This window comes from Armigeres subalbatus, chromosome 1, assembly GCF_024139115.2.
Source record: "Armigeres subalbatus isolate Guangzhou_Male chromosome 1, GZ_Asu_2, whole genome shotgun sequence".
NCBI classification, from domain to species: domain Eukaryota; kingdom Metazoa; phylum Arthropoda; class Insecta; order Diptera; family Culicidae; genus Armigeres; species Armigeres subalbatus.
Window position 1 is genome coordinate 85036913 of NC_085139.1, and position 144179 is coordinate 85181091.

Genomic DNA, 144179 nt, shown 5'->3' on the forward strand with positions numbered 1-144179 from the left:
AGCCCATAGTCCGATCCGGCCAATTTTCAATAGGAAACAATGGGGCAGAATACTGCGTCAAATGCAACCTGTTGGGAAGAAATCGGTCAAGGGTAAGTACAAAAAAAGTGAGCGAGACTTTTTTACGCGTTTTTTATGAGTAAAAGTATTTTGGCCATAACTCCCAAGCCCATAGTCCGATCCGGCCAATTTTCAATGAGAAACAATGGGGCAGAATACTGCGTCAAATGTAACCTGTTGCGAAGGAATCTGTTTAGGATAAGTGCATTAAAATCGATCAAGGGGAAGTACAAAAAAAGTGAGCAAGACTTTTTTACGCGCTTTTTTATGAGAAAAAGTATTTTGGCCATAACTCCCAAGCCCATAGTCCGATCCGGGCAATTTTCAATAGAAAACAATGGGGCAGAATACTGCATCAAATGCAACCTGTTGGGAAGAAATCGGTCAAGGGTAAGTACAAAAAAAGTGAGCGAGACTTTTTTACGCGCTTTTTTATGAGAAAAAGTATTTTGGCCATAACTCCCAAGCCCATAGTCCGATCCGGCCAATTTTCAATAGGAAACAATGGGGCAGAATACTGCGTCAAATGCAACCTGTTGGGAAGAAATCGGTCAAGGGTAAGTACAAAAAAGTGAGCGAGACTTTTTTACGCGCTTTTTTATGAGAAAAAGTATTTTGGCCATAACTCCCAAGCCCATAGTCCGATCCGGCCAATTTTCAATAGGAAACAATAGGGCAGAATACTGCGTCAAATGCAACCTGTTGGGAAGAAATCGGTCAAGGGTAAGTACAAAAAAAGTGAGCGAGACTTTTTTACGCGTTTTTTATGAGTAAAAGTATTTTGGCCATAACTCCCAAGCCCATAGTCCGATCCGGCCAATTTTCAATGAGAAACAATGGGGCAGAATACTGCGTCAAATGTAACCTGTTGCGAAGGAATCTGTTTAGGATAAGTGCATTAAAATCGATCAAGGGGAAGTACAAAAAAAGTGAGCAAGACTTTTTTACGCGCTTTTTTATGAGAAAAAGTATTTTGGCCATAACTCCCAAGCCCATAGTCCGATCCGGGCAATTTTCAATAGAAAACAATGGGGCAGAATACTGCATCAAATGCAACCTGTTGCGAAGAAATCGGTCAAGGGGAAGTACAAAAAAAGTGAGCGAGACTTTTTTACGCGCTTTTTTATGAGAAAAAGTATTTTGGCCATAACTCCCAAGCCCATAGTCCGATCCGGCCAATTTTCAATAGGAAACAATGGGGCAGAATACTGCGTCAAATGCAACCTGTTGGGAAGAAATCGGTCAAGGGTAAGTACAAAAAAAGTGAGCGAGACTTTTTGCTCTTTTGGTGCGCACATACACACACACATACACACACACACACACACGCACACACACACAGACATCACCTCAATTTGTCGAGCTGAGTCGATTGGTATATAACACTATGGGTCTCCGAGCCTTCTATAAAAAGTTTGTTTTTGGAGTGAACATATAGCCTTTACGTATACTTAGTATACGAGAAAGGCAAAAACAAAAAAACAAATTTTACTTTGTTCTGTAATGATGCAAAAAAGGCTGGAGGGTCCACTATTTTTTAGGGGTCCACTGTTAGGCACTTTACTCTATGTTCAGTAAGATGAAAATCATAACAGTTTCACTATATTTCTTACACTTACCTGATACGAAGAGGCTTAGCCCAGATTTCACACGAATGTTATCTCTCGTACCATTCAACCCTCACCAGATTCCGTTTTGAGGATAATAATTTCCTTCGATAGCACTTTCTGAATTTCACTGCCTTCCCAAATTGTTCTCCTTTTCCACATTACCGAAGTTCTCCCGATGTGTGTATAATTGTGCGATGTGAACAAACAGTTTCACTGACGACTCTTTTTAGCTAGAAGATTTCTCGGACCGAGGTTTCCCAGCGAATAAATGACTATTGAATCATCCAGCCTTATAAGTAGCTCCCGGATAAGTGAACATCTTCTGCACAATCATAGTTTATCAGTGATTTATTTATTTGCAAGCAATTTAAGGGCAAAACGAAAACAACCGCACCATATCTTAAGGAATTCCTCACAATACGCGTACATGTTTTAAAAGTTCGTACAATTTATCTGATGTTATCAGTAATTGTTGTGACACCCTGTGGAATAAATAAAAGCTGATAGTGTAGTGTATGCTTGATATGAGATTATGCTTCAAACAAATAAGATAAAATTTCGCATATAGTTGAAAAAGCAAGAAGCTGCATAGCAAAACAAATTCGAGAATCAACGTGATGGCAATGGTTGATCATTTTGAAAACCGTTTTTTGAACCATCTAGTACCTAGTTGTTCTTATTAGCAGAATTCTGGCAACTTTAAACAAATTCTGCCTTTGCAAATATTTCTTATAACACAATAGACCTAAAACATTAGATATTAGTACCAGTCCTACGTTCGTGCAGTGCAAAAATATAAACCGGTGAAAAGAGCTTCCACTCCATTGCACGAAGCAAAATGGTGTTTTCCACTTGATAAGTCAACATCAGCTCTGCTGACGTTGCTACGAAGAACAGAGCTCGCATCCATCGCATGAGGGAAGAAATTGTATACGATTTACCACTTCTCATCCACATCATCGTCAGTTTGAAACCGAGAGGATGAAACCAAGCCTTCATACTTCGACAGCATCATCATCGTTCAACACAATCAAGGTGGGTTGGGAATTTTGTAGACAGCCGCCATCCTGCTATAAAGATGGTAATAAATTGAGCAGGATGAAGTTATTCTGGCTTACTCGAGCGTAGTGTTGCGTTGCCGGTCCATTGTGCTCCTGTGTGTGGTGCAGAACCGGAAGCTGGTAATGTGATATTCACAACTAGCGCTGGCACATACGAAACCCAAGACGGGCATGTCAAGAGTTGTAAAACATATTTTATTCTAAAAAGATATTCATACTAGCAAGTACTTGTATTTCGATTCCATGAAATAATCGTTGCTCCAACAACGATGGAAACTCGGATTCTAATCTGGGTTTTTGTAGTTATTTCAATATCCTTAAACTTGATTATGTCTTATCACAGTCTTTTGTGTTCTAAGCTCTTACAACTTAACAAACAAACGCATTAAATAATGATCAGCGGCACACACTTACTAGCTAATCAAGGTGGCGATAGCGGAGACTCACGTTCGGACTTCTGTCAGTTCGCCGCAGTCTAACTGTCGGTTGGTAAACGCAGCTGACTCAGCACTGGGAACACTGGACGAAGCCGGCGGCGTGTTGACGACGAATACCGACGGCTCCAGGGGAGACTTCTTCCCGTGTATCGACTCCATGCCTGGCTCGAAGGCCGGGTTGTCCAGAGGGATTTTCTTGGATGTCGCTGGGGCGTGTTTTGGTCGAATGTCGGGGTTGTTGACATAGCGGCGGGGCTTACCGGGCAGCATTCGGCTCAAACGATAGACTGCCGGATGAAGGAGTTTGTGGTCGTAAGCATCATCTCGGTTTTGTGTCAGATAACTGACGAGGATTCCGATGGTGACGGTTAGGAATGTTCCGATTAAGCTGTAGTACATGTACGAGATTGAGTACAGGTTTTCCGGGAACTGACGGGTTTCCGGGATGTGCACCTCCGAGGGTCCGTCCAGGTAGGAGAAGTCCGATTCAACTTCGAGGGGAGTGTTGGAGAGAAGCCACGACTTGGATGGTTTGATAATGCCAGCCGAGAATGTCTCGTTTGTACAACCCTGCGAGAAAAAATGATATTGAAAACTTGATGGCGGAAAGAAGTAATCGCGGACTTACCTCAATAGTAGTAGGCAGCAGTACAGTTTCTTTGTTGACGGTAAGACTTCCGAACGTAATCCATAGAGTGATAATGTGAGAAACAATCATTCCGCAGGCTGCGCCTTTCCAGTTGGCTACTGGTACGAGCATGGCAAGAAGAAATACTCCTAGCAGCGGTCCCGACGTTGCGGAGGTCATTAGCATACTGCTTTCGATCACTCCGGACAAAAGGCCCACAGCAAAGCCAACACCCATGACCATAACTCCGTAGACTGATCCGATGAATTTGATGATGGTCAACTGTTGCTTGTCGCTGATGCCCTTAAAACGTGGCAACTGCGACAGGAAGTCCTCCCAGGTAACGGTAGCCAGCGAGTTGAGATTGGACACGTTCAAGCTCAACGCTCCGTTGAACAGCGATGCCATAAATAATCCCAACACTCCTGGCAGATAGCTGAATTTGTCCTCCACGAAAAATGGCAAAATTTCGTCCATCTTGTTGATGTAGCCTTCGGTCATCGGGTCACAATCAGCGTACACCGAGTAGACTCCCATTCCGACGATCCACGCCAAAGAGAACAACGTGACCACGACAGGAATGTTGCTCATCAGAGTGCGACGCACCTCCTTAAACGTGCTCATGCTCAGATAACGTTGCACAAAGTTTTGTTGGCAGCCGAAGATACTCAGCGACATGAAGAGCTGTCCCAACCAGGCCGAAGTTGTATCCACTCGTATCGTGAAGTCTCCCGTAAAGTTGAAGAAGTTTAGGCGACCTGTTGGGAATTTTAAACAGGGTTAATCCACCATTTGACCATAGAAAAAATATATATCCAGACATACCATTTTCTGCGGGAATCGTGAAAATCTTCCCGAAACCTCCAACTGTGACCATTGACTGGATGATGATTCCGATCGAGATCAAGATCATGGTGACTCCCTGGATTACATCGGCCATGATAGCTGCTTTCAGTCCTCCTAGCAGGTTAAATATGATACTGATGACGGATATTCCGAGTAAGGAGACCCAGTAAGGTATTCCGATGACGGTATTCAGAGCTACCGTTGGAGTGTAAACCGTAACGCCAAGGTTTAGTAAAGATCGGACCACGTAGGTTCCGGACGCCAGGCAACGAACTATGCGGCTGTTGAACCTGTTCATAATGAAGAAAGTGATTAAAAATGACGATTTGTCTTTTTAAAGCATTGCTGCACCTCACCTCAAATCCAAATACTGGTAAACGGAGGTAACGCCCAGATTAAAGTACACCGGGATGAATACGAAGCAAACGATCGGATAGGCGGTCACCATCCCGTACAGGGTTTCCCACATGGCCGACCCACGGTAGAACAGTTCACTCGGATATCCCAGGAACGATCGAACGCCCAGCGTCCCGCGGGCGATCGACAGCATCATGGCACCCATCGAAATCGTACCCAACCCGAACACATAGTCCGCTTTGGTTTTCTCCTTCTTGCCGAAGAAACGTCCCCACAGGGGAACCAGCGTGGAGAAGATGATGAACACCACGAACACGCCGTAGTCCCACAGCAGGTCCAAGAAGGTGCGTGCCATCTGCAAATGGTTCAAATAGAGAATGTCGGAGGCAGTTAGTAAAAAATTCAGTAATTCATATTGCTAAAATGAAGTTGTTACATAATTAAAGAAACCGCATGCATTACACATCATTCATTTGTAATAAAATTCAGACAGTGGTTGGCGTCAGGGCCTCATTCCAATCATTTAAACTCAAATTTGAACAGTGATCGTCCTCATAATAATCGTCCTAAATTGCTATGGACACTGTGAATGTATTAGTGCAATTATTTTTGGCCATTCTTGTACACAACATAGCGGCCAGCTCGCACTCTGTCTTGGTTCAATATTTCTAATGTGTTCTTCAATTGTAAAGAAACATAGTTTTCTAAAACATTTAAATTTAAATTTGATATGCAAATGTATATGAATTTTGATTTTAGACATTTATTTGTAATAATGATATTGTTTTTTTTTGTAATAAGATTTGAGACATCTTAATGTTGAGTTAAAAGAATAAAGAAGAAATGAAGAATACCTCAGTGCAATTACTTGTACTAAAATTTGGATAGTGGCCGCTTTCTTGAGGCTCAACTGATCAATGTGGCCGTTGCGAACACCTCAGTGGAATGTTTTTTACTCAAATTTAGACAGTGGAACTTAGACCTTAGACCTTCGCGAGACTAGACTACGCCGCCGTTCAAAATTTTTCGTGGGAACTCCGCAGATTTTCCTGTTCAAATCCTAAGATTTTCTTGTTGAATTAAGTTTGTTTAAGGTCACTCCTGACGGAATCCAATTTTCAAAGTACTCGCGTTTTCAAGGGCACACCATTCGATACGGAAGCAACGCACAACTGTCATTTTAATTTTTTAGCTTTGCTGCGTCGCAGCATGAGTGAAAAAATAAAAATGATAGTTGTGCGTTGCTTCCGTATCGAATGGTGTGCCCTTGAAAACGCGAGTACTTTGAAAATTGGATTCCGTCAGGAGTGACCTTAACGTTTTGAAAGGGCCGTTTTGACAAAAGTTATTTCACCAAAGACTACAAGGCTGAATAAGACTGTTCGGCCGAATATGTCATTCAAAGTTTTTTGGACAAAATGTCCTTCAGCCGTAAAGTTGTTTGGCTGAATAGGTCATTTGGCCGAAATGGTCACCATCCGGCCAAAATTTACAAGCGGACTGATCGACGTTTTTTGGCCAAAACCAGTACAGTAAATAACATTTTCGGTCAAACGACCCTTCTCTGCAAATCATCATTCCCGTAAAACGACATTTTAGGCCGTATGGGCCTATGTCGCTTTTAGATAAATGACATTTCTTGACAAACTATTTTTGACCTAATAACCGTTTTGCCGAAGGTTTTATTCGGTCAAACGTTTAATTCAGCCAACTGGATGGCTTTCAGCTTTACGTGTTATTCGGCAAATGATTTTTAGCCGAATATGTCTTTAAGCTAAACAAACCATTAGGCGGAAAATGTTATGACCGAACTGGTTATTTGGCTTAGCTTAGCTTAGCTTTGACTGACTACACATATCTATGGTTGCTACTCCGTGATTGACCAGAATCAGTGAAATTGCACAAAGAATCAACTGAATGATTGACTGGGATTGTTCAAGCATTCTCATTGTGCAAGTTTCAGTGACTCTAAAATTCAAATGATCAATAACGGCGCCGGCCACGTCCTTGTAGTCAGTTAGGAAGAAGGAAGGAATATTAGTAGGTGGTTTTTGCTATTTGAAGACCGTGTTTACCTCTGCGTCTCCACAAAAACCACAGGAAGGATTATCAGTTAATTGGTAGGCACCGTTGGATCTGGATTCACTCTGATAAGCGATACGACCGTGTCATTCTTTATACACAGTGATTTTACCTAGCCATGAATCGGGCGCGAAAAGTAGTACAAACTAACTACCGGCCTACCGGGCGCGCAATGCAGAACACAATATTTCGACCGATCGCGCGATCGTCGTTCTGCTGTCCGAACAAGAGAAATCATGCACTGAACTGATTTTTATCACCGGCCGCGCAATGCAGAACACAATATTTCGTCCGATCGCGCCATCGTTCTGCTGTCCGAAACAGGAGAAATCTCGCTTAACTTTTCAAAAGGACCTAAGTAACATTTTTTTCATGAATTAATTTGAGTACTGCAATCAAAAGCTTTCATATTGGTCTGTTGATTGCGCTATTCACATTAATTCATGAAAAAAATGTTACTTAGGACCTTTTGAAAAGTTAGGCGAGAAATCTCACACTGAACTGATTTTTATTACCGGCCGCGCAAAGCAGAACACAATACTTCGTCCGATAGCGCCATCGCACTGAGGAGTATTTCAGCCCAAACCCTGGCCAAAAGTCAAAAACAATTTTTTCAGAAATTTCCAAATTATTTTTCATTTTTGAACTCTCACATAGTTATACTAATTGGCCATGGGACTTTTGAACCAATATTGTCAACTTGTAAGCAATGCTGGCTGTCAAAACTTCGCCATAATTTTGATGGTAGTTTTATCGCAAGTGTGCATGATAAAATGTTCACGTGTAATCCTGTTGTTCTTGGTTTTAAATGATTTTTAAGATGAAAGTCAATATAGGTATCAATAATGAGGGTATGTAAAAAGTTTTTAAGCATGATTCAATCTGAAAACATTTACAGGTGATCCATAACCATAATTATAATTGCTAGCTTTTTTCCACCTTTTTTACAATAGTATGTTTTACGAAATAAAACTTTTGATTGGGTTCCAAACCCGTCCAAGCAACAAAATTGTCAGCGTTGGAAAGATTGGAGTTTCCTTAATAAGCTCCTTGAAAAACATTTCACGCATCCTCACGCAATCGTGAATAATTTTTTATTTCAAAATAGTGAAATTTGCATAAATAGTTAGACAAAAAAATTAAGTAATCATGGTTTTGAGCGATAAATCTCGCATAAATTGTGTTTCGATTCCTAACAAGAGTTAAGATTTAGATCCATAAGAAGCATACGCATTTTTGGGATGTAAAAGGTTATTAAGAAATAAAGCAACTGATTTGCATTCCGTATTTATTGGATCTGCTCCTTTTAATGTTACAACACTTTATCCAGGAACATAAATATTCTCCGAAGACAAATTTATATAGTCAAAGTAAATAAAGATAGTACACCTTTTCGATAAATATAGTAAGTAACAATAAAATAATTAAGATAACATAAGAAAGAGCATACTCACTGGAGGAACCAGAGGTAGACACCACTCGTCGCAAACACGCTGTAGTTCACAAAGGCAGCGTTCTTGCGCCAAGTGGCACTCTATCAAAAAGCAATAACGGACTCCGCCAATGGTAATACTTCTCTGCTAGATGATTGCCAAGAGCATAAAAACAAAAAATACACTTTGCTGTTTATAATCAATGCATTTACAGACGACAAAATGATTGACAAAGTTTTGGCCACGCTTTTATACTACGTACTCCTATGTGCATCGTTCTGCTGTCCGAAACAAGAGAAATCTCGCACTGAACTCGTTATGACCGAACTGGTTATTTGGCCGAAAAAGTTGTTATGCTGCAAATACCGTTTGACCGACATGGTCGTTCGACAGAAAGGGCCATTTTTTTCCAATTTCGTGAAAGGGCCATTTGGCTCAAAATGTAATTTGGCCGAAATGGCAAAACTAGTTCTTTGGCCAAAAAAAGTCGTTCGGCAGAATATGTCATTTGGAAATGGTCTTTTGGATAGGAATGTGGGAGGATGTATAACGCGTAGTTGATGATATCTAATTTAATAGCCGGATGCAGTCAACATTTCAGTTGGTATTGCATTTGGCACCATCCATATTCGACTGAGCAACTTGTCTGGGATGGCTGTTGTTAAATGATCCGAGAAATGGACTCCGGCTCGGAAAAGGTACTTGCAGTGAATGGAGGCTTGTGGTATCTACCGAAGGTATGTGATCAACAAAGGACGGACAAGTTACTAATAGTGGACTGATGCACGGTAGAAAGATTTATCCGCAGGAACCACTCACGCCGTGGTTTTCAATAAATGACTGGAAGAGAGATTTAAAGCAGTATTAATTATATGTGACTTTTATGAATTGAACACGCGAAATTAGTCAAAATGAGTCAACATCAATAAAAATCTGTGGATAACTGAATGTAGTAAACTAAAATACCAAAAGTCAAACATATCAAAAAAACCCAGATTAATCCACCTAGCGGTGATGGTGCCTTTCTCGACCTTCGTAAAATGTGTTTGCTTGAAAATAGATGAGCTAGTAGCTAGGAGTAAAAAAGACAAATTTCTTTGTCCGTTCTATGAAAATCAGATTATTTATGGCAAAGATATTGTAGATCCAGTTGAAAACCGAAAATAATATTTTGTCCCATTCCCGGATGTCGCGACTGCATCGCGAGTGGTGCCCGACTATGGCACAGTTGCGCACTACTCGCGATGCAGTTGCAACATCCGGAAATGCGAGAAAATGCGATTGTCGCGAAACCTCGGTTCGGTTTTCAGCTTGATCTACAGGGGATGTCCAAAATAACTGGGATAGGCACATTTTAGGCATAATTAGATGTGTTGTAACTATGTCAATTATTATCCGATTTGGACAATTCACGGATGCCTGAACTAGAAATTTAATGTAGTTTCACCATATGCTCATGGAACCGACCATGGCCATCGGATACAGGAGATATTCCGGGTTTTTCGAAGGTAGGTTCAGAACCGTAAATTTGTGGTGGGTATTAGGATAAGTTGTGGTTGAAAACAGAATAATATTAGTAACCACAAGTAAAGTAGGGCTCTTTCTGATTGGAACCATATGCTGAAATTCGAAATCGGACCAGAATCAAGTGAGATATGGCCATTTGCTTAGAATCGGTGCCGATCGGGAGTTTTAAAAGGGATCAGGTCACACATTCATTTGAATCAAGCTTTTTGAGCGATCTTCGATTATGATTACAGTCCAGAAGTCTTCTGTCACGTTAGGAATGAAAAACCAACCAAAAAGACGGATTCTGAAGTCGCTGGGGTGCCCCCGGGGAACCCGTAGAGGGGACATTTCAGTTTTGGCACCAAAGCTAGCCATGCGACGGTTCGTTTTTTATGGTTTTCTATCAGGAAGTGAGGTATGAGTATAAAATGGACCATTGGCGGCCTTGACCGCTTCCGAGACCTACGGATTGTCCCCGGGGAACCCGTAGAAGGGGACATTCCAGTTTTAGCGCCAAAACTGGTCATTCGACGGTTCGTTTTTCATGGTTCTCTATCCGGAAGTGAGGTATGAGTACAAAATGGATCATTGACGGCTTTGACCGCTTCCGGGACCTATGGATTGTCCCCGGGGAACCCGTAGAAGGGGACATTTATGTTTTAGCACCAAAGCTAGCCATCCGACGATTCGTTTTTCATGGTTTTCTATCAGGAAGCGAGGTATAAGTATAAAATGGATCATTGAAGGCTTTGACCGCTTCCGAGACCTACGGATTGTCCCCGGGGAACCCGTAGAAGGGGACATTTCTAGACCAACATTTGAAAAGGGCGTAACAGCCAAAATTTATTCCTTCTGATTCTTCGTCTACATATATAGCTATATATGTGGACAAAGAATCAGGAGGAATAAATTTTGGCTGTTACGCCCTTTTTAAATGTTGGTCTAGATTTCTGTTTTAGCACCAAAACTGGACATTCGACGGTTCTTTTCTCATGGTTTTCTATCAGGAAGCGAGGCATGAGTATAAAATGAACAATTGACGGCTTTGGCCGCTTCCGGGACCTACGGATTTGTCCCCGGAGAACCCGTAGAAGGGGACATTTATGTTTTAGCGCCAAAACTGGTCATTCGACGGTTCGTTTTTCATTGTTCTCTATCCGGAAGTGAGGTATGAGTATAAAATGGATCATTGACGGCTTTGATCGCTTCCGGGACCTACGGATTATCCCCGGGGAACCCGTAGAAGGGGACATTTCAGTTTTGGCACCAAAGCAAGTCATTCGACGGTTCGTTTTTCATGGTTCTTTATCAGGAAGTGAGGTAGAGTATAAAATACAGTCAAACCTCCATGAGTCGATATTGAAGGGACCATCGACTCATGGAAATATCGAGATGTGGAATAGAAAATCCTCAGAAAGCTGTTTGAAGGGACCGTCACAGTAACCCAGAAAATATTTTTCTACATATATGCCATAATTTGCTTCCATGAGTCGATATCGAGTTATAGAACATCGACTCATGGAGTTTTGACTGTAGACAATTGACGGCTTTGACCGCTTCCGGGACCTGGGGATTGTCCCCGGGGGAACCCGTAGAGGGGACATTTAAGTTTTGGCACAAAATCTAGTCATTCGACGGTTCTTTTTCATGGTTTTCGAAAGACTTCTGATCGTCAAATGACTTCTTTTTGCACTAAAACTGAAATATCCCCTACTACAGGCTACTACAGAATCAGAATCGTCAATAGTCCATCTTATATTCAAACCTCGCTTTCGGATCAAAAACTATGAAAAACAACCGTCGAATGATTAGTTTCGGCGCAAACACTGGAATGCTCCTTATATAGGTTTCCCTGGGGCAGTTGGTAGGTTCCAGAAGTGGTCAGAGTCTTCAATGGTCCATTTTATATTCATACTGCGCTTCCTGATAGAAAACCATGAAAAAAAAGCTGTTCAATGACTTTTTTTGGCGCTAAAACTGAAATGTCTCCATCATCAGATTTCCTTGGAGCAATGCATAGGTTCCGGAAGTGATTATAATCGCTAATATCAATCTAATATTCATTCCTTGCTTCTTAATCGATAACTTTGAGAACAGAACCCTCGAATGACTTATTCTGGCGCAGTGTGTGGAATGCCCTCTTCTACAGGTTCCCCGGGAATAATCCGTAGGTCCCAAAAGCGGACAAAGTCGTCAATAATAGATTTTGTAATCATACCTCGCTTCCTGATAGAAAACTATGACAAAAGATCCGTCGTGTGACTAAATTTGACGCTAAATCCGAAAAGACCCTTTTTACAGGTTCTTCTGGGAGTAATCCAGAGCTCCCGGAAGCGGTCAAAATCGTCAATGGTCGTTTATGTTCATACCTCGCTTCCCGATCGAAACCATGAGGAACGAGTCGCCGAATGACTAGCTTTAGTGCTCAACCCTTAAATGCGCAATGTTGTTTTAAAACAACAAACCGAAAATACGTTTAATGTTAATAATTCCAATGGTTATTTTCGTTAAAAATATTTTCGACGAATTCTAAAAAATCGTCTTGCGCCTTCAAGGGTTAAGCTGAAATGTCCTTTTCCCCTACAATCCGTAGGTCCCGGAAACGGTCAGTGTCATCAATGGTCAATTTTATATTCAAAGCTCGCTTCCCGATCGAAAACCATAAAGAACGAGCCATTGAATGACTAGTTTTGGTGCTTAAACTGAAATATCCCCTTTTCCAGGTTCCCCGGGGACAATCCGTAGGTCCCGGAAGCGGTCAAAGCCGTCAATTTTATACTCATACCTCACTTTCTGATAGAAAACCATGGAAAACGAACCGTCGACTGACCAGTTTTGGCGCTAAAACATTAATGTCCCCTTCTACAGGTTCCCCGGGACAAATCCGTAGGTCCCGGAAGCGGCCAAAGCCGTCAATTGTTCATTTTATACTCATACCTCGCTCCCTGATAGAAAACCATGAGAAAAGAATCATCGAACGTCCAGTTTTGGCGCTAAAACTGGAATGTCCCCTTCTACGGGTTCCCCGGGGATAATCCGTAGGTCCCGGAAGCGGTCAAAGCCGTCAATGATCCATTTTATACTCATACCTCACTTCCGGATAGAGAACCATGAAAAACGAACCGTCGAATGACCAGTTTTGGCGCTAAAACATAAATGTCCCCTTCTACAGGTTCCCCGGGGACAAATCCGTAGGTCCCGGAAGCGGCCAAAGCCGTCAATTGTTCATTTTATACTCATACCTCACTCCCTGATAGAAAACCGTGAGAAAAGAACCGTCGAATGTCCAGTTTTGGTGCTAAAACAGAAATCTCCCCTTCTACGGGTTCCCCGGGGACAATCCGTAGGTCTCGGAAGCGGTCAAGGCCGTCAATGGTCCATTTTATACTCATACCTCGCTTCCTGAGAACCATGAAAGACGAACCGTCGCATGGCTAGCTTTGGTGCCAAAACTGAAATGTCCCCTCTACGGGTTCCCCGGGGGCACCCCAGCGACTTCAGAATCCGTCTTTTTGGTTAGTTTTTCATTCTTGACGTGACAGAAGACTTCTGGAATGTAATCATAATCGAAGATCGCTCAAAAAGCTTGATTCAAATGAATGTGTGGCCTGGTCCCTTTTAAAACTCCCGATCGGCACCGATTCTAAGCAAATGGCCATATCTCACTTGATTCTGGTCCGATTTCGAATTTCAACATATGGTTCCAATCAGAAAGACCCCTACTTTATTTGTGGTTACTAATATTATTCTGTTTTCAACCACAACTTATTCTAATACCCACCACAAATTTACGGTTCTGAACCTACCTTCGAAAAACCCGGAATATCACCGGTATCCAATGGCACTGGTCGGTTCCATGAGCATATGGTGAAACTACATTAAATGTCTAATTCAGGCATCCGTGAATTGTCCAAATCGGATAATAATTGACATAGTTACAACACATCTAATTATGCCTAAAACTTGCCTATCCCAGTTATTTTGGACATCCCCTGTACAATATGCTAATAAGAATTTCGACATTTTTGTTTCCTTTTCCAATCTTTTTGACGTACATACCCCTGTTTTATTTTACCCAGTCATATATTTTAAGGATATCACTTTTGGATGTAAATTGAACTGAAGCTCCGACTACACAAAAAGAAAACGAAAATGTCATTCCCATCAAGCGAGCGGAGGGCAATATTTGTTATGATATAAATCTCATGACCGTCTTTCTACCAAACTCCCGTATGAAGAGGAAGGGAAGTGTATCAGTGTGGAAGCATCCGATAGTTCGTTTTCGGAAAGAAATTATAGCCTTTCGGTACAACTTTGTTGCACAAGAAAGGCAAAAAGTATTTTGGCCATAATTTCAAAGGTAATAGTCCAATCTGGCCAACTTTCTAAATAGAACAGGATTCCGCATCTAATGCAATTTGTTGTGAGTAAATCGGTTGAGGGTAAGTCCATTAAAAGTCAGCTAGACTTTTTTACTCGCTTTTTTATAACACATAGTATATTTTGGTCATAATTTCTGTGCCCATGGTCCAAATTTTCAATAGAAAACAATACGACAGGATTTCGCGTCGAATGAAACTTGTTGGAATTATAGATAGTGGAATATATAGATGAGTGAAGATAAATCCTCTGTCTCCAAACGAACTGTCAAACGTGTCTCCAAACGAGCATGACGTCACGATTTCAATGGAAACGTTAAGGGCTGTGACGTCATATGTGCGTGTGCACGGGCAGAAAAATCGACTCAGCCATGCTTTCGCTCATCTATCTATTCTACTATCTATAGTTGGAATTAAATCGGTTGAGGATAAGTTCCAAAAAAGTGAGCTAAACTTTTTGCACTTTTGGTGCGCGCACACACACACAAAGAGACATCATCGCAGTTCATCGAGCTTATACGTATATAACACTATGAGTCTACAGGCCTTCTGTAAAAGTTTGGTTTTGGAGCGAACATACAGCCTTTTTGTAGAAAAAGGCAAAAATGGTGTTTCAGCCATAATTTCCGATCCCATAGCCCGATCTAGCCAATTTTCAAAAGAAAACAATGGGACAAGATTCTGCGTCGAATGCAATCTGTTGCGAGCGTCAATAGATGAAGTCTAAGTGCTAAAAAAGTGAGCTAGACTTTTTCGAACTCTTTTTCGCAATAAATAGTAATTTGACCATAACATCTAAGCATATAGTCCGATCTGGCCAATTTTCAATAAGAAAATATGAGACATTCTGCGTCGAATGCAACTTGTTGTGAGCAAATCGGTTAAGGATATGTGCCCGAAAAATGAGTGACATTTTTTACGCGATTTTTTCGTATGAATTTGTATTTTGGCCATAACTTTCGATCCCATAGTCCGATCTGGCCAAATTCAAATAGGAAACAATGGGACAGGATTCTGCGTCGAATGCAACTTGTTGCGAGCAAATCGGTTGAGGGTAAGTGCCCGAAAAATGAGTGACATTTTTTACGCGATTTTTTCGTATGAATTTGTATTTTGGCCATAACTTCTGATCCCATAGTCCGATCTGGCCAATTTCAAATAGGAAACAATGGGACAAGATTCTGCGTCGAATGCAACTTGTTGCGAGCAAATCGGTTGAGGGTAAGTGCCCGAAAAATGAGTGACATTTTTTTTCGCGATTTTTTCGTATGAATTTGTATTTTGGTCATAACTTCAGATTCCATAGTCCGATCTGGTCAATTTCAAATAGGAAAGAATGGGACAGGATTCTGCGTCGAAGCCAACTTGTTGCAAGCAAATCGGTTGAGGATAAGTGCCCGAAAAATGAGTGACATTTTTTACGCAATTTTTTCGTATGAATTTGTATTTTGGCCATAACTTTTGATCCCATAGTCCGATCTGGCCAATTTCAAATAGAAAACAATGGGACAGGATTCTGCGTCGAATGCAACTTGTTGCGAGCAAATCGGTTGAGGGTAAGTGCCCGAAAAATGAGTGACATTTTTTACGCGATTTTTTCGTATGAATTTGTATTTCGGCCATAACTTCTGATCCCATAGTCCGATCTGGCCAATTTCAAATAGGAAACAATGGGACAAGATTCTGCGTCGAATGCAACTTGTTGCGAGCAAATCGGTTGAGGGTAAGTGCCCGAAAAATGAGTGACATTTTTTTCGCGATTTTTTCGTATGAATTTGTATTTTGGTCATAACTTCAGATTCCATAGTCCGATCTGGTCAATTTCAAATAGGGAAAAATGGGACAGGATTCTGCGTCGAAGCCAACTTGTTGCAAGCAAATCGGTTGAGGAGAAGTGCCCGAAAAATGAGTGACATTTTTTACGCAATTTTTTCGTATGAATTTGTATTTTGGCCATAACTTTTGATCCCATAGTCCGATCTGGCCAATTTCAAATAGAAAACAATGGGACAGGATTCTGCGTCGAATGCAACTTGTTGCGAGCAAATCGGTTGAGGGTAAGTGCCCGAAAAATGAGTGACATTTTTTACGCGATTTTTTCGTATGAATTTGTATTTTGGCCATAACTTCTGATCCCATAGTCCGATCTGGCCAATTTCAAATAGGAAACAATGGGACAAGATTCTGCGTCGAATGCAACTTGTTGCGAGCAAATCGGTTGAGGGTAAGTGCCCGAAAAATGAGTGACATTTTTTACGCGATTTTTTCGTATGAATTTGTATTTTGGTCATAACTTCTGATTCCATAGTCCGATCTGGTCAATTTCAAATAGGAAAGAATGGGACAGGATTTTGCGTCGAAGCCAACTTGTTGCAAGCAAATCGGTTGAGGATAAGTGCCCGAAAAATGAGTGATATTTTTTACCCAATTTTTTCGTATGAATTTGTATTTTGGCCATAACTTTTGATCCCATAGTCCGATCTGGCCAATTTCAAATCCTGCCCAAGCGCGGAAAAAATAGAAGGAAGCTGGAGAATTCAGATATTCCTTCGAACTCTAATATCGGAAATAATTCTTCCCCAATCGAACTGAGCAATCAGTTCGATTTGATTAATGATGAATTTGAGCAAATCGAATCTACCTCTAGCCCAGGTGATTCGATTCATGCGAAAAAGCAAAGGATTCCGCCAATTGTGGTATCTGTTGCCGAGTTTTCTGGCTTCCGGAATGAGATTTTGAGTAACCTTCAGGGGATCAAGGTTTCATTTCAGATTGCTAGGAAGGGTGACTGCCGCGTTTTGCCGGGATCCTTTGACGATCGCAAACGTCTTCTTCACTATTTAACTGAGAAGCGCCATAAATTCTTCACATACGACGACAAAACTGAGCGATTATTCAAAGTCGTCTTGAAAGGTCTCCCCAGTGATGATAAATCACTGGATGAGATTAAAATTGAAATTTCGCAATTACTTGGATTTTCACCAGTCCAAGTAATTAAGATGAAAAAGAAATCCCATTCTGGTACTTCCCAGAGGGGCATTTCTCAAGAATTTTATTTAGTTCATTTTAACAAAAGTGAACTAAATAATATGAAAAGTTTGGAAAAGGCCTGTATTATGTCTCATGTCCGTGTTACATGGGAACATTTCCGCAGGCCTGGGGGAAATTTCCAAAACCCTACCCAGTGCCGTAAGTGCCAAAAGTGGGGTCATGGAACCAAACATTGTCACATGGATGCTAAATGCATGATTTGTGGTGGAACCTCTCACGCCAAGGACGCATGTCCTGTGAGAGAAGATTCCAATAAATTTAAGTGCGCAAACTGTGGGGGCAATCATAAATCCAATTTCTGGGAATGCCCTTCACGCAAAAAAGTTTTGAATTCCCGTGCAAAATTGATGACGGGAAATTCCAATCGGATCCCAGATTGGAAACAATGGGACAGGATTCTGCGTCGAATGCAACTTGTTGCGAGCAAATCGGTTGAGGGTAAGTGCCCGAAAAATGAGTGACATTTTTTACGCGATTTTTTCGTATGAGTTTGTATTTTGGCCATAACTTTCGATCCCATAGTCCGATCTGGCCAATTTCAAATAGGAAACAATGGGACAGGATTCCGCGTCGAATGCAACTTGTTGCGAGCAAATCGGTTGAGGGTAAATGCCCGAAAAATGAGTGACATTTTTTTAGTAGTTTTGCGCACACACACACACACACATACACACACACATACATACACACACACACACACACACACACAGACATCACCTCAATTCGTCGAACTGAGTCGATTGGTATATAACACTATGGGTCTCCGGGCCTTCTATAAAAAGTTTGTTTTTGGAGCGATCATATAGCCTTTACCGTATACTTAGTATACGAGAAAGGCAAAAAGGGTAAGATTATTTATTTCAAATTCACTTTGCAGTATAGTCATAGCTCCAATCAAAACCAGATTTCAATCGAAATAATAATTTTTCTCGAGAAGTAAGAAAATAATCAAGAAGTTCAAAATCAGAAATCAGAAATTGAAAATCAAAAACTAGTAATTAGAAATAAGCAAAAATTAAAAATCAGAATTCAGAAATCAGAAACCAGAAATCAAAAAAATCAGATAAATAAAAAATAAAATAAAAAATGTGAAAAATTCTAAAAATCAGAGAAATCTAAAAATTTGGTTAGTCTGGAAAATGTAAAAAATCAAACAAAAAATCTAAAAAATCCTAAACATAAAAATTCAGAAAAATGAAAAAAAATCAGAAAAAATCAGAAACATCAGAAAAGGCAAAAATCAGAGAAATTAAAAAAAACAGAAAAATAAGAAAAAATCAAGAAAATTAAAAAATCGGAAAAATCAGAAAAATATAAAAAAAAAGTCTGGAAAATATGAAAAAAAGAAAAAAAATTCTAAAGAATCCAAAAAATCTGTAAAACCAAAACATCAGAAAAAAAATCAGTAAAATCAAAGAAAAATTTGCATCAAGAGCGGAAAAACTGAGTTGAATACCATTTGATTTTTTCCGTGAGAACTAAAAAATTATCAAGAAGTTGAAAATTAAAAATCATGAATCGTCTATCAGAAATTATTAATTAAAAATTAAAAAACAAAAATTAGAAAGAAGAAATAAAAACCAAAAATCAAAATGTGAAAATTGAAAATAAATCCGAAAGATCAGAAAAATCAGAAAAATTTGTCAAATCAGAAAAATAAGAAAAAACGGATTTTTTTTAAAAATTTGGAAGTCAGAGAAAATTCTGAAAATTCTAACAAATCCGAAAAATCAGAAAAACCTAAAACATCTATAAAATCTGGAAAATCAAAATCAGAAAAAATCAAAAACATCTGAAAAATTGGAAAAAAAGGAAAAATTTGAAAAAAAAAAAAAACAGAAAAGTCAGTCAAATTAGAAGAATCAGACAAATTAGAAAAAAAAAACTGAAAATTCAAATAAATCTAAAAAATCTGAAATATCAAAACATTAGAAAAATCAGAAAAATCAGTTTGATCAAAAAAATTGCATAAAGAGATAAGTAAGAAAATAATCAATAAATTAAAAATCGGAAATCAAAAATTAGAAAATTGAAATTAGAAATCATAAATCAGAGATCAGAAAGATCTAAAAAATCTGAAAAACCTGGAACATTTAAAAAATTGCAAAACTGCAAAAGAGATAAGTAAGAAAATAATCAATAAGTTAAAAATCAGAAATCAAAAATTAGAAAATTGAAATTAGAAATCAGAAATCAGAAATCAGAAAGATCTAAAAAATCTGAAAAACCTGGAACATTTAAAAAACTTGAAAAGAAAATCAAATTCAGAAAAATCTGAAAAAGAATTAGGAAAATCAAAAAAAAATCAGAGAAATCTAAAAAATCATGAAAACTAGAAAAAGATCTGATTTTTCTGATTTTCCTTATTTTTCTGTTGTTCCTGATTTTTCTGATTTTTTGATTAAAGAAAATTAAACCCAAAAATTCTAAAACATCTAAAAATCTGAAAAAAAAAGTCAGAAAAATCAGAAAAATCAATAAAACAAAAAAAATCAGAAAAATTTTATAAATCAGAAAATTAGAAAAAATTTAAAATATTAAAAAAATATAAAAGAAATCTAAAAATTCTGAAAAATCTGGTAAATTAGAGAAACTAGAACAAATCAGTTAGATCAAAAAAATTTGCATCAAGCGCGAAATACCTTTTGATTTATTTCTTTGGAAGTTTGGAAATAATCAAGAAGTTGAAAATCCGAAATCAGACATTAGAAATCATAAATTGGAAATCAGAAATTAGAAATCAGAAATCAGTAATCAGAAATCAGAAATGAGAAACCAAAAATAGATCAGAAAAATCAGAAAAATAAGAAAAATGTAAAAAATCTAAAAAATCAAAAGAATTAGAAAAAATTTTAAGAATTAAAAAATTAGGAGAGTTACAAAAATCAGGAGCATCGGGAAAATCAGAAACATCAAGTAATCAGAAAAATCAGAAGATCAGAAAAATTTATAAAATCAAAAAAATCCCAAAAATCACAAAAATTGTAAAAAAAATAAAAAATCTTGAAAAAGTGTAAGATTTGAAGAACTAAAATAATTAAAAAAGTCAGGAAAATTATAAAAAACAGACAAATCAGTACAATCGAAAAAATAATTCATCAAGAGCAGAAAATGCTGAGTTGAATACCTTTTATTTTTTTCTTGAGAAGCTACTCAAGAAGTTAAAAATCAGAAATAAAAAAAAATAGAAATCAGAAATCAGGAAGCAGAAACTACAGTTTAGAAATAAGAAAAATCAAAATTCAGAAAAATCTGTATAATGTGATACATCTAAAAAATCTACAAAAATTAAAAATCTAAAAAATTCTCAAAATCAGTAAATCAGAAAAGTCAGAAAAGTCAGAAAAACCAGAAAAATTAGAAAATATCAGAAAAATTAACTTGAAAATCAGAAATTTATTAAGAAATTAAGAAAATATCAAAACATGAAAATCAGAAGACCGGTAAATTATGAAAAATGAAAAATCATAAATGATGCTACGTTTCGGCTGTGCAGTCTCTGTAATCAAACGATAATTTTGATTTTATCCCAACGTTTCGACCACTTTTCGGGTCTTCTTCAGGGGAAACTCGGTGTTATCGTTTTTCGTTTGGTTTTGGTTGAACATAAAATTGTAAGTGTCAAGTTTGTGGTGTACATAATTAAAAAATCATAAATTTAGAAAATCCATTTGCCGAACTGTTCAACATTTTTAATCATATTGCCCGTTCAGCAAATGACATTTCCGGCCTTAACACCCTTCGGCCGAATGGCTTTTTCATGGCCACCATTTCGGGGAAACGGCATTTTGTAGCAAAAGACCTTTTCGATTGAACGACCATTTCGGCCAGAAACCAGAGATCAGAAAACAGAAAAATCAAAATCTGAAGAATCTAAAAAATCTAAAAAAAACTTTAGAATCTGAAATTTCTCTAAACAATAAAAATACTAAAAAAAATCATAAACATCAGAAAATTTAATAAAAAATCATAAAAATAAGAAAAATTATTAAAATTATAAAAATCAGAAAAATAAGAAAAATTTAAAAATCAGAAAAACCAGAAAATTAAAAAAAAAAACAGAAAAACAAACAAAATCAAAAAGTATTAGAAACATCAGAAAAATTAGAAACAACAAAAAAAAACGAAGAAAAACCAAAGAAACTAGAAAAAACAAAAACTTCAGAAAAATTGAAAAAAATAGCATTAAGAGCAAAAAAGCTGATTTGAATATTTTTCGATTCTTTTTCATGAAAAGTAAGAAAATAATCTTCTAGAAACCATAAATCAGAAATAAGAAATTAATCTAAACTCTGAAAAATCAGAAAAAATTTGAAAAATTGTAAAATCTATAAATCTGAAAAAAATGAAAAATTTTAAAAATAGAAAAATCAGAAAATTCAGAAAAATCAGAAAAATTTGGTAAATTGGAAAAATCATGAAAATGAGAAAAAAAAAATAAAATCTGAAAAAGGTAAAAAATCTTAAAAATAGAAAAATCAGAAAATTCAGAAAAATTAGAAAAATCATAAAAATGCGAAAAAATTGTAAAATTGGAAAAATCAGAAGTCAGAAATTAAAAAAAAATCAGAAATCGGAAATCAAAAATCAGAAATCAGAAATACGAAATCGAAAATCAGAAAAAGAAAAAGTAGAAACAGGAATATATTAAAACATGAAAATCAGAAAATCCATTACGTTCAGCAAATGGTATTTTCGGCCAAAACACCCGTTCGGCCGAATGGCTTTTTCTGCCAAAATACTCTTTCAGCCAAACGATAATTTCTAGCAAATGACCTTTTCGGCCAGAAACCAGAAATCAGAAATCATAAAAATCAAAATCTGAAGAATCTAAAAACCTTAAAAAAAGTGTAAAATCTGAAAAAAAAAAATTTTTAAATAAGAAACCAAAAAAATATTTTTTTTCTAAAAAATAAAAATACTAGAAAAATAGAAAAATCAATTACATCAGAATAAAAAAAAACAGAAAGACCAAAAAAAAATCAGGCAAAAATCCAGAAAGGTTAGATAAATTAGAAAAAGTAGAAAACCAGAAAAATAAAAAAAAATCGAAAATAGGTATCTAAAAAATGTAAAAACTGCAAAAAATCTGAAAAATTTGAAAAGTCTAAGAAATGGAAAAAATCGGAAAAATAAAAAAAACAGAAAAATCAGAAATATAAAAGAAATCAAAAAATCAGAAAAACAGAAAAAAATAAAAAATTAGAAAAAAATTCCGAAAAATTAAAAAATTATAAAAATCAGAAAAATTATAAAAATAAAAAACAAACCAAAAAAATGAGAAAAATAAAAATTCAGAAAAATATTAAAAAACTGAAAAATCTGAAAATTCAGTAAAATAAAAAAAAACAGAAAAATCAGAAATGAAAAATCAGAAATAAGACATCTGGATCTGGAAATTGAAAATCAGAAGTTCATTATCAAAAATTCATTAAGACATCTAGAGAATCTTAAAACAAAGGTCATAAAACAAAAGAATATCACCGATTGATGAATACAAAAATTGAAAAATCATAAATTTAGAAAATCATAAAATCCGTTTGGCGAACTGGTTCACATTTTTGGTAGTAAAACCCGTTAAGGAAATGAAATTTTCTCCTATGGCACCCGTTCGGCCGAATGGCTTTTTCTGCCAAACCATCATTTTGGCCAAACGACAATTTTTAAGATATGGGAATGCTAACATCATCTTCCAAACTTAGACGTACATGTTCATGATAGAAATAGAGGCGAAAGTATAGAATTAATAGTTCCGTTAGGATACGGCAGGCATGACGGATGTTTTTTTTTTTCATAGAAATCGATTTGAAAGCAGGCGGAGGGCAATATTTGTGATGGTATATATCGCACGACCTTCCTTCTGCCAAACTCTCGTATGAAGGGGAGGGAAGAATAACAGTGTGGAAGCTGATATATCTCCACTGGCTGATATTCCGTAACAAATATTGCCCTCCGCTCGATTTCAAATGACTGCTATAGAAAAAACATTCTTCATGCCTGGCATATCTTAACGGAACAATCAATTCTATACTTTCACCTCTAATTCTATCATGATCATGTACGTCTAAGTTTGGAAGATGATATTAGCATTTCCATATCATTGTCTGGGAGTTGACGACTGAAGTTTTGCTATCAAGATTGAATTTCTTCCGGCGATAGGAGTCCTAATAAGTAGCAAATACTTTGTTGCTCCTACATCCGACGTTTCGGTTAATTTATTTAACCTTCTACAAGGGGTTCTAAAATAAACATAAAAGTATTTGAAAGTGAGCAATTTTTCCCGATTTACAAAGGTTTTCCCACTTTTGCCCTACTATGTTACCATTCTGGTGCGTTCACCCTATTTCCCCAGTCCAGAGCAAGAAAGCCCAGAGAGCAGAAGAGCATACTGCTGTTCAGTATGAACTCAAAGAGAATAAACCGCTGTAATTAATATTTAAATTAGCCACTCCCAATAAACCAACTGCCAAATCAAATAATGTAATCATTAAGTTAAGCACACTTCACACATTAAACACACGATACAATAATCTACGGGATGTCAAAGGATTGGGAAAGCATTGGAGTTGCGGAAAGGATATGGATATAGGAAAAGGGAATGGGATGAGATTGCATGAGGAAAGGAGGGGTCTTAGCAGTCGTAGCTACTGGGTAAGAAGATCACTCTTTTCAACTCCAACCGTCATAGTGATCGGATCAAGGCTACCGAAAGATAGTTAAAAGTTAAAAAGTTCCCTAAGCTACAAACGACAGCATCTCTGCTGCTTTAAGAGTGGTAGATACCACATCTAGTGTTTTTGGAATCATTCAGAGCATTCGAGCAATCATTGAGCATTGCTTAATATATTGGAGTCAGGTATGAAACCAAAGAAAACCCCAATAGCATCACCCCTTCCTTAAATGCCCTGTCCAACCTTTATTAGGACCCATCGTAACTGATCGCAGAAATGTGGTTCATCCATCCGCGCCGGATTTGGTCCCCGTACGGCCAATCACGCTTGCCCCTTAGTGAGAAATCGCACCGAAAGGACCACGTCGTTTGGTCTACAGTGCCTCCAGAGTACTCCGCCCGCCCAACCCATTCTATCTCGAGCATCCCGTTATCGCTGGCCAGCCCTACACCTTACACGAGACACGCCACACAGTAAGTCATAATAAAAATAGTTTAGAAACCTCGCAGTTAATAACTGTGGAAGTGCTTAATGAACACTAAGCTGCGAGGCGGCTCTCTCCCAGAGAGAGAAAGAGAGAGAGAGAGAGAAAAATAGTTACTAAAAGTTAAATAGCGGTGTAGTGTTTCTTTGTTCCCTGATCAGCAGAATAGTGAAAAGCCGGCCCTGGGAAAAGAGGTGGTTGTAACCCACCCCAGACGACTTCCGTGGCCGTGACCAGAAGTCAGGGGTACCCCAGGTGGCGAGGCCTTTCTGGCCAAGTCACCCTAAAAAGTAGTATTGTTTTTTAACAACTATCCCTTACTTACAGGAGTATGTATTTTTGTTGGTGTGTGTAGTGCCCTACATTTAAATGTCGTGGTTTGGTTTGGTTGGCGTCCGCTTTTGCTATACGTGAAATATCGTTATTCGTTGTTTAAATTTAAAAAAAAAAAGAAGAAGTAGAACCTGTTAAGACGAACGGTTTTTTCAGCCAAATCACCAGTTTGGCCGTATGTCGTTTTCGGACAAAATGTTTTCAAACTAACAACCATTTCAACCAAACATCAAATTCGACCACATGGTATTCGGCTAGACGACTTTCGGCTTAACGTGCCCAAAAGCTTACCGTCGAATAGCTTTCCCCATTTTGAACAATTTTCCGTCGAAATTGCGAAGATTTTTTAATGGAAATTACAAAAAAATCAACCATAAAAAATACAAAGAAATTCAGGAACATTTTCCGATGAAGTTCCGAACAGCTTCCATTGAAATTTCCTTAAAATCCTGTGGATATTCTGAAGATTTCATTGTTGAAATCCAAATTTTGAGCAATTTTCCGCGGCGTACTCAAATTAGCCTCAGTGCAATAATTTGCACTCAAATACAGTCAGTGGTCGCCCTCATACCACTCATCTGATCACAATTTCCATTTAAACCCTGTAGAACAATATTTTGCACTCAAATTGGAACAGAGATCACCGTCAAGAGACTCAACTGATCACTCCGAACGGTATGAACGTCTCATCATTTGCACTCAAATATAGACAACGCCCTCCCTCGTGAACCACATTACAGCCATTATGATCTTCTAAGTATGATCATTTGTACCCCAACTTAGACGGTGGTAACCTTCATGAGACTCAGCCAATAACTAGATTTTTAATCACTCTGACCACCATGAACGCTTTTATGAAAGAATTTGAATTCTAACTTGTACTTGTAGACAAAAATGATAAGTTAAATGAAATGAATTTGATAAACCACCCAGTGCAGTTAGAAGTGGAAGTTTTGGTTTTCGTCGAGCTGAAAGTATGGAAATTATTTGAAAACCCTTAATCAAAGATTGACTGAAGTACATTTAAAATAAATAGCTAACAAATTGCAGAGATAAATTTTAATGATTAACGAATCCGAGGTGTTTTATGAATTTATTTGTTTTAATATTTAGTTCATCGCCCCTATACCAATAATCTCTTTGGTCAATAGGAGACCACAAGGACATAAAATTTATTAAATACTAATATCGGATCAATTATAACAACAGAACTAAAGTTTCTGAAAGAAATTTTTCATTTCACTTAAATGGTCCTCAAATTTCCAAAAGATTCCCAGTCAATAAAAGCGCACATAAAATCGATCAACTAGAGCAAGGTTTGTTACTCCACTATTGATATAGCACCACCTAGTGGTAATCAGAGTAAACTTCTGCGCAAAAATTCAAAAGAGACTTTCTCTACTTTGCTCTCTTTAATGACGCCGGGAGCGAGCCTGAGCGAGAATTCGTTTTGTCCAACAGACAAAAGTGAGTCACGCAGACGCAGTGTTGGCTGCATCGCGTCTGCTGGTGGGTCTACTGCGTCGCTTGTCGCGGTCGCCAAGGCGTCGAAAGTGTATTTGTCGGAAAACCTGTCCAACCGGCGCGGCGGGCGGCGGCGGCAGCGTGCTCTTATCAACAAACCGCGACACGGTGATCGGTGGCGCTTCTGACAGCAATAAAATGTGATTGAATGGCTCAATGGCGAGGGGTTGCGAATAGCAGCACGATTTGTTTGGATGTAATAAAAGCTGTTGGGGGGCAAATCATCGTGAGTCGAAATTGCATGCGTTTGTTTCAAAATGGAGATACATACGCCCTGATAACATACTACTTCAGAATCAAAAGTTATTGACCGTAGGAGCAACTAGATAATTCTGATTGACGCACAAAATGCTTGGAAACAGATCAAATGTAAACGATGACAGATGCGACAAGCACTATTCGTTTACACGCAGCAACTATAAATTTGCATTTATGCAGAATATTTAATATGCTAATGGAGTTGAACCAGTCACAAGCTATTGACCCGTTCGCTCAATCATTACAGCTCGGTACTTTAAGAACTTTAGCGTTCGCTGTGGAACTGCGATTGGGATCGTTCGTTATCTCCTGGAAAGCGGCAGCGAAAAAAGAGTCACGTTTGTTGACTTGTCACTTATCCCGCCCTTACCAGGGCGATGCGGACGACACACGGGTGCAATCATTACATAATAATTACACAGCCATTATCGCAGCTTCTAATTGTTTGTTTAGGAATGAATAATTACACATTTCTGCAACTGTAAACTTAGCACACTCTCCGGCGTAGCTGCAGCATGAATGTCTAATCAACGCACTGTCGCACTGGCGGAGAATCATTATCAAGACGGAAGGAGACTGCTACCGAGTCTAGTCGACTGGAAACAGCAACAAAGCCGGACTCCTAATGGAGATTAGCTCCGAATGGTTGGACGACTGTTTGTGGAAAAAAAAAACAACAACTTTATCGGTCGGAGTGGAAGGGCGCATACTTATTAGGAGAAACTTTGTTTGGAACAAAGGAGATACATACGTGGCGTCAAACGTGACTCGGTTGGCATGAATAAGCCTAACCTAGCCCGAGGGCAAAACGCTCAAAGAGAGCATGGTAGAGAACTCGTCCGCATGATACAGCCTTGAAGTCGAAGCTCTACTATTTTCGATGATTGTGTGTTTCTTCTCGTATTTCCTTATCGAATGATTTGTCTGGTACAGGTTTTGTTTTTCTTAAAGCAACATTTGTTTTTTTGGTTACCAAAAAATAATTTGTTTCGATTCATGATCTCTTTAGCAACGAAAACATTATATCTGGGATTTCAAGCAGTAGTCTTCTTCTCTCATATCAGCACTAAGTATGCCTGAGCGTTTTCGATCACAAGGCTAACTGAAGATCGTGCTTTATCAGAAACACAACACTCAAGGGCTGGATTTGTGTGTGTGTTTGCATAAATCAACAAACAATTTTAGACAAATTGAAATAATACAGAAATTTTACGAATACAGTGAGCCAACTCATTTCTGACTTAAATGAAGATCGAGACAAATATTAGGAAAACTTGCACAAACCCGACGATGTGTACCTTTGAGATGCATAGAGGGATATGGGAAGATTTCAGTCGTTCGTGACCACTATTTAGATTCGTTTTAGAAGTAAGGGATTGACAAATAGACATGTCGGGTACACATCTATAAAAACGTATTGATTTTCCTTCGTTGACATTTAGTGCGCTATCTTCGCCAGCCAAAGATGTTTCGCCACTGACAACAGCAACAATCTTCCTCTATATATAGTTTATTGCCTCTATTGATTGACACGACCGGTGTGACTGAACACTCTAACTTCCAACTACTCAGTAGCTGAGTAAAATTGTAAGGCCGTCTCTTTTTTCCCACGGAAATATTACTTAGTTTCCGTCAAAAGCGGGACCACTCATATCGAAAACTGAGTGAAATATCCGAGAGAAGAATAGAGACGGCAATTCAATTTTACTCAGTCACCACACTGCCGTCATCTGAAAAAGTGACGTATACCTCATTTTCCAAAAATGGTGTTAACGAGTAGTATTTTTCAAGCTTTTCAACTGGAAAATGGAAAACATGCATGTTGTAATTTGGTACGACACTTTCTCAGATTACGAAATTTATTCCAGCCTTAAGTAGCTTGTCATTCTTCTAAGTTAGTTTCGTGGTGCGCACAGGGAAATTATAGATTCAGAATTTTCCAATTAGAAATCGATTTCTTTGCTTTGTGCAATGTAATCATGTACAAGTCGGTTGTTCTTAAGAACTTTATTCCATTCATTTGAGTTTTAAAGGATTCCATTCGAAGCCCAAAAAGAACTCTGTTCGGAACCGTAAAAACTTTTCTTTTAAACTCCATAATAAGGAAGTTTAGGAACCCTAAAAGAATTCCATTTGGAAGCCCAAAAGAACTGTAATCAAAAGTCCAAAAAAAACTCCGTTTGGAAGTCCAAAAAGAACTCCGTTCGTAACCCCAAAAACTTTTTTTAAAACCCCGTCATAACTCTGTTCGGGACCCTAAAAGAATCCCATTTGGAACCCCAAAAGAGCGTTAATCAGAAACCCATAAGAACTCCGTTCGAGGACAGCAGGGACTATGTCCAAGGGCTTGACGATCCCTCCCTAGGCCATCTGCGAGTTGTTAGGCTTGCCTAGGATGTGGTGGGGTTTGACTGTTGAACCTCTATAAAAAGCTGCATGTATCCGCAAGTAGGCCCCACCAAAGCGAACGTGCGCCGCTCAAAGCGCACTAGCCCAACTCCTGGTGTTAGGTGAGACGCTAAACAGCCCTGACACGACGGCCCTCCGACGAGACAGGAGGTTTGCGCAGGCCCAATAAGCCGCCTAAAAAACCAATCATTACGAACAATATAAGAGATAATGCGACTCGATATAATCGGCAAAGACCTAGGCGACGAATACAGGATCACGATTGGAAGCTTGGAACATGGAATTGCAAGTGACTAGGTTTCGCAGGTTGCGACAGGATGATCTACGATGAATTACATCCCCGCAACTTCGACGTCGTGGCGCTGCAGGAGATTTGCTGGACAGGACAGAAAGTGTGGAAAAGCGGGCATCCAGCGGCTACCTTCTACCAAAGCTGTGGCACCACCAACGAGCTGGGAACCGGCTTCATAGTGCTGGGTAAGATGCGCCAACGCGTGATTGAGTGGCAGCCAATCAACGCAAGGATGTGCAAGCTGAGGATTAAAGGCCGTTTCTTCAACTATATCATCATCAACGTGCACTGCCCACACGAAGGGAGACCCGACGACGAGAAAGAAGCGTACTACGCACAGCTAGAGCAGACATACGATGGATGCCCACTGCGGGACGTCAAAATCGTCATCGGTGACATGAACGCACAGGTAGGAAGGGAGGAAATGAATAAACCGGTCATCGGACCGGATAGTCTGCACACCGTATCGAATGACAACGGCCAACGATGCATAAACTTCGCAGCCTCCCGCGGAATGGTAGTCCGAAGCACCTTTTTTCCCCGCAAAAATATCCACAAGGCCACATGGAGATCACCTAACCAAGAAACGGAAAACCAAATCGACCACGTTCTAATCGACGGTAAATTCTTCTCCGACATCACGAACGTCCGCACTTACCGCAGTGCGAATATTGAATCCGACCACTACCTCGTTGCAGTATGCCTGCGCTCAAAACTCTCGACGGTGTACAACACGCGTCGAAGTCGGACGCCGCGGCTTAACATTGGGCGGCTACAAGACGCTAGACTAGCCCAAGAATACGTGCAGCAGCTGGAAGTGGCACTCCCAACGGAAGAGCAGCTAGGCGCAGCGTCTCTTGAAGATGGCTGGAGAGATATTCGATCCGCCATTGGCAGCACCGCAACCGCTGCACTTGGCACGGTGCCCCCGGATCAGAGGAACGACTGGTATGACGGCGAATGTGAGCAGTTAGTGGAAGAGAAGAATGCAGCGTGGGCGAGATTGCTCCAACACCGCACGAGGGCGAACGAGGCACGATATAAACAGGCGCGGAACAGACAAAACTCGATTTTCCGAAGGAAAAAGCGCCAGTAGGAAGATCGAGACCGTGAAGAGACGGAGCAACTGTACCGCGCTAATAACACACGAAAGTTCTGTGAGAAGTTAAACCGTTCACATAAGGGCCACGTGCCACAGCCTGATATGTGTAAGGACATAAACGGGAACCTTCTTACAAACGAGAGTAAGGTGATCCAAAGGTGGCGGCAGCACTACGAAGAACATCTGAATGGCGATGTGGCAGACGAAGATGGCGGTATGGTGATGGACCTGGGAGAACGCGCGCAGGACTTAATCTTACCGGCTCCGGATCTCCAGGAAATACAGGAGGAGATTGGCCGGCTGAAGAACAACAAAGCCCCTGGGGTTGACCAACTACCAGGAGAGCTATTTAAACACGGTGGTGAGGCACTGGCTAGAGCGCTGCACTGGGTCATTACCAAGATTTGGGAGGAGGAAGTTTTGCCGCAGGAGTGAATGGAAGGTGTCGTATGTCCCATCTACAAAAAGGGCGATAAGCTGGATTGTAGCAACTACCGCGCAATCACATTGCTGGTACTCTCCCAAATTTTATGCCGTCGACTAGCACCAACTGCAAGGGAGTTCGTGGGGCAGTACCAGGCGGGTTTTATGGGCGAACGCTCCACCACGGACCAGGTGTTCGCCATTCGCCAAGTACTGCAGGAATGCCGCGAATACAACGTGCCCACACATCATCTATTCATCGACTTCAAAGCCGCATATGATACAATCGATCGGGACCAGCTATGGCAGCTAATGCACGAACACGGTTTTCCGGATAAACTGACACGGTTGATCAAAGCGACGATGGATCGGGTGATGTGCGTAGTTCGAGTTTCAGGGGCATTCTCGAGTCCCTTCGAAACCCGCAGAGGGTTACGGCAAGGTGATGGTCTTTCGTGTCTGCTATTCAACATCGCTTTGGAAGGGGTAATACGAAGAGCAGGGATTAACACGAGTGGTACAATTTTCAATAAGTCCGTCCAGCTATTTGGCTTCGCCGACGACATAGATATTATGGCACGTAACTTTGAGAAGATGGAGGAAGCCTACATCAGAATGAAGAGGGAAGCTAAGCGGATCGGACTAGTCATCAACACGTCGAAGATAAAGTACATGATAGGAAGAGGTTCAAGAGAAGACAATGTGAGCCACCCACCGCGAGTTGGCATCGGTGGTGACGAAACCGAGGTGGTAGAAAAATTTGTGTACTTGGGCTCACTGGTGACTGCCGAAAATGACACCAGCAGAGAAATTCGGAGACGCATAGTGGCTGGAAATCGTACGTACTTTGGACTCCGCAAGACGCTCCGATCGAATAGAGTTCGCCGCCGTACCAAACTGACAATCTACAAAACGCTCATTAGACTGGTAGTCCTCTACGGACACGAGACCTGGACGATGCTCGTGGAGGACCAACGCGCACTTGGAGTTTTCGAAAGGAAAGTGCTGCGTACCATCTATGGTGGAGTGCAGATGGCGGACGGTACGTGGAGGAGGCGAATGAACCACGAGTTGCAACAGCTGTTGGGAGAACCATCCATCGTTCACACCGCGAAAATCGGACGACTGCGGTGGGCCGGGCACGTAGCCAGAATGTCGGACAGTAACCCGGTGAAAATGGTTCTCGAGAACGATCCGACGGGCACAAGAAGGCGAGGTGCGCAGCGGGTAAGGTGGATCGATCAGGTGGACCGGGCCTCTTGAAAGGAGGCTTCCGGGCCTCTTGAAAGGAGGCTTCCGGGCCTCTTGAAGGGAGGCTTCCGGGCCTTTTGAAAGGAGGCTTCCGGGCCTTTTGAAAGGAGGCTTCCGGGCCTCTTGAAAGGAGGCTTCCGGGCCTCTTGAAAGTAGGCTTCCGGGCCTCTTGAAAGGAGGCTTCCGGGCCTCTTGAAAGAAGGCTTCCGGGCCTCTTGAAAGATGGCTTCCAGGCCCCTTGAAAGGAGGCTTCCGAGCCTCTTGAAAGGAGGCTTCCGAGCCTCTTGAAAGGAGGCTTCCGAGCCTCTTGAAAGGAGGCTTCCGAGCCTCTTGAAAGGAGGCTTCCGAGCCTCTTGAAAGGAGGCTTCTGAGCCTCTTGAAAGGAGGCTTCTGAGCCTCTTGAAAGGAGGCTTCCGAGCCTCTTGAAAGGAGGCTTCCGAGCCTCTTGAAAGGAGGCTTCCGATCCTCTTGAAAGGAGTCTTCCGATCCTCTTGAAAGGAGGCTTCCTGGCCTCTTGATAGGAGGCTTCCGACCCTCTTGAAAGGAGGCTTCTGAGGCCTCTTGATAGGAGGCTTCTGAGCCTCTTGAAAGGAGGCTCTGAGCTCTTGAAAGGAGGCTTCCAGCCTCTTGAAAGGAGGCTTCCGAGCCTCTTGAAAGGAGGCTTCTGAGCCTCTTGAAAGGAGGCCTGAGGCCTCTTGAAAGGAGGCTTCTGAGCCTCTTGAAAGGAGGCTCTGAGCCTCTTGAAAGGAGGCTTCTGAGCCTCTTGAAAGGAGGCTTCTGAGCCTCTTGAAAGGAGGCTTCTGAGCCTCTTGAAAGGAGGCTCTGAGCCTCTTGAAAGGAGGCTTGAGCCTCTTGAAAGGAGGCTTGAGCTCTTGAAAGGAGGCTCTGAGCCTCTTGAAAGGAGGCTTCTGAGCCTCTTGAAAGGAGGCTTCTGAGCCTCTTGAAAGGAGGCTTGGAGCCTCTTGAAAGGAGGCTCTGAGCCTCTTGAAAGGAGGCTTCTGAGCCTCTTGAAAGGAGGCTTCTGAGCCTCTTGAAAGGAGGCTTGAGCCTCTTGAAAGGAGGCTCTGAGCCTCTTGAAAGGAGGCTTCTGAGCCTCTTGAAAGGAGGCCTGAGCCTCTTGAAAGGAGGCTTCTGAGCCTCTTGAAAGGAGGCTTCTGAGCCTCTTGAAAGGAGGCTTCCGAGCCTCTTGAAAGGAGGCCTGAGCCTCTTGAAAGGAGGCTTCTGAGCCTCTTGAAAGGAGGCTCTGAGCCTCTTGAAAGGAGGCTTCTGAGCCTCTTGAAAGGAGGCTTCTGAGCCTCTTGAAAGGAGGCTTCCGAGCCTCTTGAAAGGAGGCTTCCGAGCCTCTTGAAAGGAGGCTTCCGAGCCTCTTGAAAGGAGGCTTCCGAGCCTCTTGAAAGGAGGCTTCCGAGCCTCTTGAAAGGAGGCTTCCGAGCCTCTTGAAAGGAGGCTCCCGAGCCTCTTGAAAGGAGGCTTTCAAGCCTCTTGGAAGGATGCTTCCGGGCCTCTTGGAAGGAGGCTTCCGGGCCTCTTGGAAGGAGGCTTCCGGGCCTCTTGGAAGGAGGCTTCCGGGCCTCTTGGAAGGAGGCTTCCGGGCCTCTTGGAAGGAGGCTTCCGGGCCTCTTGGAAGGAGGCTTCCGGCCTCTTGGAAGGAGGCTTCTGGCCTCTTGGAAGGAGGCTTGCGGGCCTCTTGGAAGGAGGCTTGCGGGCCTCTTGGAAGGAGGCTTCCGGGCCTCTTGGAAGGAGGCTTCCGGGCCTCTTGGAAGGAGGCTTCCGGGCCTCTTGGAAGGAGGCTTCCGAGCCTCTTGGAAGGAGGCTTCCGGGCCTTTTGAAAGGAGGCTTCCGGGCCTCTTGGAAGGAGGCTTCCGGGCCTCTTGGAAGGAGGCTTCCGGACCTCTTGGAAGGAGGCTTCCGGGCCTCTTGGAAGGAGGCTTCCGGGCCTCTTGGAAGGAGGCTTCCGGGCCTCTTGGAAGGAGGCTTCCGGGCCTCTTGGAAGGAGGCTTCCGGGCCTCTTGGAAGGAGGCTTCCGGGCCTCTTGGAAGGAGGCTTCCGGGCCTCTTGGAAGGAGGCTTCCGGGCCTCTTGGAAGGAGGCTTCCGGTCCTCTTGGAAGGAGGCTTCCGGGCCTCCTCTTGAAAGGAAGTTTTCGAACAACTTGGAATGAGGTTTCCGAAACACTCGAAAAGAGGTTTCCGAGCTCATTGAAAGTAGGCGTCCCAACCTCTTTGAAAGAAGTTCCCTACCGGGCTTCTAAAAAGGGTGCTCCCGGGCCCCTTAAAAAGAGGCCTCTGAATGTCTTTAAAGTAGGTTTTCGAGTAGGTTTCCTCCGAGCTGCTTAGAATGAGACTTTCGAGAAGTGTAGAAGGAAGCTCCCAATCCTCTTGCAACGAAGGAACTGATCTTTTCGAAAATAAAATCTTCGTGTCTCTCGAATTGTAGACTCTAAATTTTAGTTCAGTAGCATATTCTTAACATATCATTTAACATGTTGTGTCCATCAGGTATATTGCATAGAAGATTTTTAAAATTTGTTTATTCGTTGTTCTGTCCTTCTGATTTTTTATCCTACAGTCCTCCTATCCAGTCCTTCATTCATTTTTGGTGGTTGTGGAGAGAAGGATTCAATAGTCTCTAGTTGCTGATCGCCATGCATATTATGTACAAAGTTTAAAATAAAAATCATGTACAAATGTCAAAGCTTTATCAATAAGTTTTGATTAAAACTGATCAAAATCTCCCATTATGCATTTTTGTCCGAGGTACCCCCTTCGAGGTACGTGGCGAAGGTACCCCCAGGGGTACATGTACCCCAGGTTGAGAATCGCTGATGTATAAGAATCAAGAAAAGTATTGGTATTGGAGATTGGACAAATCAAGCATCCGAAAGATATTCAATTTTCAAAAAAGAGAGCTAACCGCGGTGGAGGTTGGTACTCGGATTCTGATGGCTTTTCCGCAAACGAGACCTTTAAGTGGTCTTGTTGTGTAGGGGTTATCACGCCTATCTAGAGAGTAGGAGGTTGAGGGTTCGAGTCCCTCCAAGACACGTGGATTCTTTTTCGCAAATTTTCTATCAATTTGTCCATTTCGAAACATATGCTGTGCATATGCACAGCCAAGATATTTAACAAAAAATTTGTTTTCGTACGGCCGAGTTGCCGAATAATATGCAATTAATTGAAGAAAAGTATTGTTAAACTTGATTTCGGCTCTGTAACGCTTCACGGTAAATGAGCCGAAAAAGAATAATCTAAAAAAATATATATTCAGGATTTTGAAAAGAACGGCTTATTTTATTTAAATTCAAAGCACTTTTAGGAAAATCAAATTTTAAAAAAATGTGAGAAAAATTTAAGTAAAAATTAAAATATTTGTTCTTACATTTCAAAAACTTGACTTCTTTTCAAAAACTTTGGCTTCTTTTAATCCCATCAAAAACAAAGTAATGAAAAGATTATTGATTTATTTCTCATTTTTGTGATTTTTTTCAGCAGTGGACACACATGTTGACAAAAAAAGCTACGAAATTGATGCCGTATTTTTGTTCTGCGATGAGACGAATAGTGAGATGGAGATCGGAACAGTTCCCCTATTTATCGTGGTTGAAAAAAATGTAACAAAAATAGACCAAAAATTATGTAGATTGGCCAAAAAAAGTGGCATAATAATCGATAGGAAGGAAGGAAAACCCGAATTATTACACATGTGGATGGCACATCTAACATTTTGGTGAGGCAAAACGCTTTAATATAGTGTATAGTACCCTACTATGTACTACGCGCCTCCACTCACTGTTCGTACAAAAACGCCCAAACCGGATAAGAAAATCTAAACTCTGCCTATAAACGTTAACACGCAGTAATGCCATTGCGCCCATGATTAATGCAAAGGTGTCAATTGCGTCAATCAAATCATAGATTTGCTTAAATTCGAATGAAAATCTCAAATAAGTGAGTCCTCATTAGGTGTGTATAAAAAATAATTCCAGTCAGAGATGTGCCAACCCAACTGGTCGACTGTTATTTTTTGTTTATTGAGGATTCGTTGGAATTCTTCGACAACATAGATACGTATATTTCTAAAGAAATATAACTTGTTTCTTCTTAGTTTGTAAAACGACTGATTGAGCCTAATTAAAACCCAGCTGTATTTCCTGTTATCGATGTATACCTCCCGAAGTAACACCTAAACAAAATAATGAATCCCATTATCTATGCATCCTTCCATTATTGGTGAAAAATGAATCATCGTCGGTGCGAAAATTAGCGTGCTCATGTTAATCGAAATCAAATTGCAAACATGAAAGATGCGTTCATGAATGCCATTGGCACGTGATGATTTGTGACGCGAGCGGCATCGATTAAAGCCATTTCGTATATAAAAATCCACACTTCCATACGCACTGCGTCACCCAGCTGAGGACCCAATTTCAATCGATGAATGATTTCGCTCGTACTCCACTCGATTAATTCAATATTGATTAGCGGTACGATAAATTCGTGAAGTTGCAGCGACGAAATTTTGCTTGCACTTCTCGTTAGCACCACTTATTACTTACGAATCGTTCGGACGGTGCTGTCGGAGGAGGCGCCATTGCTATCCGGGCACGCGCAATATGATGCAGATCACCTCAAATTCGTCCTCGAAAATGGTGAAACTTTCCAATCAAAACAAATCAAATCCCGTATCACCACGTTGCGAATTTCGCTCTGGTTCAATTTCTAAACCGACTACTTTTGGGTCGCGCTTGGCTAACTTTTCACAGCCACTTGTTGAGCAAAGCGATGATGCGTCAATCCACTCCTGATTTGTGCGAAAATAACCAGATCCGACACTGTAACTATTGGCCAGCTTTGGCAAGCGACCTTTCCGCTTCATCCGACCGATGATCAATTGAAACTGGGAGCTTCCCAGTTAAGCTCTCGCCCTGAAAGGGATGATTAGCTAGAAACACATATGTGGATACATCGTCCGTATACTATAGCAGTACGTGCTCTCTCCCAACTTAACATACACCAATTAGAGCTCTAACGACCCAGCGATTCACGAATCGTAGTACCTGCAGGGTGGTCTTGATACGTGAATACCGTGCCGTGATGGAGACTAATAGCTATCCAAACAACACAGCCAACTGCAAGGTGACGGTGATTAGTAGTCTTCTGCCATCTAGCCACAAAACCATCTGCGCTTGCAGGATCTTCCATGAACCACGTGAAAAGTGGGCAAATAAAATCTATTTTTGTCCAATTATACTGAAAATGTGATGGGTATTTGTAATGCAAAACAATGAATTACGTGGCTCACGGATGGTCCCATATCTACAGAGACATACTTAATGTTTGGAAGAGTCGACGGAATGAATAATGCGCAGTGCACACCACTTAGGAACGAAGGGAGAACAGATAAAAGGGCTTGTTTTTGCGAGTTTTTCCTAATTGAGCTAATTTCTTTTTTGTACACAATCCGGTGACACGCCCAGTTGCTAATGACGGTCATCATTCGATGTGATTTGTTCGTTCAGATTATTCGGCAGCTGAACCCAGTAGCAACGAGGCGAGGGCACGTGCTGATGACAGATATTTAACAGGAAGGACGCCACTTAGTCGGTGATTTTTCAATAATTAGCGTTGGTTTGGATTGGGTTCAAAGAGCGGCTTGATTGAACAAACGTGGAAGACCTTTTGGATAAATACATGGAGACAATATTTTAGCATTTCGATCAGGAATCGCGAAATTGCTTCAATGATCTGATTTAACAACTAGCGACACTGTATAAAAATAGAGCTACAGAGACTGGACTGTTTTTAAATTTTACATTTGGGAAGATGAGTACAAGAAATGGTCCCAACGAAGTCTTGTCTAATTTTTGGCATTTTTGTTGTCTGTGTTAGTAGCTTTACAAATAATTAACCTCTTTTGAATCTGATCACATGCTGCTTGGAGTTCTCTTTAAGTATGACTATATAGGGTTACTGCTTCCGGACTTCATCTCATAGTTCCTATGTTCATCCCATAAAAACCAAGCAATGAAAAGTTATTGTCACCAAAGACAACTAATCTTCTTCTTCTTCATTGGCATTCCATCCCTCACTGGGACATTGCTGCCTCGCTGCTTAGTGTTCATTTAGCACTTTCACAGTTATTAACCGCGAGGTTTCTAAGCCAATATACCTTTTTTGCATTCGTATATCATGCGGCTAACACGATGATACTTTTGTGCCCAGAGAAGTCGAGATAATTTCCAAGCCAAAAATTGCCTAGACCAGCACCAGGAATCGAACCCAGCCACCCTCAGCATGATCTTGCATCGTAGCCGCGCATCTTACCACAATGTTGTGTATAATCGATTTTTCTCGGATGATCAAATTGCTTCCGGACTAAACCGTACTGAATGGTGCACTTCACCCATTAAAAAGATGCTACCGAAAACTCAATTTGTTGAAGATGCAGATCGTTGTCGCCGATAGGAAGCTAAATTACACTCACTAACGTTGGTTACCCTCCTATTTACAGATTTTCGAACGCGGGTAAACTTGACCGTGACAATGCATCATCACCGCTGCTGCCGGTGCAACAGATGACGCGAGCGCCATTCACAGGCTATAGAGACACAAGAAAAAGGTTCACACACAACATAGGAAGGTAGGTACACAACCCGCGATTTGCGCTAATTAGATGCCCACACTACATCAGCTGCTGAAACGATTGGAATCTCATTCGAATGCGGTGCAATTAGAGCTCCGGAATGTTTTGTCAAATGTAGCAGCTAACATTTTTTTTTCTATTCTGATAGACGGTTCTGATTGATGGAGCTGTTGGTAACGAACCTCACAACGCAACTCATATTTTCCATTGAAACAATCGGCTTTAGCTATCTGCCACAATAATTCGTTTTTACACACCAACAGGGAAACCAACGGAACAAGTAAAATAATCGGGACAAATTTATCGAAATAATTGGCTTTAAACAACAAGTGAACACACGTTACTAGCGATTCTATTGGGCTGTAAAACGAGTTGAAAAAGTTTGTTATCTTTCCCCAATTAGAAGTCAAAACATTGTTCACATGCTGTATACGAACGGAGTTTGTAGAATCCCATTTAAATACAAACGACCTAATAAAACCATTCTTTTTCTTCTTATTGGAATTACGTCCCCCACTGTGACATTGCCGATTTGCAGCTTAGTGCTCTTTCAGCACTTCCACAGTTATTAACTGCGAGGTTTGTAATCCAAGTTACCATTTTTTGAATCCTAATGATGAGGCTAACACAGTGATCCCCAAAAAGGGCTGCATGCGCCTCTTTAAGCTGTTTCCTACGGCCCGCAAAGGATTTCTGAGAATACACTACATGTGGTCCATTTATAAGCATTACATGACAGGAAAGGTTTTTATTATTCCTAATACTTCGGTGTACTTGGAAGCCTGTCAAGTTCACATCATGATGTTGAAGCATGATTTATATCGGTAAAAGTTTTATCATTATGATTCATGAGATTCATTATTTCATACATAGATATTATGTAGGTCGACGGCAAATATACTTCGATGTTTTCACCCCCGGTAGTGATAGTATCACAATTGTATTTAATCGCAGATTTAAAACAAACTAAAAGTTGAACTACAGGTAATAATAATGTTGTCATACACTGCTCCCTAATAAGAATGCATTTATTTTTCAAAATAGGTTAGGTTTTAGCGAAACTGAACTGAAATTTTGCTGGATTTTTACTATGACCTATGGATTTTGTTCAAAATACCATTCGAATTCTTTTCAGAATTATAATTTCAAACAGATTATGTTCAGAATTCCAGACGGATTCTGTTTAGAATCTCGAACGAATTAGGATCAGAATCTTGAATGGATGCTTCTTAGAATCTCGAGCGGATGCTGCTAAGAATCCCATTTGAGATTTTTTTCCCAGAACCTTCCATTATTTACTACGATAAGTTAAAGTGCACAATAAACGTCAACCATAAAAAACATAGGATCGAAATGACAGAATCGATCGACAAATGATCATTTGGAAAAGAAGCTTAAAACTATTTTCTTCCAACTGATCCGAAATGATGCTTTAGTGAAGTTTCAAGTCCTGGCACTGCATAAAGGGTATTATATGCGCAGCTCAAAACCGAGTTTTTGAACTCACGAAAATCAATTTTTCTCCAATTAGTCGCAAATTTTATTATTGCGTAGGTATCTGGTGCGCTGTATAGCGCATCTAGTTGCGAACAATGTGCACTAGATGCGCAATGACGCGCTATAAGTTGGAAGCGATTAAAATCTGTTTTCACGAGTTTGAAATTCGATTTTGAACTGGAGCCATAACAATAAAGACTGAAAGTCAGCTATGGCGATAAAGCCTGTAGAACGAAATGTCCTTACAAGCACATATTTTATTTGGGATAGATTCACAAAAATAAGATATTCAGTTGAATGTTGCAAATATACTGCGGGCTTCGACAGCTTGAAAATTCTGTGCGGCCCGTGAAAGTAAACATGCTGGGAACCACTGGGCTAACACGATGGTATGATATTTTATGCCCAGAGGAATCGAGAAAATTTCCAACATAAAATTTCCTAGACCGGACCGGGTATCGAACCCATCCCAACAAACATTGGAAAAGGAAAATGCGTTTATTCAACCAAAAATAGTCTTCCTCAGCCACAAATTTAGCTTAATCAGCCAAAATTGTTTGTTAGGCAGCCACCTCCAGCGTGGCCTTGCTTTGTAGCCGCGCATCTTACCGCACGGCTAAGGAAGGCCATAATAAAACCACTACCAATCATCTTTCTTATAAAATGAAACTCAACCAAAAATATCTATTTAGTTTTATTTTAAGTAATAATAATTTTCTTTTAACATAACATGAGTTAGCAGTAATCCAAGAATATATTTGAACTGTTCGGTATTCAGAGATACTCCTCTATTTAATTTTATTCTCAGACCTCCAATAAAACTTCAAAAGGTTTGTATTTCGATCTTTTTGAGTCAATTTGGACAAGAAAAAAGAGCAGTTCTACCGGAAAATTTTTTTTTTTTCAAGATTTCAATTTTGTATTTTTTGATTTCTCTGGAATTTTGCATATACACTGCTTATGATCACAAAACATAATCTGCATCATAAGGCTAAAACACCTTGCAAACTTGCAAAAAAATATAACTCGAAAACGGCTTGTCCAATCGTCTTCGTCAAAGTTTTGGATAATCAATGGGGATTTGTGAGAAAAAAAAATACACTTATAAAATGCTCTGTTATTGAAAATGAAACTTGGAAATCCATTTCCTCGAAAACAGAATTGTGTTGCAGCATGGGCCATCATGGAGAAATAACGGACAAAAAGTTAAAAATGTTTCTTAGATACAACGGTTTTAAAATAAAATACACCAATTTATTTTATTATCAGTCGTTTCCGTATGTTTTCTGAATATATTTAACCTAGAATATAAATTTTACGACGATATTCTTGACTCAAATGCAGTAATAGATTATTTTCATGGTATAGGCTAACGATAAAAAAAATGCTTGTTTGAAATGGTTTGTTTTTAAAATACAACCTCAGAGTCAACCATCTTGGCCCTTGTCAAAAGTTAGGCTAGAGTCAAAATGATAACTAATGCTGCAAATTATGTTTTATGATCATAAAGAACGTGAATTCAAAATTCCAGAGGAAACAACAATACAAAAATAAATAGACCTTCGATATCACAGAGAATTGCTGAAAAATAACATTTAGATTGTTTTCTTCTAGTCAAATAAAAAAAATGGTAATTGAAGTTTCTAGAATTATTTAAGTTTTTATTTTTGAAAAAAACAGAACAAACGATGTAAATGGTATGAGGGTATTACTTCTACGTGAGGTTAAACGATTTACAATGATATGGAAGTGGATAAATATCAGCTTCCACACTGATACTCTCCCCTCCCTCTTCATACGGGAGGTTGGGTACGCCACTGATTCCCGAGCTTCGATATCATGGATGGAAAAATCCATTCACCTCAGTAGAAGAATTTGATGTAAAAAATTTATTAATTAAAAAACAACAAGGGTATAAAATTCGAATAACAAAAATTAATAATAAATCGACAAGCGATGAACGCCTTTTGTTTGCATGTCAAAGTTGTACCAAATGTACTGTGTTTAGTTTCAAAATTACATACACTCAACCCTCTTTTTACGTCACTTATTGGGGGGACGTAAACCGAATGTGACGTAAAAAGTATTTGGGCTAAAATTTCTAGTACTTCACTTGATTTATTGATAGTGAGGATACTTTCAAATACATTCACTTGCGTCTTACATGAGGTATTGTAAGATCTCTCCAAATCCAGGAGATGTTATAAGATCTCCAAATTGTCCTGGAGTTTGAATCAAATGGTCTACCGAATCAACCAAAGCCTTCATGATGTCCCAAACCGTGGTATCAACTCAATTATGTCCTCTGAGGATTTGTCTTTCAATTGCGTCTCGAAACAAGACATATGAGGTGTTGTAAGATCTCCAAATTGTCCTGAAGTTTGAATCAAATGGTCCACCGAATCAACCAAGGCTTCCATGATGTCCCCAGTTTCGGTGTCAACCCAATTTTGCCCTCCGATTATTTGTCTTTCACTCCCGTCTTCAGTTATTACATGTATGAAGTTGTAAGATCTCCAAATTGTCCTGGAGTTTGAATCATATGGTCTACCGAATCTACTGAGGCTTGCACGATGTCCTAAGCTGCGGTATCATCCCACTCATGCACTCCGAGTATTTGTCTTTCACTTGAGTCTCAGAACCAGATATATGAGATGTTCTAAGATCTGCATATTGTCCTGGAGTTTGAATCAGATGGTCTACAGAATCAAACAAGGCTTCCACGATGTCCAGAGCCGCGATGTCAACCCAATTTTGTCTTCTGTGTATTATTTTTTTACTAAAGTCTCAAACCCAGGTATATGAGGTGTTTTAAGATCTCCAAATTGTCCTGGAGTTTGAATCAAATAATCTAGTGAATCAACCAAGGCTTTCATGGTGCTCCCAGCCGCGGTATCAACCCAATTATGTCCTCCGATTATTTGTCTTTCACTTACGTCTCAAATCCAGGCATATGAGATGTAGTAAGATCTCCAAATTGTTCTGGAGAAAGAATCAAATGGTTTACCGAATCTACTGAGGCTTGCACGATGTCCTCAGCTGCGGTATCATCCCACTCATACCCTCCGAGTATTTGTCTTGCACTTACGTCTCAAGTCAATGTATATGAGATGTTTTAAGATTTGCAAATTGTCCTGGAGTTTTAATCAAACAAGGCTTCCACGATGTCTCCAGCCTCGATGGAAACCCAACTTTGTCTTCTGATTATTGGTCTCTTACCAACGTCTCAAATACAGGCATATTCGATATTGTAAGATCTCCAAATTGTCCTGGAGTTTGAATCAAATGGTCTATCGAATCAACCAAAGCCTTCACGATGTCCTAAGCCGTGGTATCAAGTCAATTATGTTCTCTGAGTATTTGTTTTTTAGTTGCGTCTCAAAACAACATGTATGAAGTGTTGTAAGATCTCCAAATTGTCCTGGAGTTTGAATCAATTGGTGTAATGAATCAACCAAGGCTTCCATGGTGCTCCCAGCCGCGATATCAAACCAATTATGTCCTCCGATTATTTGTCTTTCACTTACGTCTCAAAAACAGGCATATAATACGTTTTAAGATCTCGAGTGTTTGTCTTATACGCTAGCGAAACATGGTGTGCATCAGTGGAGAACACTCAACGGCTGCAGGTGTTCATTAACAGATGCCTGCGGTATATAATTCGGGCCTGGTGGCCTCACAACTGGATCTCAAACAACGAGCTCCATCGTCGTTGTCACCAGAGGCCGATAGCAACAGAAATTCGGGATCGGAAGTGGGGCTGGGTCGGCCACACTCTACGTAGGGGCGGAAACGAAATCTGTAAACAAGCATTAGACTGGAACCCAGCGGGACATCGCAGCAGAGGCAGACCCAGAGACTCATGGCGGCGAAGCCTCAATAAAGAAATAAAAGAAGTCGACCGAAATCTAACCTGGCAACAGGTTAAAGCGATAGCCGGGCAACGCTCAGGATGGAGATCTTTCAAGTCGGCCCTTTGCACCACCGGAGGTGTACAGGATCCATAAGTAAGTAAAGTGTTTGTCTTTCATTCGTCTCAAATCAAGGCATATGAGGTGTTGTAAGATCTCAAATTTTTCCTGGAATTTGGATGGTTTGCGAATTGCGTCTCAAATTCTGACATGTAACATGTTGTAAGATCTTCCAATTGTTCTAGAGATTGAATCAAATGGTCTACCGAATCAATCAAGGCTTCCATTATGTCCCCGGCCACGAAGTCTAGACTTCAGATATTTCTTCAATGACCTGGAGTGGAATAATTGTTGAATGCGTATCTAATATGGATCTATGGATCAAAATGGGATGAACCATTTTAAAATAATAATCCTGTAGACCTAAAGACCAGTACTCCATAACTTTTTTAAATTACTTGGAATGGAAGAATAGTTGAAGAGGTATCCAATTTAGTCCTATGGATCAAAACGGGTATGATCAAGTTTTTTTTAAAGAGATAACAGCCTTTTGGTTACGCGTGTTGACCGTAAAGCTTATATTTTAGGGATGGATGATATTCATGGATGATCTGCAATGGAAAAATAGTTGAAGCCGTGTTCACTTTCGTTCTATGGATCAAAAAGGGCATATGAATTGCCGAATTTAGTCACAATCTAGTTGCTAGAACCATCCCTACAAACATTTTAGTTTTATGCTGATTTTACCGAAGTCATGTAAAGCAAATAATGGTTTTCATGACTGTTATAGAACTAAAAATGTTCCTTGGGATGATTGTCTGACTTGTGCTGCTCAGGTTGTTACTGGGGTTGCTGGGGACATCAAGAAGGCCTTGGTTGATTCGGCAAACCATTTGATTCAAACTCCAGGACAATTTGGAGATCTTACTACATCTCATATGTCTAGATTTCAGACGCAAGTGAAAGAAAATTACTCGGAGGACATAATTGGGTTGATACCAAAGCTATGGACATCATGGAAGCCTTGGTGGATTCGGCAGACTATTTGATTCAAACTCCAGGACGATTTGGAGAACTTACTACATCTTATATGTCTGGATTTGAGACCCAAGTGAAAGACAAATACTCGGAGGACATAATTTGGTTTATACCGCGGCTGGGGACATCATGGAAGCCTCGGATGATTCGGCAGACCATTTGATTCAAACTCCAGAACGATTTGGAGATCTTACTACATCTCATATGTCTGGATTTGAGATGCAAGTGAAAGTAAAATACTCGGAGGACGTAATTGGGTCATTACCGCAGCTATGGAAGCCTTGGTTGATTCTTCAGACCATTTGATTCAAACTCCAGTAGGATTTGGAGATCTTACTACATCTCATATGTCTGGATTTGAGACCCAAGTGAAAGACAAATACTCGGAGGAGATTATTGGGTTGATAACGCGCCTGGGGACATCATGAAAGCCTTGGTTGATTCGGCAGACAATTTGATTCAAACTCAAGGGCAATTTGGAGATCTTAGAATAACTCATATGCCTACATTTGAGATGCAAGTTAAAGACAAATATTCGGAGATTTGGGATGAATCCGCACCTGAGGAGTCTAGGGAATTCTTGGATGACCAGGAAAGGAACGGCTGCTTAAGGCATTATTGAGTTTGGTTTAATAGATCATATAGAGCATGAACCATTTAATAAAAGAGATAACAGCCCTTCGGTTATGCGGGTACACCTCAAGACCTATATTCCAGGGAATTCTTGGAACGGAATTTGGTTCAATATATTAAATTGAGCATAAACCTTTTTTTTTCAAGAGATAACAGCTCTTTCGCTACGCTTGTAGACCTTAGGTCCTCGGTTACGCGTGTAGACTCCAGGAAATTCTTGGATGACCTGCAACGGAACAATTGTTGAAGGCAAATGATGTGTATACTAAGCCTCTACTTTGTGCTTTGGGTTTCTTAGACTGCCTTCTTATAGGCTTACTTTTGGATGTCAATAATGTTTCAAATTCTTTTAACGTCACGTGCCGTAAAAAGGAGGCCGTAAAACGAAGTGACGTAAAAAAACTGCCGTAAAAAGAGGGTTGAGTGTAAAATAAAATTTAACCAACGCAGTACAGATCAAAGTGTCCGTTTTTCAGTATATTGTGGAACTGTTGACAGTGGCAGCACGGCATACAAAAAAAAACTATGAAGGGTCAGTACGCATGTAAACATTCAGTTTAAATGTAAACATATGACGTAGCCTGACATAACTACTATCTTCGGACAAGCTGAACCGAGACGACGCTCTACGGTCACACCAGGAGGGTGAAACGCCTGTCATCCACGATACAATGGCACTCTACCCAACATCGTTTTTGGTACTTCTGTTCTTGGTACATCACTTCTGGGTGGTATATCCGAATTTAGCTGCTCATTTTGGGTGATTGCCTACATTTGAGATGCAAGTTAAAGACAAATATTCGGAGATTTGGGATGAATCCGCACCTGAGGAGTCTAGGGAATTCTTTGATGACCAGGAAAGGAACGGCTGCTTAAGGCATTATTGAGTTTGGTTTAATAGATCATATAGAGCATGAACCATTTAATAAAAGAGATAACAGCCCTTCGGTTATGCGGGTACACCTCAAGACCTATATTCCAGGGAATTCTTGGAACGGAATTTGGTTCAATATATTAAATTGAGCATAAACCTTTTTTTTTCAAGAGATAACAGCTCTTTCGCTACGCTTGTAGACCTTAGGTCCTCGGTTACGCGTGTAGACTCCAGGAAATTCTTGGATGACCTGCAACGGAACAATTGTTGAAGGCAAATGATGTGTATACTAAGCCTCTACTTTGTGCTTTGGGTTTCTTAGACTGCCTTCTTATAGGCTTACTTTTGGATGTCAATAATGTTTCAAATTCTTTTAACGTCACGTGCCGTAAAAAGGAGGCCGTAAAACGAAGTGACGTAAAAAAACTGCCGTAAAAAGAGGGTTGAGTGTAAAATAAAATTTAACCAACGCAGTACAAATCAAAGTGTCCGTTTTTCAGTATATTGTGGAACTGTTAACAGTGGCAGCACGGCATACAAAAAAAACTAGGAAGGGTCAGTACGCATGTAAACATTCAGTTTAAATGTAAACATATGACGTAACCTGACATAACTACTATCTTCGGACAAGCTGAACCGAGACGACGCTCTACGGTCACACCAGGAGGGTGAAACGCCTGTCATCCACGATACAATGGCACTCTGCCCAACATCGTTTTTGGTACTTCTGTTCTTGGTACCCAGCTTCTGGGTGGTATTCCCGAATTTAGCTGCTCATTTTGGGTGATTGGTTCGTACGCAGTTAGTGCTAATTATCGGCAATTAACTTTTACTGGTGAAAACTTACAATTAGTTGATTGTGGTATATTAAGCCTTTTGTGTTTGTATGGCTTTTTTATGTTGAAAAACAGCCCGTCGATACTTCCGAAGCTTTGTTATCATGCATTAAACGAAATTAAAACAAAAACATTGTACGCCATATTGTATGAATGGTGGGTAGGTGTATTAGCCTTCTCTTCAATCCTCTGGGTCACACACAGCATGCTTACTTTTGTACTCTAGCATGTGACGATAAAATTTGCGTCACTTTTGAAGTGTCATTTTTCTTACGTGTCTACCTTGTTGTCTGTATCGTGGACCCCCGGTAATATGACCGTTTTTAATCTGAACACTTTTTAATTTGAACCCCGTTCGTTTGAGCATCGTTCAAATTAAAAATGGTTCAAATGTCATTTAGCACGCGGAATCGAGAAAAGGAAAATGAAACATCGTGAAACGGAACGCAGTGAGTATTCGCAGTTTGAAGTTTGTATGAAAGTTGCTATAAAAACTTTTATGGAAAACTGCACCCCAACGCTTCCAATTAAGGTCACTCCTGACGGAATCCAAGTTCCAAAGTGCTCGCGTTTTCGGGGGCACACCACTCGATTCAGAGGCGGCGCACAACTGTCATTTTTGTTTATTTAGCTTTGCTGCGTCGCAGCATGCGTGAAATAATAAAAATGACAGTTGTACGTTGCTTCCGTATCGAGTGGTGTGCCCCGAAAACGCGAGCACTTTTAAACTTGGGTTCCGTCAGGAGTGACCTTAAGCTCTAAAAATATTGTACCGCGCATGAAAAAATCTACTCCTCCGCTTATTTTTATTAGCAACGAGCGCCAGATAGTTGCCTAAGAAAAAACATACATCAGAAGCAAAAATGTACTTCGATATTTTTGAACTTTTGACCGCCACGTGGTGTATTATGGCGATGAATGCACGTGGTAGCACGTGCTTTTTTTTTTCTGTGGTAAAAATGTACACATCTATGAGAGCCTTGGAAAATTATTACAAAATTTGTCATTTTATTGCAAGGCACAATTATGAGTTAAGATTGAAAATCATAGATTTTTTCATCATATTTTTTTAAAAGTTCCATGCAACATCCATCTTCCTTAGCCGTTTGGTAAGATATGCGGCAACAAAGCAAGACCATGTTGAAGGTCAGTGGCGTAGCCACGGGAGTGGTTTTGGACATATCCCCCCCCCAGAGACAAATTTTTTAGAATATTTTTTTTTTCAAACTTTCTCCACAACCAAACCAACCCCCCTCCCCCAACCAATTTTCTGGCTACGCCACTGTTGAAGGTGGTTGGGTTTGATTTATGGTCTAGGAAATTTTTGGGTTGGAGATTGTATCGACTTCCTTGGGCATAAAACTATCATCGTGTAGTCTCATGATATACGAATGCAAAAATGGATTGGATTAGAAACTTTGCGGTTAATACATGTGAAAGTTGATGAGCACTGCGAGGCAGTAATATCCTAGTGGGGGATGTGATGACAATGAGAAGAAGAAGAAGAAGACAACATCCGCCATTATGCATTTTTGTCTTAGATATCTTCTGAGACCAGCGAAGGTACTCCCAGGGGTACATGGAGAACCGTTGCATAACAACTAGTATGAAAATGATTTACTAGGCGGCCACGCTTCTTTCTTCGACTAAAAATGAATAAGTTTTCATGCCTAACTCATTCGTAAATTATGAATAAGTACGGAATAGACGCTAGAGATTGTCTACGTTTGTTTTCCGTTAGCTAATATTTTCACAAATGACCAACATCGACGGAAGGGAAAAGGCCTCTACTACTCATAAAATCACTCATATAATCTGTTGTAGGACATTTTCCAACGAATATTACCATTACAATTCACCGGCTGCGTCACATAAAAATGTTAAAAACAGCACAGTAGCGTTCATTTTGCCGGGTTGAATTCTGCCAAGGCTGCCTTCCAAAAAATATCAAACTGACTACAAAATGGGCCATGGCATAGATAATTTGAGTAACCCAGAACGAACAAAGAATATTTCTTCACATCCAAATCAAAATTCCAAATAACTCTGTCTCCTTTTTGTTCGCCATTCCCGTGCTATAGAAGCTGAATAGGGAGAAGCTGACCAAGGAGATATAAGACCTATAAGTAATTTGAAAATCATGATTTCTGATAGTTACTCTTCCTGGATTAGAATGATTCCATTTTTGACCGCTCTTACAGTCACCCAGAAACTTTTGGGATCGGTCAGTCATACCAAACAAAAATTAAAATTTATTAGTTTTCTTTGCATTACATTTTGCTCTAAAAAATATTCCAGGAATATAAAAGACGTTGTGATAAGAATTTGGGATATTTTGTTTGTTCATTCAGAACACCTTCTCAAAGTTAAGAATAACTTTTATAATCGCATTCGACTCTGCGATCCACCGCAATAAACATTTCCGATTCTGATGATTTTTTAAACTAGTCCTTCTTCCACTGGGTATGAAGCTTCGAAGCTTAATATATGGAAGAATAATACCCATTTTACAATTTTGCTACTGCGTTACGAAAATATGATAGACTTTGAACGTTAACATCTCAGCTATTCCCCGATGTATTTTAAATTTTTCGAGTCAAGGAAAAGTCAAATATTCTGTAGAATCTTCTGTAATGTTGACTTTCAATTATTTAATTGTGTTATATAAATGATCAGGATCTTTGATGTGAGTGAATGATCATTTCAGCAACTTATCGGATCATTTATAGAGAAATGACAGGAAAAAGGTTTTTGTAGATTCACCATACATGTTAAATATGCTTGGGTTGAGGGAGAGAGGGGTAAAGTTATTGCATGTCAGAGTCAATAGTGTGAGCCTGAATAACAACCGTTTCATCATTTTGTATTCTATTCAAACTGAATGATCAAGATCTGATCTATTCAACGAAGTGATCGGTTTTGCACATCTCTAGTTGGGTGCTATTGAGCTAGTGATTGGATAGTTGCTTGATTTCAAGTGAATCGGTCCTTTTCAGTGCCTAACATTTTACATAAGAAAGGAAAAGAGTGAGAGTAAATCGGACCATAAATATCCATATTAACTTCTAATGAGTTTAGCACCGCCCAAACTTTAGCCGAAATGTTTTTTGAGTTTTTTTAACAGCCCTAGCAGCACACAAATTCCGCATAAGTTACTGCAACTTATGCGTGACCGGATTCAGTCACAATCAAGTTGCTGCAACCATTTTCGTCTGACTTGCGCTGCTCGGGAGCGTGAAACTGCTAGAACAGACGCCTCTCCTTTGACGAACATGTCAATGCGAATCCGAGTAGCTGATGCAGTCACCACCAGTCGCCTCCTTTTCAGGCTGGAATTGACATCGATGAACTTTACCAAAGTTAGCAAGTGAAATTCGAAGTAAGAACCTCCCCAAGATAGGTGTCTAGGGCCAAGAGGCTGGCAAGAACGCGGACCGAAGATCGACTTCCACATGAAAAAGCATCTGAAGAAGAAGCCGTACCCCGACCAAGGACAAGCCCTGTTCCGAAGCCGAATCGAGGAAAATTATCTTGGATCCGAGATCCGATACACGAATGGGTCCAAAGCCAACGGATAGGTAGCTATCGGTATCTGCCTTGACCTGATAGAAGAGTCCTCAGATGAAACTACGGCAATTTTCCAAGCCATAGAAATCCCCAGAACAATACACCGCTGTCCTACGTGTCCTACTCTACGAGCGCATTGGCAGCACTAGTGTCCCCAAATAATAGACATCCGTGGATCCAAAGTGGTGGAGGCCATTACCGACAGTGACGTCACCCTCATGTGGGTACCCGGACGCTCCAGTATTCGGGGCAACAAACTCGTAGACACTCTGGCCTACGTTGGACACAACAGTAGTTTCCTGAGCCGAAAAGTCCCAGCTCCTGATGCAAAGCTATGGGTGAAACAGGAGACTACATGGGCCACCGAATGGAACCGACAGAGGAACTTTTGCCGTACGATTAAAAATTCCACGCTGCCCGGCGAAGATCTTCTTAGCCGGCGTGAGCAAGTTGTCCTCTCCCGCCTCCGCACTGGGCACACCAACGCGTCCCACAACCTGGGCATCGACAATTTTCATCAATCCTGCGAAATCTGACGACCCCGAAATAATAACCCGACCCGTACCAATCTGAAGACAGACATAACATAACAGTAACATAATTCATTATTGGTCCGAGCACACAATTCAAGTACACAGAATTTTGTTTTTACGCGATTTTTTTTCGCTCGTATTTTTGATCGTGTGACTTCGATTTGCCACCAAACTCTTCGCAACATGTTTCAAAAAATCCAGAATAAATCGAAGAAAAATCACATGATAATTTATATACGGTAAACATTTAGGATGAGTGGAAAATTGAGAAAATGTAAATCGTGTAAAAACAGAATCCAGTGTATAACAAAATCCCAGTACCCTTCAGGTTCTTCCAATAATTACAATAACAAATTTGCTATCGGCACCCCAATCGGACGACGTTTCATTTTTCTCGCCAGCCTCGGGCTGAAAATCTCTTTAATAAAGACAAAACAAGTTGTCCGCAGACGACTTAACTGATAATAATAAAAATGTAACCTATCGAAATGGTATCGTTTTGATCTCTAGTATTTAAACAAAAAAAAAGTGATAGTTTAACAAACGCCAAGAATTGTAGCTTCTTCAAGCGGTTTGAAAGAAGCTGAAAAGATTCTGATTAATTCCCGCTTTTTTTAATTCTATCAAATTTCCGATTGGTGATAAACCAGCCTAAGGCTGAAGATCTCGCTAATAAAGATTAATAAAACCAGGTTTCGTGGTTGAGTGTACACGCTGATTAACTAAGTTGAATTGATATTTCCAAAACTTGAACATGTTCAACTTTCTTTTCGTTCAAGTGAGTTGAACGGATGTGTTTGAGCGCTCAATTCAAGCGACTTGCTCATTTCACTAGCCTAGTCTATAGACTATAGTTAATTAACTTATATGATTTAATGTAAAAGAAATTTCACACATTCAGGCAAATATCGTTTAGATTTACGACTTTCCATTATTTGCATTGTATTTTGTGTAAATTCCAGCAACTTTTTCGACTGAGCTGGCTCAGGCCCCAGATAGTCGTTTATCAGGTCTGGTCATGAAAAATTCTCGACTAACAATGTAGCAAATGCTTAGCTTGCTGCTGACCATGGTGAATTTCAGGAGCACCTTTTATCGAGTACCGATTATACATAATCACGGTTATAAAATAGTCCATATAGCCAGACCGTAGAGATAGTTGACCGAACTTCCTGCTATTGTTCGTTCACCGACGAAGGTTACAAGTACCCAACCGAAATTGCCCGGCCGGCAATTCTCTAACGCCAACCAAAACCTGCACCTATGCAAGGCACTCGAGCACTTCCACTTCCACCCACGCACGTAACGATTCGCCAAATCAGAGCAACACATCATTAAACACAATTACCAGCATATTTCCAGGCCCTTCCGTCGCGGATCCGTAGTCTAGACTATTTATGGTGTAGCTCCAACTTCAGCGGTAGATATCCAACTCGGATACCGGGAATCCCCGCCCGGTTCGAACACTGTACAAAAACTATCGGAAATAGATCACCCCGTGTAACGACGCACTGAATCGATCGTAACCGCGCGCAGACTGTTGATCTGCTGCTAGCTGCGAAAATTGCAATGTCTGCCCGCCAGCAAAGGGAAATGTGGACTTCGTGGTGTGACCGCGAACGCGATAGTGATCCGTCGTTTGGCGGGTACAGCAGCAGCAACAGCTGTAGTCACAGTTCACACTATAGGTACCAACCGGCTGCGATGATAGATGGTGATATAATGTGGACAACTAGCGTCACTCAATGGCGGTGTGGCTGTGGCACGTATCACACTTAGCATTTGATGGGTTGTATAATTGAACGATAATGAGAGGATAGTGAACACGCGGGGCAGCGATGGTGCAGTGCTCTCGTTTCTTTGTATTTGGTTTTATTTTCGGGGGAGTATGCAATGAATTGAGAGGATGGAATTTTTTAGTAAAAAAAAATTTGAATGGTAATTCAATGAATCAAAGGATTTCAAAATGCGCGTGACATTACCATGGAGTTCGATTCCGATTTAATTTTGATAAAATTTTCAGACTTTAGGGAATTCTGATATTCATTAAAGGAATTTCATGGACAATGTTAAATATCGCAAAAAACATTCGTAAATACCAAAACATTGAAAACTTGAAGAGGATTTTCTAGCTTCGAATAAATTTTTTGAATTGATTTTCTCTAGCATGGGAACATGGCAGACATTTAAAATACATTAATTAGTGACCCTTCAACCTAATTACACCCGATTCTTTTTTTACACGGGGGATGCGTTCCGTGTAAAAAAAGTTTTCAGTTCAAAATTTGAAAATCCGTGTAAAAAAAGTTTTATGATTTCTCGACGAATCATGCAAAATGGAGCAACTTTGCAAAAATTTTGTATGGGATTTATTCTTACACGGCCGTGTAAAAAAAAACCGTGTAAAAACAGAATCGGGTGTACCTGATTTTTGTACATTTTGTGCTAACAATGCATGCATAAAAATAAGGCCGAAGAATGCACTTTGGGAAGGGGCATGTAGGATCACACAAAGATCCTCTTTTTATTTAGAGATAAGAGTAACATCTATAATGGAACAGAAAAATTATTAAATTTTAAAATCAAGCTTCAAGTGAATCTCTGAGATTACAATGTCAAAGTTGTACTTGCGAGGAACGTACAAGAATTCTACAGAAAATCATAGGAATGCGAAAAGTTTATTAGGATACGGAAACAACAGTAAAAAGTTTGATCTTGATGATCTATCAATGCGTACACAATGCGTAAGGTACTGAAGAAATCTGTGAAGGACAGCAGATGAGAGCAATACAACTTCACAAAATCACCTGGCATGGCAAAACCCGGTGCTACTGTGATCAGTGGAAGCTCATACACCTGGAATAAGGCTCAGCGACCTCAAAGGACTTCATGCTGATTACCGTCATAATCAGCATCGTCATCGATTATATCAGCTATAAATGTCAGTGAGCAGAAAGAGAAAATAAACTGCAAATGCGCCAACTAAGGGTACAAGCTACCAGACAGGCCTGCTCGAATCATATTGAGTTCTTCTTAACTATTTCCACAGACAAACATACATAACACTCGCCAAATTTCCATCGTTCACTGATTTACTTGTCAATTCAAATATTTATTAGTTGGTCAATCGGTCACTAGTGGCACGCTAATTAGATTTGCTCTAGTTTGACATTTGCTCACTACCGCCATCTGGTTGATGATTTGCACAACTAACTGAAATCAAGAGATGTCGTTAGTGTTTAAATGACGATGAATTTTTATGAGTGAATGTTCAATCTGTTATGTCTGTTTGTCTGTGCTGTTTCCTTCGACTAATAATACCTTTCGGCCATTTTACATCCCCGGCAGATCCCAGGCAGATCCCAGGACCTTCCACCGTTGGCTGTCAGCAGCCGTTGCCTCTGTCCCTAGTCAGTCTATGTCAGTCCTTAGTCAAGCATCTATCCCATACACCAACGACACTCCGTTCTCCTGGATTTGGTCCACTAGATGACTCTGCGAAATTTAGTAAATATGTTCTAACTGCGAGAAAGGATTGTTTGGCAAAACTCATTCAACCGAAAGCTTTTTAGCCGAACGCCACTTGGTCGAATAACACGTTAGATCAAAAGTCATCTAGCAGAATTTCCCGTTTGGCCGAAGATATCAATTGGCAGAAAAAGACATACGGCCAAGCTGGTCATTTTACCGAGTAGGAAGAAAAATCCGTTCGGCAGTAATGATCATTTTGCTGAATAGGTGACACGGTCGCAAATGTCGATTGGCCTAACATGTCTGAATATGGCGAAACGGTCTTTTTGTCCAAAAAAGTCGTTCGCATGAATAGGTCATTTGGCCGAAAATGCTATTTGGGCCAAATGGTCGCTTGACAGAAACGGGCATTTAGCCGAAAATTTATTTTGTCCAAACGGATCATATGCCCATAAATGTCATTTAATAAACGGGTCATTTGATAAAAAAATTTGTTTGGCCGAAAAAAAAGTCAATGTGAAAAGTGCAAAGTGATTAATTATGATTGAAAAATGAAAAGTGAGAAATGGGAAGTGAGATACAAAAATGAGAAGCCAGATGTCTCTGTTCAAACTTCTCAATCCTCATTTCGCACTTCTCACTTCTCTCTTTGCATTTCATTTTTGGCGCACTGAGAAGTGAGACTTCTCAATTCTCACTTCTCTCTATTTTTCCACTTCGCACTTTTCACAGTGGAAAATAAGTAAAAAATAAAAAATAGGAAGTGCGAACTAAGCGAACTAACTTCTCATTCCTTGTTTGTAACTTCTCACTGCGCACTTTTAGGTTGTATACTATTTCGCCGAAAAACATTTCGCGGAATTTTTTTTCGCGGTACGATATTCCGCGCAATGTACCAAATCTCCGAAAGACATTTCGCGGAATGTACTTTTTCACCGAAAATCATTCCGTGGAATGCCATTTGGCGGAATTCAGTTAGAATAATTATCATTGAAATATTTACGTCTGCCCTAGAGATAATCGGGTTTCGTATTTTGCAAATCCGAACCCGACCCGAACCCGATTTGTAAATTTCCTTCAAACCCGGACCCGACCCGAACCCGGATTATTTTTTTTATCAAACCCGAACCAAACCCATTGGGTTCGGGTTCGACCACCTCTGCCGGTATAAGGCGAAAGGAGTTGAAATGTCTTCTTTAAAAGAACGCGTCTGCCTGGTATAATTCGAAGGGAGGGGTAACACCTCTTTAAAATGGATGCGTCTGCCCGGTGTAAGGTGAAAGGAGTTGATAATGTTTTTTAAAGAACGCGTCTGCCCGGTATAAGGCGAAGGGAGAAGTAACGTCTTCTTTAAATGTATGCATCTGCCCGGTATAAGACGAAAGGAGCTGATAATGCCTTCTTTGAAAGAACACTTCTGCCCGGTATAAGGCGAAGGAAGAAATAACGCCTTCTTAAAAAGGATGCATCTGCCTGGTATAAGGCGAACGGAGTTGGTAATGCCTTCTTTGAGTAGATGCGTCTGGCCGGTATAAGCCGAAAGCAGTTGATAAAACCTTCTTTAAAAGAACGAATCTGCCCGGTATAATGTGAAGGAAAAAGTAATGTCTTCTTTAAATGGTAGCGTCTGCGGAGGGAGTACAATGCCATATTTAAATGGATACGTTTTCTCGCTATAAGACAAAAGGGAAAAATAAAGGATTATTCATAATAACGCCTATCCGTAACAAAATAAAGAGAGGAGAAAACCTGTTAATTATATCTGGCCCGTCTGGAAAATATAACTAAGGATTTGTAAGGGGCAATTGAAATTTTGAAAACTACTTTTCACATTCTGGGAGGCCTTCATTAGCCGTGCGAGAAGATGCGTGGCTACCAAGCAAAACAATGCAGAAGGAGGCTGTGTTCAACTTCTGGCCCGGTCTAGGAAATTTATCGAAAAAAAAAGTTTAGGTAAAAAAGCTTTAACGTGTTAATCTCTTGTTATACGAATGCAAAAAAAATGGTAACTTGGCTTAGAATACAACAAGGCAGGTAATAATTATGAAAGTACAGAATGAACACTAAGCTATTATTATTATTAACATTCCGCGAAATGGTACATACCGCCAAAAGTTATTCAGTGAAAAGGTACAAACCGCCAAATGTTATTCCGCGAAAATGAATTCCGGGAAATAGTTTTCGGCGAAATGTTATACAATCCACTTTTTATTTCTCATTTCTAACTTCTCAATTACCATTTTCACATTCACTATTGTTCGGCCAAACGACATTTTTGGCGATCGACTTACGGTCACACGATCCATTCGTCCAAATAATATTTGCGGCTGGTCCTTTATTGGTTACTTTATTGGTCCAACGACATTTTCGGCCAAATGTCCCTTTCTGCCGAAAGGGGAAGGGTCGTTTGGCCGAAATCCATTCGGCCGAAAGCCATTTGGTCGAATAACACTAGGCCGAACAAACCATAAGGCTGAAACCCATTTGGCCGAAAGTCATTTGCCCGAAAGGGCCATTTGGCCGAAAAGGTTATTTGGCAGAAAGGGTCGTTTGGCCGAAAGGGTCGTTCACAGTAAGACGTCTCTCTCTGAGGTCTCACTTCTCACTCCTCATTTCTCACTTCTTACCGGGAAAAGTGAGTAGTGTGAAGTGGGTAGTGATACGTCTCACTATTCACTTCACGCTTCTCACTTTTTTTAGTGAGAAGTGAGAAACGAGGAATGAGAATTGAAACGTCTCTTTTCTAACTCCTAATTTCTCACATTTCAAATAACCTATTCGGCCAAATGTCATATCCAGCCAAATGTCTTATTCGGCCAAATGTCTTATTCGGCTAAATATCTTATTCGTTCAAATGTCCTATTCGGCCAAATGACCCTTTCGGCCTAATGACACTTTCGGCCTAATGACCCTTCCAGCCTAATGAACTTTTCGACCAAATAACCCTTTCGGCCTAATGACCCTTCAGCCAAATGACACTTTCGGCCAAACGATCCTTTGCCAAATGGTATATTCGGCCTAGTGGCATTCGGCCAAACAGCCCTTCTCCATAAATAAATACAAAATTGCCCTCAATAATGCAGAATTTTTATGAACAATTAAAAATTTTACAAGAAAAAAAACATATTACAACTTCTAAAAAGAATAATTTTACATAACGAAATCAAAAATTTTCATTGGAAAAAATACAAAATTTTCATAACTAAACCAATATTAGCAATAAGCAATTATAAAACTTTACACAAAATATATATTTTTTCCACAAAATACATATTTTTCCACAAAAAAAACTTCCCACAAAAAATCCATAAAGAACAATAAAACAAATAACAAAATTTCCAGAAAAAAAGCAATAAAATTGATTTTATTTCATGAATAATGAACGCTCATTTATGGGAAAAACTACAAGGGACAGATCTTTAATTGGCTATACGAAATGTAGACGAAGAATATGAAGCTTCTATAAAATGTGTGACCGAATCATCCAAATGTGTGACAAGAAAATCAAACGTTTGTATGTAAATTGTAAATTTTATGAAAAAATAAGATTTCGGCTCAGTAACGCTTCACGGCAATTGAGCCTTTTTTAATAAGCGATAGATTAAAAATCGATTCTAACGAAAATGTCCAATCGATTAGTATTGTACATCTGCATATCTACTCGAAAACAGGACAGTTTTATTGCTTTTTATATTTTTGCCTTTCTCGTACAACAAAGTTGTACCGAAAGGCTATATGATTGCTTCAAAAAAGAACTTTTGATAGAAGGCCCGGAGACCCATAGTGTTATATACCGATCAACTCAGCTCGACGAACTGAGGTGATGTCTGTATGTGTGTATGTATGTGTGTGTGTGTATGTGTGTATGTGTACAAATTTTGTAGACACACTTTTTGGAACTTAGCATTATCCGATTTACTCGCAACAAGTTGCATTCGACATTGTTTGCAATTGAAAATTGTTTCGATCGGATATTGCATTTCGGAATTATTGAAAAATCATTGTTTTTTCCCAAGAGTCTCCCCTTGGAAAAAAAAATTCAAAACCGAAAAAAAATGTTTTTTTCGAAAATGGTGGCAATGCATTTTAACTAATGCAAAAACATGCAAAATTGTCGAAAAAATGTGATCTATTCTCCTAAAGAGGTTTTTTGACCTTTCTAATGTGATTTTTTCAATATATTTTATAATGCATGAGAAAGGCACTATCACTGCTAGGTGGATTAATCTGGGTTTTTTATGTAATTTTTTACATTTTAAAGCTTTATATTTATTTGTTGCTCCTACTCTGGCAATTTCCAATTTTGTATGGAAAATTTCTAATGTTTTGAGTAGAATGTTTATTTTAGTCGTTGTTACAGGCTTTATTAATGCGGTGAACCAATTTTAAACTATCCGTTTGTCGACTGATAATTCGAACATTGGATTTCAAGCGGCAGTCTTCAATCACGTTGTTCATTCTATTAGGGCCTTCGATTACTTTGCATTTTTCATCCATACAGAACAGTATCGATTTGAAAAAAAAATTGTTTATGAGCATGTTAAGGGAGTTTTGGAGGGAATGTGTTTTTTTACTGAATGCGCACACTCGTTGATGATTATATCAATGCTGACTCAGTAACAATAACAACAAAAATAAATATTCCATTCTCACGTAAAATTTGTGTTTTTCAAATAAACACAATCATGTTCTTCTCATCATACATCCCAACTAAGCTCTTTCCGGAATCCAGCAGCCCTAAAACAAACTGGCTGCGATGAGTGTCCCATCGCAGCAGCGACATTCAGCTATCACAAACAAACCCAAATCTTCGTTTGTTACTGCATTGCTGGTACTTTGTGGCTTAAGTCCTTACGGAAGTGGCAATAAAACCAACCGGCACTGTGTTTCACATGGTGATAAACTATCGCTCTGGAAAGCTCCCCGGTAAATATTGGCCACCCATTGTAAATAGCTACGACAAGTGGGGGTGCCACTTGCCTAATTTACGACTTCTGAGTACTTTTCCCACTGATGTCTGCGGCGACAGTCACAACTCTACCACACTATATTCAATCACCTAGGTACCTGAATGAACGCTGATAACGGGACGGCAGATACAGTGGCCGGCCTTCGGGAGGGAAGCTTGATTACTTGAAGCGATTCCAAAAGCACGTGTGAACGTGATTTGTATCTTATCAGATCGTTCGCACCATGAACTAATCGAGTGCTAATTGGCACTATAAATAGGAACGATTTCTGAAAGCGAAAGAATGGTTGGATATTTTGGCGTGGTCACAGACATGTCGTTTAGCACAGGAATTATCAAATTCGAGTAATTAGCACGAAATTTTATAGTTTTCATCTGACGGTTTAAATTATGCCGTGGACATGGTATGGCTCGTGATATATGCGTTCCAATTTCAAATAAATTAATAGGTTGGAAATCCAGGGATTAACCAAATATAACCGGTGTGTCGGCGGCGAAAGTGGTCACTGCGAATTTTCATTTCATATGTCATCGCTATGTTGAGTTTTAAGACCAACGTTCAGAAATATGCATTTAAACATTGAATAATAAACGGTATCACCTTTATTATTTTGTATTTCATTTTAGTGCAAGGTGGTGCATATCATGAATCAACCAACGTTTTGTATTTATTCTTAACCGATTTATTTCTCACATTTAACATTAAAAAATAATTTTCGTTACAAAGCCAAACCTTTCTGCCTTTTTCTGGATAGATTCGTCATAGATCCATAAACTTGATTGTTGGTTAAACGAGACTAATTTTAGTTCGGTACTTTCCCCTAGTTTTCAATAGATGTAGAGACCGCTTACATGATGCTTCGTGATTATCCCTTTTTTACTCCACCTGCTTTTTCTACAATTAATCACATGGCTGGATCAGGTTGGTGAGTCATAATAACTCATCATACTTTGCTGGGTACAATGGGCAGCAAGTGCACATCCGGTTGATTGATCCGGTTCCTCGAACATTAATAGAATTAAACTGCTCTGTTACGAAACTGTCTTCGATGCCACATTCTGGGATCATTGATACATTAACTTGACACGCGAACGATCAACTTATTATACACAACAGTTCAAAGAAAATCAATCAGTCGTTTGGAAAAATCCCACAAGGTGCATTAATCGTTGCCTATCACCAGTTAAACACAATTGCTGTTTTCTTTATTATCTGTTGATGATCTTTCAACTTTAGAAGTATAAGCAATTAGTGTCACAGGACTGGTGTTTAGCGTCAACAGAGTCATACTCTGAAGCGCCGCCAATTATTTACTATCAATTATTAACCAATAATAAATAAAACCAATAATTAATTTAGTTAAATGGATTAAAACACATTGCTCTGATCAAACTGGCACAAAACCAGTTTAACACTACGACAACCGTGTTAAAACTATTAACGCAGACTATCCGGACTACCCTGATCAGAAAATCGTAGAAACTAAACTTACAAACAGCTGGTTCTCAGCCGGCTTTTGACAGATTTTCACAATTCTTTTACGAATGTGTGTCGTGTACTAAATTGTTGTTTTCAAAGCGAATGTGCTGTGCTGTGAAGTAGATGCAAAAGCCCGGCAAAACGACCAGAAAATCACAGAATCAAAGCACAATCAATCCAAGTTTGCGAAAATGTCATAAAAATGGGTGATGCTACCCAGCAAGTCAAACAAGCCTTTTTATTAAAAAATAGTCTATCTGTCAAAAGTAATCCTCCTCTGCGAGCGGGTTTATTTGAAAATTATTAAACTGTCACTTTCAAGTTGATTTTAATTTATTTCGGGAAATGAGAAAGACACTATACAGGGGTTAGGCAAAATGATTGAGATAGGCAAAATTTGGCCCAAATTCAAATCCTTATAACTTTTTGAAAAATTGATGAAATTGGACAAAACCGGAAGCATTCGACAGCAAATTTAGTCAAGATTTAGGAACATGTGCGGTCAAGAATACTGGCCACCGGACACCGGAGATGTTCCGGATTTTCGGAGGCCATGTCAAAAACACATTTTTTCTGCCGCTCGTATTTTTGTGTGGTTTGAAGTTACATCGATAAACATTATTTTCCTAGAAACTAGATCTTATTGAAAATTGAATGCGGGCTGTTGCGCTAAGATCCGTTGAAAAACAGCCGAGATATGGCCATTTCAGTAAACCTGGTTCCGGATACTATGGTCAATTATGTGTATCCTTCCAATCACGTATATCTTATCCGGTACCATATCAATATTGGTATCAAACTTCAAGATTTTTCATGGAGATGCTTCAGGAAGCATATTCAGGACGATCAGTTGCCCTGACCACTATGTGGTAGGTTCCAGGTGCCCCGGGGGAAGTGGCCAATTTGAAAAACGTTCAGAACCCAATCAATATGGGTATCAAACTTCAAGATTTTTCGAGGTGATACTTTTAAATGCATTTCAGAACCAGCAGCTGTCATGACCACTCTGTAGTAGGTTCCAGGTGTCCTGGGGAAATGGCCAATTTGCAAAATGTTCGAAACCATATCAAAATGAGTATCAAAATTCTAGTTTTTTCAAGTAGATGCTTCAGGAAGCATATTCGGGACGATCAGTTGCCTTGACCACTCTGTAGTAGGTTCCAGGTGCCCCGGGGGAAGTGGCCAATTTTAAAAACGTTCAGAACCCTATCAATATGAGTATCACACTTAAAGATTTTTCAGGAAGATGCTTCAGAAAGCATATTCAGGATGATCAGTTGCCCTGACCATTCTGTAGTAGGTTCAAGATGCCCCGGGGGAAGTGGCCAATTTGAAAAACGTTCAGAACCCTATCAATATGGGTATCAAACTTCAAGATTTTTCATGGAGATGCTTCAGAAAGCATATTCAGGACGATCAGTTTCCCTGGCCACTCTGTAGTAGGTTCCATGTGCCCCGGGGGAAGTGGCCAATTCGAAAAACGTTCAGAGCCCTATCAGCATGGGTGCCGAACTTCAAGATTTTTCGAGGTGATACCTTTAAATGCATTTTAGAACCAGCAGCTGTCATGACCACTCTGTAGTAGGTTCAAGGTGTCCTGGGGAAGTGGCCAATTTGCAAAATGTTCGAAAACATATCAAAATGAGCATCAAAGTTCAAGGTTTTTCATGGAGATGCTTTTGGACTCTCCTGTCGAATAGAGTTCGCCGCAGCACGAAGTTGACCATCTTCAAAACGCTCATTAGACTGGTCTGCCTCTATGGCCACGAAAGTTGGATGTTGCTGGCGAAGGACCAACGCGCCCTTGGAGTTTCCGAATGGAAGGTGTTGCGGACCATCTATGGTGGGGTGCAGATGGAAGACAATGGAGGTGGTGGTGGAGGTCAATGAACCACGAGTTGTAACTGTTAGGAGAACTACCCACACGGTACAATTTTGGCGGTTACGATGGGCCGGGCATGTAGCCAGAATGTCAGACGATAACCCGATTGAGATGATGCTTCGATAATAATCCGACCGGTACAAGAAGAAGAGGCGTGCAGCGGTCACGGTGGATCGACCAAGTGGAACGCGACCTGCGGATCTTTCGCAAAAATGAAAAACAGACGTCATATCAACAAATACCTTGTCTTCCAAAATAATTTGATAATCGGCAGGCTTCACTTTGCCCTTAAGTACCATAATAGGACCATGGCCATGTCAAGATATAGCACCCCACACAATTGCTAAGTCATGCTTGCGACCTGCTGCCATTGATGGCAGGCCATCTTACACTTGGTCGATCCCCCGTGACCGCATCGCGCCTCTTCTTCTTGTACCGGTCGGATCATAATCGAGCACCATCTCAATCGGGTTGTCAAACATTTTGCAAATTGGTCACTTCCCCGAAACACCTGGAACCTACTACAGAGTGGTAATGACAGCTGCTGGTTCTAAAATGCATTAAGAAGTATCACCTCGAAAAATATTGAAGTTTGATACCCATATTGATATGGTTCTGAACGTTTATCAAATTGGCCACTTTCTCCGGGGCACCTGGAACCTACTACAGAGTGGTCAGAGCAACTGATCGTCCTGAATATGCTTCCTGAAGCATCTCCATGAAAAATCTTGAAGTTTGATACCCATATTGATAGGGTTCTGAACGTTTTTCAAATTGGCCACTTCCCCCGGGGCACCTGGAACCTACCACATAGTGGTCAGGGCAACTGATCGTAATGAATATGCTTCCTGAAGCATCTTCATGAAAAATCTTGAAGTTTGATACCCATATTGATAGGGTTCTGAACGTTTTTCAAATTGGCCACTTCCCCCGGGGCACCTGGAACCTACTACAGAGTGGTCAGGGCAACTGATCATCCTGAATATGCTTCCTGAAGCATCTCCATGAAAAATCTTGAAGTTTGATACCCATATTGATAGGGTTCTGAACGTTTTTCAAATTGGCCACTTCCCCCGGGGCACCTGGAACCTACTACAGAGTGGTCAGGGCAACTGATCGTCCTGCATATGCTTCCTGAAGCATCTCCATGAAAAATCTTGAAGTTTGATACCAATATTGATATGGTACCGGATAATATATACGTGATTGGAAGGATACACATAATTGACCATAGTATCCGGAACCAGGTTTACTGAAATGGCCATATCTCGGCTGTTTTTCAACGGATCTTAGCGCAACAGCCCGCATTCAATTTTCAATAAGATCTAGTTTCTAGGAAAATAATGTTTATCGATGTAACTTCAAACCACACAAAAATACGAGCGGCAGAAAAAATGTGTTTTTGACATGGCCTCCGAAAATCCGGAACATCTCCGGTGTCCGGTGGCCAGTATTCTTGACCGCGCATGTTCCTAAATCTTGACTAAATTTGCCGTCGAATGCTTCCTGTTTTGTCCAATTTCATCAATTTTTCAAAAAGTTATAAGGATTTAAATTTGGGCCAAATTTTGCCTATCTCAATCATTTTGCCTAACCCCTGTAAGTTGCCTCTATAGCGACGAAAGATGTTATACACATTTTGGGTCATTTGGCATAAGGTCATTTTGTATAAAGGCCACTTGGTTTAACGGACATTTGGCATAAATTGGAACTGTGATGGAGAAATAGATGTTCGATGATTTTTTCACTTTGATAAACTTGAGGTGAACCGGTCAAGGGCCGAAAACCTCATTAATAAAGACAAAAAAAAAAAAACTTTGATAAAGTTGATCGAAGATATGTTGATAAATTCAGACTGATTGAAGATACTTTGCGGAAGGACGAACAAACGAAACGGCAGAACTACTTTCGAGGAAAGGATCAAATTCATCTCGGACTTTTTGCAGGCCTTATTGCCTTATTCCAGGCAAACACCTACAGGGGATGTCCAAAATAACTGGGATAGGCAAATTTTGGGCATAATTAGATGTGTTGTAACTATGTCAAATATTATCCGATTTGGACAATTCAGGGATGCCTGAACTAGAAATTTGATGTAGTTTTGCCATATGTTTATGGAACCGACCATGGCCATCGGACACCGGAGATATTCCGGGTTTTTCGAAGGTAGGTTCAGAACCGTAAATTTGTCGTGGGTATTAGGATAAGTGGTGGTTAGAAACAAAATAATATTAGTAACCACAAATAAAGTAGGGCTCTTTCTGATTGGAACCATATGTTGAAATTCGAAATCGGCCCAGTATCAAGTGAGATATGGCCATTTGTTTAGAATCGGTTCCAATCAGGAGTTTTAAAAGGGACCAGGCCACAAATTCATTTGAATCAAGCTTTTTGACCGAGCTTCCATTATGATTACATTCCAGAAGTCTTCTGTAACGTCTAGAATGAAAAACCAACCAAAAAGACGGATTCTGAAGTCACTGGGGTGCCCCCGGGGAACCCGTAGAGGGGACTTTTCAGTTTTGGCTCCAAAGCTAGCCATTCGACGGTTCGTTTTTCATGGTTTTCTATCAGGAAGCTAGATATGAGAATAAAATGGACCATTGATGGCTATGACCGCTTCCGGGACCTACGGATTGTCCCCGGGGAACCCGTAGCAGGGGACATTCCAGTTTTAGTGCCAAAACTGGTCGTTCGACGGATCGTTTTTCATGGTTTTCTATCAGGAAGCGAGGCTTGAATATAAAATGGACCATTGATGGCTTTGACCGCTTCCGGGACCTACGGATTGTCCCCGGGAAACCCGTAGATGGGAACATTTCTGTTTTAGCACCAAAACTGGTCATTCGACGGTTCGTTTTTCATGGTTTTCTATCAGGAAGCGAGGTATTAGTGTAAAATGGACAATTGATGCAATGATCGCTTCCGGGACCTACGGATTGTCCCCGGGGAACCCGTAGCAGGGGACATTCCAGTTTTAGCGCCAAAACTGGTCGTTCGACGGATCGTTTTTCATGGTTTTCTATCAGGAAGCGAGGCTTGAGTATAAAATGGACCATTGATGGCTTTGACCGCTTCCGGGACCTACGGATTGTCCCCGGGAAACCCGTAGATGGGGACATTTCTGTTTTAGCGCCAAAACTGGTCATTCGACGGTTCGTTTTTCATGGTTTTCTATCAGGAAGCGAGGTATTAGTGTAAAATGGACAATTGATTGCAATGATCGCTTCCGGGACCTGGATTGTCCCAGGGAACCCGTAGCAGGGGACATTCAGTTTAGCATAAAACTGGTCGTTCGACAGATCGTTTTCATGGTTTTCTATCAGGAGGCGAGGCTTGAGTATAAAATGGACAATTGATGGCTGATAGCTTTGAAACCTACGGATTGTCCCCAGGATCCCCAGGTACAATCTGTAGGTCCCGGAAGCGGTCAAAGTCATCAATTGTCCATTTTATACTCATACCTCACTTCCTTGCAGAAAACCATGAAAAATGAACCGTCGAATGACCAGTTTTAGCGCAAAAACTGGAATGTCCCCTTCTACGGGTTCCCCGGGGACAATCCGTAGGTCCCGGAAGCGGTCATAGCAATCAATGGTCCATTTTATACTCATACCTCGCTTCCTGATAGAAACCGTGAAAACGAACCGTCGAATGGCTAGCTTTTGGTGCCAAAACTGAAATGTCCCTCTACGGGTTCCCCGGGGCACCAGTGACTTCAGAATCCGTCTTTTGGTTGGTTTTTCATTCTAGACGTGACAGAAGACTTCTGGAATGTAATCATAATGGAAGCTCGGTCAAAAAGCTTGATTCAAATGAATTTGTGGCCTGTTCCCTTTTAAAACTCCTGATCGGCACCGATTCTAAACAAATGGCCATATCTCACTTGATACTGGGCCGATTTCAAATTTCAACATATGGTTCCAATCAGAAAGAGCCCTACTTTATTTGTGGTTACTAATATTATTCTGTTTCTAACCACCACTTATCCTAATACCCACGACAAATTTACGGTTCTGAACCTACCTTCGAAAAACCCGGAATATCTCCAGTACCCGATGGCCATTGTCGGTTCCATGAACATATGGTGAAACTACATTAAATTTCTAGTTCAGGCATCCCTGATTTGTCCAAATCGGATAATATTTGACATACAGGTATGTTCCGATTTTATCACGTTCCGATTTTGTCACGCTTCGATTTTGTCACGCTCCGATTTCATCAACAAAATTATTCCGTTTTCATCAACAAATAAAATCAATAATTTTTTTTAAGCAGATTTAGCTTTTACAATAAAATAACTTGAGTTAGTTTTTGCCAAATGTTGTATTTATAATATTTCAAGCACTAGCGGTAATAAAGGCGTAATTAACAAGAGATGATTCACTTCACCGATTGCCTCTCTGGTCGAAATGAAAGTAACAAGATGCGGATTTGTTTGCACTTTATTATTTCAGAACGGAGGATTACATGGTGATCTGGCAGTCTGAGATAACTGAAAAATCGTTGAAATACTTTTTTCGGACGTTCTAGGCCGTCCAAACTGTTCTGGAGTACATATCCTCGAATGTATTAGGAAATATATCTACAAACAAATTGTCCTAGGCTGAGATATATATTCAAAAATATCTATGTGATCATAAGACAAGAATTGATCGAGTTTTGAAAAAACATAAACTATTTCAGGGTCTTCAAAACATCCTGGATTTCTTAACATGTGATATACCCGATCAACCAAGCCCTGAACGACGTACTCGTGCATCGTTGAACATCTTAGCAGGTACATTGAGTCGATAGGATTTCACTCATTACTCTTACACGCAACTACAGGCCTTTTCGTTGCTTCAAAACGTCCCTGAGTTCGAAACAGTTCAGAACATGTGATCTACCCGATCAACCAAGTCCTGAACGATGTATCCGTGCATCGTTAAATATCCCAGCAGGTCTATTGAGCCGATAAGATTTCAGTCATTACTTCTACAAGCTACTACAGACCTTTTCGGTTCTCCAAAACGTCATGAAGTTCGGAACATGTGACCTACTCGATCAACCTGAACGATATATCTGTGAACGATATATCTGTGCATAGTTGAACATCCCAACAGGTCAATTGAGCCGATAGTATTTCACTTATGTTTTTTACAAGCTACTACAGGCCTATTCGGTTCTCCAAAATGTCCTGGAGTTTCAAACATGCGATCTACCCGATCAACCAAGTCCTAAATGATATATCCGTGCATCACTAAACATCCCAGCAGTTCCATCGAGCTGGTAGAAAATCACTTAATTCTTTTACAAGCTACAGTGGGCCGAATCGTTGAAACAAATGATGCCATACTAAAATATTTTCACGGTTACTCTGATAGTCCTTTTGAACAATTTTCCAAGAAGTTCTGTTCCACATCTCGATTCCGACTGTATTACATCTCTTCAAAACGTCCTGGATCTCAGATCATTTTAATACCAATTTTCAAAACGACTTTGACCTATCCAATGAACCAACTTATGAATGATGTTAGATATGATATCCCAGTGAGTCCACTTATATGACTTCAATCAACACTTGTACTAGCCATTGCAGGCCTTTACGGGTGGCTAAAATATCCTGGAAGTCGTATAGTTTGATGTAATCATACAAGTCGGTTATACGCCTCAACAAAAAAGTCCGCAGCCAAATTGCTCGACACAAACACCTCCTTAGTTATTGTGCATCTAGTAGATATCTAGATCTTAACTCAAGATCATTTTGGAGAACCTTCGACATCTTCTTCTGTTGTATGGCTTTGCATCCTAACTGGAACTTGGCCGGCTTTTCAATTTAGTATTCTATTAGCATTTCCTCAGTTATTAATTGAAAGCTTTTTTCAATGTCCGCCATTGCATGAGTATGTATCTTGTGGGGCAAGTACAAAGGAAACGCTTTGCCCAGTGAATCTAGAATGTTTCCCACCCGAAAACATCCTAGACCGGACCGGATCTAGCTCACCATCTCCGGATTAGCCTACACCTATGCTCGCAAGGCTAACCGGAGACCTCTTGGACATCTTATATTCATGAAAATTAGGATCCTATGCGTTTTGAACGGACATTGCAAAAGTTATGATATTTACTTAGGGTATGTCTCATTTGGAGAATTAAACTTAAAAGTGACAGCTCGAAAATTAAAAAAATCACCCGGTCATCAGAATGGCTGGTGCTACCCATCAATTCCAATAAAAGTAATCTTGCTCTGCGAGCAGGATTTTCGATAATTATTGAAATGTCACTTTTAAGTTTAATTTCAGTTTAATTGTCCAAATGAGACAGACCCTTATAACTGAACACGAAAATGTTTTGGAGTACCATGAACACCTCGTGTTCCAAAATAAAAATGCTCATATGCTTATTGAACCAGGTTGGTACATATCGATGTTGAGGACATTGCAAAAAGCCTTGGTTGTCTGGTAGATACCGTGGGCTGAAATCGTGAACGTTTTGGAGTACCTTGAGCATCTCGTATTCCATAAAATTGATTATTGTCTCAACGATCAAGATGACTATACTTGATTGAGTGTTTAGATTAATTAAACAATGCTGAAGAAACGGGGGGCCTAGTTCTCTTGTGTGATTTTTCACAGCCAATCTAAAACGATGAGCATATATGACCCATCCGTCCAAAAAGAGTTAAGGAGATCAAATATTTTTTAAATTTATTGCTATGTTATCACTGGATGCCACCTTACCTTAGGGAACCTCCATAAATTACGTCACGTTTTAAGTGTGACTACTCATATCAATTTTTGGGAAATTTCAGACGAAAAGTGGGACAATGAAAATGGTTAATTTTTGCGTGGCATAATTTATGGACGTTCCATTGATGTACTCCTTACTTGCCAGGAACCTTAACCATTAACCATCAATATATATTTCCTATGTATAATAATTTCGGTCTCTTTTCACTTACCCTCTCACTAGCATGTTCACGTGGTACATGGACAGCCCATTAGCATTTGAAAAACCTGAAAATCTAACATTTTCCCCGCAATATATTAATTTTACTAAAATTTTAGCTAAAAAAACCGTAAAAGAAAATTATTCCGATTTTGTCACTGTTCCGATTTTATCAACTGAAACGCACGGACCGTGTTGATAAAAATGGAATATATCTATAGTTACAACATATCTAATTATGCCCAAAATTTGCCTATCCCAGTTATTTTGGACATCCCTGTATTTCCAGAGGACGAATCCCACCCACCATTGCCTTATTCTGGACAAACTTCTACTTTTAAAAAAGGGATCACATCCACCAGTGCCTGTATTTGCCATTTACCAACTCATTGTAAACAATGCTTTCCTTGATTCGTCTAGTTCCGATAATTATTCTGACCATCGATCAACGCACCCCAGAGTGGCCTTTTATTAACCCAACTAGATCCAGTAGTGGTTCTAAATCCTTGTTAGATCCACTCAAGAGTTGGATTTTTTTTCATCCGAATAGGTTCGATAGCGATTTCGTTCATCGATCGACGTGGCGTTCGAAAAACCTTCAGCGTTTTTATGAACTTCTAGCCCAGCCCAGGAAGGCCATTTACATAATTTGCAAATTTAAAATTTACAACATTCTAATAAACATCTCAGGTGGAATTTGTGAAATTCTCATAAATGTACGTGTACAAGGTGTACAAGTGCTTTTTATTTTCGTTAGTGAAGAATAAGGGCGCTCAATGAATGTTTCGCCAACTGAGCTGATAGTTTACGCTACGGCTCTGATTATTCCCCACCACGTACTTAACAATAGCTTATGTTGTCATGATACGAAAAGTACTTCGAAATGGGAATGTTTGAGGCTTTCTAACAGCCACGTGCTCGCTGAACATGATTTCCATTAAAAGCATGTATAATTAGGTCATATTGAAATGCATTATCAAAGATTGTATCATTTACATCATATAAACTTATAATCATTATCTGGTACATATTCTGTTACCGAATTATATATTTTATGATGAATTCTGTTGCGCCCATTTTCTATAATATTTTACTGTACATGCTAGACTAAGAGACTAAGAGCTCACGTGTATGATTCAGTTATACTAGGCTCTGCAATCTGTTCTGAAGCTCATCTCAATTGCTCTATTAGTGCAACTACGCCTGATACAAAACCGACAGCAACCAATCATGTCCATGCAAGTCCGTAGAGCCCATGCACATTATGTTCAACTTAGTTTTGACGGAACCAGATGTTCTAGATTCTATAAACGGTTCTGGAGTACAAATCCTTTGATCTACGTCCGATACTCTTGAGTTCAGATCATGGTCGTCTGTATAATCAGCAAAGCATTTTGCGAGATCTGCCCCAAGGGAAATTTCTTCTATTATGAACATGTCACTATGAATCATCTTACTGCAGTAAAAATAGACTTTGAGTTGTTGGTGCGGATCACAACTGGCGTACCAAAGAAAAGAATCAGTATTGGAAGACATCTCGACTTCAAAAACTTTTGAACAACAAGTAGAATGGATCACCTCTTTTCAGTTCTACAGCACACATAACATTGGACATCATATGCCATTTATAAAGTAGAGCTTGCTTCGTTACTACAGACAGTGCTTATTAAAACTTATTGACACTTATTTAAAAAAAACCAAAACTGAGAGTCATCTCTAAAATCAGTGTTACTACATTACAAACATCGATTTTTGCTGATATCGGCTTCCATGATATGAGACAATGTAAAAAAAACTTCTGAAAAGCTGTATAAGGCATTAAAATAAATTGACGAATTTCAGAAAGAACAGAACTTTGAGGGGCACTGGTTCCTAAGGGCAGCAGGAACATAGACTTCGTCTGTTTATAATCCAAATGCTATTTTACATAATTGGAACAAGAGCACGCAACAACGTACATATTCACATATGAGTTTTCATAACATTGTAAATTAACGTCCAAGTCGGGTGGTTTAATCCCCGGAAATAGGCAATTACCTTTGATTGAACTGAACTTGAGTTGCGTGCTCTTGCCTACGCAATGCGGTCGGGTCTGAGCTTGACGACCGACTGGCAAATAGCTTACACAACCTCACTTGATCAGTACAGTTGCTGATGAAGAATGTGTACAGCCGCCAGACATTCTAAATACTCACGCTCCTCTAATGTGGACGTGTACAATACACATGTGGAAGTGTTGGCTTGAGAAATGGATTGCGAGTGATTTGACTATGCGTCCAATTTGGGAATCTCGAGCTCGTTCAGTAGCCGCTAGGTTGCGAAGGCCGACGGAGGTCCTTCGTAGCTTAGTTGGTTAAAGCACCAGTCTAGCGTACTGTAGGGTCATGGGTTCGAGTCCCATCGAAGGGAAAGTGGTTACCTCAATACATTTTCCAAATCAATATCTTCCACATAACGTACATATTCACATATGAGTTTTCATAACATTGTAAATTAACGTCCAAGTCGGGTGGTTTAATTCCGGAAATAGGCAATTAACTTTGATTGAACTACAATACAGATGACAACAATTAGAGAAGGAGTTGCAGCAGCAACAAATGCTACCACCAACCACAAATCCGGATCAAAATCAAGATACTGTGTTTTTTGTAACCACATGAAGTCTGGAATCGGCTCCGAATGTCAAGAATTGGGACAGCCCATTCATCAATATACCCCAAATCGCTACCACAGTTGAATCGTTAGTTGTCATATGCAAAGATTTTGAAGTATATCGGTCCTATTCCGTGAGGGACAGGGCATCCACAGCTACTCCCCTAGTTACTCCCCTAGGTCGTAGAAGGCCTCTTGTTGCTCCGGGTCCCAGAGTCTTTGTGTGGGGTGATTTTAAGAAGGGAGTTAACCGTAAAATTTGATTTTAATACGTTTACGAGTGGGTTATTGGTTAGCATAAAAGAAGGAAGCTGGTCGGCCGAAAGGTAAGGGCAATCTGCAGGACGCCGATGATGATGATGCAGCCTACAGGTGACCTGAAATCATAAAGCCAATAAGGTGTCTAACAATGCGGCATCCGACGGGTGACCAGATGCGGATGGACTATTCTACTACCGATGGAAGGCCGAGCCACGATACAGCTTACGGGCTGCAGTTTAGTAACGCGGCCGGTGGAAGGCTGGGTGATAAGGCCAACAGTTGGATGCGCAATCGAGTTGCCGGAAGATGGTTGGGGGAAATATAGCCGTCGGTTAGCTGGAGTAGTTTCCACGGGTGTCGAAGTTAGATGGTACCTCTGTATCAACTGTCGATGCACAAAATACACTATCCTGGGCTACAAAACAAATTAATTTCCAATCTATTCGGCTTCGTTTACCCAATCTCTGGCTTGGGCGCTTATACCCCCAAGGAAAGCATGCGTCACTTGAAACTCCTCCCGGAAGAGGCTGTAAGCCGAAAAATACTGACCTTCACAACCGCATTATTCATGGCGAAATCAAGCAAAATCCTAAGGTTAGTGCCCCGGACAGCTTGTCACAGTTTGTGACCATTAAGGTCTATCCGCAAACAGTTCAGTAGAAACAGTTTGTCCAGCTTTTTACGATCGCTATAAATAAACAAGGGGTTAATCAATTTTGGCGTTCTTAACGATGTCTCAGCATCCATGGATTATATTGTTCACCAACAACTGCCAGAGTTTTCAGGTATATTTTGAAAATATTAACTCAAGGATTAATAAGCTTTTCTATGTAAAATAATTACTAATTTTCTTTTTATTTTGAGGATCAACAAAATCAACCGAAAAAAGTTTATTAGGATACAGACTACCAAGTTTGATGCACCAATTATCAGGATTTAGATAAGGCAGGTTTTATTCAGTTCCAATAGCTGAATAGTTGTGAATGGTAAACTCTCTAACTCGATGTTCTGTAACTCGATATTTTCGAAGTCCCTTGAATTTTGCATACTGCGTTATCTCCATAAGTCGAAGTAATTTGCCAAAGCATTTTCACCTCGCTAACTCGATGTTGTCAGAATCAGTTCATATGCACAATATATAGTAAAGTAAAAAATATTATATTGTGAGTAATGAGTGGTAGGAATAACATAAAATATGCAGCGAGAAGTGAGGAATGAGACATTTCGCACATCTCATAATAGGAAATAGGAAGTAAATAGTGAAAAGTGATAAGTGAGAAGAAGGAATTGAGAAGTGAAAAGTGAGAAGTTAGAAGTGAGAAATGTAAGAAGTGAGAAGTGGAAAGTGAGAAATGAAAAGTGTAAAATTAAGAAATGAGAAGGGAAAAAAAAGAAGTGAAAGTGACAATTTCGAAGTGAGAAGCGTGAAGTAAGAAAAGAGAAGTAAAAAGTGTGAAACTGTGAAAAGTGAGGAGTGTATGAAGTAAGAATTGAGAAGTGAGAAGTGAAAAGTGAGAAGTGAGAAGTTACAAGTAAGAAATTTGAGAAGTGAGAACTGTGGAGTAAGAAATGAAAAATGAGAAGTGAAAAGTGGGAAGTGAAAGTGAAAAATGAGAAGTGAAAAGTAAAAAGTGTGAAGTAAGAAGTCCCTAGTAAAATTTTGGTTTTATAATGGTTTTATAACACTCTTGAATAGTAGATTATGGTATTCATAAGCGTTATAAAACTTAAAATGTTACTTGGGGTGAGAAGTAAGAAGTGCGATGTGACAAATTTGAAGTGAGAAATGTAAAATGAGATGTGAGAAATGAAAATAGAGAGAAGAAAAGCAAAAAGTGAAAAGTAAATTGTGAGAAATGAGAAGTGAGAAGAAAGAAATGTGAAGTGAGAATTGAAAAGTGAAAAGTGAAAAATGAGAGGTCAGTAGTTAGAAGTAAAAAGTTTGAGTAGTGAGAAGTGCAAAGTAAAAAATGAGAATAGAAATGTGAGAAGTAAAAAACGAGAAGTGAGAAGTGCGAAATTCGAAGTTGGAAATGTGAAGTGAGAAGTGAAAAGTGAGAATGGAGAAATGAGGAGCGAGAAGTGTGAAGTGAATTGAGAGTGGGAAGTGAGAAATGAAAAGTAAAAAGAGTGAACTGAGAAATAAAAAGACCAAGTAGTGAGAAGTGAAAAGTGAGGTGAAATTGGAATTTTTCAACCTAATCTTTATTCCTTATTATCATTTCTTCTTCTTCCTTCCTGCTTTTCTTGACAAGCTAGAAGTGAAAAATTTGTAAGAACTTGTAAGGTAAAAAGTGAGAAGATCTGAATTTTATACTTAATTTCTTACATCTCAGTTCTCACTTTTCACTATTCATGAATAGTTTTTGATATCTCGGTCTCTTCTTAAGACTGCATTGAATCTTCCCCAATCTACCCCATTTTAGATTGATCCATCATCTTTTCTATGAATAAACTTAAATTAACACAAATCTCTGAAACTGAAAAGACTACACCCCCTGAGCGGATGTTCCGAACAGGTTCTCAATGGGATAAGACTGGTAGTGTTCCGTCGAGCACATTATTGTATAAGAGATTATGTGTTTAGAGAAGTCATGTCCATATGCTGAGGAAAAGAATGAGAGTAGGATGACGGCATTCTAATTCCCCAATTAAGAGACACTCATCCGTATCCAAAAGAAGGCTCAAACGTGGCGTTTTTGTTTTGGTTCTAGAACCACCGACTGAGATACGTGTTGAGTCCCTAGTTTAGCTTTTCTCATTACAACCAAATATGTCTAGCAGCTGTTTTCAAATAGGCGTTATTGTATTTGACTTTAAAATTTAAGACGGGTAATACTCTCTCCCCATTCAGCATATTTTGTTCAATTGACGTTTCTACCAGATAGATTGGAATCTATTCTTTCTATTGGGCATATTCTTCTTCTTCTTATTGGCATTACATCCCCACACTGGGACAGAGCCGCCTCGCAGCTTAGTGTTCATTGAGCACTTCCACAGTTATTAACTGCGAGGTTTCCAAGCCTAGTTACCATTTTTGCATTCGTATATCATGAGGCTAGCACGATGATACTTTTATGCCCAGGGAAGTCGAGACAATTTTCAATCCGAAAATTGCCTAGACCGGCACCGGGAATCGAACCCAGCCACCCTCAGCATGGTCTTGCTTTGTAGCCGCGCGTCTTACCGCACGGCTAAGGAGGGCCCCTATTGGGCATATTAGTGAACACAAATAGTCTGAATGATGCGCACAATCGCCGTTCCAAAAACCAAGGTCAAAATCAATTACGTTCATGTGGGTAAATTCCTTAGAATGTAAGTTATGAGCCAAGCACAATAGGGCACTGCACGAGCTGCTTTGTCTCTTTCTCGCAGCAAAGAAATTAGAAAACAACAAGGCCAGTTAATATCAAAAATTATGAAGTACGAAAAAGGAAGAGATCGTTCCGTGCAGTGCCCTATAGTCAGATATATGTAAAAATCACATTGGAATATTCTAAAACTAAATGTGATTATGCAGATATTAAATGCATGAAACGCTATTCTTCAAATTCAAGATTGCAGCCCCTCTTGGCACAAGGTGGATTCCCAAGTTATTCAGAGATGCACTGCCGCTAACCGCAAGTCGAGCATATTTGGATTTTTTTTACAATTTGTATGTATGTACTATGCATTATGCTATTCTATGCTCGTTCTAGAAAAGTAGGGGGAAAAATTCTATGTCATATTGTCTTATATGAAAAAGATCTATTGAATATATTAAGCTTTATACTGCGGTTTTAAGATAATGAAGAAATTTGCAAAAAATCCCAGAGTTGATTTTCACTTCCTAGTGAAGCTTAAAAAGCGAGGATCACACTATTAAGTATGAATCTATTCGGGGTTTAGGCTCATGAACCTCTTCTAATCACTTACCCAGATAAAGAGTTATATTCAGGGTTCAGATTTCTCACTCACTCACGCGACAACTGATCACTCCACCATGCATTTTATCCGGATAAAATACAGTGCGATAAACTCCGGCACTACTTTCGAGGAAAGGATCAAATTCATCTCGGACTTTTTGCAGGCCTTATTGCCTTATTCCAGGCAAACACCTACAGGGGATGTCCAAAATAACTGGGATAGGCAAATTTTGGGCATAATTAGATGTGTTGTAACTATGTCAAATATTATCCGATTTGGACAATTCAGGGATGCCTGAACTAGAAATTTGATGTAGTTTTGCCATATGTTTATGGAACCGACCATGGCCATCGGACACCGGAGATATTCCGGGTTTTTCGAAGGTAGGTTCAGAACCGTAAATTTGTCGTGGGTATTAGGATAAGTGGTGGTTAGAAACAAAATAATATTAGTAACCACAAATAAAGTAGGGCTCTTTCTGATTGGAACCATATGTTGAAATTCGAAATCGGCCCAGTATCAAGTGAGATATGGCCATTTGTTTAGAATCGGTTCCAATCAGGAGTTTTAAAAGGGACCAGGCCACAAATTCATTTGAATCAAGCTTTTTGACCGAGCTTCCATTATGATTACATTCCAGAAGTCTTCTGTAACGTCTAGAATGAAAAACCAACCAAAAAGACGGATTCTGAAGTCACTGGGGTGCCCCCGGGGAACCCGTAGAGGGGACTTTTCAGTTTTGGCTCCAAAGCTAGCCATTCGACGGTTCGTTTTTCATGGTTTTCTATCAGGAAGCTAGATATGAGAATAAAATGGACCATTGATGGCTATGACCGCTTCCGGGACCTACGGATTGTCCCCGGGGAACCCGTAGCAGGGGACATTCCAGTTTTAGTGCCAAAACTGGTCGTTCGACGGATCGTTTTTCATGGTTTTCTATCAGGAAGCGAGGCTTGAATATAAAATGGACCATTGATGGCTTTGACCGCTTCCGGGACCTACGGATTGTCCCCGGGAAACCCGTAGATGGGAACATTTCTGTTTTAGCACCAAAACTGGTCATTCGACGGTTCGTTTTTCATGGTTTTCTATCAGGAAGCGAGGTATTAGTGTAAAATGGACAATTGATGCAATGATCGCTTCCGGGACCTACGGATTGTCCCCGGGGAACCCGTAGCAGGGGACATTCCAGTTTTAGCGCCAAAACTGGTCGTTCGACGGATCGTTTTTCATGGTTTTCTATCAGGAAGCGAGGCTTGAGTATAAAATGGACCATTGATGGCTTTGACCGCTTCCGGGACCTACGGATTGTCCCCGGGAAACCCGTAGATGGGGACATTTCTGTTTTAGCGCCAAAACTGGTCATTCGACGGTTCGTTTTTCATGGTTTTCTATCAGGAAGCGAGGTATTAGTGTAAAATGGACAATTGATTGCAATGATCGCTTCCGGGACCTACGGATTGTCCCCGGGGAACCCGTAGCAGGGGACATTCCAGTTTTAGCGCCAAAACTGGTCGTTCGACAGATCGTTTTTCATGGTTTTCTATCAGGAGGCGAGGCTTGAGTATAAAATGGACAATTGATGGCTTCGATAGCTTCCGAAACCTACGGATTGTCCCCCAGGATCCCCCAGGTACAATCCGTAGGCCCCGGAAGCGGTCAAAGTCATCAATTGTCCATTTTATACTCATACCTCACTTCCTGACAGAAAACCATGAAAAACGAACTGTCGAATGACCAGTTTTGGCGCTAAAACTGGAATGTCCCCTTCTACGGGTTCCCCGGGGACAATCCGTAGGTCCCGGAAGCGGTCATAGCAATCAATGGTCCATTTTATACTCATACCTCGCTTCCTGATAGAAAACCGTGAAAAACGAACCGTCGAATGGCTAGCTTTGGTGCCAAAACTGAAATGTCCCCTCTACGGGTTCCCCGGGGGCACCCCAGTGACTTCAGAATCCGTCTTTTTGGTTGGTTTTTCATTCTAGACGTGACAGAAGACTTCTGGAATGTAATCATAATGGAAGCTCGGTCAAAAAGCTTGATTCAAATGAATTTGTGGCCTGTTCCCTTTTAAAACTCCTGATCGGCACCGATTCTAAACAAATGGCCATATCTCACTTGATACTGGGCCGATTTCAAATTTCAACATATGGTTCCAATCAGAAAGAGCCCTACTTTATTTGTGGTTACTAATATTATTCTGTTTCTAACCACCACTTATCCTAATACCCACGACAAATTTACGGTTCTGAACCTACCTTCGAAAAACCCGGAATATCTCCAGTACCCGATGGCCATTGTCGGTTCCATGAACATATGGTGAAACTACATTAAATTTCTAGTTCAGGCATCCCTGATTTGTCCAAATCGGATAATATTTGACATACAGGTATGTTCCGATTTTATCACGTTCCGATTTTGTCACGCTTCGATTTTGTCACGCTCCGATTTCATCAACAAAATTATTCCGTTTTCATCAACAAATAAAATCAATAATTTTTTTTAAGCAGATTTAGCTTTTACAATAAAATAACTTGGGTTAGTTTTTTGCCAAATGTTGTATTTATAATATTTCAAGCACTAGCGGTAATAAAGGCGTAATTAACAAGAGATGATTCTCTTCACCGATTGCCTCTCTTTTCGAAATGAAAGTAACAAGATGCGGATTTGTTTGCACTTTATTATTTCAGAACGGAGGATTACATTGTTATCTGGCAGTCTGATATAACTGAAAAATCGTTGAAATACTTTTTCGGACGTTCTAGGCCGTCCAAACTGTTCTGGAGTACATATCCTCGAATGTATTAGGAAATATATCTACAAACAAATTGTCCTAGGCTGAGATATATATTCAAAAATATCTATGTGATCATAAGACAAGAATTGATCGAGTTTTGAAAAAACATAAACTATTTCAGGGTCTTCAAAACATCCTGGATTTCTTAACATGTGATATACCCGATCAACCAAGCCCTGAACGACGTATTCGTGCATCGTTGAACATCTTAGCAGGTACATTGAGTCGATAGGATTTCACTCATTACTTTTACACGCAACTACAGGCCTTTTCGTTTCTTCAAAACGTCCTTGAGTTCAAAACAGTGAAGAATATGTAATCTACCCGATCAACCAAGTCCTGAACGATGTATCCGTGCATCGTTGAATATCCCAGCAGGTCTATTGAGCCGATAAGATTTCACTCATTACTTCTACAAGCTACTACAGGCCTTTTCGGTTCTCCAAAACGTCATGGAGTTCGGAACATGTGACCTACTCGATCAACCTGAACGATATATCTGTGAACGATATGTCTGTGCATAGTTGAACATCCCAACATGTCCATTGAGCCGATAGTATTTCACTTATTTTTTTACAAGCTACTACAGGCCTATTCGGTTCTCCAAAATGTCCAGGATTTTCTAACATGAGATCTACCCGATCAACCAAGTCCTAAATGATATATCTGTGCATCACTAAACATCCTAGCAGTTCCATCGAGCTGGTAGAAAATCACTTAAATCTTTTACAAGCTACAGTGGGCCGAATCGTTGAAACAAATGATGCCATACTAAAATATTGTCACGGTTACTCTGATAGTCCTTTTGAACAATTCTCCAAGAATTTCTGTTCCACATCTCGATTCCGACTGTATTATATCTCTTCAAAACGTCCTGGATCTCAGATCATTTTAATACCAATTTTCAAAACGACTTTGACCTATCCAATGAACCAACTTATGAATGTTGTTCGATATGATATCCCAGTGATTCCACTTATATGACTTCAATCAACACTTGTACTAGCCATTGCAGGCCTTTACGAGTGGTTAAAATATCCTGGAAGTCATATAGTTTGATGTAATCATATAAGTCGGTTATACACCTCAACAAAAAAGTCGGCAGGCAAATTGCTCGACACAAACACCTCCCAGTTTTTGTGCATCTAGTAGATATCTAGATCTTAACTCAAGATCATTTTGGAGAACCTTTGTCATCTTCTTCTGTTTTTATGGCTCTGAATCCTAACTGGAACATGGCCGGCTTTTCAATTTAGTATTCTATTAGCATTTCCTCAGTTATTAATTGAAAGCTTTTTTCAATGTCCGCCATTGCATGAGTATGTATCTTGTGGGGCAAGTACAAAGGAAACGCTTTGCCCAGTGAATCTAGAATGTTTCCCACCCGAAAACATCCTAGACCGGACCGGATCTAGCTCACCATCTCCGGATTGGCAAACCTACACCTATGCTCGCAAGGCTAACCGGAGACCTCTTGGTCATCTTATGCTCATGAAAATTAGGATCCTATGCTTTTTGAACGGACATTGCAAAAGTTATGATATTTACTTAGGGTATGTCTCATTTGGAGAATTAAACTTAAAAGTGACAGCTCGAAAATTAAAAAAATCACCCGGTCATCAGAATGGCTGGTGCTACCCATCAATTCCAATAAAAGTAATCTTGCTCTGCGAGCAGGATTTTCGATAATTATTGAAATGTCACTTTTAAGTTTAATTTCAGTTTAATTGTCCAAATGAGACAGACCCTTATAACTGAACACGAAAATGTTTTGAGTACCATGAACACCTCGTGTTCCAAAATAAAAATGCTCATATGCTTATTGAACCAGGTTGGTACATATCGATGTTGAGGACATTGCAAAAAGCCTTGGTTGTCTGGTAGATACCGTGGGCTGAAATCGTGAACGTTTTGGAGTACCTTGAGCATCTCGTATTCCATAAAATTGATTATTGTCTCAACGATCAAGATGACTATACTTGATTGAGTGTTTAGATTAATTAAACAATGCTGAAGAAACGGGGGGCCTAGTTCTCTTGTGTGATTTTTCACAGCCAATCTAAAACGATGAGCATATATGACCCATCCGTCCAAAAAGAGTTAAGGAGATCAAATATTTTTTAAATTTATTGCTATGTTATCACTGGATGCCACCTTACCTTAGGGAACCTCCATAAATTACGTCACGTTTTAAGTGTGACTACTCATATCAATTTTTGGGAAATTTCAGACGAAAAAGTGGGACAATGAAAATGGTTAATTTTGCGTGGCATAATTTATGGACGTTCCATTGATGTACTCCTTACTTGCCAGGAACCTTAACCATTAACCATCAATATATATTTCCTATGTATAATAATTTCGGTCTCTTTTCACTTACCCTCTCACTAGCATGTTCACGTGGTACATGGACAGCCCATTAGCATTTGAAAAACCTGAAAATCTAACATTTTCCCCGCAATATATTAATTTTACTAAAATTTTAGCTAAAAAAACCGTAAAAGAAAATTATTCCGATTTTGTCACTGTTCCGATTTTATCAACTGAAACGCACGGACCGTGTTGATAAAAACGGAACATATCTGTAGTTACAACATATCTAATTATGCCCAAAATTTGCCTATCCCAGTTATTTTGGACATCCCCTGTATTTCCAGAGGACGAATCCCATCCACCATTGCCTTATTCTGGACAAACTACTACTTTTAAAAAAGGGATCACACCCACCAGTGCCTGAATTTGCCATCAACCAACTCATTGTAAACAATGCTTTCCTTGATTCGTCTAGTTCCGATAGCTATTCTGACCATCGATCAACTCACTCCAGAGTGGCGTTTCATTAACCCAACTAAATCCAATAGTGGTTCTAAACCCTTGTTAGATCCACTCAAGAGTTAGATTTTTCTTCATCCGAATAGGTCCGATAGCGATTTCGTTCATCGATCGACGTGGGGTTCGAAAAACCTTCAGCGTTTTTATGAACCTCTAGCCCAGCCCAGGAAGGCCATTTACATAATTTACAAATAAGTTCTAAAAAAAATTACAACATTTTAATAAACATCTCAGGTGGAATTTGTGAAATTCTCATAAATGTACGTGTACAAGGTGTACAAGTGCTTTTTATTTTCGTTAGTGAAGAAGGGCGCCCAATGAATGTTTCGCCAACTGCGCTGATAGTTCACGCTACCGCTCTGATTATTCGCCACCACGCACTTAACCATAGCTTATGTTGTCATGACACGAAAAGTACTTCGAAATGGGAATGTTTGAGGCTTTTTAACAGCCACGTGTTCGCTGAACATGGTTTCCATTAAAAGCATATGAAATTAGGTCATATTGAAATGAATTATCAAAGATTGTATCATTTACATCATATAAACTTATAATCATTATCTGATACATATTCTGTTACCGAATTGTATGTTTTATGATGAATTCTGTTGCGTCCATTTTCTATAATATTTTACTGTACATGCTAGACTAAGAGACTAAGAGCTCACGTGTATGATTCAGTTATACTAGGCTCTGCAATCTGTTCTGAAGCTCATCTCAATTGCTCTATTAGTGCAACTACGCCTGATACAAAACCGACAGCAACCAATCATGTCCATGCAAGTCCGTAGAGCCCATGCACATTATGTTCAACTTAGTTTTGACGGAACCAGATGTTCTAGATTCTATAAACGGTTCTGGAGTACAAATCCTTTGATCTACGTCCGATACTCTTGAGTTCAGATCATTGTCGTCTGTATGATCAGCAAAGCATTCTGCGAGATCTGCCCCAAGGGAAATTTCTTCTCTATTATGAACATGTCACTATGAATCATCTTACTGCAGTAAAAATAGACTTTGAGTTGTTGGTGCGGATCACAACTGGCGTACCAAAGAAAAGAATCAGTATTGGAAGACATCTCGACTTCAAAAACTTTTGAACAACAAGTAGAATGGATCACCTCTTTTCAGTTCTACAGCACACATAACATTGGACATCATATGCCATTTATAAAGTAGAGCTTGCTTCGTTACTACAGACAGTGCTTATTAAAACTTATTGACACTTATTTAAAAAAAACCAAAACTGGGAGGCATCTTTAAAATCAATGTTGCTGCATTACAAACATCGACTTTTGCTGATATCAGCTCCCGTGATATGGGACAATGTAAAAAAACTTCTGAAAAGCTGTGTAAGGCATTATAATAAATTGCCGATTTCGAAAAGAACAGAACTTTGGGGGGCACTGGTTCCGGGGCACATAGACTTCGTCTTTTTATAATCCAAATGCTGTTTAACATAATTGGAACAAGAGCACGCAACAACGTACATATTCACATATGAGTTTTCATAACATTGTAAATTAACGTCCAAGTCGGGTGGTTTAATCCCCGGAAATAGGCAATTACCTTTGATTGAACTGAACTTGAGTTGCGTGCTCTTGCCTACGCAATGCGGTCGGGTCTGAGCTTGACGACCGACTGGCAAATAGCTTACACAACCTCACTTGATCAGTACAGTTGCTGATGAAGAATGTGTACAGCCGCCAGACATTCTAAATACTCACGCTCCTCTAATGTGGACGTGTACAATACACATGTGGAAGTGTTGGCTTGAGAAATGGATTGCGAGTGATTTGACTATGCGTCCAATTTGGGAATCTCGAGCTCGTTCAGTAGCCGCTAGGTTGCGAAGGCCGACGGAGGTCCTTCGTAGCTTAGTTGGTTAAAGCACCAGTCTAGCGTACTGTAGGGTCATGGGTTCGAGTCCCATCGAAGGGAAAGTGGTTACCTCCAATACATTTTCCAAATCAATATCTTCCACATAACGTACATATTCACATATGAGTTTTCATAACATTGTAAATTAACGTCCAAGTCGGGTGGTTTAATTCCCGGAAATAGGCAATTACCTTTGATTGAACTACAATACAGATGCCAACAATTAGAGGAGAAGTTACAGCAGCAACAAATGATACCACCAACCTCACATCCAGATCGAAATCAAGATACTGTGTTTTGTTTGTAACCACATGAAGTGTGGCATAGGCTCCCAATGTCAAGAATTGGAGCAACCCATTCATCAATAAACCTCGAATCGCTACCACAGTCGAAGAGTTAACTATTTAGTCGCCATATGCAAAGATTTTGAAGTATATCGGTCCTATTCCGTGAGGGACAGGGCATCCACAGCTACTCCCCTAGTTACTCCCCTAGGTCGTAGAAGGCCTCTTGTTGCTCCGGGTCCCAGAGTCTTTGTGTGGGGTGATTTTAAGAAGGGAGTTAACCGTAAAATTTGATTTTAATACGTTTACGAGTGGGTTATTGGTTAGCATAAAAGAAGGAAGCTGGTCGGCCGAAAGGTAAGGGCAATCTGCAGGACGCCGATGATGATGATGCAGCCTACAGGTGACCTGAAATCATAAAGCCAACAAGGTATTTAACAATGCGGCATCCGATGGTTGACCAGATGCGGATTGACTATTCTACTACCGATGGAAGGCCGAACCACGATACAGCTTTCGGGCTGCAGTTTAGCAACGCGGCCGGTGGAAGGCAATCGAGTTGCCGGAAGATGGTTGGGCGAAAAGACGGCCGTCGGTTGGCTGGAGTAGTTTCCACGGGTGTCGAAGTTAGATGGTACCTCTGTATCAACTGGCGATGTACAAAATACACTATCCTGGGCTCCAAAACAAACTAATTTCCAATCTCTTCGGCCAATCTCTGGCTATATCCCCAAGGAAAGCATGCGTCACTTGAAACTCCTCCCGGAAGAGGCTGTAAGCCGAAACATACTGACCTTCACAACCGCATTATTCATGGCGAAATCAAGCAAAATCCTAAGGTTAGTGCCCCGGACAGCTTGTCACAGTTTGTGACCATTAAGGTCTATCCGCAAACAGTTCAGTAGAAACAGTTTGTCCAGCTTTTTACGATCGCTATAAATAAACAAGGGGTTAATCAATTCTGGTGTTCTTAGCGATGTCGCAGCATCCATGGATTATATTGTTCACCAACAACTGCCAGAGTTTTCAGGTATATTTTGAAAATATTAATAAAACTCAAGGAATAATAAGCTTTTCTATGTAAAATAATTACTAACTTTCTTTTTATTTTGAGGATAAACAAAATCACCCGAAAAAGTTTATTAGGATACAAACTGCCAAGTTTGATGCACCAATTATCAGGATTAAGATAAGGCAGGTTTTATTCAGTTCCAATAGCTAAATAGTTGTGAATAGTGAACTCCCTCTAACTCGATGTTCTGTAACTCGATGTTTTCTCTTGAAGTCCCTTGAATTTTTCATACTGCGTTATCTCCATAAGTCGAAGTAATTTGCCAAAGCATTTTCACCTCCTTAGCTCGATGTTGTCAGAATCAGTTTACATGCACAACATATACGACGTCGGGCCATTTGGCCGAAAAGTAAAAAAATATTATATTGTGAGTAATGAGTGGTAGGAATAACATGAAATATGCAGCGAGAAGTGAGGAATGAGATATTTCACTCATCTCATAATAGGAAATAGGAAGCAAATAGTCAAAAGTGATAAGTGAGAAGAAGGAATTGAGAAGTGAAAAGTGAGAAGTTAGAAGTGAAAAATGTAAGAAGTGAGAACTGTGAAGTGAGAAGTGGAAAGTGAGAAATGAAAAGTGAAAAATTAAGAAATGAGAAGGGAAAATAAAGAAGTGAAAGTGACAATTTCGAAGTGAGAAGAGTGAAGTGAGAAAAAAGAAGTAAAAAGTAAACTGTGAAAAGTGACGAGTGTATGAAGTAAGAATTGAGAAGTGAGAAGTAAAAAGTGAGAAGTGAGAAGTAAGAAGTGAGAAGTTATAAGTAAGAAATTTGAGAACTGAGAACTGTGGAGTAAGAAATGGAAAATGAGAAGTGAAAAGAGGGAAGTGAAAGTGAAAAGTAAAAAGTGAGAAGTAAGAAGTCCCTAGTAAAATTTTGGTTTTAAATGGATTTATAACACTTTTGAATAGTAGATTATGGTCTTCATGAGCGTTTTGAAACTTAAAATGTTATTTGGGGTGAGAAGTAAGAAGTGCGATGTGACAAATTTGAAGTGAGAAATGTAAAATGAGATGTGAGAAATGAAAAGTGAGAAAAGAAAAGCAAAAAGTGAAAAGTACATTGCGAAAAATGAGAAGTGAGAAGAAAGAAATGTGAAGTGAGTAAGAATTGAGAAAAGAGAAGTGAAAAGTGAGGGGTCAGAAGTTAAAAGTGAAAAGTTTGAGAAGTGAAAGGCAAAAATGAGAATATAAAAGTGAGAAGTAAGAAATGAGAAGTGAGAAGTGCGAAATTCGAAGTGAGAAATGTGAAGTGAGAAGTGAAAAGTGAGAAGGGAGAAATGAGGAGCGAGAAGTGTGAAGTGAATTGTGAAAAGTGCAAAGTGAGTAGTGAGAAGTGAGAAGTGAAAAGTAAAAAGAGTGAACTGAAAAGTAAAAAGACCAAGTAGTGAGAAGTGAAAAGTGAGGTAAAAATTGGAATTTTTCAACCTAATATTTATTCCTTATTATCATTTCTTCTCCTTCCTTCCTGCTTTTCTTGAGAAGCTAGAAGTGAAAAATTTGTGAAGTAAGAACTTGTAAGGTAAAAAGTGAAAAGATCTGAATTTTATATTTCATTTCTTACTTCTCAGTTCTCACTTTTCACTATTCATGAATAGTTTTGATATCTCGGTCTCTTCTTAAGACTGCATTGAATCTTCCCCAATCTACCCCATTTTAGATTGATCCATCATCTTTTCTATGAATAAACTTAAATTAACACAAATCTCTGAAACTGAAAAGACTACACCCCCTGAGCGGATGTTCCGAACAGGTTCTCAATGGGATAAGACTGGTAGTGTTCCGTCGAGCACATTATTGTATAAGAGATTATGTGTTTAGAGAAGTCATGTCCATATGCTGAGGAAAAGAATGAGAGTAGGATGACGGCATTCTAATTCCCCAATTAAGAGACACTCATCCGTATCCAAAAGAAGGCTCAAACGTGGCGTTTTTGTTTTGGTTCTAGAACCACCGACTGAGATACGTGTTGAGTCCCTAGTTTAGCTTTTCTCATTACAACCAAATATGTCTAGCAGCTGTTTTCAAATAGGCGTTATTGTATTTGACTTTAAAATTTAAGACGGGTAATACTCTCTCTCCCCATTCAGCATATTTTGTTCAATTGACGTTTCTACCAGATAGATTGGAATCTATTCTTTCTATTGGGCATATTCTTCTTCTTCTTATTGGCATTACATCCCCACACTGGGACAGAGCCGCCTCGCAGCTTAGTGTTCATTGAGCACTTCCACAGTTATTAACTGCGAGGTTTCCAAGCCTAGTTACCATTTTTGCATTCGTATATCATGAGGCTAGCACGATGATACTTTTATGCCCAGGGAAGTCGAGACAATTTTCAATCCGAAAATTGCCTAGACCGGCACCGGGAATCGAACCCAGCCACCCTCAGCATGGTCTTGCTTTGTAGCCGCGCGTCTTACCGCACGGCTAAGGAGGGCCCTATTGGGCACATTAGTGAACAAAAATAGTCTGAATGATGCGCACAATCGCCGTTCCAAAAACCAAGGTCAAAATCAATTACGTTCATGTGGGTAAATTCCTTAGAATGTAAGTTATGAGCCAAGCACAATAGGGCACTGCACGAGCTGCTTTGTCTCTTTCTCGCAGCAAAGAAATTAGAAAACAACAAGGCCAGTTAATATCAAAAATTATGAAGTACGAAAAAGGAAGAGATCGTTCCGTGCAGTGCCCTATAGTCAGATATATGTAAAAATCACATTGGAATATTCTAAAACTAAATGTGATTATGCAGATATTAAATGCATGAAACGCTATTCTTCAAATTCAAGATTGCAGCCCTCTTGGCACAAGGTGGATTCCCAAGTTATTCAGAGATGCACTGCCGCTAACCGCAAGTCGAGCATATTTGGATTTTTTACAATTTGTATGTATGTACTATGCATTATGCTATTCTATGCTCGTTCTAGAAAAGTAGGGGGAAAAATTCTATGTCATATTGTCTTATATGAAAAAGATCTATTGAATATATTAAGCTTTATACTGCGGTTTTAAGATAATGAAGAAATTTGCAAAAAATCCCAGAGTTGATTTTCACTTCCTAGTGAAGCTTAAAAAGCGAGGATCACACTATTAAGTATGAATCTATTCGGGGTTTAGGCTCATGAACCTCTTCTAATCACTTACCCAGATAAAGAGTTATATTCAGGGTTCAGATTTCTCACTCACTCACGCGACAACTGATCACTCCACCATGCATTTTATCCGGATAAAATACAGTGCGATAAACTCCGGCACAAGCGATGGTGCGAAAAATTGTTATCCTTCTTCCAATGTTTCGCGAAAATCAAATGCTGCTTACTTTGCCTCTCCAAGCTGATTGAATCTGACGATGCGCCACGATAAGCAAAACGTTCAATACAGCAGTTTTTCTCCTCGCTTTCAATCAATTCATGTGGTGGCGTGGTTTTAGTGGGCGCTCTGAATATTTTAAAATTGTTTAGGGTTCGAATCCCGTTGCGGTTCTAAATTTTTGTAAATATGCTTGTAAAATTTATCTGATGAGGCGACGAGAAGGAAAATTTGTGGATTAAAATTAAATTATCCGGCGATCCGGCACTCACGAATTTATCACCCGCCATTCTATCCGGATAAAAATGTTGTATGAGAATACTTCCTCACAGGGGGACCATGAAAAATCACACTACGCTAAATGGATTAATCGCAGGTTTTTATTCATATGAGTGAGAATTGGGTTGTTTAGGGGTATATATGTTTTTACATATTCTGAATCTGCATAAAAAACTGAGCCTAACCCCAATTTTTCAGAATTTTTGGAGCCCCGGAACTATTTTTAATTTGCATTTTAAATTTGCATGGAACTAAAAATTTGTTCTTATGCTGCATGGGCCAACTGTCATTCTATGAATGTTAGTGTCATTCTATCGATTGAAACGGCTTATTGTTTGCTGTATAAAAATGTAAATAAAAGGTTCACAAACAAAATAAAAATATGTTGGAGATCAGGAAAGCACGCTCTTTATGTTAAACTATGAAAAACCTCATATTTTTCTTTACTAAACAACCCAATTCCGAAGCCTGGTTATATTTGAAATTGAGTTACCTCAGGATTTGAAACTGCGTTTTTTGAATATGCGTTATCACTAAAAATAGATGATATGAATTAGGCATGACCAACCTTTATCCGAGGTGTTATTCATATGAAGTGCGGTGCTATCCTTTTAAATAGAAAATGAGTTCGCCCGCTCGTGTGAGCTCGAATATTGAAATTTGAGAACAGACTTGTCAGCCAATAAAATCATTTACAATGAAATGACTACTTTTCGTATTCATAGCAGTGTTCTCCTCTTCACAATGAGTTCTTAAAAGTCTCTCTGATTTGCAGGACAAACATTCTATTTCAAGGTTTTATGAGGGACCTCGAAGCATGACATTCATTCTGGAAAACTTAAATCACGAATCCGATAAATTTGCAAGCCACTAATTGTTTCAAGAAATGATCATTAACTTTCAGGAATTCTCTAAAATTTGTATGGGATGCTTTCTACGAATTACTAATAAATCTTATGAACGTCAAGATCTAGTAGACTTAAGGTAAACATGTTTAACTAAGACTTTTTGCAATTGTCTTTTTGCAATTGAATTTTTCACTTTATAGCCTCTATGATCTACTGAACATTCAAACAAACTTTGTTGTGTGACGTTTAGAGCTGATTAAAATTTCTTATACAAAATTGTTTACGAAGTTATAAAAACTTTGCAAGCAGTTATTTTTCGCACATTTCTACAGATGTGCTCGACTTGCGGGTACCATCAGTTGCATATCTGTTACAGAAATCGAAGAAGAAAGGAAACGAATGCAAAACATCAGACACTAAAAAGAACAGGAAGCTATCCAGCAGGGTAAACTGGCAACGGAAGTAACGTGTTAAATCGAGGTGAGAATGGGTCACTAGTTCAACAACTTTTAACTGTAGGATAGATTGTGTATATCTGATATGGCTATCCGAATATCAGTATAACCAATGACACTCTGTACCTATATTTAGAAAACCAGAGAAGCGTTCGAAACCCAACATTTTTCACTTGATGCTAAATAAGACATATGGTATTGGAGACAACTGGAAATAGTTTTTATGAAGATATTTCGGCTATCTCAGTATTATAAAACCATTAAACGATTAGCGTTTTACTCTGCCCGTCGTTTCGACTATTGGATGTGGTCTTTCAAAGGAAAAGAAATGATTAAACGTTGTGCTCAAATTAGGACGAAAACGATTGTCCTATTTTTTCCCCTTGAAAAAGACCACATCCAATGGTCGAAACGTCGGGCAGAGTAAAACGCTAATCGTTTAATGGTTTTATAAGAATCTCTAGGCCAAATAAGACTATCGCACATAATAAATTGATGTACCACAGGCGTACTATCATGTTAAAAACACACACAAAAAACTCAAAATTTTGTTGAACTGAACTGAACGAAAATGAAGGTATTTGCATATTACTATTTCGCTAGGATATTTCCACACTAACCTTTCAAAGCTTATCCAAACCAATTCAACCCACTTGAATGATTTGGAAAAATCAACACTTTTTGGAATTGTTATTCTGCGCACAAATATAGAACCGACGCCACTTCAGAAATTGGTCCACCAGACACTTGTTTTGCGTAATAACAAAGCGGACCAAAAACTTGGATTGCACTGCGCTTTTCTTCTTAATAGCTTAATAGACCGCAGGCCGCGCTCCGCACACCTGATAAAACACAAATATTTTCACTTTCAGACTCGTCAACCAAGTGCGCAAACAATTAATCCAATCGCGCGTCAACTGTGTCTACCGGCGTTTTTCGAATTATACGTATGGGACTTTGCCTTCGATCATTTATATACCAACCTAGCCCATTCCCGATTCTTGAGAGTCCCTTCTATCGCCAGGTAGTGTATCCCGTGGAAAAACTGACCCATTGACTGGAGCAGGGATGCACAACGTGTGCGACTTAGCGTACCACTTCTGCGTTTTCAAACTATTTACACGAGGAAATAGTTATCCAAATTCTATGATTGAGCTTCGATTTGCTTCGAAAAATACGGAAAAAACTGTTATTTGCAAACACACTACATATTCACCCTCATCATAAGTTTAGTTTTGTATTGTTCCATTTAATTCCATCACATTGTACTATTTACAGATAAGTATTTCGACCTTCAACTGTAAGGCCGTCTTCAGTCGAAATACGTATCTAAAAAGATTACATTAATTATCTAAATGAACAAGTTGCTATACTGATTTACTCTGCTAGAGTTATCTTTTTAATACATTCGTGTTCAAATCAGAATAACTCAGGAATAGATATCTGTGGTAAATAGGTACTCAACCGAATAACGTTATCTCTTCGTTCATTTTTTTTCGTCAAGATATACAATGTGATATGAAATTTTTCCCCAACTCTTTAAAACCAAATTTAATGAGCATTCAAAAAGTTTTAACTAGAAGCGGTAATTGGGGAAAATCTGTTGCCAATATGAAATCTTTTGTTGATTTCTGTGGAAAAATGTTATGAGAAATAATGTAGCAGTTTGGCAACCGCTGGGCTAGAAAAGCCACATCTGCTACATCGTAACCAATGACGACAGCGTCGCGTCTTTGATGTCTTTCCGATTCGCGCATCTTCGGTGGCCGCACATAGTTTGCCGAAGCCGAAGTTCCAAAACGATGGGCTGAGAGTAGCTCCCCGATTGGTGCCGAATATCACCGCCCACGACGACTCAGATTGGCGGGCGAAAGCAGTTTGGAGGCGACCTCCCTTCCCCCCACGAAGGCAATGCGCGAGTGCGAAAACCCCCTTCCGGGGAGGCGATGGTCACTCACTTACGAGCAAGCCCGTATGAAACACCTTAGTGCAACCCGATATCGAATGGTCTGCTGAGCGGGTATCACGACTCGAGCAGGTGAACCGGAGAAACGTAAGCCATCTGGCGCTACGGAATCGAGATCCATGCAGCGAGTGTCTGTTTACAGCATTGTGTAGCTCGCGCTATCAGTGTCAATCAAGTGGTGATCAATGGTTTTGGAAACGTGGATGTATAGATACGAAGAAATGGTTTGTTCTTTTCCATAGCAAGCTCGCCGGCTGGAACAAAACCATGCTGGAAGTGACTGATTGGGCGATACAGTCTGTCTCGATTTCCGGGATGGAACAAAACAAAAGCAAATTTATGACGATGCGAAGAATCCACGATAATGGACACAGCACCGCACTGAATACACGGTCAAGGAATGCGATAATAATTAATCGCTTTATTCTGTTTACATATTTGTTCAAGTAAGATGGAAAATTTTATTGATGCCTCATCACCACAAGAATCTTGTTGTATTTCATTGACTTTTCCAATGGAACAGTTCCTACATAACAAAGTGATTCCCTTGTAGAGTAAAATTCATTTAAACAAAAAAAATCATCTGAGCGCTCTAAAAATGTGTTACCCCTTGATGATATGAAAAAAAACCTCGAGTATTACATAATAGTATGGAGAATAGTAAGAGGAAAGGTATAATTTGCTAGCATAGGATTTCCTGAACTGGTACAACTTTAAATTGTGGAAGCTCTAGCTGGAATCAATAGTCGATGAATTTAACATTCACAATCCTATATGAACATCCTCGGTTGGGTGGAATGAGCCGAGATTCAGCACCATCCTCAGTTCTGTTCTGTTTGATTTGAAGCGTCATCCCATCGCAGTCGTACTAAGCAGGAAAAGCGTAGACCATCGCTGCACTATGGGGGAAACGGTGGCCATCAATCGAAAAATTTACTATCTCCAATTTGTCTAATTTATATATCATATGAAAGTATATACCCTAGATAAGAGAATCGGAAAATATTGAAGCGCTGTGTTTATTCAGTCAAAATGTATGGGCTGGTGAAGTGAAAAAGCTGATAAAAATTAAAAAAATCATTACTTTGATTTGTATGTTATGATGTCAATTTTTCTCCAAATATCCTAAGGTTTTATATACTACTTGTTTATTTGTGGACGCAGTAGCGCCCATGGCAAGTGTTTTTTTTTTTTCAAAAATAATTCATGCATTAAAAAAACAAAATTTTCAACGTCTGTTGTCTGTGTTTTTTTTTTTCATCAAATGCGGTGTCTGTTCGTCTAAGGTTGTCATTGGTTTTGTTTTCTGCATCTGATAGTAAAAAAGAATTGAAGTGTCAAATATTTTATTTTTTGTGAGAATTTCCCCGCGTGCTGCATCTGGTTGGCTAGTTACCGGACAGACAAACAGGGTTATTATATATAATATATTTCAAAGCTTAAAACATAAGCTTTCCGATAGATTGGTTTGTTTTGCACGCGAAGATTATTATCAAAAAGTTGTGGAAGGGAAACTTTAATTATCATAATTCTTTGCTATAAAATGGTCCCGCTAACCTAATGTCCCCTCATCTGTAAATGGGGGATTGAAATATAACCCTAGTACCACCTTTTAGTGATTGATTTGCTTGCGCATATTTGTGCTTTTACGAGAACGCTGCAATCAAAGTTTTCTTGAAAATTGTAGTTTTATTCTCTATACCTCGTAATGATTAAAAAATGAACAACATTATTACTAGATATAAGGTTGTTTGCTATTTTATGCATGCTGTATTGGAAACAAACAAAAAAAATCACCGAATTTATTTTTATTTTTTTTTTGTTTTTTTTTCGGGGATGACATTTTTCGAATGGTTAGCGATGGCCCTTAAAGGGTTAAAAAAGGTTCTTCAATATTCCTTCACATAATATATGGTGCATAGAAACAGTTTTCATTGAAAACATATTTTTGGCCGCCCATTTGTATGAAAATTCCCCATAGTGCGCTGGTTTAAAACCAGTTTGATCGTGTGTAGAGTCGTTAGACAAACCGAGTTGACCAACTTGTCTATTTGCTTGGGATCAATATTTGACAAACATGTTTGACTGTATGTAGGCTGCATAACGTCAAGCCGAGGTATTGGAAATCGGTCGACCAAGGATCTTATTGCCCACACATTTTTTTGCGAATTTCTGCAAGAAAGATTACGAGAGCTTCTCCAGCAAAAAGGAAACGCTAAACGCAGAATGTGTGGCTGAGAGCGGCTCTTTTTGGAACTCCAATAAGAACAGCTTTCCGGTTCGATAAGTGACATTTAACTCTCACTTGCTATGAACAGAAAAAAAGACGACTAATTTTCAGTAAGAACAAAGCAAAATTTCCTTGAAGCATTTTGTGAAGAATTTCCTCCTGCCAGATAGAGTCACAGTTCTTTCCAGAAGAACCATACCAAAATATTTCCTCGTGTGAGGCTGGTTTTGAACCTCTTTTGCTAACCGAACCACTTGATGGGTTGTTAAATGTTTCATCCTGCAGCCAAATTGCACTGCACTAATGGAATAATTCGAAAGTTTTTTAAATGCTGGTCTGCTGGTCGAAAAATTGAAATATTGCGCTCGATCAGTTTTGTAATGGTTCTGGCAACTTCCTTTGGGCGAATTAGCTATGGATGACAATTGGTCAAGAATGACTGATCTTAATGATTGGTTGAGTTGCTCACCGCTGCATGTATAACAATTTAATTTTACTCAGATGAATAAATAGAAAGCAGGAAAGGCGATTTGGCCGTAGTTCATTTCCACGGAAGTCGTTTGGCTGAACGCCACTAGACAGAAAGATGTTTGCCCGAATCCACCCGAAAAACACTTAACCGAAAAAGCTTTTTGATCGAAGAAGTCATATGGCGGAACATTTCGTTTGATCTAATGGATCATCAAACCGAACGGGTCATACGGCCGAAAATATCATTTGGCAAGACGAGTTATGTGGATAAACATAACCTTGAGCCAAAAATGTGCCATTTGGCCAAACGGGTCATACGGTCGAACATTGTGTTTGGCCACCACTTGACCGAATAACACGTAAGGCCGGAAGTCAACTAGCCGAATTTTATGTGGCCGAATTAAACGTTTGGCCGAAACGGTTATCGGACGAACTGATCATGTGATCAATAGAGTTGTTTGGCAGAAAGGGCCATTTGGTCGAAAATGTCGTTTGACCGAGCAGGCCATTAAGCCGAAAATACAGTTTGATCAATATGATCGTTTGGCAACGACACGGCTGAGAATCTCATTTGGCCGAACAAAAGATGTCGTTTGCTTAACGGGTCATATTGCCGAAATGCCGTTTAGCCGAACAACTTCTTCTTCTTCTTATTGGCATTACATCCCCACACTGAGACAGAGCCGCCTCGCAGCTTAGTGTTCATTAAGCACTTCCACAGTTATTAACTGCGATGTTTTTAAGCCAAGTTACCATTTCTGCATTCGTATATCATGAGGCTAACACGATGATACTTTTATGCCCAGGGAGGTCGAGACAATTTCCAATCCGAAAATTGCCTAGACCGGCACCGGGAATCGAACCCAGCCACCCTCAGCATGGTCTTGCTTTGTAGCCGCGCGTCTTACCCCACGGCTAAGGAGGGCCCCTCTACTAAATTGTACGAACCGCCAATAAAAAAAAGCATTTTTTTTGCCATGTTTTCGAGTAGCAGAGTTAATTAATCACACGGAACGGAAGATGACAAAAGGAAAAAGGAGGAAGAAATAAGAAGGAAGAAAGAAGAAGGAAGATGGAAGAAAGAAGAAGGAAGAAGGAAGAAGAAGGGAGAAGGAAGCAGGAAAACGAAAGAAGGAATAAAAAAGAAGGAAGAAGGGAAAAAGAAGAAGAAAGAAGGAAGAAGGAAGAAGGCAGAAGAAAGAAAGAAAAGGAAGAAGGAAGACGAGAGAAATAAGGAAGAAAACGGAAATAAAAAGAAAGAAAACGGAAGCAAGAAGAAAGAAAACAGAAGAAAGAAAAAAAGAACAAGGAAGAAGAAAGAGGGTAGAAGGAAGAGGGGAGAAGAAAAAAAAGCAAAAAGGATGAAGTAAAAAGGAAGAAGGAAAAACTAAGAAGGTAGAAGGAAGGAGGAAAAAGTAAAAAGGAAGAAGGAAGAAAGAAGAAGGAAGAAGCGTTAAAGAATAAGAAGGAAGAAGGAAGAAAGAATAAGAAAGAAGAAGGAAGAAAGAAGAAGGAATAAGAAAGAAGGAATACGAAAGAAAGAAGGAAAAAAGAGAAGCAAGAAGGAAGAAAACGGAGGCAAGAAGAAAAAAACCGGAAACAAGGAGAAACAAAACGGAAGAAAGAAGAAGGAAGAGGAAGAAGAAAGAAAGGGAGAAACAAGAAGGAAAAAAGAAAAAGAAAAAAATGGAAGAAGGTAGAAGTAAGAAGAAAGAAGGGATAAGCAAGAAAGAAGAAGGAAGAAAGAAGAAAGAAGAAGAAAAAAGGAAGAAAGAATAAGAAATAAAAAAGAAGAAAGAAGCAATAAGGAAGAAAGAAGAAGTAAAAAGAAGGAAGAAGGAAGAAAAAAGACGGGAGAAAGATGAAAGAAGAAAGAAGAAGTAAAAAAAGAAGGAAGAGGGAAGAAGAAAGAAGGAAGAAAGAAGAAGGAAGAAGGAGAAGGGAAAAATAAGAAGAAAGAAGGAAGAATGAAAAAAGAAAGAAGGAGGAAGGTAGAAGGAGGAAGGAAGAAGACAGATAGGAGAAGGGGTAAGGTGAAGAAAAAAGTTCTAATTTTTAACTTTTTGCTTATTTTTGCTAATTCGGCCTAATGGCTATTCAGCCTGAAGACTGTTCAGCCAAATGGCTTTCGGCCTAACGGCCTTCGGCCTAATGGCCTGACACCGTTTGGCCACTGGTCTATTTGTGCAAATGACCTTTTCGTGCGTTTATACTTTTCGAGCGTATGCAATTTGTTACATTTGGGCGTCTATCGTTCGGGCGATTGTTATAGAATCCAACTGACATTTTCACCAAAATAGCTTTTTTTTAGATTTTCGACCGTATGCCCATTCCGGCCGAATGATATTTTCGGCTAATTACTTTAGATCTAATGGTTCGTTCGGCCAAATTACATATTCGGTCAAATGGCTTCCGACTGAGTGACTTTCGGCCAGCCTGGCCTTTCCCGTACGATCGAACGGAAATATGCATAATTTTCCCGTAAAGGTCAATTGGCCAAACTGACGTTTTGATGAGCAGGTCATATGGCCAAAACACGTTTTGCCAAATAAATATTCGACTTCTAAATCATTCGGCCAAATAGGTGATTTGCAGAATAGGATAAACAAGTCATTATGTCGAACAAATCGGACACAGTACGAGTACCACTTTGAACAGTGAGGAATAAGAAGTGAAAAATAAAAAGTGGGAAGTGATAAGTGATAAGTAAAGAGTAGTAAGTAAAGTAAAGTAAAGAGTAGAGTAAACAGTAGAAAGTGAAAAACGAAGCGTCGAACTACACTACTTGCTCATCTTTTCTTACTTCTCACAGTGAGAAATGAGAAATGAGAAGTACGAAATGACAAGTAGGAGTAAACATTAAACGTCAAACTTTAATATTTACTATCTGGGAGATGACGACTGAAGTTTTGATATTAAGATTGATTTCTTTTGGCGATAGAAGTCTTAATAACTAGCAAATACTTTGAAGATCCTACATCCGACGTTTCGGTTTATTTATCTTATCTTTACTTAATCCTTTGAAGAAGGTTAAGGTCACACCTGACGGAATCCAAGTTTCAAAGTGCTCGCGTTTATTAATTAACCGGAACGACGGATGTACACCCAAAAAAAACAAATCTTACAATTATTGCATAAAATTTTGGCATATACAAATCTGCAAGGTTTTGAAACAAAAAATGTAAGCTTTTTACTGCATACTGCATTAAAATAATACAATTTTAATAAAATGGTTATATAACAACCTTTCGAATCGGTAAATGCCCAAATTTTATACAGTTTCTGTAAGGTAGTTAGGCAGAATTGTATTAAAATCTGTCATCCGCTGGTTGGGTGTAGGAGGAACAAAGTATTTGCCACTTATTAGGACTGCCGTCGCCGAAAAAAAATCAATCCTATTTCAATATTAACTTTTCACTGCTCATAATTCCATCCATCACTTTTTACTTCTTGCTACCCAAAGTGAGGATGGAGAAGTTAACAGTTCTCAAATGTCTGCTGTGAAAAAATATGATACCAATAAGGCTGATAGCAAGACAAGCAGCCTTTTGATTTACTTCTAATTTACGGCAAAATAAAATTGAAAAATTTCGCACAACGAAATATAACGAAAACATAAATAACTGTGTTCAGTTAGAGTCGAACCGTCGAGAAAGTAAAGTTACTCAATAAAGCTCCCGTAATCTCTTGAGCAATTTTATATGTGAAATATTGTTGTCCCCAGTGCAAAACCAGAAGGTGTTGGGCCTTAATAGTGTGACCCCGCAACTCGCATTTTCGCAACTCTTCGGAAACTACGATCCTGCCCTATCAGAAATGAAAAGTGAGGAATAGGAATCGAAATGAAACGTTAAACTTATCTACTTACTCATCTCTCCTTACTTCTCACTTCACGTCTGTTTTTAATAAATTAAAATTGTGAAGAATGAAAAAAGAAGTAAAAAATTGGGATGTATAATTTGGGATGAATAACGTTTCACTTCTCATTCCTCACTTTTCACTTCTTACTTGTCACTTCTTTACTGCGATTTTTATTATCCCTTCTCATATTTTGCTTTTCCCACTTTTAAACTCTCGCTTCTTACTTCTAGTCACAGTAAGAAGTGAAAAGTTAGGAATGAGAAATAAAAAATGATAAGTGAGAAGTGGGAAGTGAAAAATGAAACAATAAACTTTAATATTTCCTTTTCACTGTTCACACTTGCATCGCTCACTTTTCAATTCTTGATTCCCAAAGAAGAAGTGAACAGTGATATGAGGGGTAGGAAGTGAAAAATGATACGTCAAACATCACTGCTTTTTTTTCCCTTGTTGCTTATCACTTAAAATTTTTCACGTCTCATTTTGAGAAGTGAACAGTGAGAAAGGAGCACAGAGGAGTAAGGAGCACTTGAGTAGGAAAGAGTACCTTGTGTCAAATCTCATTCCTCACTTATCACTTCATACTTCTTCACTTCCTCGCTGTCACTTGTCACATTTTCTATCTCTTCACTTCTCACTTGTTACTTCCACTCATCAATTCTTACTTCTCCCTTCTCATTTTTCACTTTTTATTTCTCACTTCTCAAGTTATGAGCTAGGAGTACAAAGTAAAAAGGATACGTCAATCTTCACTACTTACTTTTTTACTTTTTACTTATAGTAATAAGAGAGAGAAATAAGTAGTAAGAAGTAAAAAGTGATATTTGACTTGAAGAAAATGAAAACTTCTTTACTTACTTCTTACTTGAAACAGTTCACGTCTTGTCTTGGGAAAAGTGAAGTAAAAAGTGACCACTAAGAAGTGAGAATCAAGTAGTAAAGAATAAAATTCAGTGTTGCACTTCGCATTCCACACTTATGACTTTTTACTTTTCACTTTTTCACTACTCACATTTATCTTTTCTTACTTTTCACTACTCAATTTTTACTGAAATGAAAAAAAAACGGCCAGCTGTCGTCATTTCCGGGTATACCACGTTAGGCATAAGTACGTTAGGCATAAGGACGATAGGCATAAGTACGTTAGGCATAATGGACGTTAGGCATAAAATGATTCAAAGAACAGCCTATGACATAAAGAAGGCAGAATTATGCCAAACGTACATTATGCCTAACGTACATTATGCCTAACGTCCATTATGCGTAACGTCCATTATGCCTAACGTACTTATGCCTAACGTCCTTATGCCTAACGTACTTATGCCTAACGTCGCGGACCCGTCATTTCCTACGAACGAAAATACCATCGCTCGAAATGTTGTGGATTTTTTTTTTCATGAAAGAATCAGCCGCAATTAACAGCTACCCAGTATTGAATCTGGGACTGGTGATACTTTCTCGAATACTCGAATACTTTCTCAATTTTTTTTAGTGGTTAAAATTCTGTTACGATCCGTTTAGTTAAAAAAAATGTTATAACAGATAAAGCCAAAAGAAAGAATAATAATTTGGGACACCCACGTTGAAATCCAATCTGGCCAGATTCAAAAATTGTGCTTTTTTTATTTGACTGAATTCGGCATTCGGTTTTTTTTCTGTCTATCTGGCTTTAGCAGATGTTGCCGAATAATTAAATTTGGTTCCTGATAAGTTTTCAAAAAATTCTTTTCGGCAAGCGATTAGCGTTATGTCATACCTCAAAGCATCCAATGGTCTTGTAATATGTTGACCACATTTGGCCATCCATAACGTCAGTCGAAAAACATCTCAGTGGTGCCGTGACAATAGAAAGGATTTCATAGAAAAAGATACCAACCGAATAAGTTGTCAAAAATTCAAAAAAATAATAATTTACGCGACTTGATTCAAGAAAAGTAATTCATCAAAACAATCCCGAAATAAAGCCAATTTCTAGCAACCAGATGTTAAGAGAATCAAACTTTGAAGAGTCCATTTCTGGCACTACATAGTCCGTGATTCTTTGTGATACTGATAACTATTGTTCTGATAACTATTTTATTCACTAGCAAAAATCCAATAAATATGGTATTTTAGTAAACGTGAACATGACAGAAATGTAACGCTGGAAGTTAACGAAGAAGTTTATAACGGAACCTTTTTGTTGATATCAGTACAGAATATAATATTCACATTTGAAGACCATGTTCAGCAGAGACTTTGTTCATTTGAAGACGAATGGAAATTACAAGTACAAAAATATATTTTGATTCCGTAGCATATGAGAAAATCAAATGAGACTGAATTAAACTGTGTCCGCCATTTGTGATCTCTATGAAATTTGTGTTTCCGTCGAATGAAAGCTCGAAAACCAACTGCATTGACCATAAGCGAGCCCGAACATCGAGCAGTTGTTGCATTCACAAGGATCGCGTCACACTACTGACTGATCACTATCAAGTAGAATATATAATTCGCTTGCGTAAATCCTGACATATTGCATCTGTTTTGAACACCGTTGCTTATAAGACGCAAGAATGACGGCAACATAGAGACTAAAATTAGCGTCATTCTGTCTGTGTCACATGACTTGCCGTCGTCACAAATTTGAAAGGCCATCGAATTTGCATTATAAAATGGTTTCGGTAGATGACAAGGAAACAAAATAAAATATCGGTTATAGAAAGGTATGAAAAAGTAATCCAGTTTTTGGCGCAAAGTTTTCGCTATATGAACCAGTTTTATAGCCATACATTATGAACGCCTTGTACGATCTTTCCCAGTTCAATGGGAAACAATTGGACAAGCGAGACTTCACACCAAATATAGATATAGATTCAGACACACAGCATGACTCGACCCTTGCATCTAAGAAACAAACGTTTTTTTTAATCGACGCTTGTTCATTCTCAAAACAAACGATGATTCACGGCATTTATCCAACCAGCATTGTCATCCGCAGTTTTCAATCAAGTTCATTATCTCGACAGCAGTAACCGAGCGTTAATGTTCTAATCACTACACCAGATAGCTCACACGCTCACAAGATTGTCGATGTCAACTGGCCATCCAACCATCAAATCGTCAACATTTTGATGGAATGGCTTGTGCCTCCTATCAATTGCCACAATAGAACCAGTAGCGAAAATAATGCAGCCACGCTATGATTCATGGCACAGCAATTTAGCACAACTCAAGGTCAACCATTTTTTGAGCGCAATCATTTACCCTTTCTACTCGTCTCGTTGCACCTTCGCTGCAACTAGACTACAGCCAAATATAAGCTTTAGCGCTATTATATATTTGGAGGTTTGTAACGGAAGAAATATTCAGACAGACGAATATGCTGCAGACAGCAAGCATGTTTCTTCCGGATAGATTTTCATTTGACCAAGCAATAAAACAATGTAAGCAAAAAATCGAACACAATGACCCACTCTAATAAGCCTGAAGTTACCTCCAACTTTGTCTAACAAACACGTGAATAGGAAACTGCATGATCTACCCTTAGAAGCGGGCAGTAACGCTAATAGGTAAATAATAGCCACGCTTTTCGCCCCAAAAATCGAGTGATTTGTATTGTCTACTCGGACGAGCACGGAAGAGATAAGTAAACTGGTTTCCTCCTAACGCGTGATACCGATAAGACAGAAGCGAGCTGGAGAAGCGGATGGCAGAGTGGGATAATGTCCATAGGGTGGGCCTTGTATTCTGGATATTTTCATGAAACCAACAATATGGTTGAAATGATGGCTCGGGCCGTTTTGACCAAAGAAAACCCAAAGGCAAATGTTGCTTAAAAACTAATACGCACCTAATGGAATAGTGTAGGTTCAACCTCCATTTGAACTTCTATATGAAAGACATCCACATCCACTTCATTGCTAGGTACTCCACTTACAGCTCTATCAATGTCAACCTGAGAAGGCGAAAGGCCCGAGAATACACTTGAGAAGTATTCAGCGCAAAGGCTGCATTTATTCTTAGTATTCAGCGCAATGTCGTTATCGAGAAAAACACTTTGTGAGCTGATGTAGTGTAAATATAATGTGCACTCATAACGATTAATGAAGGGGCGGGGCTAATGGGATTACTTCATTAGATATAAGAAAGCTGCTTTTCCGCGCGCGCGAGCCATTTCGATCGGGTTTCCACAGACAACGGACCGTTCGGAGAATTATGAATTCTAAGAATCCAATGAAACTTTCTCGAAAGATTCTGAATTTGGTTATGAGATGTTGTTTATCTAAGATGCGTATTGTTGCGAGGAATGACAACAGAAATTCGACTCAAGACGAAGTTTCTTCATATTACCAAACATTATCTCTTGGTATCTGTCTGTCCAAGCGACGTTCACTAATGGGTAGTTGCTGTAGGTAGATAGTTTTCACAAAGGTGGCGTCTTCATGGATTTTATACAAAAGAAAGTTGATCCGAAATAAACTTTCTTCAAAGTTCAAAACTCAATCGTAAATTGCGAATTTGATAGCGCGTCGGAGGGAGATTATGTAGAAAATTTTAATGGATGGGATCACTAACAGCAACCAAGCTACCACGCCAAACCCGATGCCACCGAAACAGTCCATTTTCGCAATTAACTCTTTCTTTTTATAAAATGTTGGTCCTGAGAAGAACCAATTTTCTTTTCCCAATGTTCCTTTCCAACTAACTGACACCACAATTTGTAATAAATTTTGATAATTTGGTGCGGTTGACCATAAAAATAGCACTGTGGCGATCACAGTGCTATTTTTATGGTCAACCTTTTCTTCATATGAAATTCTGGTTCGTTGAGGTTGAATCACCTGCAGCAACACATCGAGCACCACCACCAATGCGATGGATTTTCTTTGAAAATGTTATTAGCGCCTCCATGATGCTGTGTCCGCTCCGCTACGATCGCTTTGATGCGTCTGCTATGCGTAAAATCTTGTTCAAACTGAGGATTAGAACCAAACCCGTAAGTGATTAATTTTTGATGTCTGTGCTAGTGATGCATGTACGTGATTGGTTACCTATTTCTAAACTTTTTATCAATTATCGATAATAAATAGTTGAAAATCAGTATTTTCAAATAAATACAAAGAAGCGTCCTTGATCGAATGGTCCAAAAAAATTGAAAATCCATCGAGAAACGGCTTAGATATTAAAGTTTAAAGTCTATCATATTTTCGTGACGGTCCCCGATTTTCGCAATCGTAAAGTGTACCCCAATATAGAAAACACAGACGTAGTCCTACTTCAAAATTGCGGCACTATGTATTTCGTTCGACTTCATTCAGTCGCAGTACAAGATTTCGAACGGCGCTGTACTAGCTCAATCGAGTATGTTCTATCAAACGAAATGTAAACAGAGAGAAAAAGAGATAGCTGTCTCCGTGTTTAGTATGCCGCCCGCTGGAGGGACAACCTTCAGCGCATGGCAAATGTGAGTAAACAGAGAGAATAAGAGTAATTTAATTTGCGTGTAGCATGTTACCAGTTGGAAAGGCATCCTTCAGAGCATGAACTGGCAGTTAATTTATAAACAAGCAAATTGTGATCAATGACTGTAAAAAGCAATATTATTTATTGAGCAGTTGCAATCGATTAAATCGAGTAAATTGAGATATTGATACGACCCAAATAATAATTGTTATGTTTATTCGAGTGTATGCCACAGATCCAATTTTGAGCTAAATAATATAAAGCTAAAGGAGGATTCGATAATAAATTACTTTGATGTTTCCATGTGTTTTAGTTAAATGCACTTGGGTCATCTCTTGCGCGTTTTTTTTTATTTAACTCGAAAATTTTTACTTAGATTTTGGAATATACACGTTTTCACGCAGATTTTCCCCATAGATTTTTCACGCGGATTATCGAAATCGTCACGAAATACGTGAAAACAGCAAAAAAAAAATAATATTGGTTGAAGTCTTTTTTACGCGGATTTCGAGATAATTAAAGATTGCCTATTGTCTGAAAACTATAAAAGTAGGTATACTAATCTTTCCTTCAAGATACAATAATGAAACATTTATTCCTTTCCCGTAGAGAAATAATAACAAATACTTAAAAACTTTCAGCAAGAAATGATTCTCGAACAACATTCGAAAGCTATAAAGGTGACGAGTGTTTTTCATTCGACTTGAGTCGTTTTCCAGTGTGCTATCGAGTATCCATAATGCCAAAACATCTCGTTATTCTTGTACCTCCTCGAGCATTCTCGAACGATGAGTCGTTTTCGAGATCGAATCGAAAGCCGTAATCCCAAATATGTTCGAATCGAGATGCGCAATGCCACCCCTGGTTTTTAATGAAAAAGGAGGACATGTCCTCCTTTAGGATAACATGTGGTCACCCTAATCGTGATAGCTGGGCTGTCAACGGCGTTTAGTGGTAATCCTATTGAGTGCTGCATTCTGACGTCACAAATAAATGAGATGAATACCCGTTCATCAGGAAATCAGAGTAGACGCGAAAAAGAAGTTTAACAGTTTATTGATAATAATTATTATTCCTTCACGTGATTTGCGTCGGACCTTGCTTTTACTCCGGCAGACACATACTAATCAACAAAAACGAGACGAAAAAATTTTCCCAGAACGCATCCACTGCAGCAGCGAAGAAGATTCCGAGCCCCTCTACTGACATCAATAAACGAAAGCGAGAAGCTGCCGTCAAACACCCCCAAGCTTTCGAGAGAAAACGCGCTTGTAAGTTAGCAAAAACGAACTGCACAATTTGAAACCCTGTAAGTTGCATTAATTTGACGTCTATGCTAGCTTAAGGTCTCCAGTTAGCCTTGCGAACAAAGGCGCAGAATCCGGAGATGGTGGGATTGATTCTCGCTCCAATCTAGGATGTTTTCTCTATTCTGGTGGGAAACATTCTCGACACCCTGGGCATAGTGTATCCATTGTATTTGCCACATAAGATACATACTAATGCAATGGCGGGTATAGAAAGCTTTCAATTATGACTAAAGAAATGCTAATAGATTACTAAGGTGAAAAGTAGGCCAAGTTCCTGTTGGAATGTAGTGCTATGGAAGAAGAAGCTTGCGATGCCCTTGTGAGATTGACTGATTCACCGAGACCGATTGCACCATTTCAATAGTAAATATTATACATAAATATTGTTAACACTGGAGTCGGTTTTGACGTTGGACAACGTCTTACCCGAAGGTACTGGGTGTCAAATCAGAATCTAAAATTGGAGACCGTCACGAAATCATGTAAGATTTTGAACAATAATACAGCCCTTATCTTTCGATGGATTTTTGAGATTTATATATCAATCGACTCGGAAACTCTCCAGCAATTTGTCAATTTCATTTAAACTTTTGATTATTCACGATAAACTATTAGAAATTTCAATTCTTGTCCTACCCAGCAAAAATATCAGAATCAACCAATCTCGTTCATGCATTCCCAACACGGACATGGATTTGTTGTAGTTGATTTGGACGGCGCATTACTCGAAATTAATCGGTTTTTCTCAGAACCTCAATTTTCCAAAAGAAAAGGTTAAGCAGAATACATTTTCATCAAAGACAAATCATCATCGCTTGGTCACAGCGGAAATTGACTTTGACAGCAGAATCACAAGCGCGCGTCGGACTTTTGAGTGGTTGCTATTAGTGATTCGGAAGGCGCATTATTTCTAGACCAACATTTGAAAAGGGTGTAACAGCCAAAATGTATTCCTTCTGATTCCTCGTCTGCATATAAAGCTCTATAAGTACACAAAGAATCAGAAGGAATAAATTTTGGCTGTTACGCCCTTTTCTAATGTTGGTCAAGATTTATATTATTCGGTTCTTCTCAGGGCAGGTTGAGGAAGAATTTGGTTCAAAGTGAAAATTAATTGCTTGGCAATCGCAGAAAGTTTCCGTCCGTAGCACGCGTCGGAGGGAGATGCTGCCGCATGGATAACATCAGTATCAGTAATGTGAAATTTTATTTTAAGATACTGATTTGGAGTTGTTGCTATTAGTATTCCGAAAAGTGCTTTATGTAGAATAATTCGGTTCTTTTCAGAAGAACAATTTTACAAAAGAGAAGATTGAGCCGAGAAAATTTGTCTTCAAAGTGCATATCATGATCGATTTGTGATGACAGAAAATTTCCGTCGTCAGATAGAGAGACAGCAAAAATGTATTCGCATGCAGAAATGTTCTCCACCACGCTGCTTCCACGATCTTCACAAACGCCAGCAGAACAATCATTTCGCTAACGAAAGGGCTCGCGCGCGCGGAGAAGCAGCTTTCTTGTAGTCATTAACGTAAACCGCCTAGCCCTGCCCCTTTGGTGAGTATTCGCACTCATACCGATTAACAAAGAGGCGGGACTAATGCGCCGTCTTACTTGATTGAGTCATTTCGTTCGATATGTCGTGGAAAGCGGCTCATTCCAGTTCGAGACAGTAACACGTACGGACGTGTTTTTTGCTCGCGCATTTTTTCCAAGTGTTTTTTTATCGTTCGTTCGCTGTTTACGTTTTCGCTTGACGCGTTGGCGTTATTTTCTCCCGGACCCGTCATGGGAGACTCGGTGGCCGATTCGGTCGCTGGAAAAGTGCCTAAGCGCACTGCTCTTGAAGGCGCGGGTAACCCCTCCAAGCAGCTTTTGCAGAGCAACGTGTTCTCGCCGTTGCCGCTTGATGACGCCGGCAATCCGCCGAAAAAGAGGAAGAAGCAGCAATCGCAGCTGCCCAAAAATTCGCCCGCTGATCGCTAAAGGGCTGAAATGTACTTTTCGGCTCTGCAGCGAGGGCGTGAAAGTGATGCCGGAAAACAAGGACCATCATCAATCCGTCGTGGAGTTCCTCGAAGTCCACAAGTATGAGTACTACACTCATGACCACCCCGGCACGAAGCCGCTAAAGGCTTTGCTGCGAGGACTCCACGACATGAAGGAAGAGAGCTAAAAGCTGAGCTCGAAAGTTGCGGATTGAAACCGGTGGCCGTGCACAAGATCGCTCGTCACGACAAGACGAGGAGATATCGCGACCAGCTTTACCTGGTCCACCTGGAGCACGGCTCCACCACGTGGAAGGACCTGAAGCTGGTCGGCGTTATAAATTACACCGTCGTTGACTGGGAGCGATATCGGCTAGTGCAACGCGACGTCACGCAGTGCACCAACTGCTTCAATTTCGGGCACGGCACCAGGAACTGCCGCATGAAGCCGCGCTGCAACAAATGTGGCGAGCTCCATCCGACCGATGAGTGCGACAAGATGGAGGTTGCTGATCCCAAATGCGCCAACTGTGGCGACAAGCATCGGGCTACAACCAAGGACTGTCCGAAGCGGGCGACGTTTTTGGAAATCAGGAAGAAGGCCTCCACCAGGTCCCTGCCATAAAAGAACCGAGTTCCTGCTCTCAACGAGGTGAACTTTCCGGCCATCCCGGCTCCCCGGCGAGCGATACCAATTTTTCCACCTTTGCAGCCACACAAACGGCTGGCGGCTGCTGCAGCATTAGTTCAAGCTCCAACACCATCCACCAGCGATTGGCCCCCGCTTCCTCCCCCTGGATTCCGTCGTCAGGATAATGAGCCCCTTCCGGCCGAGGGCGACCCACCGCTCTACACATCGGAGCAACTAGTTCCGATTTTCACCCAACTGGCAACGCGACTACGCGGTTGCAAAACTCGCTTCGACCAGATCTTCACCCTGGGCATGTTCGTCATTGAAAATGGCTACTAGGGTGGGTCTGGTCAATTGGAACGCTTGCTCACTAAAGAGCAAAATCATCGAGCTCAGCGATTTCCTTCAGGAGAAGGAGATTGACGCCGCTTTCATCACCGAAACCCACCTGAAGCCCGAGGTAAGTGCAACAATTCCGGGTTTTAGGTTGGTGAGGTTCGATCGAACAAGCTCCAGAGGGGGAGGAGTGACAATCGCCTTGCGAAGCACCATCGCCTGCCGCCTGCTGCTGGACTTCAAGCTTAAACTCATCGAAGCCGTAGGAGTGGAAGTCACCACTTCTGTCGGAGTCGTCACTCTCATCGTGGCTTACTGTCCCACACAAGCCAAAGTCGACGATGGCTCGTCAGCTGAGCTACGAAGGAACATAGTCAAGCTCACTCGGCGGCAGGGCAGTTCATCATCGCCGGAGACCTGAACGCAAAGCACCAATCGTGGGGAAACACCGTCTCCAACCGGAATGGAGTAGTCTGGTCCAACGACGAACTAGAGGGCCACTACACCATCCTGGACCCTGACAGCCCTACCCGGTTGACACGGTCCGGGGCCCATGCTACGCTCAACATCTATATCACTAACATGTACGATCATGTCTCCCAGCCGGTAGTCTTCCAAGAACTTAGCTCGGACCACTATCCGGTGGTGGCGGTAGTTGGAACTTCAGTAAATCGGCACGAGCTAACAAGGCGAAACTACCATCGAGTGAACTGGCAACTGTTCCATCAGTGCGCAAAAAAACACCTAAATAAAGATTAAAAAAAAAATCCCTCAGTGCGTCGACAACTCCGTCGATTACGAGGTGCGTCCAGAGACGCCGGAAAGTATCGACCGCCAGCTGTGCGCCATCGAAGAGGCAATCTCGGTGGCCCGGGAGCAGTATGTCCCGAAGGCTCGACAGGTAAGCAACTCCCTAAACATCGATACACTCACCAAAGATTTGATTCGAATGCGGAATGTCACTCGCAGGCAGTTCCAGCGTACAGGACTGCCTGAGCTTAAGGCTCGCTGCAATCGAATCTCAAAAATTATCAAGGCCAGAATGGTGGACCTCAAAAATAACGACTTCTCGAATAAGATCCGCACTCTCCCAGATTATGCTAAGCCGTTCTGGAAAATGAACAAAATTCTAAAATCCAAGCCTCGGCCCATTCCACCTTTGATCCCACTAGACAATAATGGCTCTAAGGATTGCTTGATAACTCCTGCAGAGAACGTCGCTGAAATAGGTCGTCACTTCGTCAGCTCACACAATCTTGGGCAAAACATCGTCAGTCCACACGAAGCAGCCGTCAACGAGCATGCTAACAACATCCATTTGATTCCCAACGACTTCTAGGAGGAGTTGGAGATCTCAGCTGACGAATTGACGGCCTATATCAAATCATCGAAGAACATGAAGGCCCCAGGCTTCGACAGCATCCTGAATCTCGAGCTCAAACACATGAGTGCTCCGTTCTTTGAGCACCTCTCGCTGATCTTTAATCAGTGTCTTCGGCTCAGCTACTTCCCATCGTCCTGGAAGTCAGCGAAAGTCATCCCCATCCGGAAGCCTGGGAAGGATCCTTCCTCCCCCAAAAGTTATCGACCCATCAGCCTTCTCTCAGGGTTATCCAAGCTATTCGAAAAAGCTATTCATCATCGGTTACTTGAGTCTGCCGAAAATCTCAACATCTTGCTCGAGGAACAGTTTGGTTTCCGACGCGGTGGGTCAACTGTACACCAACTGACCCGAGTTACCAACGCCCTCAGACGGAACAAGTTCGTCTCAAAAACATCCGCCATGGCCTTACACGATGTCGAGAAGGCATTTTACAATGTATGGCATGATGGCCTGGTGTACAAACTACAACGCTACAATCTTCCCAGCTACCTGGTGAAAATCATCAACAATTACCTGTCGGCAAGGACATTCCGGGTCTCAATCAGCGGAGCGAGTTCCAATGCGCACAACATCGTCGCAGGCGTCCCCCAGGGCAGTATCCTTGGGCCCCTGCTTTTCAATCTGTTCACCTCCGACATGCCAGAACCTCCAGAAGGCGGCATTCTGTCTCTGTTCGCAGATGACACATCCATCGTCTACAACGGTAGAGTGATCAGAGCGCTAGTGGCAAAACTCCAACGAGGCCTGGATGCCCTGACAGAGTACCTCACCAGCTGGAAGATCTGTATCAACGCGGCGAAGACCCAGGTCATCATTTCCCCCCACTCCAAATCCCCTAAACATGTTCCGCCTGGGGACTGTAAAATCATCCTCAATGGTACGACTGTGGAATGGGCCAATGAGGCCGACTACCTTGGCTTGACCCTCGACAGCAAGCTTATTTTCAGGCAACAGGTTGACAAAACGGTGACAAAGTGTAACGTTTTGTTGAAACTACTGTACCCTTTGATCAACCGCCGTCGTCATTGTCCCTGAAAAATAAGCTTGCTGTCTACAAGCAAATTATCCTCCCTGTGATCGAATACGGCATGCCGTCAAATCATTCATAGAGCTGAAGGGCCAAAAGGCCGAACACTTAAACTGTAAGAAAATTGTTACGCACTAAAGAAATGAAAATAAATTGAATTTAAGTAAAAAAGTAGTTGTTGACGGCGCCACATCGTAAAATCACCTACTCGATTGTACACCACTGCGTTCTATACCCAGCGTATAGATAAGCTAAACTGTCGTAAACATCAGTACCACAAAGAGTATGAGGAGAATAGAAGAATAGCCATTGACGCGTCCACGTTGTTGCGATAGTTGTTACCGTAGAATTGACATAGTTGAACTACATTCTCTAGGTTTAAAAGTGAAATCTACTAAATTTATTTGCTTAAAAACTAACAGTGCATCACACCTTCTGTAGTCATAGAGTGATAAGCACTTGATCCGTATATCGAATTGCTAACGGAGAAAAGGTGAGGCTCGTCTATATAAGAGACCATTGTGTGTATTCTATACTGACTCAAGTGTTTAATTAGGTGACACAGGAATTCAAATACACTCGGGAACCGCAGGTTATAGATTGCCCCACAAGTAATCAATATTCGGCAGTAACCACATTAAAGGTAAGAGCCGTTAACATTAGGAGATGCCGAATGAGTTATGAACATAAATGATATACCATAGGGATAACGTACATAAGTGCAGAGGTTCCCAATCCATTTAGACTGGACCAGGAGAAAATTGCGAGAGAATCAATTCCAGCTAGATCACTAACAGTAAGAACGAATTAGTAAATCATAAGATGAATTAGTAAAATTTGTATCTATTGCAGGAATTTTATAATTTATCCATTCCACCGAATAAATTGATAGAATTGGGATCTAGTTCCGTTTTTCGTCTCCGCAACAGTAGTGGAAAGCGGCAAGCGGTCCCATCATCTGGATCTGGATTTGTAGCAGATTATTGGGAAGGCGCATTATTCTAAATCAATCGGTTCTTTTCAGAACCTCAATTTTCCAAAAGCAAAGTTTGAGCAGAATACATCTTCATCAAGAACAAATCATCATCGCTTGGTGACAGCGGAAATTGATTTCGGCAGCAGAATCACAAGCACGCGTCGGACTACTGAGTGGTTGCTGTTACTGATTCGGAAGGCGCATTATTTATATATTATTCGAATCTACTCAGGACAAAACATTCTTTAAAAGGGAAGGTTAAGGAAGAACTTGGTTCAAAGTGAAAATTAATTGCTTGGCAATCGCAGGAAGTTTCCGTCCGTAGCATGCGTCGGAGGGAGATGTTGCCACATGGATGACATCAGGATAAGTAATGTGAAATTTTATTTCAAGATAATGATTTGGTTTTGTTGCTATTAGTGTTCGGAAAGGCGCTTCATGGATAATAATTCAGTTCTTTTCAGAACTACAATTTTACAAAACAGAAGGTTGAGCCGAGAAAATTTGTCTTCAAAGTGCAGATCATGATCGATTTGTCATGACAGAAAATTTCCGTCTGTAGCAGTATCACAAGCGTGCGTCAGAGGGACAGACTGCAAAAATGTATTCACATGCAGACATGTACTTCACCGCGGTGAATACTTCACCGTTTGTGAAGTACATGTCTGCTGCCACAAACGCCAACGGAATAAGCAACAGATAGTCCGAATGCTGCGAACGAAATGGTGCAATTCGAACAATGAATGAAGTTTAAATCGGTAATTACACTCTTTCAGTGATCATTGTGGCCCTGGAAAGGGCCTTTTGGTTTATTAGACAGTTAATCCGCTTCATTTTCTCAGCGGCACCAAGCTAATTGTAACTCGAATGCTGTTGCCCTGTGAGAAATCCGATCTGTATAGGTAGACGTACTTCGATTTCGGAGGATATGAGCCGCGTAAATGGGAAAAGTTTCTTCATCAGTGCTGCCACCTGGAAAAGTTTAGAGAAAAAGTAGAATCATGGAAATTCGACTTGGCATGATATAGAAGATGAGAATTAAAATGTCTCTAGAACGTTATAGAAATTTTTTTTGTCAAACAATTTTTAGTTTGTGGTGTTAGAAATTCAACAATCTTAAGCATTAACTGCTTTTTCGAAAAAAAATATTAAAATCGAGATATCATGTCTATTTTGTGTGCATTTAAAACTCTAGCCCCGTAAACCAAGATTTTTTTGAGAAACGTCCTTAATTTTTGTTTTATAACAAAAATATACTTCATATCCAATACCACACCGTGTGAAATTTTAATGATTCTACTTTTTCTCTCGATGACAGCTGGTGGTCTTCTCCTCCCCTATTAAAACAACGTAGAAAACCGCGTTAATCTCAGAATATGTCTAAATAAACCGCGCAAATCCCGACGTTGGCGTTAATAGCAGCCATATCGGACATGTTCAAGTCAGTAATGCAGAGCTGTCTGTACGAGCGGAAATTCCCGGATAGATGGAAGAAACAGCAGTGTAAGGTCCTGTTAGCGAAACCTGACAAGCCACCAGAAGTCCCCACGGCTTACAGACCAATCTATACGATACGATGGAGTTCAGTTCTTACTTCTCACTCATAATTATCATTAATCACTTCAAACTTATCATATTCACTATTGTGATGGTCCAATTAGCAAACGACATTTACGGCGTATAATCCATTCGGCCTAATGGCGTTTTCGGTCATGTGATATGTTCGGCCAAACGATATTTTCCGTCGTATGAATCGTTCGGCCAAATAGTTTTTTTTTTCGATCAAATGCCCCTTTCTGCCGAATAACTATTTTGGCCATACGACTTTTTCAGCCAAACGACATTTTCTGCAACATGACCAATGACCATATTTCGGTAAAATGGCATTTTCGGCCATATGACTCTTTCTGCCAAACGACCATTTCGGCTAAACGACATTTTCGGTCAAATGACCAATTTCGCCGAATGACCATTTTGGTCATTTTCTATAAACCATTCCTGCATAAAGATACTCTTTAACAAATGTTGATTCAAGAATTAGCAAAATATCATATTCAATATGACTGACATATTTTTGACGAAATCATTTTTACGCACCAACGCACCTACTTTAGCTTAAACTGGTATCTGGGCCTAGGTGTGATCAACCGCAGCTACTGACCCCGGATTACGGTAATTCGCTTACACAAACTGAACACAATCGAGTGTTTTTACATCAAAATGATTAATGAAGACATGTAAGAGCGTGATGTAGGGCTTCCAAAATGTTCATGTGGTGATCAATCATAGTTTTCGAAGCGTCAGTGAGCGAGCGCCAAGCAAATACACATCACTGTTTTCAACCTACGAAAAAAAAATAACACGATTAAGGTACTTAACCCAATAGCAATTGTGTACCAAATCTTCACCATCTGAAGTATGAGAGGCTCGTGTACGCAGTACACGTGCCTAACTGCTCTTGGGTTAAAGTGCGTAATGTCTTATTGATTGCCTTTGGCGATATTGTCTTAAGATTTAAATCATCGTGTACAAAAAACACACAAACAGCTTAAACGGCTGACAGAATGATGAAGCATTTTTTTCATGAGCCCTTCATAGTCATGTTTTAAAAACGAGAAGATCAAAATGATTGCCAATATGTTTCCATGAACTGCTTCTCCGAAGACCGTTTGCCCTCAACAAAATATTACGTGGAGACGTTTCGCGTGTACCGGAATCTGAACTAGCGATTTTTTTTGGTATTTCGGTCAGTGACCTTGAACTAGTCTAGTGGCACATATGGCATAGTGAGAATGGCAGCTTGAGGAAGCAATCTTGCCATTTTCAAAGCGATATTAATCATGCCGTTATAAAGTGCAGAGCAATTTTTTTTAAACATGTTATAAAATTACTGTAAACCATCTACGAAGAAAGAGCAGTCGTATGACAAATTTGATGAAAAATGGAATAACAATCATGTTGGTTGTTCCTCTACTAGTATGTATTTCAGACAACGACCCCTGAGTTGCTTGTTTTTAGTCTTTTTATCAAAGACCATGTCGAATCGAATCAATACCAGGAAGCAATGTATTGGATAACAATATCTAAATTTTGAAGAAAGCAACATTAGCATCATGAAAAAGACCCGCCCTGCGGTGCTCGTGTGATCATTTTTACCTTGAGGCAATATTCGGTTCGGTTTGAGTTGGTTTAGTTTGGTTTGGAGCCACTCAACTACAGTTGGAGTGCCACACCTCTTTTTGCCGACTATTGGCACGCACAAATTTGACGTCCCTATCTGTGGAGAAAGATCATAACTGGTTTTCATGTTTGTTTGATGTAAACAAACAATCAAACGTGGTCGTAAGCAAATACGCAGTATAGGGCGCGTATTCTAACGGTGATAATATTTATGACACCGAAAGGATTGATTTCGTATGCATGTTTTGCACTGCATAATATAATTATCATGTTTAATATTGAAATATGAGAAATCAAATCCATCTTTGTATACGAAAAAGCCAAATAATTACAAAGTCTTCGCTAATTACAACCTGTAGCGAAATGAATGTCATTTTATCAAATCCCTCTGAATATCAAATGTTTCGACCCATATCAACCGAGGGTTTTGGCCTAATTTAGTTAAGTTTATTTTATTTTCTTTGTAAACCTCAATTCGCCAAGACAACTGGAATGAATAAATCAAATATATCCTTTTATAGACCTTTATTTTCTTAAGGAAGTGCTACAACATTTATTCAAAAAATTGAATTGGTATAAGGGCTTACCTGCATGATTACTATGTAAAAGTTTTTATCACTTCAGTATACGTATCACTAAGAAAACAAACTCAAATTAATCATAATATTCCGCACTAATTCACCCGAGATGAAGATTTTACACATATCCAACAAGTTGTTCCTGGAAACTAAAACACATCCACGTCAAATCGATTAAGAACCAACTCATTGACAAGTATTCCATTTTACGCAAAATTATCCTACGATATTACTTTACTTCGTCTAGCCATACTAGTTAAAACAAGTTCACTGTTTTTCTACGAACAAGCCATGAATTGTTTTTGAGGAAAACATGGTCCCAGCCTAAACAAATATGTCATAAAGGAATTGTTTTGGTAATAAAATGAAAATGCGTCAGTTTCTGAAAAACAACAGTATTGCTAGTGAGCTTGGTCAATAATCATTCTTGGAACCGAGCTAAACAAACGGCTTGTTAAAATTTCCTAGCTAATAGAAATTTATTTAAAACATGGAGCATTTTACGACTGAGAGAAAATCTCTGTTTTGTAAGTGAAAGCTGAATACCGAATAACTTTGCGTAAAACGGTAGCCAACGAGCATATCATCATTAAAATGTTCCAATTGAAGATTTCATTTAAACAGTATACTTGTCACTATCAACAAAACACAAAACAGGAACCTTCAAATTGATGACCGACTTATTCCCCAACCAGCGTTTCTTCTTTCACCTTTCCCACGAAAACTATTTCGCAGCACAAGAAAGTCACGTAGTTCGGTGCAGGTTCGATTCGCCACACACAGGCAGCTCACACACCTCTCAACTATTCTAGCACTGTTATCACCGTTCGGTTGGAGCTTCTTTCCCGCAACCGTAACTGCCAGTTTCAGTTCAACAATCAGAACACTATCTGGCTTGGAAAGCGCTTGTTTACCTCTGCACCAGCCTGTAGCGCAAATTCCTTTCCCGCCCGTTTTCAACAACAATAACGATAACAAAACTGCAATTGGTCGTTCCGAACCAAATCTCTGCCTTTTCGGAAGCGACGAACGTATGTGTGCTTTCCGTTGCAAGTCCACTTTGTGACTGTCGATGCCTGTGGCGGGTAGGCACGGATAAGCGGTGGAAGTGTGGTTATCTCGGATCAACGGGCTCCGAAGTCTGCGTACATAAAACCTGTTGGTTGCCAGCACTGTCTGCCTGGCCGCGGACGCGTTGACTGTGGAACGAAAACTATTGAACAACTTTGTGCGGTGTCGAGTGTCAATATCGCGTCGTTGACGTAGTTTGTGCCATTTCCTGTTGGCGGGTATTGAAGATTCACCGAAGACGAAAGAAACACCAACGAACTTCACTGTTTAAGGGTCAAAGCTTCAATTACGTCAGGTTTTGTAGCAGGAGAGGGGGCTCCGTATCTTTCCATGCTTCATACAAAATAACATCTTACTAGACGTGAACATCTCCGTAAGAGAAAATAGGTATGGTATGGTGTTCGATTGAATTTAGATTGGATTGCGATGAATTGGGATAGGGATTAGATTGTGCTTGTATTGGGTTTGTAAAAAGATTGGATTAGGATTGGGATTGGATTAGGATTGGGATTGGATTGTGATTGGGATTGGATTGGGATGAGATGGTGATTGGATTTGGATTGGATTGGGATTGGATTGGAATTGGACTGGGATTGGATTGGGATTAGATTGGAACTGGATTGGAATTGGATTGGGATGGGATTGGATTGGGATTGGATTGGGATTGGATTGGGATTGGATTTGGATTGGATTGGAATTGGATTTGGATTTGGATTGGATTGGGATTAGATTGGGATTGGATTGGGTTTAGATTGGATTAGGATTGGATTGAAATTAGATTGGGATTGGATTGGATTGGGATTGGATTGGGATTGGATTGGGATTGGATTGGGATTGGGATTGGATTGGGATTGGATTGGGATTGGATTGGGATTGGATTGGGATTGGATTGGAATTGGATTGGGATTGGATTGGGATTGGATTGGGATTGGATTGGGATTGGATTGGGATTGGATTGGGATTGGATTGGGATTGGATTGGGATTGGATTGGGATTGGGATTGGATTGCGATTGGATTGGGATTGGATTGGGATTGGATTGGGATTGGATTGAGTTAGATTGGATTGGTTGGGGATTGGTTGGGTTGGGATTGGTTGGGTTGGTTGGGATTGGTTTGGGATTGGTTGGTGTTGGTTGGGATTGGTTGGGTTTGGTTGGATTGGGATTGGTTAGGTTGGTTGGGTTGGTTGGGTTGGTTGGGTTAGATTAGGATTGGATTGGGATTGGTTAGGTTGGATTGGGTTGGTTGGGATTGGTTGGGATTGGATTGGGATTGGTTGGGATTGGTTGGGTTGGTTGGGTTGGTTGGGTTGGATTGGGTTGGTTGGGTTGGTTGGGATTGGATTAGGTTGGTTGGGATTGGTTGGGTTGGTTAGGTTGGTTGGGATTGGTTGGGATTGGTTGGGTTGGTTAGGTTGGTTGGGATTGGTTGGGTTGGATTGGGATTGGATTGGGATTGGTTGGGATTGGTTAGGTTGGATTGGGATTGGTTTGGGATTGGTTGGGATTGGATTGGGATTGGTTGGGATTGGATTGGTTGGGATTGGTTGGATTGGTTGGGATTGGGTTGGGATTGGTGTTGGGATTGGTTGGGATTGGTTGGGATTGGTTGGGGTTGGATTGGGATTGGTTGGGTTGGTTGGGTTGGTTGGGTTGGTTGGGTTAGTTAGGTTGGTTGGGGTTGGTTGGGATGGGATTGGGATTGGTTAGGTTGGTTGGGTTGGTTGGTTGGGATTGGATTGGGGTTGGATTGGGATTGGATTGGGATTGGATTGGGATTGGATTGGGATTGGATTAGGATTGGGATTGGATTGTGATTGGGATTGGATTGGGATGAGATGGTGATTGGATTGTGATTGGGATTGGATTGGGATGAGATGGTGATTGGATTTGGATTGGGATTGGATTGGATTGGGATTGGATTGGAATTGGATTGGAATTGGATAGGGATTGGATTGGGATTGGATTGGGATTGGATTGGGATAGGATTGGGATTGGATTAGGATTGGATTAGGATTGGATTGGGATTGGATTGGGATTGGATTGGGATTGGATTGGGATTGGATTGGGATTGGATTGGGATTGGATTGAGATTGGATTGGGATTGGATTGGGTTGGTTGGGTTGGTTGGGTTGGTTAGGTTGGTTGGGATTGGTTGGGATTGGTTGGGATTGGATTGGGATTGCGTTGGGTTGGTTGGGATTGGTTGGGATTGGTTGGTTGGGTTGGTTGGGTTGGTTGGGATTGGTTGGGGTTGGTTGGGATTGGATTGGGTTGGTTGGGTTGGTTGGGTTGGGTTGGGATTGGTTGGGTTGGATTGGGATTGGATTGGGATTGGATTGGGATTGGATTGGGATTGGATTGGGATTGGATTGAGATTGGATTGAGATTGGATTGGGATTGGATTGGGATTGGATTGGGATTGGATTGGGATTGGATTGGGATTGGATCGGGATCGGATTGGGATCGGATCGGGATCGGATTGGGATCGGATGGCGATTAAATTGGGATTGGATTGGGATTGGATTGGGATTGGATTGAGACTGGATTGGGATTGGATTGGGATTGGATTGGGATTGGATTGCGATTACATTGGGATTGGATTGGGATTGGATTGGGATTTGATTGGGATTGGATTTGGATTGAATTGGGATTGGATTGGGATTGGATTTGGATTGAATTGGGATTGGATTGGATTGGGATTGAATTGAGATTGGATTGGGATTGGATTGGGATTGGATTGGGATTGGATTGGGATTGGATTGGGATTAGATTGGGATTGGATTGGGATAGGATTGGGATAGGATTGGGATTGGGATTGGATTGGGATAGGATTGGGTTTGGATTAAAATCGGATTTGGAATGGATTTACTTGGACTTATTCGATATCCGTCAAAATTAATCGTGCTAGCAGGGTTATTCGATCATTAATAAACTGTCATATTTCTGTTTAGTTCGAGCTTAATTCTGTAAATGAGACGAACCTTGTCCTAATTTCCTTGTAATCTTGATCCCCACGAATTTTCGTTTTCGTTGCTGACGATTTAATCTTTTGTTTTTTTTTTTGCGGTGTTGTATGAATATGCGATTTTAGCATATTTACTTTCTGAAAACGGCAAAACCATTTTTAATCGTTAGAACTTAGTACAAAACTGAGACTAGCATATAACAATATCAAAACATCTTGGTGATAATCCAAATTGCAGATGACATACAATTTTTTTTATATATTTGCTATACGTGGTTATGAATATATTTACTAACAAAGAAATTTACTAACTTTCGTGCAATTGCACGATCGTTTCCTTATGCTCCTATATGACAACCAACAAACCGCTACACTCCAACCGAGTCAACCAGTTGAATTGCATATGTACATACAACAGTTAGAGCGAATACCGGCAGTAACTAGACGCTTTCTGTTCTACGATTAACACAACCTCGATCATTTGTCCAACGACTGTCGTTATCGAACAAAGTCAATAGCCAATTTCGATCTACTGCAATATGTCCATAGTCGTACATATGTTCATGTGTGCAATCCATCCTAGCCACCACGCTTTCCATCTAAGGAAGTTTTGATCGGATGCAACAACAGCAACAGGTTTCATTCTGCCAAGTTGTGCTTTCTTCCGAACTTGTAGATGATAAGGTATATCATCGAACATGGAAATATATCATTATCTTCACATGTGATCCGCCGGAGACCACTTAGTTATTCTATTTTTATAAACAGCTTATGTGTCGTCTCCCAAGAATTGCTCTATCGGGTTTTCCAGCAGTCCAGTGCAGTGCCGAGGAAAGCATAATGAGACGATTATTTGTGCAAATGGTTTGCGAGAGCTCTCTTTCCTCCTTTAGTCCAGTTCTAGAACCGGTAGGTGGAATATACGTCGTCGATGAGTAGACCGGTAGGCTACGTGATAATGTGCCCTTCCCATCAAAGACGGAGAAGGTGCATCGAAAAAAAAGTGGAATACGAAGAAAACAAGCGGAGTGATAATTGTTTATCATACTACATTTAATTCACATTATTGTGGTTTACTTTCTTCGAATTACAATCAAGGCAATTACCGGTTTTAGTTTACCTTTTTTGTCAACAATCGAATCCATCGCCATTGTAGTTGTCAAACGTGAAATATGATGTTGACTATTTAAAACCGTACATTGTGCGGTACGTATTTCGATCAACTCATAGCCGCACATCGCTAGTCATGCAGTCTACGGAGAGATAGTCAATCTTCCTAGAACTACCTGATAGATCTAGTTTGCTCACTGCGCGTCACGTCTCCTTAAACCTGTCAGATCATTATTGAAAACCATTTTCATCGGGTTATTCCCAATTTTTGGTCAACGTTCAGAACCAGGAAAAACCTGAATTTAGAAAATAATCTTAATTTCTAGCTCTCACATGTTTATTCGCAATTTTCAACATTTCAAGAGCTCTGCAAAAATGTTAAGCAATTCAGTGACAATCGGATGTGGTGTAGTGGAGATTCCTCCAACTCCATTCCTAGTCTGCACCATCTACTGGACTTCATAGTAGGTGTTCGTCTTCTTCGATTTTTTTTTAGGAGCCGCACCCATTCTTTTTACCCCATCACCAAATGTAATGCTTCCGGTGTGGGAGAGTAGCTGCGGGAACTGTTCGAGCTCCCATTCAATTGCTGAAAATAGGAGTTGTGGAAATCATAATTTTACAGCAGATGTACTGCCGCCCCAAGCATAGTTGTCCCATGTCGATTTTAGTTGACGGCCTTCTTGCTGCCTTGGTGGCCAACAAAAGAATCCATCAATGGATTTAAGAACTAGAAAGGATTGCTGGCAAGCCTTGCCATGATGTCTAATAGAGAAATAACTTATCCGCGCAAATGCGACACCACCTGGCCAGCACAATTCCCACTGTGCAGTGTGCATCGTAAGAAAACGACATGGGACAACTATGCTTGGCACGGCAGTGTAGTAGTACCCAGCACTCGATCGCCATCAGAAGGTACTCTGCTTACAAGTCGAATTACTAGCAACGGTTTGAATAATCCGTGAATTATCTGAGGCGGTCTAGAGGAGGTGTAGTCCTTAGAGATTTGGAATTAAGGCAAAAAAGTAAGCATTTTGGAGATAAGAGATTACAGTTCTTCAACAGAGAAGTTTGGAGAACAAGCCCCAATACGGTAGTACGATTCATCAGAACCATTATACCACTGTTAGTCATGGCGATGCGATTACTCTACATAGTAATAATGCGTCAACTTGGCAAAGCTACATCAAATGGGGCATATCGCATATGTGTATTACAATAGATCTAACAAATGGTCGCAGTGATTGAAATACACAACAAGGAAAAAAAAGCATTTTCTAGGAAAATAATGCTGAGCTTATGGATTAGCTATAATTTAACAGAAAACCGACAAAAACTGAGTTGTCCTGCAATTTTGGCAAAAAAAAATACATGTGCTCTTCAACTTTTCACCATTTGAACAATTATAAAATTTGTAACTTAATAGCCTTGACAGTCTCCGGACCGAAACGTGGGCGATGAAGTAAACTGTCAACGCCATTACCCGTGCCTGAAAGCCAATCCGAAAGTTTAGTAGCAAATATATTAAACCAATTCATTGAGTGCAACTAATGAAAGATAGTTTGAATTAAAAAAAAACATTTTCATTCCAAGAGCACGCCAGAACCACACAAAGGCGTGAAAACACGTCGATGAATTGATTGAAGGTTTCTCTACGCTTCTCTATGACCGACATTGCATGAGTATCTATCTTGAGTGCAAATATAATGCTAATGGTGTCGAGAATGTTTCCCACCAGAATACATCCTTGGCTGAACCGAGAATTGGCAATCATACGCCTTTGTTCGCTAGACTAACGAGTACCAAGAATTCCACAGCTGAGATCTTGAAAATTCATTCGACGAATCTCGGTAACAAATTTGCCCATATTTTGGTAAACCTTACCAAGACATCGGTAATTGTTTCCAAGATCTCGAAAAAATCATTTTGACCGGGTTACTGTCCGACATTCTGGCTGCGTGCCCGCCCACGGTTTGAAGGATGGATGGTTCTTCCAACAGCTGATGGAACTCTTGGTTCATTCGCCTCATTTACGTACCATCCGCCATGTGCACCATACGATAGATGTTAAGTAGTACGTTAAAGTTAAGTAGTACGCAACGTAAGTACACTAGCGTTGAAAAGGAATGCCTAAGTTGGCGATCCAGAAGTTTAGGCACTATGTCGAGGGCACAAGGTTTAAGGTCGTTACCGATGCCCGCAGCATACTGCGGCTGTTCACAATTGGCGTGGAATCAGGGAAGGCCAAACTTTTGAGATGGGCGTTAAAGATACAATCCTACGATATAGAACTCGAATACAGAAAGAGAAAGAATAACATCGTTGCTTACTGTTTGTCTAGGTCGATGAAGCAGCGACGCGGATTACTATGAAATGGCGGCAGGAATTATGAGCGGATTGTCAAAATATCCTGATTTTCATGTAATCGATGATCAGATTCTAAAGATTGTGAAGATTGCAGGGAAAGTCGAAGAAGGTTCACGTGGAAGAAATACCCGCCAAAACTTGAACGGATTGAAATCGTGAATAAACTATACAGCCAGTTCTGATACAGCCGTTTCGACAGCAGATTCCCTTTTTAAGTTTGTGGAAAACAACTACCGTTTGGTGTTGTAATAGTGATAGTCACCATACAGCAAGTCTACATAAAAGTGGCGGAAATCCAACACATTCGTATCTACTACGAAATTCCCTACGCGTATGCTTTGGGGCCTCCTTAGCCGTGCGGTAAGATGCGCGGCTACAAAGCAAGACCATGCTGAGGGTGGCTGGGTTCGATTCCCGGTGCCGGTCTAGACAATTTTCGGATTGGAAATTGTCTCGACTTCCCTGGGCATAAAGTATCATCGTGTTAGCCTCATGATATACGAATGCAGAAATGGTAACTTGGCTTAGAAACCTCGCAGTTAATAACTGTGGAAGTGCTTAATGAACACTAAGCTACGAGGCGGCAATGTCCCAGTGGGGGATGCAATGCCAACGAAGAAGAAGAAGATGCTTGGTGAGACCACGCACTCGACAACAGATCGAGTTGTAGAATTTCTTCTTCAAAGTTTCAAAGGAATTTCTTAAGAAATTTCCAAAGCAATTTCTGGATTTATCTCCGAAGTAAAGTCCGAAAGGTTTCCTGGATAGATCCCTGGAGGAAATTCCAAAACAAATCTTGGGATGTAAAAAGAGATTCTTGAAGAAATTCCTAAAAAAAATTTCAAGAATAGTGGAAAGAATATTTGGAGGAAATTCCGAAGAAATTACTGGAGAAATTTTCGAAAGAATGGAATTTCTTTTGGTATCCGACGGAATACCTGAACAAATTTCGATATAGTTCCTGTGGAATATCGGCCCCATATGAATTTGAGTCGTTTTCGAGTTATAATCTGTAACGGTGAATAGGTTCAGGAAAAATCGTAAAAAAATACCAAGCTAGTTCGGCCCAGATGGAAAATAAAGGCATATGAGGCCCTTTTTCCTTGATAATGAAACTCATATGTGGTCATTTTCAAGATGGGGCAAGATGATGAATTTTTAGTATGTGTGTTTGTGTGTCATCCTCTATCCCTCACCTAGCTGGGAGTGTTGATCAAGTAGTACTACGAATAATTTGATCATATCTTATGCTCCGTAATGCTGCCCTTATGAAGACTAGTACTACAAAAAGGATTGACTTCTAAAGAAAGAATATTTTTTCAGAATGTGTAGAGAATGGGATGTACTTGTTGTTCATAAGAGGTACAGCAAAACTTCACAAGGACGCTCTTATTCGTAGTAGCTACTCAGGCAATAGAAGGTCGAGAAGAGCCACCGCTGCTAACTAAAGCGTGAACCGGATACCTGGGACCCCCACAATATCCGCGGCAATAGCAGCAAACGATGCCCTGTACGTATTTTGTTTTTAATTTCAAATTTTTAAATTTATATAGCAACAAAAGAAAGGAAAGAATTGAAGATTGCTCACTAGTTTTAGTTTTGGACACGACTCAAGTACGTATAGCTGTTAATAGAATTAATTATAATAATGAGAAAACTATAATAAAATTAGCTATTTCAAAAAAACAAATAAAAATATAAAATTTAAAAACAGATTTGGACTAGAACCTTATGACGTTATTTAGCATAAAGGCATGACGTCTTGAATAACTTGAAAAGTAAATAATGACAAATATCACTAGGAAAAATTACTGAATTATGACGAATATGCACTCTTATCATCGAAATCTTATTTGCCATTGCGCAAACGCAAAGTCTGTAGCGAACGTCGGCTTGACTATGAGGTACCGACCCATCCAGTAAAAGATTTTTGAGGAAAAAGGATCAATTGAGAACCAAAGATAAGACCAAAGGATACGACAGTTAAATGCAATAAAAAGATAACAACAGAGAATTTAAAATAATATTGAGTTGATCTCACCAAATGCAAAACGAGTTCCGTTGATTTTATACATCCTGCGAGAAAAATGGCTCCAATCCATAGTACCAGCAACCCTGTTGGAAACCGGGGTAATATTGCTGAAGAAGATGCGCCATCGTTTGGTTCAAAGGCAGCAGTTTTGATGGCTACGATTCATTCTTGCACACATTCACACCTTGCACACCTTGATCATCAGTCAGCAGCGCTTCATCAGATCCGTGCTGAATTGGGATGGCAGCATCTTTCTCAATTTCCGGTTTCGACAGTAGAGATCCGACAGTAGGCAGACGGCAAACAAATTCGTACACGCTGGCCTTTTGGATACGGTGAGCTCGAGTACGTTATGACGTTATATGCTGTAGTTTTATTTCATGATTTCACATTTCTCAAACACGAAAAACATTTAAATTTAGGTAAAAAGCCCGAAAATTCATAAAAATTGACGGATATATTTTTTGCATCCTTTCCGCTCTACACCTCAAGATGATGGTTTTTTAGTATGGGACAAATATGCAATCATAGGCAGTGTTCAGTCCGCAAGACGGGCTGAAGTACGGTGATTGGTCAGATACAATCAACCAATCAGAGCGCAGCAGTCATCTCGATTCAACCATAAAACAGCGCGCTGTTCTGCAATCGTCATTCAGTTTTTCAAACGCCACCGACGAAGCAAGCCGAAGCAGCAGACCCGAAAAGGAATCCAGCAACGAGCGAGAACGAGACCGACCCGACACTCGCAACCGTGCGGCGATCAGCAGCTGTGCGTCGAGCAACAGCCGTAGGTGTGCGAGGGGTGGTGCAGCTGATTCTTGCTGATGCATCGTCACCGACGACGCCCGATATCGCAAGCGTTGCGTAGTGGTAGTGGTAACAGCGAGGCTACGAAGAAATTTTGTGTATCCTGAAGAAAATTAATACATAGAATGAAGAACTAAACTGTGTAGCTCTGTGTTTTGCTCCAACGTTCGCTCCCTTTTCAACACCACTCCAACCGGCTCTTTTCAGAACCAATTCAGAGTTAATAATAATTTTTCAACTGAAAGAGTTAAATAATTTTCGACGGCCGTTTCGGCCTATCCAGAGGGAAGATCCATCGTCAACAGGCAACCAGTCCCAGACCTGCCTCCATTGCGACGGCAACCACCGGTGTTGTCCATCCGTGGCTCGGTCCCACGAGGGGAACGGGCAATCCAACCGACCAGCAGCGCAGCATACAGTCCACCTAGCTTTCAACAGGCAGTATACCTAGTTCTTACAACTGACGCCAAATTATAAATGAATCAATTACCCCAAAAATGCTAGTGCCCTGCTTTTTCCAAAGCTTTGGCCCCGCCAGTGATTATCATTTCATCAATTCTAACTTTCTTCAGGCGCTACTTACTTGAAGCGCCTGTATTCAATCGCATTCCTACATGAATCGCACTTCCAATAAATGTTGCTGTGTAAACAAGCCCAGCCTTCGTTGTATGATAATCTGACATTGTCGATTGTTACAAAATCATTTACAAAATACAACGGTTTTGGAAATCCTTATACATTCGGCGTGTTTCACTTGCTGCTTGGAAGAGATGGCGCAAAACCATTCTTGAAGGAATTCCCGATAAAACAAATAAATGAATTTTCGAAGGGTTTGACGGAGTTTCCAAAGGGTTTCCAGGCATATTTTCAAAGAAATTTTCAAAACAATTAAAGTATTTTCTAGAAAAATTCCAAAAAGAATTTTCAATGAGTTGATTAAAGAAATTAAAAAAACTACTTAATAATTGTGTAAAAGAAATTCCAAATGAATTTCTGAAACGATTCACGAAGGATTATCTATGAAGGTTGTAAAGGGATTATCGGAGGAATATCTAGAGGAAATCCCGGAGGAGTTCCTTAGGGATATTGTTAAGGAGTTCCAAGACCTCCTCACAGGAGTTTGGATGAAATGCCTGATGAGGAATTACTGACGGAATTTCCGAAAAATATTCTCCAAACGAACTCATTAAGGAATTTTCAAAGGAATGCCTAACGGAATTTTTAAAGAAATGTCCGACGCAATTCCCAAAAAAAATCAGGAAGTATTAATTAAAGAATTTTCTAAGGATTTCCCAAAGGAATTTCCGAATAAATCCCTGAAAGAATCCATGAAGGACTTTCTGAAGAAATTCCGGCAGGAATGTCCAAATTATTTTTTTTAAATGTATGTACAAAGGAACTCCAAGATTAATTTTAGAATATATTATTGGAGAATTCTTTAAAAAACAATAAAAAAATGTCTGGAAGTTTTTTCCAAAAAATTCCAGATGAATTTATAAAATAACACTTGGCTGAATATTAATAAAAAATCAGGAGGAGTTTCCGCAGAAGCTCTAGATATTTCCTGGAATTCTTGAAAATATCTGAAGAAGTATGATAATAGATCGACAATAATATCGATATTTTGAGGCTTTTTTGGCATACAGTCTTAATCACAGAGTCAAAACAAAGTTATTACGCGGTTACTACTGCGGTTACTACAATCGTGGACAGTGCAAATAACAAATAACAAGATTTATTCTCATTTTTTTTAAATCGTTTATTTTTATTTGGTAGGCACTCTATGTTCTTAACCGCTACTGTGCCTTGATCTACTGTGGTGGTCTGCTCTACAGAATCTTTTTCTAGATGTCCATAATTCGTCATCGTTGTCGTTTCCAGTCCATATCATCGTGTGCCCATTGTGTGAATCCAGTGATCGTTGCTTTGTTCGGCTGCCATTAATCGAAGTACGTTGGAGGAGTGCCTCCGAGAATAACAGTTTTGTCGTCATCATGCAGCCCCAAAACGCCACCTTACGGACTGCGCTTCTGGCGACTGACGGAGGGGCTGGGAATCGAACCCATGACCATTCGCTTATAAGGCGAACGTGTAGCCAACCACGCTACGGGACCCCCTAGATCTCAAAATATCTAGATTACAGTCGATGCATCATCACCCTTCTTCAAGGAGAAGAGTTGATTGTCCGAAGCTCATTCGGCCGAACAAACCATTAGGCCGAAACCCATCTCGCCAAAAGTCATTTGGTCGTAAAAGTCATTAGGCCGGACTGGTCATTTGGCCAAATACATCACTTGGCCAAATACATCACTTGGCCGAATCAGACATTTGTCTCAATAAAGGGTGTATGGAATCAAATTGCATCACTTTCAAAGGTCGATAACATTTTGTCTCCTGGATTGATTATAACGAAATTTTGTGTACGACAGCTTCAGCATGTGTTATTTATACTGAATGAGGTTCATTGCAAACTTTCTAGTAGTTTCGGAATTACAGTCGAAGGAACAGGTCGTGCACTCACCTCAACAAGAGAAGAAGCTAGTAATCATATTTTGTGCCAATGGCCTTAAAATGACCAGAGCTGCGGCCAATACAAAGGTACTGGACTAGAATAAAAAAGAGCTTCGAAGGCATCCACAGTTTCGCATTATCTATATACATAAAAATGATTTTTTATCTGACTAACCCTTATAGACTCGGAAACTACTGAACCGATTGGCGTGAAATTTTGTACACAGCGGAAATATTTTTATGCTGGGTTGTGACCTCTCCAGCTCTAGAAGCGGCTCCCATAAAAAGATACAAAAAATGCTGCATAACTCGAGAACGGATCAAGCAAATGGAGTCTAATTCGGCATGTTGAGATTTTTAAAGACCCTTTGTAATGTAGAGCAATTCAAACGTATATTGTAGATACATTATTTAAGGTTAGATTTGCGAGAACCCCGGCTGTTTTCCACTTCTATAGTTAAAAACCAAAATCAAAAAAAATTAAAGAGTGCTGAAATATAGTTTTGGTCTGCTGTTCGCCAAATTTTGGGTGAGTATCAATCTCATTATTCAGGCCGGTCCACACTTCAGCACTCATTTTTGTTGAAAAAAAAATCCAGCATTTATTTGTATTAACAAACAAAAGTGAAAAAATTATGCATATATCAAGCTTACATATTATATTTCTGTCCCTGAAAATTTCATGACAATCTGTTAATAGATTTGTTTCTGGCGAGTAGTTCTATGTGATGCAATTTGATTCCGTACACCCTTTAGGTCATTTGGCTGAACAAGTCATTTGGCAGAACAGCTCATTCGGTCGAATAGGTTGTTTGGCCGAATATGTTATAAACCCAAATAGGTTTTGACGTCTCACTTCTCACTTCTCACTAATAATTTTTCACTTCTTACTGTGAAAAGTGACTGGAGAGAAGAAGGAAGTAAGACGTCTCTTTTCTCACTTCGCACTAATTATTTCTCATTTCTCACTTCCCACTGTAAATAGTGAGTAATGCGAGGAAAGAAGTGAGACGTCTTACTATCCCCTTCTCACTGTAAAACATGAGTACAGTGAACGTTCGGTTTTTCTAGTTGGGGCCCTTTTTGGTGGGGGGTTCGCTAATTGGGGCGAAACCCAATTAAAAAGCAGCTAAACGTCAGAATGTGATGTCAAAAACGCGTTGACGTTTTGTTTCCGTGTTTGGCGGGATCGATATTTTCTGGCGCGTAAAACTTTCCTTTGTTCAATGCAAAAAGTAAACAACATTGACGCTTGGCAAAACGCCCCAATTAGCGAACGGCATTCGCTAGTTGGGGTGAGGTCGTGCCCCAATTAGCGAACGATCACTGTAATGAGAAGTGTGAGGTGAGATGTCTCACATTACATTGAGTAGAACGAAGTGAAAAAAGAGACGAGACTGTAGAGACTGTAGAGAAGAGACCTCACTGTAAAAAAGTGAAAAGCGCGAAGTGAGTTGTGAGACGTCTCACTTCTCAATTTGCAATACTCACTTTCACAATATGAAGTAAGAAGTTACAAGTGAGACATCTCACTTCTCACTCCTTATTTTTCACTTAGCACTTCTCACTGTGAAAAGTGAGAAAAGCGAAGTAAAAAGAGATACGCCTCTCTTCTCATTTCTCAATCCTAATTTTTCATTTCTCACTTTTTGCAGTGAGAAGTGAGAAATGATTATTAAGAAGTGAGAAAAGAAACGACAAACGATCTATTTTGCCCAATGTTCGGCCAAATGACCAGTTCTGCCGAATGACTTTCAGCCTAATGGTCTGTTCGGAATGGTATATTCTGCCAAATAACTTTCGGCCAAATGGAATTCGGCCGAACGGCTTTCGGCCATATGGCCCTTCATCCTTCTTCAGATATTCTCAGGACTTCCAAGAATTAGAGCATTTCAATGAGGTTTTTCTTACAAATTGTTAAATAATATAAAATTGCTAAAATTCAATTAAAATTTTGTAATATTGACATCAACGTAATCATCACCTGAAAACTTTTTTAATTACTTTATTTATGCGTTTTTTTCTTTTAGAGCTAACGGCAGCCCACGGGGAGGGTACAGAAGACCTCCTTCAGTTACGGGTTTCAGGATATAATGACGTTGGGAAACTTTCAGCAGCTTCGATGTTTGCTTGGTGGTCTTCGGAGATGAAACGGTGCGGTGGTGGCAGAGAGACGCGTGGCCGCGGAAGGTGGTTTCGTCGACGGTTTGGAGGTTCTGCTGTTGGCACGTGGCAGCGGACGACGGTTTTGAAGGTGGCTTGAGGTGGTCTGGCGATGCAGTGGATGGTGGCTCGATTAGATGGCAAGGTGATAATCAAGACGGTGCTGACGAAGTGGATCGGTAGTGTTGGACCACACTGACAGTTTTACGGACACGTGGAAGGTACCTAGGAACGACCTGCTTGGTGTGATGGAGCTGATCTCCTAGGCGGCGTGAATGTGTTATACGTGGTTTGGCGCTTTACGGAATTACTTTGCCGGGTTATCCGGAGCAGAAGATTCTGACCCGAATGGGTGGATAACGCACACAGCTGGTGTTCTTCCGAATTTTCCTGGGGAAACGATGGACCACGAAGGGAATTACTCGTCCGCTGGAACGGGGTCCATGCCGGTCTGTAACCACCCGTCACTTTGTATCTGTGGCTTGCTACCACAAGATTATTTGGCACTGTTGATAACTAACGGTAACTCTTTCGGTCTTTCCATAGTTTTTGCTTCTCTTGTTCCTCCGCTACCAATCACCCATCTCTTGGTGCAGTTAATATCCCTTGTTCGCTCGTACCAATATGTTCAGACCTCACTGTAGATTTGATTGTCTTTGTATGAAGAAATTTGTATTTATTATCCGTACTGTACTGACGTCTGGACGAAACCAAAAGTGTAAGTGCTTGTCCGTTGTTATATTTGTAATTAGTTATTGTTAATAAATGTTTACAGTTTCGAGTGTCTGGCGGAACGCAACACTGGAAAACAGGTTTCTGTCCAACGTCCGAAAACGAACGCGGCGGTATGAATTCCCGTCGTAACATTCTCGAAAACTTTTGTCGTCGAGGACAACAGCCGGAACAATCATTGCTGGAAGATGGCGTCGGCGGAGTCGAGCTGCTATCTGGTGAATATTCCGAATGATTAATCGCAACCAGACCAATCGAGTGGACCAAATGATGCAGAAATATTACATCTGATTAGTCTGGCCGCAGTTTAGTGGTTGAGATCAACAGTTCGGAGAACTCTCGGAGAGCGCTAAATCGGTTTCGAGGAAAAGGAGTAATCGATCTGTGTTGATGAACTCTAATCGTGATTACTTGTGAGATGGCGGAGTCATCTGCAAGTTGTTTGTGCTTTGGTTGTGATATTTTTTAAGTTTGATATTTTCAGTAATGTAAAACTGAATGCATATTAGTGAATGTATATAGAGTGTTGAATGTATGTGGAGTAAACCAATTAACTGTTATGGAAGTTCAACTTGGTTTACGGGCGAGGGAATGTTCGCTCGTACCAATATGTTCAGACCTCACTGTAGATTTTATTGTCTTTGAATGAAGAAATTTGTATTTATTATCCGTACTGTACTGACGTCTGGACGAAACCAAAAGTGTAAGTGCCGTTGTTATATTTGTAATTAGTTATTGTTAATAAATGTTTACAGTTTCGAGTGTCTGGCGGAACGCAACACTGGAAAACACATTTCTGTCCAACGTCCGAAAACGAACTCGGCGGGATGAATTCCCGTCGTAACATCCCTCAAACCAGCAGTTCATGTACGCACCTTTGTCGACTTCTTACGCGTAGGCCGTTGGGTTTACGCTTCTAAATATATAAACATTATCCCTCATTTTCCGCACTCCAGTAAACTATCCATGATCGCATATTTGTAAAAATCGACAAAAGTTTTTTTCACAACGATATAGTTTGTGATATGCATCAGTATGGAAATCTAATTATTTTCAGAAAAATCCGGAAATTGTACAAAAACACGTTTTACAGTTGAAATTATCAGCACTGATTAATCGCTTTAAGGATTACCCCTCCAAGTATAAATCTTACTGCTGACGTCGAAATATCAATGAACCGATTACGCCAAAGCTGCCACTGCCCAACTTCAGCCAGAACTCTGGATTTACCAAAGATGAGTTATTTGAGATTATGTTTGCAAAAAGGGTGGAATTTTCGAGATTGGTTAAAAAATTTTGAAGTTATGAACATATCTGTCAGATATCCACGTATGCTTTCTGTCGGCCATATAAATAATTTTGTTGCATTCCAATAAAGGTTAGTTCAGGTTAGTTGTCTGTGGTTAGCTATCGTTCATTCGCTGATAATCTCAATGTTCAATAAAATTTACGCTTCATTCAGAGCCCCCGAGGTTTTAAACAATCAAAAGGTAAGTTTTTGCATTTGTAAAATTAATTTCCAGCAGACTACTGGAAAATTTCCAAAAGTTAGGCAAGCAAAATACGTCCAGTTCCATTTACTCTCTAACAACATTGACCCTAAACAGCTACATTTACCAGATCCACCAAATACGTCATTTTGATAATAATGTTTGGTAGTGGAATGTTCCACCTGCCATGAAGACGACCTTACTGTTCAGGTTGAATTACGCGTCTATCAAGCTATAAAGTGGGGGAATTAAATGGAACAATACAAATTTTTCCTATGACATGGTGACAACAGTTTGTCCGGAAATGCGTCTTCGTGCAACAGTGTTTTACTATCTATCACTCATCTTGTTGAAATTGGTTCAGATTTGTTTATTTGCTCGACTCAAATTCGGACTATTTACCGGCTCAGTTTGTTCGCAAACAATAAAGCGAGTTCCTGTCAGAACCAGCTCTTTCTGAGAAATACGCCAGATAAAATGCACCTGGGCGGAGGCTCTTCCGGAAAAGAGCGTCTGTGTTAAATCCCGGTAATCACTGTGCAAGATAATATAGTGAGTAATGATGATGTTTCAGCAGTATTTTAACATGAAATGAATTTTTAAATATTTTTGAAACCGAAAATAACAAGCAACGCTATTTTGACGTAGACTTGAGTTGGTTTTTACACGGGGATACGTTACGTTTAAATCCCGTAAACCGTGTAAAAACGGTTTTATCAACAATCGATTTTTTTGCTATTTTCAGTAGTTTCCCGACCTTTCTAAAAAAACTGTGTAAAAAAACTGCTTGAAAAAATCGTGTAAATCCCGAAATCCGCGAAAAAAACAGTCGTGTAAGTAGCGATTCCAGTGTAAGGTACACCGGGGCAAGTTGAAATGCTGGGTAAGTTGAAACGGAAGCTGTAATTCAGATAGGAAATGACCGAATGCTCTGATAACTTTTTTCAACAAACTACTCGCCTAAACGCACCTTCTGACTGCCATTCCCGAAAGATTGCAGCTTTCAAAAGCAATCCCTGCTATTGTTTATTTTTCGCCCTTTGCAAAATCCAAACCAACTATTTGACGTGCCAATGAAACAGGTCTCAAAACGATGTTTGGAAGAGTTTTTTCATCAAATTTTCACGGTAGGTAATCATTCAATGTTGAATAAGCATAATGATTATGAAAAATCGATGAAAGACCCGTTTTAATGTTTGTATTTTGGTTGTTTGATATTGCTCTGCATGTTCAACTCATCGGGGCAAATAGAAATGCGTGGTGCGGGGCAAGTTGAAACAACGATTGAAAACGTCACCCTCGCAATTAAAAGTATTTTTTTTTCAGAATTTAACATGGTCCATAAATACATACATTCGAAAAACATAAATTTATAAAAACATGCAAACTTCTGAACATAAATTTAATAAATTTCCGCACATTTCGTCATGAATGCAACCCTCCAACAATCTCCACTAGAATTAAAAGAGGTCATGTCTGACTCTCAGAAAAATAAAACATAGAATATGTAAACATTTCGTTAACTCCACCTTTCACTTCCTTAGCTGCCTATTTCTCCAATCGAAGAGTTTATGAGAAATATGATGGCTGGTTAATTAATGTGCATTTATGAAGAAGCCACAACCGAAATAATCAACTGCGCAATATACAAGTGAACCAAATAATGAAGCATCCTGAATAGTAATCCGAGTTGTCACCAGTAGGAGGAAATCAATTTGATAAATTTTCAACGTAGTGCGTTCCTCAAAAAGATATTTTAGTTACCAGATAAAGATTGTCGCTTCGGTTCCCTTTGTTCTGTCCGAAACATGTGTGGTACCTAACTGTCAAATCGTATGTATTTTTCCTTCATTGTCATTTAGATCCCCTATCCTCACCAGCAAAAATTTTCCGGACAGCGACGACAGCGACAATCTTTATCTGGTAACTAAAATATCTTTTGTTCTTCAGAATTTGGTCTCTGAAAATACGCTTGTGACTTTGTTGTACACTGCCCTTATTCGCATAAAAGTCCCATGTCATTTTCGCCGACTTGAGTATTTTGCCGTTGAATTTATCAAACTTGTTTTACATGGAGAAATACAAAAAAAATCTAATAAGTAGAAAAAAATTGGTATCTTTCCAAAAAACTTACGTAATATTCTTTATCCGTATTTATTGCTGTGGAACAATTAAATGGACCATACTTAAGTTTATTTTTTATGTAATCTGAAATTTGATTTTTATGCGAGTAAATACCAAGATGAGACAACAAAAGTGGGTTTGTTTTCAAATTTCTAGAACATACTACTATTTTATCAGTTTTTCTTGAACAGGAGACAATTTTAAGCTAATTTCTGGAAGAATATCAAAATCGTCAAAAACTTACATGGAACTCTTATGCGAATCCTGGCAGTATTAAAGTCACCTTTACAACCTCGTACTTCTTGAGTCTCACTGAGTACATACATTTTGTTATTAATACGGCAAAATTAGCTTACGCCTGAATGTAACGCAGTGTTTCAACTTGCCCCGATTCGCGGGGCAAGTTGAAACGATGCATATAAAAAATAATTTAAATAGGTATAAAAAATATTTATGAAAAAGTTTGTCAAGGTTGCTTATTTTTTGTGTATAATATTTGGCACGAACTAGCAAACACCACAAACAGATTCAGAATATATCAAAGGGTGATTTTTTTACAGCACTTCGAATTTCAACTTTGAAAAAACCGTTTCAACTTGCCCCGGTGTACCTTACCTCGGTTCAGCTTGTTGTAAGACATTCGTATTGTAGGGCATTCATTCATTTTAGACTCCGATATGCGTGTTATCAACAGCTACTGCTCATTTGCAATATCTGCCACATACGGATGAGGAAACTGGACTAGGTGCATGGCTTCTGCCTTATAAGCAGGAGGTTCAATCAAAAACTAGTCCCTTTGCGTCCCCATCTTTACACTATCTGTGTTTCACATGCTTATCGAAACGTTGATTACTTCATAATAATTATATGCGGCAACGACAGGAATTGAGGTTACTCTCATTACTCTAGGCTTGGGCTACCTATGAATTTTTCGAATTGCTCAAGCTAGATAGCGTTGGAATCCAATTCCCAAATTTCATCTCGCTTTCAGAGGCACACATCTTTAAAAGCAACATGGTGCAACATTTTTTTAATTTGTTTCTCTAATCATCTTATTATTATTATTGTCTTTATTTAAGAGGCTTTTAACCCTTGGCTGGCTCACGTCTGGAGACTAATCATCTTCTTATTGTCTTGTGAGGACTATAGGACAACCATTGTGGCAGCGGTGATTGTCCATAATGGAATAACCCTCGGTATAACCCAATTACTGGTGCTTCGAAAAGACAATGATGAATTGCGCCGATTCTTAAAGTATTATATTTAAAAAAAAAAATAACGTTCGTTCATGGAAATTTGATGCTTGAACAAGCTTTTTTTAAACGTTTGAAATATATTTTTCTTGCACTCCGCATTTTTAGCTATGACTTCGACGAATGTTTATAAAACTGCGTACGTCCTTGTCGCAATGAACTCCGGAATGTTGACTGCATCATAAAGCTTATCTAATCAACAAAAACAGCAGCCAAACATGTTGGCAGACTGTCGGCGAGACGGGTAGCAACTGCCGAGTTTGTATTCACGAGACTTCTACCATTGAACGTGATACTGTTCACATGTTTGCACGTACCACTAATGACTCACATTACGGTAGGTCCAAATCGAAATCACATCCCACAAGAAGTGAACTCCTGCAGGCGATACCCATTTGTTCACAGCTGTTTGCCTGGTGCCTTGTACTCCATTGGCCTTCTCATCCAACTCCGTGCTTTTGGTACAGACCAAACGTGCGGCGGCCCAGTTGAGTGCTGTAGATCGTACGTACTTCGTAAAGGGAGATATTTGTTTTGAAACTCATTTGCGTTCCTACGAGGTGAAGTACGCGAGACAAATTATGTTTGTCAATGACATTCACTGTTTTGATTGACTCAACTGTCTACAAATGGTGTGCTCAAAACCTGTTTGTCACGTTCCATCGATGATGCATCGCACTGGCTACTGTACATAAACAAATCGGAACTATTGGCTCAGTTGTGCTCAACACGTGGAAGTGCTGCGGGCCGTGGAATTCTGTACAATGTTTTACCATGCATCGAATGTCTCAACTTTAGGAAACACCACGTTTATGTACATTCAATCGAGGGTACACTATTAGTTAGTACACTAGGGTAAAATTTCAAGGATAAATAGGATTTGTTCCCCTGATAAATTACTTTCTGGGGATCTCAAAAGTTTTACCAAACTTCTAGTGGCAGGTTCGATTCTGATCGAATTGATCTTTGTTTATCTGAGCATAGATTGTACCTGTTATTCTATTCCATGCATTTTGTATTTGTTATCGTAAACTTTGTGTTACGCATTAGAAACACTTAGTTCAAAGTCGAGTTAACGCCAATTTCCATGAGGAGCAAGTGCCGACTCTAAATGCAATGGATTTTAATATTTCTTAAGAGTAATAGAATTAAATCTTCAAAGCCGTATTTTATCTATATCTCATCAAATAAGATTGAATGTATGTTTTTTCAAGTAATTTTAAAGTTTGAAGAGTTGCTGAAACTTAGCTTCTATTTCAAACATAATCGGAACCTATAGGTATCAACAATTTGGATGTCTAGACCAACATTTGAAAAAAACGTAACAGCCAAAATTTATTTTTAGCGATTCCTCATCTGCATACAGCTATATTTGTAGGCGAGGAATCTGAAAGAATAAATTTTGGATGTTACGCCCTTTTCAAATGTTGGTCTAGATATCATGAATATTTGCCCACTAAGGTGCGTCAGCCTATATATGTAGAGGTGCTACTGAACAAAATTGTTCTTTTTACGTTTATAAAAAATGAAATCGATATTATTGGCCACCCGTAAAGTCAACATTATGAACAACGTAGCAAAACTGTTGGAAGCTCGCAACATAGACCGCATCAAATAACTTGAAGATGATATGCATCCTCACTTTTGCAATTCTCCACTGTGGATCAAGAGGATTGTAGTTCTGCACAACGGACTCACCGACCTCAATATAAAAATAAAAATCACACTCACGAAAAGATGCCTTTCATCTACCTATCAATTGATTGCTATCTCTTATTCAGACAACAGAAAATGGGCAAAAATACTTTTATTGACATTTAGCGGCAAGGTGAGCGTTTGATTGATTAGCCATCATAAACGAACGATTATGGTATCAAAGTCTGATGAATGGTTGAATCATCTGCATTAACACTTGTCACGACCGAACCAAAGGGCAATGATTTTTTGAAGCATCACCTATATGATGGTAATAATGGCATGACATTAATTTTGGTCAGCAACGTGACATTGTTAAACTAGTGAAATGTTGTATGATAATTTCATATGCAGTTCATCAAACAAACGATTTGAGAAAGCAACATTGAGCATATTATTCCGATAATTCCATGTACTCACTAGCCCAATTGCAACCCACTGAGCGTCTGTTTACCAAGCAGGTACGGCTCACAAAAGCGTCTGTTTCCCATGTTAGGGGCAGCGGATCATCGTCCTAGTGCCAGCGAGGGACTCTAAGCGAAACTGTCCCCTTGGTTCAACGGAAAATAAGAGGCATATTCCTCCGGAAATCAAGTGGGTTGGTTTCAGGCTCTACAAGTCAGTCTTTAAAGAAACAAGCAACGAGCAATCAACAGATAATACCGACAATACCTGATGACCACAGCGACGAAAATGGGCTAGCGATTAGTGGAAGCACGGGTCACGGAACTGCAAATCTCTTAACTTCATCGAGAGCACACGCATTACTCGCAGATGTGCAGAAAGACCTCGAATTCTGCACGTAGCGCTACAGGAGGCGTATAGGAAAGGATCCCATGAGAAAAGATAAAAGGTGAGCAAGAAAACCAAATGCAAGTGAGCTTGAGCTTGATTGACTGCCCGTGGTTGCTACTCATTATGACCAGATCGACTCTACGACACTACCCATAATTCCATTACCCATAATGCCATTACCCCGAAGGCCACAACCCCGAACGCCATAACCCCGAATGAGTCACTACCCCGAATGCCATTACCCCTAATGGGACACTACCCCGAATGAGCCAGTACCCCGAATTAGCTATTATTTCAATGAAAAAAATGTTACTCAATAACAGTTTATTCATAATTCATATGAATGAACAATAAATGGAACTGAAACTGTTTCAATGCAGTATGGAACTAAGTATTCTTACTCCGTAAAATCCCGTTCCACTTCGTATGGCACTCTTCAAGATTCCTGAATGGCAGGGGGAGATTATGCAGCACGTTTTCATGCACAATGCAGAGAGGCAATTGGAGGCAATTGCGGTCTACGTCAGTATGGCTACTAGGGCAACAAGGTAGAAGTTGTTCCTTGGTCGCTGTAGTAAAAGCAACGGATTCTGGATGAAGCGTGGTCTAAATCTCAGATCGACGGGGTGAATGGGTGAGTAAGAGTGAGTGAGTGAGTAAGAGTGAGCGTGTGAGTGAGCGAGTAAGAGTTAAGGAACGAGCGATTAAGAGTAAACGAGTAAGAATGAGTGAGTAAGAGTGAGTGAGTAAGAGTGAACGATAAAGAGAGAGCGAATGATTGAGAGTAAATGAGTGAGTAAAAGTGGATGAGTGAGTAAGAGTGATTAAGTGAGTAAGAGTGGGTGAATGAATGACAGTAGGTGAATGAGTAATAATTAGTGAGACAGAGGAAGTGAGTGAGTAAGAGGGTTTGTGTATGAAAGTGAGGGAAAGGGAGATCTTGTTTGTCTTCGGGAAGTTGCGTTAACTTAAAGAAGACATCTTCTCGTTTCGCCTTCTAACTAGCAGACGTTACTTTTAAAAAGGCAGTATATCCTCTGTGTGCCTTATCGAGGTATAAGCACGTTCATTAAAAGGAGGTATCATCTCCTCTGTCTGCCTTATATCGGGCAAACGCGTCCATTTAAAGAAGGCATCATCTCCTCTGTCTGCCTTATACCGGGCAAACGCGTTCATTTAAACAAGGCATAATTTCCTCTGTGTGCCTTATACCGGGCAACCGCGTCCATTTAAAGAAGACGTCACCTCCTCTGTCTGCCTTATACCGGGCAAAAGCGATCATTTAAACAAGGTTTTATTTTATCTGTGTGCTTTTTACCGGGCAAACACGTTCATTTAAAGAAGGCATCCTCTCCTCTGTCTGTCTTATACCGGGCAAAAGCGTTCATTTAAACAAGGCATTATTTCCTATGTGTGCTTTATACCGAGCAAACACGTCCATTTAAAGAAGGCATCATCTCCCCTTTCTGCCTTATACCGGGCAAATGCGTTTATTTAAAAAAAAAGTCATATTTACCCTGTATGCCTTATACCGGGCAACCTCGTTCATTTGAACAAGGCATCATCTCCTCTGTTCGCCTTATACCGGGAAAACGCGTTCTGTTGGAAAAAAGGATCACTTACTCCATTTCGTAGAATAGTACTTTTCCAGGTCATAATGACAGGAATGATAGTTAAAGCTAATAAGAAGAAAAATCAAAACTGTTGGTTAAACTGGTTGGTTAAAAACTATTCCAATTCTTCGATATCTGTTGGTGTTAAACATAATAATATAATACTATAGATTCTAAATGTTTTCGGGGTAATTGCCTTTCGGGGTAATGGATTTCGGGGTAGTGTCCCATTCGGGGTGATGGTTTTCGGGGTACTGTCCCATTCGGGGTAGTGGCCTTCGGGGTAATGGCATTCGGGGTACTGGCAATCGGGGTAGTGGGGTGGAGCCGACCAGATCAGCTGTTCTTGCGACTCTACGACACTACCCATAATTCCATTACCCATAATGCAATTACCCAGAAGACCACTACCTCGAACTCCATTACCCCGAATGAGTCACTACCCCGAGTGCCATTATCCCTAATGGGACACTACCCCGAATGAGTCAGTACCCCGAATCAGTCATTATTTTAAGTTTATACTTCATTTCAATGAAAAAAATGTTACTCAATAAAAGTTTATTCATAATTCATATGAATGAACAATAATTGGAACTGAAACTGTTTCAAAGCAGTATGGAACTAAGTATTTTTACTCCGTAAGATCCCGTTCCACTTCGTATGGCACTCTTCAAGATTCCTGAATGGCAGGGGGAGATTATGCAGCACGTTTTCATGCACAATGCAGAGAGTTGGAGGCAATTGCGGTCCACGTCAGCATGGCTACTAGGGCAACAAGGTAGAAGTTGTTCCTTGGTCGCTGTATTCGGATTCTGGATAAAGCGTGGTCTAAAACACAAAATCGACGAGGGGTGAATGGGTGAGTAAGAATGAGTGAGTGATTAAGTGAGTGAGTGAGAGTGAGTGTGTGAGTGAGCGAGCGAGTAAGAGTAAACGAGTAAGAGTGAGTGAGTAAGAGTGAGCGAGAAAGACACAGCGAATGATTCAGAGTAAATGAGTGGGTAAAAGTGGATGAGTGAGTAAGAGTAATTAAGTGAGTGAGAGTGTGTGAATCTATGAGAGTGGGTGAATGAGTAATAATTAGTGAGACAGAGGAAGTGAGTGAGTAAGGGGGTTTGTGTATGAGAGTGAGAGAAAGGGAGATCTTGTTTGTCTTCGGGAAGTTGCGTTTACTTGAAGAAGGAATCATTTCGTTTCGCCTTCTATCGAGCAGACGTTACTTTCAAAAAGGCAGTATTTCCTCTGTGTACCTTATCGAGGTATAAGCACGTTCATTAAAAGCAGGTATTATCTCCTCTGTCTGCCTTATACCGAGCAAACCCGTCCATTTAAAGAAGGCATCATCTCCTCTGTCTGCCTTATACCGGGCAAACGCGTCCATTTAAAGAAGACATCATCTTCTCTGTCTGCCTTATACCGAGCAACGCGTTCATTTAAACAAGGCATAACTTCCTCTGTCTGCCTTATACCGGAAAAACGCGTCCATTTAAAGAAGGCATCATCTCCTCTGTGTGCCTTATACCGGGAAAACGCGTTCTGTTGGAAAAAAGGATATCTTACTCCATTTCGTAGAATAGTACTTTTCCAGGTCATAATAACAGGAATGATAGGTAAAGGTAATTACAAGAAAAATCAAAACTGTTGGTTAAACTGGTTGGTTAAAAACTGGCGATTCATCGATATCTGTTGGTGTTAAACATAATAATAGAATACTATAGATCCTAAATGTTTTCGGGATAATTGCCTTTCGGGGTAATGGATTTCGGGGTAGTGTCCCATTCGGGGTAATGACTTTCGGGGTACTGTCCCATTCGGGGTAGTGGCCTTCGGGGTAACGGCATTCGGGGTACTGGGATTCGGGGTATTGGGGTGGAGCCGTTCTTGCACAGAGAACTAACAGATGTCATTTGAAAGCCTCGCCTTACACGAATCGGTCGCGTTCTCTCTATCCGTGAAAAAATGGGTGCAAAAAAGAGAACACTTTGGTTATTGATTTTAGTGTTAAGCCTAAACGTCCTGATGCATCGGTGGTGCGGTCATGTGCGAAGAACTGAAACTGGACAAAAAGGACATGATAAATGTCCAATTTCATAATTTACGAAACTGTGTCTATGTGGAGAGGGTGGATATGGATACTGCCAGAAGATATCAAACCACTCATCACCTGCTCCATCTTCTTCAATCTGGCGACAGTGTTTATAAAATACCAGTATACGTAGATGATGGTGCGATCAATATACGTGTCCATGATTTACCATCCAACATCTCACTCGGTGGTGGTTGAGCACTTGCGGAAATACGGTACTATTCTCTCCATTACCAGGGAAGTGTGGAAGCATTATTTCCCTGGCCTTTACAATGGCGTTCGCGTAGCGAGAATACAACTCACTCAACCTACTCCCTCGTACGTGACCATTGATGGCGACGTCACTTTGATCACATACCAAAAGCAACCAAAACACAAGAATGTAAACCAAACCAATACCACGGAAGCTGCGTTGGATTCCAACAATATCAGCCTACTTAACAACATGGGCTTTCCACGGTTGGATACTCCCGAAAACATCAAACAAATAAATCATCAAAAGAAAACGAAAAGAAATAAATCCGAACAAACCAATCAACAACGTGAGGACGACGTACCTAATACCATCTCCAACAAACAATAGAAATGCAGATCAATCAGAGAGTGAGTCTGTCGAAACACGAACGGCAAACAAGCAACGGCTGTCAGCGGATCGAAAAGAGAATACTCCAAAGCGGCGAACTCGGAAGCAGCGTTGCCAGACCGGCGGTAAGGATGAAACCGAGAATGATAGCGAGTTCGAATTAAATGATCCTATAGTAATAGTAAATTCACCAGTTCTCACTAGAAGTAAGAAAAAACATATGAATGATAACTAATGTAAAAATAATATTTTCCGGGACGAGCCTGCCACGGGCTGAAAGTCTCGTTAATAAAGACAAAAAAGCGATTGCTAGAACATGAGAAATATAGAGAAAGATGCAAAGTAGGAGAATGGA

General features: G+C 40.0%; 1 protein-coding gene and 1 long non-coding RNA gene across 12 annotated transcripts; one reads left to right on the forward strand and one right to left on the reverse strand.

The window, feature by feature from the left end:
- Positions 1–2905: 2905 nt before the first annotated feature.
- Positions 2906–117552, reverse strand: LOC134217380 (sodium-coupled monocarboxylate transporter 1-like). 11 transcript variants are annotated; one of them, XM_062696636.1, is made up of 6 exons: positions 117086–117552; positions 116434–116481; positions 4999–5354; positions 4622–4932; positions 3797–4554; positions 2906–3738 (listed from the first exon to the last, which is right to left on the reverse strand). In XM_062696636.1, exons 2-6 carry the CDS (start codon positions 116437–116439, stop codon positions 3175–3177), a joined length of 1995 nt encoding a protein of 664 aa, XP_062552620.1. In that variant the 5' UTR covers positions 116440–116481; positions 117086–117552; the 3' UTR covers positions 2906–3174. The 11 variants fall into 11 exon arrangements, with proteins under 11 accessions (XP_062552620.1, XP_062552693.1, XP_062552271.1 ...); XM_062696709.1 differs by having other exon boundaries at positions 117339–117551; XM_062696287.1 differs by having other exon boundaries at positions 116434–116573; positions 117339–117551.
- Positions 111882–112482, forward strand: LOC134217310 (uncharacterized). Its single transcript, XR_009981005.1, has 3 exons — positions 111882–112183; positions 112247–112333; positions 112395–112482. It is a non-coding gene; the product is annotated as an uncharacterized LOC134217310 (long non-coding RNA).
- Positions 117553–144179: the final 26627 nt, after the last annotated feature.

Coding starts and splice junctions, on each gene's coding strand:
- LOC134217380 (XM_062696150.1), bottom strand. CDS start 36,789: ATGGCGCCTCCTCCGACAGCACCGTCCGAACGATTC. Junction 5,355..36,753: donor CAGCACCGTCCGAACGATTC/GTAAGTAATAAG, acceptor AACCATTTGCAG/ATGGCACGCACCTTCTTGGA. Junction 4,933..4,998: donor TACCAGTATTTGGATTTGAG/GTGAGGTGCAGC, acceptor CATTATGAACAG/GTTCAACAGCCGCATAGTTC.